Source organism: Schistocerca serialis, chromosome 5 (assembly GCF_023864345.2).
Source record: "Schistocerca serialis cubense isolate TAMUIC-IGC-003099 chromosome 5, iqSchSeri2.2, whole genome shotgun sequence".
In the NCBI taxonomy this organism is placed as follows: Eukaryota; Metazoa; Arthropoda; class Insecta; order Orthoptera; family Acrididae; genus Schistocerca; species Schistocerca serialis.
Genome location: NC_064642.1, coordinates 270,338,099 through 270,482,277, shown reverse-complemented (window position 1 = coordinate 270,482,277; position 144,179 = coordinate 270,338,099).

Genomic DNA, 144,179 nt, shown 5'->3' with positions numbered 1-144,179 from the left:
TTGATGTGCAGAGAAAGAACAGAGTGCCTGTTTTCATTCAGTGTTGAATGTGGCTCTTGCCGTTACCGGAACTTCTCTGCGGAGGTGGACATAGTGATGATCAGTCACAAGTAGAATAGTCTGAACTTTAAACTACTTGAGTCTTTCAACAATATAGGACTTGTCTTCCCATTATTTTCGTTGTAAGTTAATTTATTATTTCGAGTCTTTAGTCGAATTCCACTATTGACTGTCACGTGAATCTTATTCATTAACAAAAATTAATTGCAAATCCTTTGTTTGAAAGGAGGCCTCTCTAACTATTTAATATGAGTAACAAAATACTGCGTCTTTCAACGTTCACAACTGTTTGCTCTATTGAACCGTACTTGATAAATGTTTCTACCGTATTTAAAATTATTTGTGCTAAAATCGAAGTTGAGGTTTGTATGACAGAATTTATTTTTACCAAAAGTTTCTCTTCTTAAGCAACCTGAAAGATATCTCTGTACAGGGTGATTCAGCTGCCCCAACCTATGTAGATATATGCGGCCCGCGGTTGTATAGCTGGCCATTATAAAGCAGGCGCGTGATTCTCATATTCTCTCGTTGCTAAAATCGAAGTATTAGTTCCACAGAAATTTAGTGTAGCTAAAGCTGACCTACAGACGGACCCCACATTCAGCCTCCACAGCTCAGGCAGGCAGTGCTTCATGGCATTCCCTCCTACCACAATAAAAAAAATATTTCTCACATTTGACCTTTTGTGGTCACTGACTGGACTTATTACCATGTGTAAAACTGACGTTTATGTAAATTTTACCGAACAGTTTTGTGAATTTTAATAGCATAAAATAATCAGTTTCATCGTTGTCATCCTCAGGTCTTCTGTCTATTGAGCCGTTCTCACTCCCAACTATGCGTTTTCGTGAACTTAGCTGTCTATCTGTGTTTGGTTTCCTGCCCTTGCCGCGGTTACGTCATGGTTCTTCTTCCTTCTACGTGTGGCAGCAGTGATGTGTATCGATATTTCCGCCATGTACCATGTTTTGTTTGGTGCATATAGTTTCCGGCTAAGGAGTCTGTAGGCAGTCGGTCGGTTGTTGCGGACGAAGGAAGTTATCTCCACACGGTGCAGTCGGCTGGGTCCGCTGGCAGCCTCTGCGCAGTGGCGGAGCGTGTGTGGAGCTGTCCGATCGCTACGAGCTTCGTGGCTCACCGACTCAGAACATCAAAGTTGAGTAGTGGTTCCAACTACTCAAGCCACGTCCATTCATGTTGTGGCGGTTCGTTTCGGTGGCTTGCTTTTGGGGAGGTCTCCCTGTGAGCAATACCAAGTTTTTCTACCGTTGAAATTTAGCCGCCATGCGGTACAGTTAATTATTTTGGTTGACTACAATTCGAGTGCACCAGTGGAATTTTCTGCCTTGTGCCCGTTAATGTTCCGGTTACCTGCCCTGGCCACTAACGTAATTTCAGGCAGCGTCCTTTCCTCACCTATTGTCGTTGTCCAACATAGTGTGTAATTTTGACAGCTAATACATACTCAATTGTGGATTATTTCGTTAGTAACCTATTCTGTTTGAGTTCGATTGTACTGATAGATGGAAAGCAAGTCGTTGTGTCGGTCGGTCCGTGTCTGTCCCCCGGTTGGGTTCCGACGGATCAAATGCAGTTGGCCTCACCACCTGTCCCGCCTAAGGGCAGGCCGACCGCCCTGGAGGCTTCTGAGTGCCAACGGTGTTTCATTATTTGTTTTTAGCTGCTTAAAATTTAAGGCTTATGGTTATTTTCCTTTTGTCTTAAAAATTTTGCAAAATTAATTCTTGAATATATCTTTCAAGCTTTAACATCGCGGCCTTCTGCCTTTAATTATGGTGATATATTTTAAAATTTTGGAACTTAATTGTAGCCTTCAGCCCTTGGTATTGCACCTTGCATATGTTTGTTCTATCTACCTTGCGGTGATGTTTTTCTTTTATTGTTTTATGGTTATCTTAGTTGGATTTTTATCTTATTGATTTGTTAAGATTTTAGGTTTAGAGGGCTTCAGCCGTGAAAGAGTTGCATTTGGTAAAGGTCCGGCTATGTGCCACTTACGTTATTGTATTACAATAAATTACAGTTAGAAGATAAAACTGACCCCAACCTATTTGGCCCTTTCCACAATCCTAATTACCTGTTCTGCCCAGCGGAATTAGCGGGCGTATCAGCTACGAAACTACTGTTCTTGTAAGATTTAAGTTTGGACCGCATTTTTAACGTAATTATTTTTAGCGTAGCGATTCTCGTTCATAACTCTCACAATCATGTTCAAATTCATAACGTTAGCGAAGTAGCAGACTATGTTAGAGATCTAATGGTGTCGAATATCGAGAATAGTTTATGTAGTAGCAAATTCTACTGTAGAGTTGTGTTGTTTGGGGAAGGAGACCAGACAGCGAGGTCATCGGTCTCATCGGATTAGGGAAGGATGGGGAAGGAAATCGGCCGTGCTCTTTCAAAGGAACCATCCCGGCATTTGCCTGGAGCGATTTAGGGAAATCACGGAAAACCTAAATCAGGATGGCCGGAAGCGGGATTGAACCGTCGTCCTCCCGAATGCGAGTCCAGTGTCTAACCACTGCGCAACCTCGCTCAGTCTGGTGTAGAGGTTGGACGATGTGCTACGAACAACAAACTAAAAATCCTGACTGGTGAGGGATGAGTGTGGGATGGAGGGGCGATTGAAGGCCACTTTTTGTACGTTTTTCTTAAATAATTCTAAAACCGTGGCCTCCAGTGTAAACGTATCACAGTACAGAATTTAGCTGCATTAAATTTCCTAAAAAAAGTTCCTCAATTTTTCCGTAGGTCTAATAGTCTGAGCGTAGCGAGCGAGATTGTGTGGAAATCTTGCACGTAGTTTACGACGTCCAGGTATAACATTGCGGGTTGCATACAAAGACAGCCGTAGGGGCAATTGAATCACCCCGTATAAGGCGATGACAGGCAAAACGAGGATCAGGGGCGAACCCGGAACCTCATTTCCCCATAAATAGTAACGCAGGGTGCCATAAATAGTAACGCAGGATGCTTCTCTGACCAGCCACTAAATGCGACCATTCGTATAAACGCAAAAGATTTTTCAAGGTACGAGTTTATACTTACATGTTGAATCTTTTACATTAGTAGTACTAAATGCGTCTTGTGATTTATAGAATTTTATGTAAGTGACAAATAGCTTAAATTTATCAACGTTCCAAGTAATAATTACAAATATTACATGTCTTTCAGTACTTTGCTTTAAGAGGTCTTCCCACGATAAAGAGCCTATGTAGATCGTAGTCTTATTACTGTGTGACAGTTAGGCACGACAGCACAAACTGTAGTTATTACTCACTGGGTGACGATACTCATCTATCATCTCCATGACAGTTTTCCCTACCGCCGCCATTACCATCAGTGCTTGATTTTGTCATTTCTTCCTCACTTGTCATCGCCATGACCATCACCTACTGATCGCTGCACCATCGCCGATCGTAGCCTGGTTTGCCTTTCGACTCAACGCCTGCCATTGCTTGAACCATTCTTCCTGTCATTGCCGTCATCTGGAATCTGGGCTGTGTCCCGTATTGCATTTCGCATACCTGTAGTCTGTAGCGTAGGGTGACTGCCCCCCCCCCCACCCCCACCCCCCACCCCGCCCGTCCTTTTCACTGCTCCTTCCTTCTCACTACTGGTTGTTCAAATCATCAGCCATAGATCTCTCGAAATTTCAAAACTAACAGTAATTAGCACACTTACTTAACTTTCCTCTACCACCATGTATACCTTCATCATCTGTACCTTATTCCCAATTGTTCTAAAAATATTTCCCACGTACTCCTCCTCTAGAGCCACTTGTCCAATTCTTCAAAAATGGTTCAAATGGCTCTGAGTACTATGGGACTTAACTTCTGAGGTCATCAGTCCCCTAGAAGTTACAACTACTTAAACCTAACTAACCTAATTACATGACACACATTCTTGCCCGAGGCAGGATTCGAACCTGCGACCGTAGCGCTCGCGCTCTTCCATACTGTAGCGCCTAGAACCGCTCGGCCACTCCGGCCGGCTCCAATTCTTCCTTCACCTTCAACACACCTACCAGTTTCATCCCAATCAACAAATTAAATGACCTCTTCCACTGAAGCTGTCATTACACATGCGTATGTTGTAACCGCATCAGACTGCTCTGCACATGCATTATCATTATCTACATCTCGTCAACTTTTTCGTTGGGTACGATATCCTGACACTTATCAGCCAACTTCCTAAAAATGTTTATCCAAACACAAACCTCTACAAAAGACAGAGTACTAACATGTTATAAACACAAGAGGTACTAACAGATGTTCACAAGCACGTGTCAACATCGAAAAAATCAGCCCTCAACCTATCACTTTGCAAACATACACCACAACCTAGTCCCTTATCACATCGCAAATGAGGAATCAAGGGATGTCTTACACTATGTCATTCAATGTAAAAACCTCCTCCTGCCCTCAGCATACCCCAACTCATAGCACACTGTGACTCTATAAAGTTACAGCTAAGTAATGTAAGTGCACGAGCCACTTTAGATTCTTACCGTTACACTCTCGAATAGCACGTAGGGAAAACGAATAGTTGCTTCTTTACATGTGAGCTGTGGTTACTGTAGCTTTATTACGGTGATCATTTATCCCTGTTTAGGTGGAAGACAACAATACATACTCGCTTTTAAAGAGGATGAAGCAGCTGACCGAATGGTAAAGTCTTCGGTTCTTGATTTACACTCTATGCTGCTATGCAATCTTCCGTCTGTATCCTTTGTCCCGCATGAATCCTAACTTCCTCCTGGTCCTCCACCTACTGAACCTCTCTATTATGATCAAGAGAAAGATGTTGGATGGGATCTTAACTAAAACCCACAATGTCATATCCTCCACATCTATTTTTGTCTATCCATTTTTAGAGTTACATCATTTATCACAACTTCACCCGTGGTGCTGCATTTATTACTGTAGACGCCATGTACAATCTCCAAAATCGCAGCCCACTCATACTCCTTCCACAAATGCTTTATATTAGATGAAGATCCAGCACAAGAAAATAATCACAAGGTCACCAGTCCTCACTTCAAATAATGTCACTCCCTAACATGGAATCCATGCCCCAGCATAGAATGCTCTGTAAAACTTACGGACGAGATAGATAAACTAATGCAGCGTATTAACTACACATTGACTAATGGGTGGAAATGAATCAAAAAGGTGCCGAAAAATATTGTCAGAGGCCTCTCAGTCGTACAAATAAAGTTGGAGGTCACCTCGCGTGAAGTCAAGGTTTCTATAACGCCAAATGGGGCTCTCTCCACAACATGAGGCAGATGTAATGAGGTAATAGGGTGTCTATCAGTGGGCTGTTACGGTACGATGTGGTTGTGCTGTAGATTACATTATTGCTCCGACACAAAATTTGGATGAGTTCAAAACGAGAAGAATCATGAGGAAAGTGGAAGAAGATCGAAGTGTGACGAATGTCGCTCAGGCGTTAGAAATTACTCACTGCATTTTTTCGTGTTCACAGGGAGCGTTCCAGAAGACAGGCACTGCTGCCCGAAAGAGTGGTGGTGGTCGACCACAGCCAACTGCAGCAGCACATGACCTCTACACTGTGCAACAGTAATGTAAGAAACGCAGACTCACGCTCCACATTGGCACGGCGACAGAATAGGAGCGGTCTCTTTGCCTGATGACCAGTACGTTACTTCCCCTTGGCACTTGACAGAGTCTGGGGACTGGACAAACGTGAATGGGGTCGCGTGCTCTCCTCGGATGAGAGCAGAGCTGGACATACTCTCATATAACGAGATGTGAGAACACGTAGAGCATCGAACAACATTGTCGAAAATTATCGAAGCCGCGAGGCTTCGCAGGAGAGCTTCTGTAAAGTTTGGAAGGTAGGAGACGAGATACTGGCAGAAGTAAAGCTGTGAGGACCGGGCGTGAGTCGTGCTTCGGTAGCTCAGATGGTAGAGCACTTGCCCGCGAAAGGCAAAGGTCCCGAGTTCGAGTCTCGGTCGGGCACACAGTTTTAATCTGCCAGGAAGTTTCATATCAGATCACACTCCGCTACAGAGTGAAAAACTCATTCTGTATAACATTGCTGTCATCAGCAAAGAAAATTTTTCACCATGAGTAACACTACTGGGAAAGTCATTGATGTATATCAGAAATAGTATTGGTCCTAATATGCTACCTTGTGGAACCCCTATATTATTGTATTTTGGTTCTGGTAAGTGTTTTACTAAATGTTTCGATCTATTTGAAGTATGTGTTATCTCTACACTTTGTACCCTATCTGCTAGGTATGATCAAAACTAGTCACTAGCTGCCACTCTTGTTCCTAATGCTTCTAATTTATTTTGTATAATCTTGTAGTCGACAGTATCAGAGACCTTAGAAAGATCCAAAAATATACCTCTGACACACTCATCTTTATCAAGAGCATCAAGTACAACTTTTGTCAATTCTACTATGGCTGACTCCGTATTTTTGCCACTTTGGAAACCAAATTGTGACCACTTAAAAGATTGTATTTATTCAAGTAATTCATTAATTTGTCTTTCATAATTGCTTCTATCAGTTTTGAGAATGGTGATAGCAGGGAAATGGGCCAGTAATTATCTGTCTTCTGCATTACCTTTCTTAAACAAATGCACAACTCTTGCCTGTCTTAACTGCTCTAGAAATGTCGCCAATGTGAAGGATTCATTTATTATATTTGTTAAGGGGCCTTGTATAATCCCTATGCATTTTATCAGTACACACATTGGAACTTCATCTAAGCCTACTGACTTTTTATTTTTTTAGTTTTTGAACAGTTTTATTGACTTCAGTCTCTGTGGTTGGAAGTAACATCGTTGTATTTAGTGCAACATTATTTACAGGTGCTATATTTGTTTTGGTGAATTTTTTGTAACTTCTCTGCAATATTTGCAAAATGCTCATTTAAATAGTTTGCTAAGTGTTGAGGATCATTTATTACCTTATCCCCCTCCCCTAGCAATATTTTATTCTGCGTTTGTTTGCCTCTCCCCCATTTCCTTTCTTATAACATCTCAGACTGCTTTGCTTTTATTCTCTGCTATATATATCATTTTGTCATTAAATGACTTTTTTCAAGTAATCAGCACCTTCCTATAGATATTTTTGTACCTATGATAGAAATTTAAGAATTCTGGATCATTGCGACTCTTTTTAATGGAGCTGAGGTATTTAAGTATGTGGGAGGACTTCTTAATACCTGCTGTTATCCATCTGTTTTTGTGAATGTTGATACAGACATGCATACCTACGGAAATGGCTTTTTAAAGTTCAGCTTAAATAATGTGGATAATTTAGAGAATTCATTGTCACATTAGTTTCCTTATACACTTCACCCCAACCTGGTTTTCCTAGTTCTTTAGAAAAATCTTTTATTTTGATTTCTGATAGATGTCGTTTGTAGGCTTGTAGTTTAGGGAATGTTTCGATGCCTGATTTTACTGTCGTTCTTTGACATAGATGGTCTGATAGTCCGAGATATTTTACAGCTACATCACATTTTTCCCTGTTCATATTTGTGGCCACATTGTCAATTATTGATGCAGTCATTGTAGTAACCCTTGTTGCACTATTGACCGATAAGGTCGTGCCTAAACTTTGAACGATATTTATGAGAGTGCTGCTGGATTCATTTACGATATTAGTGTTGATGTTAATGTCCCCACACAGAATTATGCTGACCTTTTTACTTGAGACTTTATCTAGAAATTGTATTAATTTACTGAAAAAAGTGTCCACAAAATGATTATTTTCTTGGCGATATCAAGCCCTGTTAATTCAACAGTTATTATTTTAAAGTGTTTGTCTACACTAACTGTACTGAGGTAATGTTTTGATTTCAACTCTGCTCCTTTTCTGATATAAATGCATGTTCCTCCACCCCAAGAAGCAGTTCTGCAGTAAGAGTTTGCCCTTTCATACAGTGATAATACTACATGTTAGATTTCTGTGTCTCTACACCAGTGCTCAGTAACACAAACTACTGTGCAGCTCAAAGATTGGAGTTCAACTTCTAAACGTTGTATTTTATTTTTTATTCATTGCATGTTTTGATGTAGGACTGTTAAGTCTGTGAAATGCCCTATGTTACTCTTTCCAATGGTTTGTTTTTCTTTGGGGCATCTGGTATGTGTGATATTTGAAGTTTTTAAATTGGTCTTGTGAGTGATTATGTCAGTAATTTTAAACTGCTGGAGACACTCTTTAGGCAGGGGAACCTGTTGTCTGGAGTTATCTTAAAAAAGACCTACACTTCCTGCCAGTGACAACAGGTATTTGACCATGTGAGGCGCGAAATCCACCCCCTAAACTTTCATGAATCAGCTGTACTGTTATCATGCGGAGCGATCATCGATACAGCAAAATCAGTTGTTCTAATAATATCATGTTTGTTTGACATGTTTTAATATTTGTTTCCAAGTACACTTAAATAATTAAGGGAGACAAGGGCACGTTTATGCACGGGGCATGTTTGCGCCTAGCCGTTCTTCTCGGGGACCATCTTATCTGGAACGTACTGACAATGGACGATTATTCTACCTTGGAGTTAAATTTCTGTAATTTGAAAGCCTGAAAGTTACTACTGCAGTTTAGAAATTAATTTAAACGTGACATTGGGGCACGCTACCCAGGTTTGTTTGGACGCGCTACGCAGTTTTGTCGGGGAAAGCTTACGCAAAAACATTTTGCGTTGCCATCTTAGCTTGTACCCCAGACAAGGAAATTTTAGGACAACAGCAGTTGGAAACACAATTTTGATAACTGTTTTCGGAGGAGAACAAAAAACAGGAATGCATCTCAAGTAGAAAGAATTACTATGAAAGCAAGAAATTGCTTAAAGTGCCGATAGGCCTACTTCTGATTTCATCATTAGTGTTCTGCGCAAAGGCAGGTTTTCACATGGTAACTCTCCATGCTCTCCCGTCTTCTGCCATCCTAATCTCGTCCTCGTAATTTCTGTTTCCCTTTATGTTAACCATCATCTTGTATCTCTTCCTTTCTCTCAATCTCCTCTCACAAACTAGTCCTCCCAGGGCATCTGTTAGCATACACTCCCGTCTCGCCGAATGTCCCCTCCAATTCTTCGTTGTTTCTCTTACAAGCTTGGCAGTCTGTTGCAAAGGATGAAAATTGCATTTGCATATACTTCTTGAAACGATAAAAGCAATAGATATAAGAAATAGATCCAATGCCTTAAATATAAAAGACGGGCTCGCGACGATTGTGCTACAGGAAATACACTATATTTTGCATGCATAAATTGCATCTCAGACAAAAATAATGAAAGGATCTTTAAATAACATTAACATTCGTATATACGCCATATTTTTCTAATAGGTGGAGATTTCTCAAAAAAATTATTACCGCCACTAAAATTTTCGAATATTTCCATGTTAATTGGTATATCAAAGCCTGTAGTTCTATTTACTGCCAACAAAACGTATTTTTAGAAGTTAAGTAGTTTCTTGTTTACTCATTATAGTGTTCTATGATATGCGTAAATGTGAACCCCCATACGGCGTAAACCTGTCCCATAGCAAAGACACGTTTCCACACCGAACTGAACCTATATAAATTTATTTTGCACTATTAATTGTAATGTTGAGTTGGAAGTATGTGTACCAAGGCATACTTTAATAACCATATTACAAGACTAAACAATTTGAAACACGATAAATGCAAGCAAAAAAATTTAAAAAGTTCCGAAAAGATGCACACGTATTTGTGCCATGGATTCCCTTACTGTATGGCTGAAAAGCAGTCACATTCTGCTGCCAGGGAACCGACCATTGGGGACTGAAAATACAATAATTAGTAACATGCACAAGAGTGTTTCTTAAAATATGCAGTAGACAAAACTGCAGTATAACAGAGAGAGACTTTTATTGCAACGTTGTTGCAGATGACGGTGCCTGTCGTCGCCCGACAGAAGCCGTGCACCTTCCAGATGGGTTAACGATGCTGAAACCATAGCTTCACATAGGACCTAGATGATGATGATAATGATGATGAAAATGTTCTGTAGACGCTCGACAGCATGATCTTTGGCACCACCCAATCGCAAACGTAATGAGCCAATTGTAGGGGAAGATCGTAAAATTAGCAAAAGAATAACTACGAATAAAAACATAGAAAGTCCTGGAAACTGGCACACACACACACACACACACACACACACACACACCACCACCACCACCGCCACCACCACCACCTCCATCACCCCACCAACCCCTCACACACACACACACACACACACACACACACACAGTCACACACAAAAACTACGAAAAACATGTTGGTTGGTCTAACACATAGCGAAAAATGGTGGTGGGGGGGGTGGGGGGGGGTACGAGAAGAGGCGTGGAAAGAATTAAAAGAAGCTCTCAAGTGCCTGCAGGTGGCAGATGGGTGGCACAAAATGGAAAGAGCAAGCCACTCTGCAGCATACTTAAATCTCCAGCCGACAACCTTATGCTACAGTCCAGACATATCACAAAAGGTTAGAAGCTTGACCACACTCGTCTCGTCATCAGATGAAACATAAGGCACCTAAATTGTCTTCTGTCCACTTGTCACGAAATAACATGCACTCAGTTACAATGTGGCTGTGTTAGTGACAGCACTGAATTCAGAGGAGGGTCAGAACCACCAGAGCGACCGGTCTTAGTATCGCCATGGTCAGGCCGTCCGCAACACTAGCCACGCTGTTTGTCACTGCCAGCCACTCCTGCTCCCATTACTGCACCGATCTGCAATCCACCAGTACTGTTAACTTTATGTTCCCTGCTGGTCCCCTGGCGGCTTTCGTGGCCTGTAATATTTTCCTAAATTCCCACGTACCATGGTATCCAGCGGAATGACATCATCTTCCACAATCGCTGTAGGAAGTGCAGTTGGATGTGAACGAGTACAACCAATTTGTCTGCTGGGTACACATGCTTCAACGATTGTAGGGATCTAAGGGAATCGGAGCAGATTAGGAAATGTTTGCCCTGAAGAAATCGGAGCAGATGAGAAACTTTCTGCCCTGAAGGCACCACATCTGCAATAGTGGCGGATGGGTCACATGGAGTTCTGCAGAAAAGATAATATAGGTATGGGGAGACCGAAGATACTGTCAGGGAGCACGACTGAGCAGCCAAGAGGGTCCCCTTGTTGTGAGTCATTTGTGTGTTTAACTTGAAAACCGTTATGCCTGTCTAAAATGTTAAAAAAGTGCCTGAAACATGAAATTGGAAGCGCAGTTTCTTTTTAAATTCGACAGATCTAAAATAATTCAGAATGTCTGTCGGAGGCAAGGTGGAGATCTGCTTCAGCCTTGGTGTAAAACACTAAAACCAACCACGGCAATCTCTAAAAGGCAATACTTAATGTGAATCTCATCGGGTCTAGTTGCTCGTTGACATGTACGAAAGAGCGTTTGCATTTGTGGTCATGTAAGGTTATGGTATGCAGGGGTTAACGTATGGGCTTTCTCTTATAGATGTGTCGCACCATCAGGAGATTTTACCTCGTCTGACGTGGTGGCTCAGCAGTCTCAACACACAGGCTTGGTATGGGGATCGTTTGGAAGGCCCTAGTGGCCAGCCTAAGTTCTTCACAGTGCAGCATGTTCAGCATCTTTAAATAAGTTGATCATGCAGACCAATACACCATACTATAATGAACCTAAGATCACACAAAGGTCCTGTAAAACCATTAATTGTGGCTAAGACATCTTAAAATGTAAGTGCTTTTAGTTTTCTTCTTTCAGGTACCTTAATTGTGGCAACAACGTAAGTTTCGAGTCAAATAGGAGGTGCAGATACCTTACTGTGTCTTTTAGATTAAGACAGTGCCCCCGGTAGCAACACAGGAACGTTTAAATCTCAATGGCATTATTAAAAAAGAATAAACATAAACATTTTGGTTGAGAACTTAAAAGCCCTCTTCTCCATCCGTTCATCCGATCGACAAAGTGGCAGTTGCAACTGACGAGCTGTTGCTGCAAGGCTCAATGAGGAACAGAAGACAGAGTTGTCAACAAACAAAGAACAGTGGAAGGGACATTTAAAAACTACCGTGATACTATTAATAGCAGTTGGTGCAAAAAGGCTGTCAGGAAACTCGAAAAATTTATGGGTATTTTATATGCTCGAGTTTGCAAAATTTCTTCCTAACATGATATCTTTGACACATGCCTGAACCTCCTGCGACCAATATGTCACGATGAAGTTCTCACGAAACTATCGGTAAGATTGGCAATTATGTGCCACAGTTCGCGTCTTTATCGCAGCTTCATTTTCAAGAAAACTACACACAATGCTAGGTGAAAGTGAACAGGCCGTTATTGAGGGTCTGAATAATCAAATTGTTCCGTCCAAGCTTTGGGGTGTAGGTCAGAATTATTTTCCTGAAACACTTGAAACTTGCGAAGTTTCAGGAAGGAGCTAAGGTCTAAAGCTTCCTCTTCCACTGGCCTCGAGTCTCTCCGCTGAATGCGGAGCTCGTAGCAAGCGCTACTCGATGTTCGTGTCGCACGCTCCTGTTACTGGAGAGTGATCGATTTTGGTCAATAACTATCACAATGTCAAGTACTGATGGGATTCTGCACTCAGTTGTGCTGGCGCCAACCGCTGCTCCTAACACCTGCGACAGGTTCAGTCACAGATTTCCGAGTTCTCGATCATTAGTTCTTCCTGTTGCCTGTGTACCCTTTTGATGTTTTCCTGTGTTTCTTTAAACTTCAACAGTTCAAGCTATTCAGGTGTGCCACAAACCAGTGCAGGTGACATCGTGTCAGATCCTATATTTCTATTCTTTACCGCCTCCTTGACTTTTCACACTATTTCATGCAGAATGGAACGTGCTATCACTTCCACCTCATCAATTCTACTTTGGTGGTCAAACCGATGCTGTTCTACCTCAGAAACTGACCTATTTGTTGGACTTCCTTTATCTGTTTCTACATTTTCATAACAGTCTCTTCATGGATCTCTAATGCATCTTAGACTTTCTTATTACTCTAAATCTGGTTTTGCTGAAAAAACATCGTTGGTATTCAGATGTTCCTCCATATTTTTACTATTCTTCCCTAGTAGTCCCTGGATCACCCAGTGACTGTTTGTAACCTCTCCTCAATTCTGTTATTTGGCTTCTCATTCTCCTCGCTGTCAGACACGATTTGAGCATGCTCACTGTGTCCTTGCCTCTGCATGCTGCTCCTGGCGCTGGTAAAAATTATCTCCTCTGGCTGAGATAATTGTATTTCCACACCCTGCGTGTTTCCTACGCTCCCACACTATTTGTTTCGCCAGACAATTCGTCCTGTCTCTCATAAATTTTATCACTTATCTAGTAACTATCTTCATTTATTGCCTCTGTATGATCCTGATACTCGAATTGGGTATATTCCGCATTACTACTATCTCCTCCATGAATTAGCTCCCCATCTATTGTATCGTCTGCTTCCACATGGACTAAGGCCGTTTCTATATTGTCTAGTTATCTCGGCTGGCGTCTAGTCGTCATTTGTTAAGAGCTCCAGTGCACCTGCGTATTCCCGTGATGTGCAGTGCGCAGGAACACTCACGCTCCAATACTGTCAAAGCAGGAAGTATACGAAAACAAGTTCTGTGCCCAGAGCCCACAAGCTGCACAAAAAATTTTACGCAAATATGAAAAGCGTCGCACTGTGAGCTAAGACAAAATATACCTCAAAAAATTTAAAAATATACCTTGACAGTTGCATGCGATTGTTCGTTACTAAATTTGATTCATATTTTTATTTAGTCGACTCATCATAAGAGATTCCTCGCACTTCATCAAAATCTAAAACTATAAGGAACAGCAGAGACGCCAAACCAGCGCTCCACAGAAACCCAAGATTGAAGAACTGTCAGTGTCATCAAATTATGCTAGATGCCAAGTATGCTGTGCACGTGACCACTTGCTCATTTGGTGCGCCGTGTGTATGCAGATTAGACTGATGCTAATTCTATCACTCCAGAACAAGTAAAGTGATAGATTATCACCATGAAGTTAATAACCTACTTCGAAAATCAGTTGCTTCGCACGTTGGACCTCGCCTATTTCTTATGGTCGGAGGAACTGGTCAATTCAATTGGATGATTGACTTTAGTGGTTGCTGAATGATAGGGTTTCATCTGATAAACGTAAGATTTATTGAAATAGCATGCAGTCTACTCCAACTACATTAATGTCGAGTTTACAAACAATCTGAGAATGAAAATAATCAGGAAAATTAGTCGTCATTAGAGTCATCACCAGCGAGGTGCTGGACAGTTACTGTTGAAATGGTACCCAGACAAGCACATGAAATACGTTTTCAGTCATGACTGTAAAACTTGTTCTAAGTAATTATTAAAAAAGAGGAGATGAATCCGGACAGAGTACACAACAGATCAATAAACAACGGAAGGAACAGAAAGAATCATCACCAGATGGGTGACCACCAATGAATTAATACCGAAACGAAAAACTATTGTTTACGAAAATGATCTCCTTTGAAATAAGACTTAGACTTCAAAAAATTGCATATTAGTGCGTGAAGCGCGTGGGTGAAATTATGAAAATGGAAAGTGGAGAAAAATTGGAATGAATTCCTCTCCTTTCTATATATCACGATCACTGAAGCCAGGAATGTGCATTGTAAACGTAACCTTACTGTAACTGTAGCTGAGAACACTGCAGACGAGTCCTGGTCCACCGTACTACAATGGCTGGTAACTTTTGATGCTGCGGACGATGTATTGTGATCGCGAATTACGGATCTCCTCAACTTCCCCTTTACCGATCGTGAACCTGAGTAAGTTGAAGATAAAATTTCGAAGACATGGCAGAAGGCCGAAGTCTTGAAAAGATCGTACGGGTGCGGAATCCGAAACAGAACGAGTGAGTATCAAACTCGGAATGCCTCTCTAAATTTTGATAGCCTTCCTCCAGACATTGAGAAGGCACCCAGCACAATCTATGTAGTCAGTCCCAGAAAGGGCCTAAGTGCTCCTCCACTGGGCCATCTGGAAGTCCATTCACTAGATACCACAATAATGTAAAAGATGTACCCACCAATGAGATTGTTATTTATAGAAATGAGCACAGAGTGTCGCCCTGCTCCCACAGCTAGACTTGATTCCAAGCATTTCCAGAGATTTTGCAGAACCACATAGTGTTCCCACGTAAAGGGCAGTGGCAGTGTTTAGGAATTTCACAGATTCGCGTGCGACAGTATATTTAGCATTAGAAAAGGGTTCCCCCCTCCCCCCCCCCCCCCCGAATGTTTACTAGCAAGTGGAATGTCCCCACTCCTACCACTGGATCCCTCTTCTATAGAGGACGCCAGTAGACCGTTCCACCGCTCACTGTTCGAGTTACTCGCTGCGTAATTCCTGAAAAGCTTGCTCAGCTGCCCGTGTGGCCAACTAACGTGAAACATGCCCTTTGAGTGACAGGCAGCTTCTGAAGAGCTTGCGAAACGTTCCAAATGTTTCTACACCTAGTAAAGAAGAGTTACTGAGCAATGCTTTCTAGAACCTTGTTTATCTGTGGACAGAATCTTTCCCATTTCAAGGAAAGTTATTACACTCGGACTGAGGATGTGTCCAAGAATTCCGCAGCAAACTGATTTTAAGGATATTGGTCTGTAATTGTGCAGATCCGGTCTTTTACACTTCTTGTATATAGTCACCTGTCTCTCGAACTTTGCCCTAGGCCACTGATTCGCGATAAAAGGAAGCTAAACAGGGAGCCATAGAGTCGTCTGTAAAACTGAACTGAGATTTCTTCCCAGTCTGGCGACATATTTGTTTTCAAATCTTGCAGTTGCTAAACTACGCCAGGTGCATCTATTACCAAAACTTCAGATTTCCTTCCCCTGTCTTCTTTTGCCGCACAACGCTGGTCAACGAGTTCCTGGAAAGCAGCCTTCATCCCGCTTGGTGATTTTACGTAGGATCAGAATTTTCTCGGGTTCTCGGCAAGACCTTTCGCTAAGGTTCTACGTTGGTAGTCGTTGTATGAGTCGCGCGTCGATCTTTCTTGTTGTTGTTGTGGTCTTCAGTCCCGAGACTGGTTTGATGCAGCTCTCCACGCTACTCTATCCTGTGCAAGCTTCTTCATCTCCCAGTACCTACTGCAACCTACATCCTTCTGAATCTGCTTTGTGTATCCATCTCTTGGTCTCCCCCTACGATTTTTACCCTCCACGCTGCCCTCTAATACTAAATTGGTGATCCCTTGATGCCTCAGAACATGTCCTACCAACCGATCCCTTCTTCTCGTCAAGTTGTGCCACAAACGTCTCTTCTCCCCAATCCTATTCACTACTTCCTCATTAGTTATGTGATCTACCCATCTCTACAGAAGCACAAATCTCTATTAGTTTTTGCCTCACGTCATTTGCGCGTTCTCTTTTGAACCCTGAGTCTTGCTTGCTTCCTCAGGATTTTAATAACTGTTATACCACGGTGGATCTTTTCTGGTGCATATAATTCCCTAAGTCCATCACAGAGGGAGTAAATTATATCGATTTATTATCTGCGTATTTCGCAATACTGACTATAGATTTTATTTGAATGACTCTAAAATTGTCACAGTGAAGTGGCCGGTAGAAACATTCAACAATTAACTAGGTTTCATTTAGACCGGTTATACGCGTTCATATTATTTCACACTCACACTGAAATTCGACCTCAATATAGACAATAATTTTTGACTGCAATGAGCGTTTACCCTCCCATGATGTCTTAATCTGTCTTTTCGATATATGTTCAATGATTCGCTAAATATTTAAGAGCTTCCCACTTCGGGTTTCATCCAGCTCTCGGTCCTGAGAATTATTTAGCGTGACAAATTTCCTGGAGGGTCCCAAATTCGGGAACTTTACTGCGAATACTTCGACAATTTACTAATGAAAATTTGGTAGTCCAAGTCTCTTTATTCTGAAAGAGGCCTGTGTGTCGATTGTCGAGTGTTCACCCTAGACTTATAAAACCCTTCGTGATTCCACAAGAACTCTGCTATCTGAGTAGCTCCTTCCTTTGTGCAGTGTGCACACTGACGTGTCCAGAGGAGTCCTACAGTTCTCCCCCTTGGACCCCCCCCCTCCCCAATAATGGAGGTCCAGAAACAAGGCCATCACATAATCGTTGATGCCTTTGGTGGTTGAGATGCCCCCCCTCCCCCCTCCTCACTCGGCTCCAAACGAAAGGACTCCGATCAACTCCGGGGAAAATGCAGAAAATTGCTAGCTCTGCTTGCAATGCACAAGGCTAGCAAATTTCATCATTTCCATCAGCCACCTGCGCCACCTGCATAAACGGCCTGAGACCCCAAACGACAGGTGTCCTTGGTGCTAACATGAGTCGCAACTTGCAGACGGCCGCAACCTGCATGCTCAACAGCCGTAGGGAAGGCTACATCTAAGATGAGCCTCTCCCGATAGACATATCAAGTGCGCATTGTATTTCGTCCGGCTCTGAACGCTATTTCTGTAAGGGGCTCCATAACGCACACAACACTGGAGCTCCCGATAACTAGCAAACCTTAACCCCCGTGTGCTTGGTCTGACTCTGGCCAAGGATCAACCCGCTGCCCACTCATAGGGCAAATGGGCAAGACCAGAAGGTCAGCCTCCACACTAGCCCTCCGCGAAAGCTTCACCATCCGCCAATTACCATGCTGTGGGGGCGGACCTATTGCATCGGGACGCTGGAAGACGCCCCGGCAGCAGAGCCCGTAGGCAAAACAAGAGACAACTAAGGTGTTCCTTGTGATACGCCAGATTCTTCACCATCGTTAACGCCCCAAGGCAGAAGTCTGAAGATGGGTGACTGTAGCCAAATGCGCCTCCAGCTGATCGAAAATGGCCGCCGACTCCTCTTGTGTCCACACACAGCATTCACGCGTCCTGCCCGTCCCAGCACGATTAACTTAAGAAGTGAACTATAAAACCACACGGAGAAACCTAAATACGCCACTTCATACTCTCCTGACACGTCACCAATGCAGGCCAACGCATTGCTGAGCTGTGTAGCTGTCCGTTCAAAATTCTGCGAGAGTCTCCAATTTAAAGTTACAAAAACGTGAGATTACACCTCAGAAATAGCAAAGAAATACGCGCATAATTTAAAATTTTAACTACGAAGAAAACACAGAAAAAACTAGATTCATAACTTGCTACTCTGATGGTGTGTAAACGTCCCTGATTGACTAGGCTGAAACGAACGGTTGCCGTTTCTTCAAAACAGAAAAATGAATGACTGTTGCGCTACAGAATAATTGAATGTACACTACATAATTACAAAAACTTGATATTACACTTCATAAATGGAAAAACATGCAGTGAAATTTGGAAATTTGTGGTAAGGACTATGAGACCAAATTGCTGAGGTCATCGGTCCCTCGGCTTACGCACTACTTAATCTAACTTAAAGTAACTTATGCTAAGGACAACACACACATCCATGCCCGAGGGAGTACTCGAACCTCCGACAGGGGGAGCCACGCGAACCGCGCAAGACGCCCTAGACCGCACGGCTACCCCGCGCGGCAAAAGAAGCAGTGAATTTAGTAGTGGACAACCCACATTTTCTGATATTTGTTGTAATTTTATTCGAGTTACCCTGCCTAACACCTTATGAAAATCTATAAAACCAAAATGTGATTCCAACCTCTTTTCTCTCCTTTGTTCTATTATTTGTCTAAAGATGAAGACATTACCGATGCAAGATCTTTATTCCGTAGCAGACAATTTCCAATAGTTTTTAAACCTTTTATTTATTATTTTAGTGCAGATCTTATATCCTGTATTTATGAGAGTAATTCCTCGGCAATTTTTTACAATTTTTTCGACCTTCGGTTTCAAACAGATTTTTAACTGTAAACAAGAGAGAGGTATTTGGCAGTTTTCCCAACATTTGTTGAGTGGATATAAAATTCTTAATTTGCTTACTACACCACTATATTTATGAAGTTCCGTATTCACTCTGTCTAACCCATATGCCTTCCTGTTTTTAACAGATCTTAATGCTACATCTCATTCTTTTGATGTTACGGACTCTATTTATGAAACTTTGCTTCCAAGACCGCCTTCTGTTTCATACAATTTCTCGTTATACTACAGTCATTTATAATGTTTTAACCATTGTTTTTTTTCAGTTAAAACTTGCAGTATTTGTTTCTTTTTATGTACTTAATTAATTTACTTTTTGTCCAGTTATGTGCAACCCATGTACATCATGCTCTACCTCACTTATAATCTTATTCCGTGCTTCCTCTTGAGCCTTTGTGCTTATTTTCGTCACAGGTTGTCATTTTCTGTTTATAAATTTCATAATATACATTTGTTTGATTTTGTAAATATATCTTCTGTATCTTGTACATGGCAGCACATTCAGAGACAGTGAATAGTTACAAGAAAATCAGCCCTCGGTCACTAATTTTAAACAAATTAACCTGGTTTCGACACTGCTAGGAGTGTCTTCCTCAGAATTTAAAACAAAGAATGGTCTATATTCTATAATATGGTCACAGAATACAAACTGCCCAAAAAATGCAACACTCTCAAGGACAAGGTCATTTTATTGACTAGTGAGGTGACAGGAAGTTCATAGTAGTAGGAGAATATGACAACAAACTCAGACCAAATAAAACTTTTATGTTTATGTAAATGTTGCCCAAACAGACACTTCAAGACACAGTGTACCCCACTCTGGTAGTAAAGCAGGCGTGTGTTATGAAGGTACTGAATGGCATCCCGCATTAGGTTGTCACAAGCGACTTGCACCATTTGTGACAATTTGGCAATACTTCTTACAGGCCCTGGAGAATAAATAAGTTTCCTCTTCATCATATGGATAAGTGCTGAATTAGCGAGGAATCTGGCGATATTGCTAGCCAGGGCAGTTGTTGTGCATCACGAAGAGAGCATTGTGTAGCAGTAACCGTATGCACACATGCACTGTTCTGTTGAGAAAGAAATGGTAGCAGCACGGGAATACCAACCTGCACGACGCACCGGGCTCTGGTTACCCTGAAGAGACACCAAATCTGACCACTAATTGCGTGTTATGGATCTGCACACGTCGCGGTGTGAGTGGTAGCCTGGCCAGATGCGCAAGTGATATTGATCCTGCTGGAAGAAGATGGTTCTCAAGGGTCCCTGATGACAAAGCTGGAGCAATATGTGCCCATATTTCATTGTAGATTATTTTTGGTCGGCCATAACTGCCTATACGTGGATCAAGGGTGTCTCTATTACTCAGACTTCCTGACCATGGTCTAAAGGTGTGGCACTGTTCTACAGACCACTGTTGAAAGGAATGCCATCCCATCGATACAATATGCCCAATATGAGCAGCAAATCCGTTTATACGTCCTTCCAGTTTCCCGCAGACCCACAACGCGACTGCATTTCAATGGATGAAGCTGTACAACTCGTCGATGGGGCACGGTTGTACCCTGCAATGAATGTTGCAAACAGTGTCCTCCTTTAAACTCGGCACAGTTACTGCCTGCAGAATCAACACAGAGAGAGCACAGAAAGGCCTCCTTAGCGCAGTCTGAATGCCGATGACCCTGACAAATGAATCAGAAAGACTACAAACCCTCACTATTCATATTATACGCTGAGATGACAAAAGTCATGAGACACCTCCTAACATCGCGTCTGACCTTCTTCCCAACGTTAGTGCAGCAACTCGTTGTGGCACTGTGTCAGCAAGTCGTTGGAAGCCCAATGCACAAATGTTGAGCCATGCTTCCTCTACAACCGACTATAACTGCAAAAGTGTTGCCAGTGCAGGATTCTGTGCACAAACTGACGTCTCGATTATGTTCCATAAAGTTTCGATGGAATTTATGTCGGGTGGTCTGGGTGACCAAATCATTCGCTCCAATTGTCCAGAATATTCCTCAAACCAATCGCAAACAATTGTTGCCCGATGATATGGCATCTTTGTTTGGGAGCATGAAGTCCATGAATGGCCGAAAGTGGTCTCTAAGTAGCCGAATGTAACCATTTCCAACACCTAAAGATGAATTCAATTGGACCGGAAGATCCAGTTTGTTCCATGTAAACACAGCCCACACCATCATGAAAGAACCAGGAGCATGCAGAGCTCCTTGTTGACATCTTGAATCTATGGCTGAAAGGGTTCTGCGTCACACTCGAACGCTACTGACAGCTCATACCAACTGAAATCGGGACTAATCTGACCAGGCCACGGTTTTTCAGTCGTCTAGGGTCCAACCGATATGGGCACAACCTCAGGAGAGGCTATGCTGGCGATATGGTGCTGTTAGTAAAGGCACTCGCGTCGGTTATCCGCAGCCATAGCCCATTAATGCCATATTTCACCTCACTTTCCTGGCTGATTCGTTCATATTACGTCCAATATTGATTTTTGCGGTTATTTCATGAAGCGTTGCTGGTCTGTTAGCACTGACATCTCTACGCAAACGGCGCTGTTCTCGATCGCTAAGTGAAGCCCGTCAGTCACTGTGTTGTACGTGGTGAGAGATAATGCGTGAATTTTTTTTATTCGTGGCTCACTCATGGCACTGTGGATCTCGGAATATTGAATTCCCTAACTGATTCGAAAATGAAATGTCCCCTGTGACTGGCTCGAGCTGCCATCCCGTGTTCAAAGACTGTTAAATCCCGTAGAGTGGCCGTCATCTCGTTGAAAACCTTTTAATACGAATCACCTGAGCACAAATGACACCTCCACGAATGTATTGCCCTTTTATACCTTGCGTACGCGATACCACCACCATTTATATATATGCATACCGCTATCCAATGACTTGTCACCTCGGCGTACGTGCCCAGATTCCGTACGTGGATGGTGTTCGGTCGGCCACCGCTGCTCTCATAGTAAGTCGACCTTGAAGTGCGTATGTATAACGCGACCCTCTAGGATCTGGTCAACGGGTGTCGGACTGTTCCAGAGCTCACGGTTGAAAGGTGCGACACCTCACCAATGTGCCCAATATGCGCAGCTATCCATCGATTCGTCCATCAATTTGTGGGATGGAATTCCATGCCTTGTCGGTGAATATAGGGACTGTTAATGTTGCTTGTGGATGACACTGTCGTCCGACGATGTCCCATATGTGCTCGATTGTAGACAGATCTGGTGATTAAGCAGGAAACCAACATGTCGACACTCTTTCGAGCATTTTGAGTTAATAGTGTTGCATGGGCGAGCGTTATCCTGCTGAAAAATACCCCTGGAATGCTGTTAATCGGTGGCAGCACAGCAGGTCGAATCACCAGACTGACGTTCACATTTGCAGTCAGGGTGCATGGGATAGCCAGGATAACCACGAGCGTTCTGCTTTAATACAAAATCGCATCCCAGAACGTAGCTCCAGGTGTACTTTCAATGTGCCTATCGTTGCAGCACCTCAACTGGCCTCCTCCTAATCAACACACGGCCTTCATTGCCACACAGGCAGAACCACCTTTCATCAGAAAACACAGCACACCTCCACTCTGCCCCCCAATGAGCTCTAGCTTGATACCATTGAAATCGCTAATAGCGATGGTTTTGGGGTTGGTGGAATACACGCTACAATACCTCTGCCTCGGAGCCGTCCTTGAGCTAACCGATTTGTAACAACTTACAGTGTTACAGTGGTGACAACTGCTGTTCCAGTTGCTGCTGCAGATGCAGTACGATGCTACAGAGACATAGACCAAACACTATTGTTTTCTCTGCCACGTGGCCGTCTGGAGCCCGATCTTCTTGCGATTGTATATTCCCGTGATTACCTCTGTCATCAGTCATGTACAGAGGTTACATTTCTGCTATGTCTTTCTACAATATCTCAGAAGGAACATCCAGCTTTTCTTACCCATATTACACGACCCCAATGAACTCTGTGAAGTGTTGACAATTGCCACTCTTAGGCAATTGGCGCGAAATTTGAATAGACATCATCTTTCAGACGTAGAAACAAGCCTACCAACTTTAGTTTACGTCGCACGCCTCCTTCTTGGTTTTGCGATTTTCTTCCGTCATTATACGAAGAAACAAAGTGGAAACGATAGGCTGTATGTCAAATTGTGTAGAGAGGTCCATTTCAGCGAGACTCATGATGATGACTGCGGCCTGCGTCGCAGAAACGCTGCACACGGAGCGGGCAGCGTACACCGGTGGCAGGTTGATAAGCGCCGGCCACAGCCTCAGCGCCGGCTAACAAGCAGCGGACGCCACGGCGCGGCGCGGCAGGGCACGGGCGCCACGGTAGCCGGCTGTGTGGTGTGGGGCTGGCCCTGTAGTCGCGCTGCCCCACTAATGAGGGCGCCGCCGCCGGACAGCCAGCCAGCAGGCAGCGGGCGGCGTCACCCCGCGTCGCGTCTCCGACGCCGGCTTCATTATTTCAGTTCTTTGTCATTCTGCTGGGCGCGCGAGGCCGCTAAGCGCGACAATATTTGCATACAAAAAGACCTTTGGTTGTAATTCGCAGTGCTATTCCTTCCAGAATTTCGGCAAAAAAGGTGCCACAATAGATTCAAACAGTATTTAAAGACAAAAATAAAAACCACGACTCATTAACAAATTTAAAGCCAAAAACATAAACCAAAACGACGATGATGATTTGAGACTAACTGCAGTTACAATACACCGAAATCTAAATCTATTCAGTTGTGGACTGTCTGGTAGGGCTGACTTAAACGCACAGGTGACGTGGGTGAGGTGGCGGTATAGCGACGTTTTCACAGACGTCTGATAACCTCCTCCATGAAATACGCATGGACGATTTCATCACGTCCACAGTCCTACAGTGTTTTAACAATGATATCATTTCCCCCTGGATTATTATTATAAGGGGCCGTCAAATGAAAACCGAACACCCACTACAACGTTAGCATAGAATGGTTCCCTTAAAAAGCTATCACCACACTCGTTAAGACACTTGTCCCACTGGGAGGCAGGACAAGCATTTCCCGTTTTATAGATCGCGACTGGCCGCTGATGATTCCACAACTGCACCCACTCATTCAGTTCCTCGTCCGATTGGCACTGACGTCCACGCATGTCTTCCTTCTGGTCGCCAATGATGCGAAAACCAAACGGTGAAAGATCAGGGCTGTACAGGGGATGTTGCCGTACTTTGTAACTAAATCGCTGAGAGGTAGTCTCCATCTCATGGCCAGCGAAGGAGCCGGCGTTACGTTGCAACAGGATGATTCCGTCTGACGGAATTCTGGACTTAATGGCCCGCCGTGGATTCCAAAAACTCATCATAGTGCTACACATTGATTGTGCTTCCATGCTCAACGAACTCGACGAGCAGGGGGCCTCTGCAGTTGAAGATTAGGGTCGTCGCGATCTTATCGGAACTAGGTTGAACAGCCTTGGAGATGAGGAATATTTCCACAGCTGGCTTTGTCGTTTGCAATAGGGTTGTCAGAACACTGTCGGACGGCATCATCCTATTGCTCGTTAGCGCCAGAATCTCAGACTGCCATTCAGACGAAGGTTACGTCTGATTCGATTGGGTAACACTGCTTCATCCTCCGTTCAGCCTGGATTTTTCACCGTGTGATTTTCACATCTTTGCCGACCTGAGGAAAGACTTATGTGGATGTGAGTTTCAGTAGGACGAGGTAGTACAAGAATCGTTGTGGTTTGGGAACCGTTAGCGGCCTACCTCGTTTTACTAAATAGGAATTGACGTCTCGTCTCCCAGGAAGATAAATGTCTGAAAGCGTGTAGTGATCGATTTGAATGGAACCATTCCATGGTCCCGTTGTGGCGGGTCTTCGTTTCTCAATTGACTGGACCTCACAAACATATTTATCCATGATCGCTGTTTCTTCCTGTCACGCCATTCTCATGTGACAACTCACTAAGAAATGAGTTACTGCTTGACCGTTATTTTTAAGGGAACTATGTGTTACGCAGCACGTTCATAAGGCTTTGTCAAATGCCACACGTCGTGCACGCACAGTGAAAATTGAGTGTGCAGATGACATGAAGTTGATAGTTCGTTCAAATGGCTCTGAGCACTATGGGGCTTAAGATCTGAGGTCATCAGTCCCCTAGCTATTAGAACTACTCACACCTAACTAAAATAAGGACATCACATACAACCATGCCCGAGGCAGACTGAAGCACCTAGAAGTTGATAGTAATTATTAGATGAAGTGCTACGTTCTTTTAGATAAACAGCGAAGACCCCTATCTTATTATGCATATGAAATGTGCAAAGATTGTTAACAAGAGGGCAGTGCCCGCTTGTAATGTTTCCGCCCATGGGAGACACCTTAGTTGAGCGACGATGCAGCAGCTGACGCATGACGCCATGCACTTAGAGTTCGTGAAGGTTTAGCGCCTATTCGGTTCACATCCACCATTTAAATCATTGTGTAGGTCTGAAGATGATCTAAATCAGACCGAAACCTGTAACTATATATAAAAAATAAATACAAAAGATTTATAGCGGTTGTGACTGTTGATATTCAATTTTAAAGTTTTACAATATTTATTAATATACAACTATTGTGAAACTACCTGGCAGATTAAAATTGTGTACCGGATCAAGACTTGAACTCAGGACCTTTGCTCTCAAGGGCATGTCCTCCACCAACAGTTACCACGCACGACACAACCTGCCCTCACAACTTTACTTTTGCCAGTATCTATTCTCCTACCTTCAAAACTCTACAGAATTTCTCCTCCGAAACTTGTTTTCCCCACAATATTACCGCCTTCTTTGGGGAAGGGACGGGACTTGCGCCAGCTCACAGCGCAACAATGCAGAACTGTCTTGCAGCTTGTACCCGATGATGAGATACCACTGGCTGTAAACGATTTCAGGAACTCACTTGCAACTCTGTTCCACAAGCACAAAAGTGGGTAACTGGTTCTCGAAAACCTTTAGTGGTGTTATCAATGAGGGCTTTCAAGATTCTATCCCTGAAAGTACTCGCAACTGCAGAGTAGTGCAATGCAACTGCATAATTTACCTAGTGTTCATTAACAAGGCGGGCTGTAACACTGCTACTGCTACTAGACCCAGAGCATTGCCCTGATGACCAACTGCTAAGAGCCCACAACAGTTTGCTGCTGCGGGCTGGGGCGACAGGACTGCCGCGTCTGGTGTCGGAGACGGGATCGCAAGCTGTGGCCGACAGTTTGATAGCAAGGACTGAGCCGACAAGGTTGCAAGTGGTGTGGGCCAGTTTTCTGGTCTGGTATTTGGTGGTGATGATGGACACGTCATACCCTGGTCCATCACTCATGCAAAAAGGAAGAAGTGGTACTGACGCAATAGACATTTACGTACATCGTTGATAATAACAATAGTAATAATGATTAGTGGTATACACATTCAAGTTCACCAACGGTAAGTGATTTTAATCACTCGTTGGCTGCATCATTTTGTGTATTGTGTGCATATTCCGATATGTTATGCTCCAACTTGGCATTTACATATCCCATTATGTCCCCACCAAGTGCTTCTAGCAAAAACCACACACATCATAAACATTGCATGACAGTATAAAAAAATTATCGCAGAAGAATAAGAAGCAGTAATACTACTTACAATAACTGACTGTTTCATCGGTTCTCGGGAGAATATTTTGTACCTTAAGAACTGTACAATATTACACGAGTGTCGTTTGTGTGTTTTCACTCATAATATTACCTACATATTTTATTCTACACAATCAGAGCAAAGCCCAGGAACGCTGGGTTGAGAACTGCGAATAGCATTCACATACTACAGAATCTAGATCACAACCATCTTCAAATAAAGTGGCTATGAGGGAAGCCATGGTGTGATCATCGAAGAGTGGAGATGCTACGTTCGGAGCCAAGTCATCAACATTCAACAAGCGAGCAGGCTTGCCAGTGACATCACCTCCACCAAAGTTAACTTCTCACTTCGTACTGATTCGATATTTTCAATGCTTGAACAGCAGTAGATCTGGAGTTGATCAAAGTCCTTTATTCATAGACGACACCAGCATACGTGTCTCGAATTGATGTACATCACCTCCTGTGTGTACGATGTTGATTGCCGGGAAACTGTACTGTCCTTGGTGTGCATGTGTCGCTGTCGTCATTAGATCTTGAGACATAGTACACTGTTGACACGTCAATTGAGCAGTGGACGCTTGCTGCTGTGCATATAACGAAGCAGAGACCGCAGTAAATCCATAAAATTACTGCAGACAGCCGGCCGGTGTGGCCGAGTGGTTCTAGGTGCTTCAGTCTGGAAACGCGCGACCGCTACGATCGCAGGTTCGAATCCTGCCTCGGGCATGGATGTGTGTGATGTCCTTAGGTTAGTTAGGTTTAAGTAGTTCTAAGTTCTAGGCGACTGATGATCTCAGCACCCATAGTGCTCAGAGCCATTTGAACCGTTACTGCAGACACGCTCGGTCTTGCCCCCATACCCGATGTGCAACAGGTTTTAAAATATTAAAGAGTTAGAGGGATCGAGTAGTCACCCTCAGATATGGCAGCCAGACAAGATTCTCACGGAAAGTAAGGCCCAACTACTTCAAACTAGTTTTCCGCTTACATTCCTGTAGACTCGCAATGGTACTTGCATATGTCATGTGTACTTCCTGCAAGACTGGAGCATGAACGAAAACCTGAGAGGTCTTCTATAAATAACAAGCACTTGACAGAATTCCTTACTGTGTACATAATCTACAGCTATTAAAAACAGGATCACATCTAAAACACTACCTTGAGAGACATTGTTTTCGTACATGAAATGATTTGGTTGACCATCACTGATTCGATTTCTAAAATAACGTGCGTACAAGAACAATTATAACAAAGGACGTCCCCAGGATACTCATCTGTGAATTGTTCCGTGATCCATACTCCTCAAGGTCGAAAAATAAACGCCTGTTAAGTGATGCTTGCTTAGAAAAGCCTGCATCCAGCAGGGTCAGATAATGATCTGCCTAGAGCCTAAGATCGAGGAAATGGTACGGTAGTCTGTCCGCTCCAAAACCTTCCCTACGCTCCTGGTGATGGCAACAACAGCTACTTGCGTTTTTCCGGTTTTTATCTGGCTGGAGAAAGCGAATTTAAATAGTTTTATGTCCAGAAATTACGGTATTGTCCAGTTTCCCATATTAACTTGATATGTCTGAGAATAATTTGCTTAGCAATCCCAAACAAGTGTGGCAAATTGCTGTAATGTGTTCTGTCGTGATATGGTGATTTGTCACTTGCTGCTGTCAATACTACAGCCAGCTTCCACAGAGAGAGGGGACAGCTGTGAACTTCATCATTGGTGGAGTCGAAATCCGATATTTCCCTCTCAGCAAACACACGGTAGTGAAGGTAAGTTAAGAAAAGTGGTCCAAAGGTACATTATACGTCTGTGTGTTTTAACAGATGAATCATAAATACAAATGGTTACAACGAAAAGAGTGAAATTTTGTATATAATGGTAGATGATATGTTTAAAGCCAGCTGGCAGTTCTTTGTTTGATGTCGGAAAATAAGGAAAACGGCAAACTGCCCCGTCAGTCCAAATAGTTTAGAGATTGGATTAATAAGAAACAGAGAGAAGTTAAGATTGTGGTTATAATGTTTCAGGTGTTCTATGTAGCCTCTCCCCACTCGAGTACAACACACAGCGTTCATACAACCATGTGACACTTTCATGAAAGACCATCTGTGCGATGTCGTTCAACTCCCACATTACAACGGCTTGAATACGGTTATGCTGTCAAATCATTGACCATTCACGTAACTTTCAATACTTCGTTGTTTTAGGTAGGTTCATTTTGACAACACCGAGTCTCGTCACTCATTATGATTTTTTCCAGGAAAGAAACGTCCGCGCCTTTGCATTTCGATCAAGTCGAGACATCCATCCACATGTCGTTGTTTCCCTCAAAACATTCTGAAGAATATCTTCGACATTTGATTTAGAGTTGATGCCCCATTGCGATTTGTTACACAACAATATTAACTCGCCCTACGGCCGCGCGACCACTACTTAACAATGCCTCCTGTCAACTGACCGGCCGAATGCACGCACGTCTATTGTTTACAGTTGTTCAATTTGTCACCGTTCTTACTGTGCTGTCGTCGCTCAGCCGCCAGGAATAAAAGCAGTATCGGGACTTTTTGGACGTACAGCCTAATGGAAAGTACCAGATGACATTAGAATACATGCAGGAACAGTAGTGATTGGTACAGCTGGAGACCATAATGTACGCAAGACTCTAGCGGAGTCCTTTAGCCAGCAGTTGATGTCAAATGGCTGAGGAAAGTGACTATGGTAGATTCCTTATTAGATGTAATAGAGGGCGTTAGAGCCCTAATCTTCCTGTGATCAATAAATCGAGAGTAAATAATATTGCTTGTAATTTTGTAGAGTACTACAGTATAAGGGCTATTCGTACTCACTGATGACAGTGTACTTAATTTATTACAGGCTATAAACTGATTATTAATTGTGAGTAAATGAATAAAACGGGAATATTCGTAACTCGAAAAAGTGGACCCGAAAATACTATGTAAATCCACTACGTACAAACCTGTACACCCACACTGCACTTGCATTCTCTGTACACAGCAGACCGCTGTAAGTTCGAGATAAAGAGTAAGTGAGAGAAGTTGAAATAACTGTCTTAGGTAAAATTTATCTGCCGAAATGCGATAGACGATTGCTGGCAATTTTGGACACAGCTCAATATCTGGTTACAGACTGCGGTGCAATTTATAACTACAGTAGAAAAATCTGGACAATTGATCCAAGGTCCTAGGTTCAAGCCCTTCTCCAGTATACAGCTTTAATCTGCCAGAAATCTTCAGGTTGTATCATATGCAATCCAGATCTACTTAGTCACTCTGAATTTCTTAATACATATTATCGTTGGAAAAAAAGAGCTCCAAATTAAGGAAAGCATTGTAGTTTTCAAGAAGCGCAGCTGCTGAAATTTAAATTTGAAATTTCCGATTAACGCCTATTGCTAAGTACCTACTGTTCCATTTATGCTTTCTCGTTGTTAACATAATTTTGGTAAAATAATTGTATAACAAGTCGACTAACAGAAGATAACGTCGTCGCCAAAACGGAAAATTACAGTTCCCAGCAAAATATCGCTCATTTACTACTTCTTGCTTATAACAGATAGTCCTGATAGGAAATAACGCCAGAAAAATACCTCCGAAACTACTCTTTGCGACTTAACAGGTGGCTACGAAGGCATTTGGTTTAAACGAGAGATTTAGATTCATTAGCGAAACGCAAAATATAAACTGAAGTTGTAAAGACTTGTATAAATTGCAAGCAAACACGAGCTTCTTCTTTTAATACGATATTTAGATTACCTCTGCGTATTTCGCATGAAAACGCAAGATTATTAAGTTGCAGAGAACAAAAAGGAGGAAAAATGAGACGAACTTCGGGTGCAATTAACGCAGGTGCGTAGTAGTGCGTCGAAAATGTTTTGTAATAGCAAAGGAAACAAGCATAAACCTGCTCTAAAACAGAGTTGTTCTGAAAATATCTTTAATAAAGTTGGTGTCTTTCACTTTAAAACGAGTTACTTAATTACAAGTTCTTGTGTAATGCCTTCAAAGGGAAAAATTGCAGGATTACGTTTCACTGTCACAGGCTTCTCAAAATTGTTATTCGTAAACGCTACTAATGAAACAATTATTACAATTATTTCCCGGAAATACTTTCCTTGACAGATGTTCTGAAAGGAGAAAGAGGCCGAGAACAAAAGCTTCTGCATTGCACCGTTTCTTCAGGAAGTACTGTGGGAAGTACTGGCTGACCGGTCGGCTGACGGGAGGAAACGATGTGTGCGCCTGGACGGCGGCCGGCGGACTCAGCCCTGTGGTCGCCATAGACTACGGCCACTGCAAGCTTCCCTCACGTTCCGGGCGCACAGAACAACTGTTCAGTAGTGTTTCCAAAAAACAGCAAACCCTGTAAAGTCACAGTGGTTATAGTTTCTGATGACCAGGAAAGAGAGCTTCGAAACTAATCAACACCATCAGTTATATGTTTATTACGGGTTGGTTTAGAAACATGATGGGAACCTTTTTAATAGTAATTCCTATAACCTGAGACAAAATCGGTGTATATGTTTACAACAAATTTCATTAATATGAAACGAATGTGTTTCACTATGTTGTTGTTGGCCGGCCGAAGTGGCCGTGCGGTTAAAGGCGCTGCAGTCTGGATCCGCAAGACCGCTACGGTCGCAGGTTCGAATCCTGCCCCGGGCATGGATGTTTGTGATGTCCTGAGGTTAGTTAGGTTTAACTAGTTCTAAGTTCTAGGGGACTAATGACCTCAGCAGTTGAGTCCCATAGTGCTCAGAGCCATTTGAACCATCACTATGTTGTTGTTGTTGTTGTCTTCAGTCCTGAGACTGGTTTGATGCAGCTCTCCATGCTACTCTATCCAGTGCAAGCTTCTTCATCTCCCAGTACTTACTGCATCCTACATCCTTCTGAATCTGCTTAGTGTATTCATCTCTTGGTCTCCCTCTACGATTTTTACCCTCCACGCTGCCCTCCAATGCTAAATTTGTGATCCCTTGATGCCTCAGAACATGTCCTACCGACCGATCATTTCTTCTTGTCAAGTTGTGCCGCAAACTCCTCTTCTCCCCAATTCTATTCAATACCTCATTAGTTACGTGATCTGTCCATCTAATCTTCAGCATTCTTCTGTAGCTCCACATTTCTAAAGCTGCTATTCTCTTCTTGTCCAAACTATTTCCATGTTTCACTTCCATACATGGCTACACTCCATTGAAATACTTTCAGAAACGACTTCCTGACATTTAAATCTGTACTCGATGTTAACAAATTTCTCTTCTTCAGAAACGCTTTCCTTGCCATTGCAAGTCTACATTTTATATCCTCTCTACTTCGACAATCATCAGTTATTTTGCTCCCCAAATAGCAAAACTCCTTTACTACTTTGTCTCATTTCCTAATCTAATTCCCTAAGCATCACCCGACTTAATTCGACTACATTCCATTATCCTCGTTTTGCTTTTGTTGATGTTCATCTTATTCCTCCTTTCAAGATACTGTCCATTCCGTTCAACTGCTTTTCCAAGTCCTTTGTTGTCTCTGACAGAATTACAATGTCATTGGCGAACCTCAACATTTTTATTTCTTCTCCATGGATTTTAATACCTACTCCGAATTTTGCTTTTGTTTCCTTTACTGCTTGCTCAATATACAGATTGAAAAACATCGGGGATAGGTTACAACCCTGTCTCACTCCCTTCCCAACCACTGCTTCCCTTTCATGCCCCTCGACTCTTATAAATGCCATCTGGTTTCTGTACAAATTGTAAATAGCCTTTCGCTCCCAGTATTTTACCCCTGCCATCTTTAGAATTTGAAAGAGAGTATTCCAGTCAACATTGTCGGAAGCTTTCTCTAAGTCTACAAATGCTAGAAACGTAGGTTTGCCTTTCCTTAATCTATTTCTAAGATAAGTCGTAGGGTCAGTATTGCCTCATGTGTTCCAACATTTCTGCGGAATCCAAACTGATCTTCCTCGAGGCCGGCTTTTACCAGTTTTTCCATTCGTCTGTAAAGAATTCGAGTTGGTTTTTTGCAGCTGTGACTTATTAAACTGATAGTCCGGTAATTTTCACATCTGTCAACACCTGCTTTCTTTGGGATTGGAATTATTATATTCTTGTTGAAGTCTGAGGGTTTTTCACCTATCTCATACATCTTGCTCACCAGATGGTAGAGTTTTGTCAGGACTGGCTCTCCCAAGGCCGTCAGTAGTTCTAATGGAATGTTGTCTACTCCCGGGGCCTTGTTTCGACTTAGGTCTTTCAGTGCTCTGTCAAACTCTTCACGCAGTATCGTGTCTCCCATTTCATCTTCATCTACAACCTCTTCTATTTCCATAATATTGTCCTCAAGTACATCACCCTTGTATAGACCATCTATATACTCCTTCCACCTTCCTGCTTTCCGTTCTTTGCTTAAAACTGGGTTTCCATCTGAGCTCTTGATATTCATACAAGTGGCTCTCTTTCCTCCAAAAGTCTCTTTAATTTTCCTGTAGGCAGTATCTATCTTACCCCTAGTCAGATAAGCCTCTACATCCTTACATTTGTCCTCTAGCCATCCCTGCTTAGCAATTTTGCACTTCCTGTCAATCTCATTTTTGAGACATTTGTATTCCTTTTTGCCTGCTTCATTTACTGCGTTTTTATATTTTCTCCTTTCATCAATTAAATTCTATATTTCTTCTGTTACCCAAAGATTTCTACTAGTCCTTGTCTTTTTACCCACTTGATCCTCTGCCGCCTTCACTACTTCATCCCTGAGAGCTACCCATTCTTCTTCTACTGTATTTATTTCCCCCATTACTGTCAATTGTTCCCTTATGTTCTCCCTGAAACTCTGTACAACCTCTGGTTTAGTCAGTTTATCCAGGTCCCATCTCCTTAAATTCCCACCTTTTTGAAGTTTCTTCAGTTTTACGCTACAGTTCATAACCAATAGATTGTGGTCAAGACCACATCTGCCCCTGTAAATGTCTTACAATTTAACACCTGGTTCCTAAATCTCTGTCTTACCACTGTACACTCCTGGAAATGGAAAAAAGAACACATTGACACCGGTGTGTCAGACCCACCATACTTGCTCCGGACACTGCGAGAGGGCTGTACAAGCAATGATGACACGCACGGCACAGCGGACACACCAGGAACCGCGGTGTTGGCCGTCGAATGGCGCTAGCTGCGCAGCATTTGTGCACCGCCGCCGTCAGTGTCAGCCAGTTTGCCGTGGCATACGGAGCTCCATCGCAGTCTTTTAACACTGGTAGCATGCCGCGACAGCGTGGACGTTAACCGTATGTGCAGTTGACGGACTTTGAGCGAGGGCGTATAGTGGGCATGCGGGAGGCCGGGTGGACGTACCGCCGAATTGCTCAACACGTGGGGCGTGAGGTCTCCACAGTACATCGATGTTGTCGCCAGTGGTCGGCGGAAGGTGCACGTGCCCGTCGACCTGGGACCGGACCGCAGCGACGCACGGATGCACGCCAAGACCGTAGGATCCTACGCAGTGCCGTAGGGGACCGCACCGCCACTTCCCAGCAAATTAGGGACACTGTTGCTCCTGGGGCATCGGCGAGGACCATTCGCAACCGTCTCCATGAAGCTGGGCTACGGTCCCGCACACCGTTAGGCCGTCTTCCGCTCACGCCCCAACATCGTGCAGCCCGCCTCCAGTGGTGTCGCGACAGGCGTGAATGGAGGGACGAATGGAGACGTGTCGTCTTCAGCGATGAGAGTCGCTTCTGCCTTGGTGCCAATGATGGTCGTATGCGTGTTTGGCGCCGTGCAGGTGAGCGCCACAATCAGGACTGCATACGACCGAGGCACACAGGGACAACACCCGGCATCATGGTGTGGGGAGCGATCTCCTACACTGGCCGTACACCACTGGTGATCGTCGAGGGGACACTGAATAGTGCACGGTACATCCAAACCGTCATCGAACCCATCGTTCTACCATTCCTAGACCGGCAAGGGAACTTGCTGTTCCAACAGGACAATGCACGTCCACATGTATCCCGTGCCACCCAACGTGCTCTAGAAGGTGTAAGTCAACTACCCTGGCCAGCAAGATCTCCGGATCTGTCCCCCATTCCATTGAGCATGTTTGGGACTGGATGAAGCGTCGTCTCACGCGGTCTGCACGTCCAGCACGAACGCTGGTCCAACTGAGGCGCCAGGTGGAAATGGCATGGCAAGCCGTTCCACAGGACTACATCCAGCATCTCTACGATCGTCTCCATGGGAGAATAGCAGCCTGCATTGCTGCGAAAGGTGGATATACACTGTACTAGTGCCGACATTGTGCATGCTCTGTTGCCTGTGTCTATGTGCCTGTGGTTCTGTCAGTGTGATCATGTGATGTATCTGACCCCAGGAATGTGTCAATAAAGTTTCCCCTTCCTGGGACAATGAATTCACGGTGTTCTTATTTCAATTTCCAGGAGTGTATAATCTATTTGATACCTACTAGTATCTCCAGGATTCTTCCATGTAATACAGCCTTCTTTTATGATTCTTGAACCAAGTGTTAGCTATGATTTAGTTATGCTCTGTGCGAAATTCTACCAGACGGATTCCTCTTTCATTTCTCGCCCCCAATCCATATTCACCCACTATGTTTCCTTCTCTCCCTTTTCCTACTCTCGAATTCCAGTCACCCATTACTATTAAATTTTCGTCTCCCTTCACTACCTGAATAATTTCTTTTATCTCATCATACATTTCATCAATTTCTGCAGACCCAGTTGGCATATAAACTTGTACCACTGTTGTAGGCATGGGCTTCGTGTCTATCTTGGCCACAATAATGCGTTCGCTATGCTGTTTGTAGTAGCTTACCCGTACTCCTATTTTTTTATTCATTATTAAACCTACTCCTGCATTACCTCTATTTGATTTTGTATTTATAACCCTGTATTCACCTGACCAAGTCTTGTTCCTCCTGCCACCGAACTTCACTAATTCCCACTATATATAACTTTAACCTATCCATTTCCCTTTTTAAATTTTCTAACCTACCTGCCCGATTAAGGGATCTGACTTTCCACGCTCCGATCCGTAGAACGCCAGTTTTCTTTCTCCTGGTAACGACGTCCTCTTGAGTAGTCCCCGCCCGGAGATCCGAATGGGGGACTATTTTACCTCCAGAATATTTTACCCAAGAGGACGCCATTATAATTTAACCATACAGTAAAGCTGCATGCCCTCGGGAAAAATTACGGCTGTAGTTTCTTCTTGATTTCAGCCGTTCGCAGCACCAGCACAGCAAGGCCGTTTTGGTTAGTGTTACAAGGCCAGATCATTCAATCATCCAGACTGTTGCCCCTGCAACTATTGAAAAGGCTGCTGCGCCGCTTCAGGAACCACACGTTTGTCTGGCCTCTCAACAGATACCCCTCCGTTGTGGTTGCACCCATGGTACGGCCATCTGTATCGCCGAGGCACGCAAGCCTCCCCACCAACGGCAAGGTCCATGGTTCATGGGGGTACTATATATAGTATTAAAGTGAATTGTGCCAGGTGAAAATGTCCAAATCTCGGACAATTCTTGCTACTATCTTAAGTAAAAAATTATTACAGAAATTTGAAAACAAATTATGTCATGTATCCGGACTCGGATTTAAGCAAAAAATATATGTGGATATCTCATTTTGCGATAGGCTCATGGCTTCGTTTGTAATGAACGCCTAAAGTCGATTCTCCACAGTCGGATAGTAAACGTCTACCTTCTTCTTGCTTCAGCTCGTTACGTTCAGTACCGTTTATTTTAGAGGTTTCCCATCCTCATTTTTGACACAGGCTTTGGGCTTTGGGACAATAAAAAAAATTTGGATGTTTTAGTAACTGTGTACATCAGAATGCAAATTCATACCCCCTACGAATTATCCAACGATTTTGTTCAAACTTGGTAACCCATCTTTTGTTATTAAGAAAAGAATCCTGCCACACATTTTAGATTTCTATCTCATATAGTTCCGGAGATCGAGAAAATTACTTAAAAGTCCAAAAACCGACACTTACGTTACAAACTAAGTTAGGAACAACAGCAGTTTGTCTTTTATTATCATCCAGTCATACCAGAATTCTCAAAACTTTAATTACTCTGCATTTCGTAGTGCAAAAATAATTCGAAATTATTATCTGCTTATTATTTAGTTGTGTGTATTCATGGTAATGACTGAGAGAGTGTCTGTGGGACATACGAAAAAACTTAATACTATTTTATATAAAAACTGATAAAACTGAAACATGGTGTTATAACGATGAAGATGATCACGTATGTCGATGTATGCTTGCTTATGTAAGAGAGCAGCTAGAATACAAATTGGAAGTGGAATAAGTTACAAAATTAATTTAAAGATTATTTTGCATTTCCACCTATTTTATTAAACATTATATTAGAAACTGCTGAAAACGCAAGAGAAAAGGCAAGTAGTATTCTACTTCGTTTTGGTTGTGTGTGTGCAAAGAAACTTTGCGACATGGCGGAAAATACGAGTAAGAACCAGGATATAGCAAAGGAGAAAGTGGGGGTAGATTTGGGTGAAGAATCATATGTAGGTGATTCAATGATAGGTGAATTTAGTTTTGATGTATGACAAGCAAATAATAATGGTTTACCTGATTCCATGTCTTCTAATTATTGGACACACAATGAACTGAGCATGGTGTAAGCCATTGTTAAATATATACCTGTTACTGTTAAAGAAACAAAGCAGGAATCAGTGTCAGTTGCTTGTGAGCAGAAAAGTAGTGTGTCAGATATGTTGGCAGTTTTTTTTAAACATATGGGTCAGATGAATATTAATATGAATAAAATGGGGTCTGATATTGATATTAAAATGGAATGGGTTCTGATATTAATACTTCATTACGGTCTGAAATAAACGAACTGCACACTGAAGTTGATCAAATGTTTACTAACCTGTCAGTAGAATTGGAATCCAAAATGGAAAATAAAATTTCGAAAGTATGAGATTCTTGAAAGAATGATATGATCTGTTTGTAACAGTATTAAAAGTGAGATTAGTCAGGTAAAACAAGAGTGTATTCAGGCTGTTGTAACAGTAAAAAGCGAATTTAATTCACAGGTTAAGCAAGCTGCTGATGACAACAGACACTTAAAGGAACAAGTAAATTCAGAGATAGATAAAATCCAGGAACAAGTCAGTAGCGTAGAAAAACATTATGAGGAAAATTACATCGTAATGGAGAGTCAAATTAAGGATGGAAAAGATGTGTGTGCTAAGTTTGGAATTCAAGTGGCTACTAAAATCACTAACTTTGAAACTAACATCAATCATATATGGACATAGTAACTGTTCTCGAAAGAACAGATACCATTGATGACTGTGCAGCTTTTCTACAATAAATGATAATAAATGGAAACCCTCAGCTACCGACAGGTGTTGTTGATATACATCGATGTGGTCTGTTGAAAATGTGTGCCCGAACAGGGACTCGCACTCGGGATCTCCTGCTTACATGGCAGACGCTCTATCCATCTGAGCCACCGAGACACAGATGAATAGCGCGACTGCAAGGACTTATCCCTTGTGCGCTTCCCGTGAGACCCACATTCCCAACTGTCGAAAATCGACACACGTAATGTACCTAATAGATATTTGCCCATCCACTCATTACTCGCGTACACTAAGGTGACGATTCCGCAAGAGTTCGGGAAACCTGTGCGCATTCGCACAGATGAAGGTCAACCAGTTTAGTGCAGACGTAGATGAACGATTGTGTAACCATGAAGGTAGACTCACCAGAGTATAGCAAAGTGTTAACAACAGTAGTGGTTGTATTGTATCTAATGGTGTAACAGATTCATCGGAAATTGCCTATGTGACTCATCGACGATTTTTGCAATTCGATCCGAGTAAAAATATATATCCTAAGGAATTTTGGAGTGATTTTGAAGACGTGTTGCCCAAATCCTGGAATGAAAAAACAGAAAATTGGGTTCATTACATCGAACCTAATGGGAGAGGCTAGAATTTGGGGAAATTTGGTCTCAGATAAATATGATAAGTTAGTGAAGTTTAAGCAAGCCTTTTTCTGAAATACTGGGGAAAAGGAACCAAATAGAAATTTTGAATAAATTCTGATCTGGGGAAAAATATGATTCCAAGAAAGAGAGTGTTAAAAGATCTGTACACAAATGGGTAACGACTTTATCCTATTTTATCTCAAAAGTGGAAACCGAACAGGTTATTTTGGGAATAGAGGACACCCTAATAATTATAGAGCCAGGTACCGAGGGTGAGGGGGTTCTGTTGGTAATAGGTACAGTGACAGAGACGGAAACAACGAATACTGGAAGCAGCAATCAGCTCATGGGACGGTGTGGCGCAGGCCATCACTATATTGGCGGAATAAAATAATATCACCTCCTATGGATGATATTGACAAATTTATTCATTATCTGGAAAGAGTAGAAAATATTTTGAAAGGCGAGGAAAGTGCAAGAAGGGATTACAGGCCTCCCGTTAGGCAATCTGAAAACAGAGCCGAGGTACAAGCGAACAGAATAGGATTACAAAGATCTAATAATTATAGAGGCAGGTACCGAGGGTGAGGGGGTTCTGTTGGTAATAGGTACAGTGACAGAGACCGAAACAACGAATACTGGAAGCACCAATCAGCTCATGGAGCGGTGTGGCGCAGGCCGTCAGCTAAAGGGAATGTTAGTAGGGGCAATGACCGCGTATAGGAGGAGGAAAACTAATGGCAGTCTGTAATGGCGCCAGCGTTTGCAGACTGAAGCAGTACACACTAAACCTGCTAGCAAACCTGATTGTGTGAAAGGCACCGACTGAACAGGTTGGGGGTAAGAATATAGAAACAAAGAAGCCAAAGGGGAGAGACACTGTAGAAAATGCAGTTTATCAGAAAAATATAGTGGAATTGTGTGAGAGAAAAAGTCAGAACAGACTGTAGAGGAACCAGGTTAATGAAGAACAATCAACAGAAAGTGATGATACAGAACAGGAGGGGGGGGGGGGGGGGGTGAATAAGCACTGCCAAGCAGATGAGGGGCTTACCATAGGCTGTAGAATTAGTACAATAATGGGGGAAACGGTATCGGAAGTACCAGAGGAAGAGTATAAGAGAGCAGAGGAGGTTTTAAGGAGGTTAAATAGAGTAGTTCAGATGGGGACGAGGAAGAAACAGAAGAGGAAGAAGCAGAGGATAATGGTGTAAGATCTGACAACACCTTGGGAAGCGTTTCACAATTAGATATTATTACAGAAGGTGAGGATTTATAGAAATGTTTCAATTAGATGATAGTGGACAGCTTAGTGAACGCTGCCACAATTAAAGAAGAGAAAGAGAACCCCGGAAATATGTGTGTAATTTCCACAGGATGGGAAGGTTTCAATAGACATGAAGTAGTCCATGACCTATTAGAAGAACCTGATTCTGAATCCAGAGAAAGAAATACAGGACAACCTATAATTAAGTGACGATATTTAATGAAAAGGTTCCTTGTTTATTGGATAGTGGTTCCAATGAATGTGCAGTGTCGCAGAATTTTGTAAATGCTCTCCCTGATAGTAAAGAAGTGGTTATAATTCCAGTGAGTGGCATCAATATTGCGGCCACAGGAAAGAGTAAAAAATTAGTCAAACATGAGATTATGCTACCTGTCAGTATAGATGAGGTGCAGTTACAACAGAACTTCTCAACAATTAATGGAATAGAGATGCTGGTGGGTGCCGATTTCTTACATAAATATCAAGGAGCAGTAGATTTTGAAAATAATAAAGCATTCATTTTAGTACATGGAAGAACAATAGCTATTCCTTTCACTGGAAAAAGACCATATGTATCCAATGAACAAAGTGACATTCCTAAACGATATTCCAGACGGGTATTATGAATATGGAGAAAAGGGGTAAGTAAATCCTTCTGAGATAGAAAATGTCAGCGTGAAGTCGATGAAAACATGCAGGGACTAACAAAAAAATGGCTCTGAGCACTATAGGACTTAACATCTGAGGTCATCAGTCCCCTAGAACCTAGAACAACTTAAACCTAACTAACCTAAGGACATCACACACATCCATGCCCGATGCGGGATTCGAACCTGCGACGGTAGGGGTCGCGCGGTTCCAGACTGGAGCGCCTAGAACCGCTCGGCCGCTCTGGCTGGCGCAGGGACCATCAAATTTGACTGAAGTACAAAAGAATGATTTAAGTCCCTCAGGGGACGTGCGTTCTTTGCATCACTGGGTGTTTTATGAACATCAGGCATCCCGAGTTGGCAATATTATTTCCATTTCATTTCATATTGACAACCTGACTCGTCATCATTCAGAATTTTTGCTATCATCTTTCCTTCTTCCCTGTTAGAGTAGAGTTTGTAGATAAAAGAGTGTAGAAAAGTTAGGGGTAAAGAGGCAAAATAAAGACAGCTTTGAAAGTAGGTAACCAAAAAGCTAACACATGTGGATATGGAATTAAAGGAATACTGTAAGGAGAAAAGTAATATGACTATGCAGCAGGTGATGAGTAAGCAATTTTTGTGGAACAACTAGATTTTGTTGTGAGATGTTAGTGATAAAGGCAGAAGAAATGTGGATATTAAACTAGTAAATATATTTTGTAAATGCTGTGTATTTGAGAACCGTAGAATTTGTCGTGAGTAACTTTCAGGATTTTCAGTAGTATTGCATTCTCTTTGTATAGTAGGTATGTGATGTGTAATTGAGAGCTACAGAACGTGACACACATGATTTTCGATATTTTCAATAATTGTGTATTCTCTTTGTATAATATGTAGATGACGTGTTTGAGAGCCACAGAAGTCGGCATAAGTGATTTTTCAGTATTTTCGATGATTTTGCGTGTTATGCGTATAATAGATTATTTTCTGTAAAGTCATGAAAGTTAAATAGGAACTGTAAAGGACATATTTTTTTGAAAGTAAAAGTTAAGAGAGAAAATGTTTGTAATTATTTTTCGAATAAGTAATGCTTTCAGCAGGAACTTGCTTAAGACGTAAAATGCTTTGTTGAAAAAGAGTAAAGTAGTGGTGCCAAATTGGGTACTGTTGATAAGTTTGAAGGATAGTTAATTCATTTTTTGCTGAAAAGATATAAATAGTATTACATGCAACTACTGTACACAAGATATTGGATTGCAATGAATATAGAGTTGACTTAGGAAAAAGGTTGTGTGGAAAAGAGAAGTAAATTTTAGAGTACAGTAAAAATTTTGGAAGGTTCCTTTTAAAGCTTTGCCTTTGAGTTTGAGAAAAAAAAAAGTTACGGAATATGACAAATATATGACTTTAAACGTAGGATGCAGATATTAAGAATGGAAATTTAGACATAGCTGTATTTTGCAGGTACGAAAAATGTGAAAAACCCAATACGGCACTATGAAAAAATGCGATCTGGGACTGATGGCTGCACGTTGTATCCCAGTGACGTGCCTAGAACACAATCTATGTGTAAGTGTTAAAAAAGAAAACTACTATCACCCATATGTTTCAGCAGAAAATAAAGTATTTGTGTAGAAAGGGGGCTCACCAAAGTGATTAGAAAGTGAGTTAATTTGTTTTGTGTAAAAAGAACAAACAGCCATGTTTTCGTCTACTAGAAGAACGCTCACCAAAGTGATTAAAACAGTTAGTTTCATGAACACCACAACAGCGACGGTAAAATGTTTAATTTTGTGTAAAATGTTAGATAAAAAGGATGTGATTAAAACAGTTTCATAAATTTCATGAGCACACGAGAATAGCAATTGGAAAACGGCTAGATATAATAATAATGCACACCACAGAGATAAAAAATAGTTTAGTCGATTTCTTCAACGCTGATAAAGCGAATTGTAAAATGTTTCATTCTGTTCAACAATATAAAAAATTCGGAAAGTAATTTTGTTGTTACAAATTTGTAATTTCAAAGTAAATTTGAATATGTACTGACGTAAATGGTTGGTTAGATCAATTTTTTTGGAAAAATTTTAAAAGGGATAATTCTGTGAAAAAGATATGATTTGTGGAGAAAGGAGGAAACTTCGTAAATGAATTTTGTTACTCGCTATCAAGTCCAAGCTTTTGAAATTTAATGTAGCAATGTAGAAAATTGTAATGTAATTTTTGATAATTTGTTCAGTTGGAAAATTTTTGTTTGTGTGTAGGAAGAACTTTCATTAGAAGCCCCGTAGTTAAATCCATCAGTGTTATTAAAGAGTTTAGTAATAACATTGCCATTGTTCGAACCGTAAATGTACACAAGAGTCATTTTAGGTTCTTAGGGGGTGTGTAACGTAGCAAGTTATTCCCAGATAACATTCATTGCAGTAAAGCATGCAGCCGTATAGCCTGTTGGCTGCAGGATTGTGGCTTTGCTATGACTCACAGCGCAGCTGACGCTACTAGCCGTGAAAACGGTCTCAAGTAACATCTAGTAGGAACACAAATTCATACCCCCCTATGAATCTAAATAAACCATAATAATTATCAACCGATTTTGTTCAAAGTTGGTATATAGTCTTTAGTTATTAAGGAAAGAATCCTATCAAAATTTCAGATTTTTATCTTAGATAGTTCCAGAGATTGAGAAAATTACTTAAATGTCCAAAAACAGACACTTATGTTCCAAAACTCAGTTAGGAACAATAGCAGTTTGTCATTTATTATCATCTAAAGTCATGCCAGAATTCTCAATACATAAAATCACTTAACTGGAATTTTTTCTTTTCAAAACTGTAATTACTCTGCATTTCGTAGTGTAAAAATTATTCAAAATTATTATCTGCTTATTATTTTGTTGTGTGTATACATGGGAATGAATGAGATAGTGTCAGTGGGACATACAAAAAAACTTAATACTATTTTATGTAAAAACTAATAAAATTGAACCGTGGGAAAGTAGTGTTATAATCACGGAGCTGATGGTGTGTGTTGATGTATGCTTGCTTTTGTAAGAGAGCAGCCAGAATAAAAGTCGGAAGTGGAATAAGTTTCTAAACTAATTTAAAGATTATTTTGCATATCGGCCTATTTTATTAAACATTATGTTAGAAACTGGAAGTGCAATGACGTCAATGATTTTCGGAGTAATGATTATCTCAGGCAAGCTTTGCCGTGAGGATGATCAAGAAGGATCATTCTGATTGGTCAATCAGACCCATCAGCCTATCAGAATTAAGCTATTCCTGCTCACAGATAATATGCAGAGCGTGGAGTAGCATCTAGAGAGTCGCTCGCCGACGTACGTACGTGTAACATCATGCTAAATGTCGCCGAGATAATAACTTGTAAAATGAAGAACTGTTGGGTTCATTGCTGTTAAGAAGTGTCGTGACTTAGGCAATTTAAGTTACGAGCATTTTGAGGACAATTTGTTTAATTAATTGGTGTGTTATGAGTGTGCGATATTTCAGTCGTACTGAAATTCCGCATGGCATATTTCTTATTCTTTATGGAATACTTTAGCGAGCACTTCAGACATTGAAGACCACTGATTCGACTGAAAGCTTCAACTCGCTATAGTATTGTGTCAGTGACTGTCAGATCGAACATGAATCGGGTCGGGTTCGTAGATATTCTGGATGCTGTTCCGTGTGAAATTATGGTGCATTGACTGTGAACTTGGAATGATAGAGCAGTTAAAATATTAAATTCGGGCTTGATAGCAATTACATATGCTCCATTCAGAATAAAAATCCGTTCTAGTAGAATATCCGAATACTCACTGCAGGTATACTACATTTCCCAACTGCCTGAAATTTGTTAAAATGAACTTACAGGAACTGATTCGCAACTTGAGTTATGCGGCCTCTGTGTGGTAGGTATTAGGTCATGGTTTCATCAACGCTGCTTTACACGGCCTAGTGAGTATCTACTCCTGCAGAGTGAAGAGACGTCGTAAGGAAGTCGTACTGAGGCAGGTGGACAATTAAGCAGAGACTGTACGAACGTGCGACAACATGAAATTTATCAAGTAACTGACGGAGTATTTTCAAACGGCATTTCGCTAGTGGTACCTTCTGTTAGTTATGTATTTCATTAATAGTTTTTGCATGAAGCACACACAAGTCAGTCAGATGAAAGAATACTCTGTTGTGCCACTTCTTTGTCCTTCGGATACACTGTATAGAAGATAACAGCATTCTGCCTTATCAACTGCACCCATTGACTTATTATAGCTGACAACACAGGTAGGTTTCAATTTCTTTTGGCCATTTCTATGGTCTTTTTTCTCTGCCTCCACAATCTCTAGTCCCTTTATGGAGGAAAGCATCATGACTTCATTCTTTGCCGGCCGGGGTAACAGAGCGATTCTAGGCGCTACAGTCTGGAACCGCGTGACCGCTACGGTCGCAGGTTCGAATCCTGCCTCGGGCATGGATGTGTGTGATGTCGTTAGGTTAGCTAGGTTTAAGTGGTTCTAAGTTCCAGGGGACTGATGACCTCAGAAGTTAAGTCCCATAATGCTCAGAGCCATTTGAACGATTTGAACTTCATTCTTGTCCATCCATTTTAGTGCGATTATTGCTCCACAGAACTTGAACTGTATTTCCCCATTTTTCAGCTTGTCTGATAACGGTGGTAGATGTTTCCTGTTTTTGTGTACTGTTCCGACGGCGTTTGTACGTTTATCACGGAGCCACAGGAATAATTCGGGGCTCGAATACCAACTGTTTAAATTAATGATACGACCTTTGTTGACTTATGGCAAAAACAAACTGACAAGAACATCATCTGATTTTCTCCAATCAGGATTTCCAGATTCTATTTCCGTGGCGTCACCAGTGTAGACAATATAATCCAAAATATAATTGGTTTGTACATCACAAAGGACGGAAAATTTATTGCCAAAACGGCTACGTTTATTTGGTATGTACTGCTTAAATCGAAGCCTTCCTTTGAAAAATAACAGGGTTTCATCGATGACTAGGACTTCAAAGGGCTCTACTGTCACGTGGAATTTATTTTTCTTGTGATCTACAATGAGACGTATTTTTGCAAGAATATCTTGAGACGCGGTGGAATTGTCACTGAAGTGCAATAAATGCAGGATCAACTTCTACAAGTCCCTGGCCATTATGTCAGAAAATAGAATTTTTCGACCAATATTCATTCACTTCTAACCTTTTATTTCTAGGCATAAGCAGAGAACACCCTAGGAAGCAATAAAATTTTGCTGGCTCTGTATGCTTCCAGCGTGCTAATCTCCTGGGTATTGGCGTAATTTTTTCAGTAATAAATTTATAGTAATTATCCATCTGTGCACAGATGGCAGAAAAGAATTTCACGGACATGAAACACAAAAAAATTCTAAGTGACTTGCTGACTCTTCTAAGTAAGCTTTTAACGTGCTACACAAAACGGTGTTCACAAAACGGTGTCGTTTCGTCACTGGATGATTCTCCGTCAAGTCATACTTGCTTTTTCCTGGTGAAGTTTTACTTACGTCATCTTCTTTTCCGTAGTCAGAGGAAGGATCTTCTATTTGTGATGTCGAGGATTCAACAATACGTCTAGACGCGTCCAACTCGTCGTTCGAAGAAAGCTTCGAAAATCACTAAAATCTTCATCGCTATTATTCATAAGAATATTCATAATTTCCTTGTGTGATACATTGCGTTCCGACGTGGCAAAGGTTACACGTGCGAACTATGTCGTCTCACTGAAGGGAAAGAGGACTGGCCGAATGTTAGACTCGTAAGAAAAAAGGGTCCAGAGGAGGTGAAATGGTTCAAATGGCTCTGAGCACTATGGGACTCAACTGCTGAGGTCATTAGTCCCCTAGAACATAGAACTAGTTAAACCTAACTAACCTAACGACATCACAAACATCCATGCCCGAGGGAGGTGAAAACTAAAGCGCTTTCCTACATTACAAAGAAGACCAGATAATGTCACTGTAGTCAGAAATGCGGACAACGCCGATTAGCCATTCTATTGTGGACGTTTACCTGCTCCCAAGCTCGGGCGTATATGAATGCCATTAGCCGTCTGGACTTCCCGCCCGCTGGGCATACATCTACGCCCATAGCCATCTTGTCTTTCTACCTGCCAGGCATACATGTACGTCCGTAGCCGCGAAAGGGTTAATCTAGGATCCGGCCGTTCGTCGGCCACTCCTGCTTCCTGCACAACGCCTGCGACCAGCAGGTAGTCTGCTCCAGGGCAGCAGGCGCACCTTGGTGACCGTGTGCGCCCGTCGCACGTTGAAACCTGTATTGTCAATAAACAGCCCGCTTTCACACTCATCGGTAACAGACACCACGAAGGGCTCCTAAATTACTCACAGGTAGCGCGCGCAGCACCAACAGCGGTGCTGCAGACGAGGTAACTTACTTACATCCGCTGATCACGTGGCCGTCGAGCGCCCGCAGATGTTCCTACACGTGCTGCGTATTTGCGTCGCGGCTCAACATCCAGCAGGCAGCATTTCGCTCAGCTACCTGTCTCTAAACTTCCCACACAGTCCACACCGACACTGCGGCCACCATATCGTGCAGTGAGCAATCTTTGTTGTAGCCTTCCGCGTCGCTCGATCCTAGCCTTCCAGGACTCCACTCCACTGTACCGGTAGTGGTGCTGTGAAACTTTGGCTGTGTACCGTGTGCTGGTGTTATCAATAGATTGACACCACAACGAACTTTGATGTGTTACATCTGATTAAGAATGATTATTTTTTATTCTGTTTTATATTCAACACGGCGTTGTTTTGATGCTGTAATAAAAGTGTACTTAAATGCAACATCGTTCGTCAGTCAGATATTTGCGCGCTAGCTTTTACTAACAAGGATAAAAACATTATACAGAAAGAGAGGGGAGACTGCCAGGTAAATCCAAGCTTGAATAAAAAGACCGTCAGATCATTGACAAAGGTAGCTGATTAAAGATAATGTAAACTGTGGCAATGACCAATACTTACAGTGACAACATGTTGCTGGAGTACAATTGACATTAAACTTTCCTTCTATTCCTAGAACTTCACTCCAGAAAACCGTACCATTTGCTAGTGGACCAGACGAGTGGAGTACAGGGCAGAGCCACAGGCAACCGCAGACTAACATATGACGGGCCACTAGACAGAAGATGCATGTTTAGAAGAGCTAAAGAAAACACTGAGAGTGAGCAACATACCAGGAATCTCGTGCACCCAACATAGCAGAGTCAAGTGCTTGCTGCAGAAAATATAAACTGGGTACTAATGGAAGAGATGAACGGTGTGTTGTGGAAAACCACGTGAGGCAGGAAAAACCATCAGCCTCCTACTCAGTTCACTCAAGTAGAGATGCCAAATGAAATAGTATGTTTAAAATATTATAAAGCTTATTAAATCCAGACCTTTCACTGCTTACAGGCGTTGATAACTACAAATGTAGTATGAGGACCTCACATGTTAAGTCCCATAGTGCTTAGAGCCATTTACACCATTTGAACACAAACGCTCAAACAGGACATGAAATATTGTGTGATGTGGTTGGTGTCTCCGAGGGTATAGCCGTGCTGCCTCTCGACCGCTTCCATCTGCTTGGGCGTACGCAGGCACTACGTCGGCTTGTTCCCGACATGAATAACGAACCGCTTCCACTGTTTACAATACGCTGTGTCAGTCACACAGCTTGCAACATATAAGATTGGTAACAGATGCATATAAACATCATCTTTTATAAACCCCTGAGAGATTGCAAGGCACTCTAACTTTTGATATGGTGTCATGCTGCTTAATGTTCCTAGAGCTAATGATCTTCATTAATTGGTTGCTATATTTGATATAATATGACTTCATTCATATGATGAAATTGTTGGCAGTAGTCAAAGCTCTTACTTGTCTGCACTAGTGAAGGCATAGCAGTAAGCTTTACCTGCGTTCAGTGCAAGAGGGTGCCGAGTTAATTGACTGCAGTAAAAGCATATGGCTGAAGCTATGACCAAAGCTTGGATGATTGACAATAAAGCAGTGGATGGGCCATTGTTAGGTAGAGAAAGCATATGAGACGCATGTGAGTTTCTGCGAATTTTCGTGGGACAGGGCAGTGGCGCCGAGGCGTCCAGCCTCTGCTACAAAACATATTTGCGAAGGCATGAGGCTTTTATCGAGTTTATGGCCATTCTTTGGAAAGTTCGAAATGGATGCAAAAGGAGAGATAACGATCTATTCTATGGAGGGCTGTCGTTCCATCCAAGTCATGCTTTTAGCAAATACCTGGCGTAAATGCATGGAAAAGAGGCAGTGAAGCTGAATCTTTTTTCCTTTTCCCCCAATTAATTTTTAGTCAGTGGTTGGTCAACTCTGGATATGCAGAGCAGGGGGGGGGGGGGGGCGGTCTCCCAGCTTCGAATGCTTTACTCCTGTTAGTTCATCTACATTTACATTTATACTCCGAAAGCCACCCAACGGTGTGTGGCGGAGGGCACTTTACGTGCCACTGTCATTACCTCCCTTTTCTATTCCAGTCGCGTATGGTTCGCGGGAAGAACGACTGTCTGAAAGTCTCTGTGCGCGCACGAGTCTCTCTAATTTTACATTCGTGATCTCCTCGGGAGGTATAAGTAGGGGGAAGCAATATATTCGATACCTCATCCAGAAACGCACCCTCTCGAAACCTGGCGAGCAAGCTACACCGCGATGCAGAGCGCCTCTCTTGCAGAGTCTGCCACTTGAGTTTGATAAACATCTCCGTAACGCTATCACGCTTACCAAATAACCCTGTGACGAAACGCGCCGCTCTTCTTTGGATCTTCTCTATCTCCTCCGTCAACCCGATCTGATACGGATCCCACACTGATGAGCAATACTCAAGTATAGGTCGAACGAGTGTTTCGTAAGCCACCTCCTTTGTTGATGGACTACATTTTCTAAGGACTCTCCCGACGAATCTAAACCTGGTACCCGCCTTACCAACAATTAATTTTATATGATCATTCCACTTCAAATCGTTCGGCACGCATACTCCCAGATATTTTACAGAAGTAACTGCTACCAGTGTTTGTTCCGCTATCAGATAATCATTCAATAAAGGATCCTTCTTTCTATGTATTCGCAATACACTACATTTGTCTATGTTAAGGGTCAGTTGCCAATCCCTGCACCAAGTGCCTATCCATTGCAGATCTTCCTGCATTTCGCTACAATTTTCTAATCCTGCAACTTCTCTGTATACTACAGCATCATCCGCGAAAAGCCGCATGGAACTTCCGACACTATCTACTAGGTCATTTATATATATTGTGAAAAGCAATGGTCCCATAACACTCCCCTGTGGCACGCCAGAGGCTACTTTAACGTCTGTAGACGTCTCTCCATTGATAACAACATGCTGTGTTCTGTTTGCTAAAAACTCTTCAATCCAGCCACACAGCTGGTCTGATATTCCGTAGGCTCTTACTTTATCAGGCGACAGTGCGGAACTGTATCGAACGCCTTCCGGAAGTCAAGGAAAATACCGGCTTGTGCTAAAGTGGGAGTAGTCTAAGCATGTAAATGTGATATGCTACTGAGCTGGAGAGGAAAGCTGAGGGAAGAGAAGAGCCCATTGTTGTACTGGCGCTTTGCTAGTAAAGAACAGCAAGTCTCTACCTATACGGTGTGACTTTTGCCCTTTGCTAGTGTGCCACTTCAAGGCTGTGCCAATCACCATCTGATCTTCAGAGACACTGCTTCTTGCATCACGCACACAATGAGTGATGTGTGGGTATACTTCTTTGCTTTGAGTTGACAGTTTAAACGTTTGACATATTCCGTCCGTATCTGCATTCCGAATAAGCTGAAAGCAACACCTGCTGGTGGGGCACTTCCTGCTTGTGCCAAAACTGACAACTGAGCTGATTATCAAAATCGATTTTCTAAGCGATTGTAACGTAGTACTGGATCTAAAACATGGTACAGAAACATTAAATAAGGATGAAAGCATCATGCTTCGATTCGTCGATCGGGCAATATGGGCGGAAGTCCCGCCGAGGTGCCTTAAGATCTGCGTAGATGCAGAAGACTGGCATTTACGAAAGTCGAAATGAGTGTCGAGAGATGAAGGGGATTGCCGCAGTGACCGAGAGGACACTGAGAGCGAGATCTGTCATGCGATACAAGAGAGGGTTTATGGTTTTGACAACTTTACGGAAGAGGAGAGGGCAGAACTACAAGCAGTGCTACTTAAGAACATTGAAGTGTTCCTTCATAAGACAGGAACCATCAATAATTTCCAGTACGCATTACGTGTCAAAGAACAACAGATTTTCTTCATCGGACCTTATCCCATACGCATCCATCGCAAACAGATAAAGTCTGGAGAGAAATGCGGAGGACACTGCAAGGAGGGATCATTGAAACCGGTGTGTTCAAAATGGTTTAAATGGTTCTGAGCACTGTGGGACTTAACTGCTGTGGTCATCAGTCCCCTAGAACTTAGAATTACTTAAACCTAACTAACCTAAGGACATCACACACATCCACGCCCGAGGCAGGATTCGAACCTGCGACCGTAGTGGTCACGCGGTTCCAGACTGTAGCGCCTAGAAACGCACGGACACTCCGGCCGGCAGGTGTGTCCATTGCGGGTAGTTGAAAAGGAGAATGGGTCGATAAGTCAGACGCTTGATTCGAGGCAAATCAACATGAGAATCTTGCCAGAAACAGACCGTCCAGAGAAGATGGAAGATCGCTTGCAAAGATTTCATGGTGTCAAAGTGTTTTTGCCCATTGATCTCTGTTCAAGTTTCTGGCAAATTGAATTACACCTTTGTGTCGTCAATACACGGCTTCCCTAGTTGAAGGACACTGCTATCAGTTTCGGCGATTGCCCTTTGGCGTCAGTATATCGTCCGCAGCATTCATTAGGGATCTGAAAGTTTGGAGAATGACATCACTTGCTATATTGATGATATCCTCATCGCAAACCCCAATTGGGATGAACACAACAAGGTACTTTGCGAACTTCTAGGAGCACTAAGGCAACAAGGTGTAGCAATTTATATGGAAAAATCTTGTTTCGGAACGAGGAAGGAGGATTTTCTTGGGCATGCAATTTCAGCAGAAGGAATTGCACCTAATCCAGTAAAACTCGAAGCAATAACCCAATTCCCGAGGCCAAAGACCAGGAAAGGCCTCAGAGGGTTCCTGAGAGTCGTAGATTTTTATAAGAAGTTTATTAGAAAGAAGGAGAATGACGCACCAAGACTTCGTGCCCTACCAGGAAAGAAGACACCGTGGATATGGGACGAGGCATCAGGCACCAAATTCAATTTCCTTAAACAGGCTCTTGTGGAAGCACCTGTCCTAGCTCATGCTTTTTGCATGTGGACAGATGCAGCGAAAACAGGTCTTGGCGTAGTAATATTCCAACAAATTATGGAAGAGGGCACATTAGTAAACAAGACCATAGCATTTGAGAGTTGGGTCCTCACAAAATGCGAAATCAATTACTCAGTCACTGGGTTGGAGGCATTGGCTATTGTGTGGACTTTCAAAAAATTCAAATGGTTCAAGGGGTTCTTCAAGTGGAACATCTCCCATTATTTCTAGTCGTAAGAGTTAGGAATTGTTAGAATTTCTCTGTACATTTATCTCTTCGTAACATGTATCAAGTTTATGGATGTCCAGATGGTCATCCCAGAGCTGATTAACTGTTGAGAGTAAAAATGTACCGATTTCACGATGGAAACTTCGTTGTTTACTTGAGTTCCATTTCGTGTGAGTTAATATGTTCTCATAGCCATTCAGTTTTCACGGAATCAGGTGTCACAACAACGATAGAATTTTATGTCTTCGAGTCCAAAACAAGTACACGGGTTTTGGGGACGGAATTGTTCTCGTAACATCGTGGAGTTCACCTACAATCAAATTTCTTCTGCTTCTTGTGTGTGCATCGCAGTAAACGCCCGTGTATGATTCGGTATACAATTCGTAGCATTGTGTGTGAGAGGGGCGTCGTTGAGTTTAGTTTGCGAGACCCATGGAGATATTTCGCAGGATGGTTGTGTATTGTCCACGCGAGAGGCGTGTTGACTTTCTTTGTGTGTTTTCGCCGGGGTTTGTGGACATTGCCCAGGCAGTGTGTCTTCGCTGTGAGCCGATTATTGTCATCGCCAGTGGCGCAATGTATTTGTGCTCTGGTTTTTTTTTTTTTTTTTTTTCGTCTATGGATGTCACCTTTGGTGCGATGTTTCTCGCAAATGCGGTATTTTATTCGAGTGCGGTTACATAGATACGCTATCGTGTCTTATGCGATTGTTGTTCACTGTGGCTATTCGCCTGTGGTTTTTGCATGTGATTTTCCAGACTGTTGGGCGATGTTATTCGTGTGGGCTTTCGCGAGTAGCTCGCAAGCGCCTGAATGGTAGATCTTGGGCCATAATTAGTACTGAGTGGCGTGAACACCGAATGTGTGAGTCACTTTGGTATGTTCTTGCAGAGTGAGCGAGGCACACCATCAATTTGTGAGAAAGAGAACAGAAGAAACGTAGCTTTGCAGTGAAATGTCGCTAATATCTTGTGCATTTTTTTCTTATGTTTGTTTCAGCAGTTATAGTGGAAAAGTTGTGCACCGGTCTGAGAAATTTTTATGTCAGTTTCAGCAAAAAAAAAAACAACTATAATTTCTTAGGCGAATTTTTTTGCCCACATAACATAGAGAACAGACTACTGACGCCGGCATTCATCGAGTTTCACGCCAAACACCATCATTAGTGCTACCATAACGACGAAGTAATGGGGAAGTAGTCTCTAATACCTTCAGTAGTTCATATAGCTTTTGTAGTACTTGCGTTACATGAATAAGTAGTAGACTTAGATGGTATGAGAGTGACTGAAGTGAATGTGTAATCTAAGCTAGCTTAGTACTTTGAGTTGCATGAACGGTTGTGGGAAATTAACGCTACACTATCAAACAACACCTCACCAATACTTAAGATTGTAAAGATTTAGACACAGAAAATTAATCATTTAAAATTAATGCTGTGGAACAATCAAAGAATAATTCTAGAATAGAATCAGATTTTACTTTTTGTCAAAAGAGCCTTGTAAACCATTTTATATTTTTTAAATTGTTTTCTTGGAGTAATCATATAAAGCAATCCCTACCATTTCGTTATAATTCTCTCTGTATTTATTCTGTGAACATATATGTAAAAACACAGCACAAAGCCCACGTATAAGCATTGTGCAGACTACAGGAGCTGAGTGGATAGCGACATATCAGGCAGTTGGAGAGGTCGCTGACACTGGGGCAGCCATAGCAGCTGAGCAGACAGGGTGCCAAGGACTGGAGCGGCAATTAGGGTCGTCTGCCAGCCCTGTGAGACGCAGGAGGCACTGCTCTCCATAGGCGGCGTTGACCCACATCGCGACTGCAGGGCAGCTGGTCGACATGACATCACTGGGCTGCATGAATGGAGGCAGGAGCGGACGAGCCTCTGCACACCTCGAGCTGTCAACAAAGGGCTGGTGCCCTGGTGGCAGCTGACCACTTTCGCCTCTGCTTGTGGCTTCCAAGGTCCTGAGGGACCTACTGCTGAATGGGAGGGCGATCTGCAGAGCGCTGAAGGGAGCTACTTAAGTCTCTGGAGGCACAGGTCGACGCAGACGGCGACAACAGGAGGTGATTCACCTCAAACCTGTGTCCATATGCTACACGGACCATTCCATGAACGTATTCGACAACGGCAATGTATTGGCGACTACCATGTCATTCAGGACGGTGAGTAACCGAGACGCCAGTGATTGCTGCCCACACACAAGGAGGGTGTCCTGCCACACCGAGCCTGCTGCCTGTACTGTACCCGCCGAGTAAGAAACGGTAACTGATCTTGGCGAACTCATACCACACAGATGCCACATCCAACCTGTCAAATGACAGTAGTGCTGTGTTTATTCGTGTGACAATTGTAAATTTAAAAAGAATTGGACTCCCTAAAGACCTTTGTGAATGGAGCTGTATGAGGTATTTTTTGTTTTCCAATTAATTTGTTTTAAATTTGCCTAGCTGTTTTCACTTTTTTCATGATTACATGTATTTTCTTTGGTTTCTTACTCAATTTTATTTTCTCTTAATGAACTCATGTATTATTTTTCGTTTTGTATGAAGATTCACTTGTTTTATATCACTTATATGTTGTTTTTTTGTGTTGACATGTACATCTTTGTATTAAAGGAACAGACTGACACATGTTAAAGAAATAATCTGAGCAGATGACACGTGCCACATGAGCAATATGATTCTTTAATATTTGGTGAATGTGAGAACGTTTGTGATCGATGTTCTGTTAAGGAATGAATGCAGCCATGTGTAGTAATTTTCCATGGGCCATGGTATCCACAAGACAACAATATTATATTCTGGTTAGGGAAATATCCTTCTCTGGTCCCAATTTCAGAATGAATTGGTAAATAAATGTCTGCATGACCCTGTAAGCATTAAGTAATTGTGATAAAATTCTTGGTCTACAAGATCATGACCCAATGGTATGCCCATCACATTTTTATTTCTCACTTTAATTTTGCAGGCATGCAGCAGAGAGTGTGTATACAACTCCTGGTTTAATGTGGTAAAGACATTTTATAACATTGTGCTGGGTTTACAGTGAACGAAGATTCATTCATGTTTATTTCTTTGATAATAGCCCAACGAAAATGTCAAAATTTATTCTGTTCTGTGCCACACTAACCATTTTGAAGTGTGACACTCCCCAAGAATAAATTTGAGAAAAACGTTGAGGTTGTGAGCGGCTGCAGGGCTCTCTCACTTTTGATATGGTGTCATGCTTCTTAATGTATCCAGGGAAGATGATCTTTATTGTTTGGTTGCTGTATTTGATACGATCTAACTTCATTAATATGATAAAATGGTTGGCAGTAATTAACGCTCTTACTTGTGTGCTGTATAGTGAAGGCATAGCGGTATGCTTTACCAAGGGGATTTTTTTCTTTTTTTTTTTTTAACGTGGGTGAAAACGTTTGGCGACAGCCTAGTCCGCCAGTCTCATTGTGCAGACACATTGTGCCTAGGAGTCGCTGCAACTACATGCAAAGCTTTGATGATTGGCAATAAAGCAGTGGATGGGCCCTTGTTAGGTAGAGAAAGCGGATGAGACATCTGTGATTTTCTGCGAATTTCTCTGGACAGGGCAGTGGCGCCCAGGCGTCCAGACTCTGCTACAAAACATATTTGTGAAGGCACGAAGCTTTTAGCGAGTTTATGGCCATTCTTTGGAAAGCCAAATTGACGAAACAGGAGAGATAACGATCTTTTTGTGCAGGGCTGTTGCTCCATCCAAGTCATGCTTTTAGCAAAGACACAGTATAAACGAGTGGGAAAGAGGTTGTGGAGCTGAATTTTTTCCTTTCCTCCCAACTAATTTTTAAAGTCGCTGGTTGGTCAAATCTGCGCATGCAACTTCGAATGTCGAACTCCAGCTCCTGATTGGCTTGTGAAAAAGTGGGAGTCGTCCTAACATGTAAATGTGCTACACTAGGAAACTGGTGAGGAAAGGTGAGATAAAGACAAGAGCACACTCTTGCACTGGCGCTTCACTAGTAAAGAATGGCAAGTCTCTACCTAGATGGTGTGACTTGTGTCCTTTACTAGTGTGCCACTTAGAGCCTGTGTCAGTCACCATCTGAACCATCAGACGTACTGCTTCTTGCATCATGCACACAACAAGTTATGCGTGGGTGCACTTATTTGTTTTGAGTTGGTTGGGCACACCAGCAAGCCAGCAAACGAGTCCTCTTGCGCACTGGAATCCACTGGGGTTTCAGAAGCTCAGGGAAGTATCTGCATTCTGAATCATCCAAATGCAAGACTGCATAATTGCAAATTTCCAGGGGCACGCCCATAACAAAGGATTGTCCCAGTCTGTGACTGCAGTCAGCGAGGTGTCCATGTTGTGCAGCCCTCACCAGCAGAAGGGTAAAGTACTTATTGCTATGGCTTAATGCTCCTATAAATGCTACTCTGAACCCTGTTCTTTGGAACCATGTTTTTTTTATGGAATAGTGGAGTGTAGAAGCTTGATAGTAGCATAGTTTTTTGGCCATACGAATGAATCAAAGCGATTAGTTCCGGTTAGTGTGGTATGCTGAACCCCAGCTGATCACTTTCTTAACCATAGACCACATATTATTGAAACCGTTTGTGAGATAAAAAAAAATGTTTGTTTGGCTTTCCTTTAGCGATCTTTTGTCATGTGATGTTAAGAATGAATAAATCTATTGTTATTTCGACTAAAACTCCACCCAGTGTTCTGGTTAACATTGCCTGTACCATTTTATTAGGGTCTTGGTTGCAATTGAAAGAGCAGAACATTGTACCCCTTCACCACAAGAAATAATCACATATATCCGGTACAGTAACCTTGGAGACCTGAAATTTAAGCCTGAATAATTTGACCCAGTGAGACCGAACCATCTTTCAGTAATACTTGCAGATATCAGTGTGGCGGTGTCCCATGCTGTTGGTAACTGAAGTCGTTCAAATCAGTCTCCAACTGTGGAAAGCGGAAGTTCTCAACAACATGGAAATATGTGCTTCCTGTAACAGTGTTCTCGGCAAAGGAAAATGGACCATACACCTTTTCTCTTCGTCCCGATGCGTATTTCTTTCAGTCACCGTCTGTAATACACTGTAGTAGCTCTTTCTACTTATGGTCCAAGTTTCATTGACCTATTTCAATTGGCATAGAAACTAATGAGGAGGAACTGAATATAGCTCTTGAATAAGTAATTTGTGCCACAACTCTGTTAAAAGCTAAGATCGGTTGATAGGACACATTCTGAGTCATCAAGGAATCTGCAATTCTGTGCAGGAGGGAAGTTCGTGGGTTGAAAATTCTAGAGGGAGACCAAGAGTTGAGGACACTGAGGAGGTTGAAATGTATGTAGGCTGCAGTAGTTATTCAGAGATGAAGAGGCTTTCACAGAATACAGTAGCACGGAAAGGTGTATCAAACTAGTCTTCGGACTGAAAATCACAGTAATAATTCAAAATACTGATTTCCACCTCCTGTCCAGGAAGTTCCGAGGCTGATTTTATTGCTTGCTTATAAGCGGCGTCACGCAGTACGGAACAACAAACTAAACACCTCTAAATCAAGTGCTGCAGACACTCTCCACAGTGTTCTGAAGAAGATAAAAGTGTGTGCAAAGTGTGTCTCGCACACCTTGACTCTCGAACAAAAACAACGTCGCTTAGACGCCTGTCGAGTTTTGATTGAGATGGAAAACGCAGACAATTCTTCTCTGCAAAAATAATCAGGGATGACGAGACTTGGTGTTTTCAATACGAATCTACCACAAAATGACAAACTGTATAAATTCGTACAAAGTGTCAACGCTCTGGCGACATAGCAGTTCATTTAAGCCAATGTGACGCGCGAGTTGAACAGTGCCCCAAATAAGGGCTTTTGTGACAGTTTCACAAGGTCGTATGAACGCTCTGTGTAATTTACTCAAGTGAAGAGAGGGAGGGCGGTAGGAGACGATGTAGCCCACCTAAGGTATTACAACAAGCGTCTTAACTTTTCTCTATTTTTTTTCTCATTGATCTACTCTCGGTAGTTTTAGAACTGAGGCGATAGATACGAGTGTTACCTTGGATTGTTTCAGCTCACCAGTAACAATGAATGAAAAACACCATCTACATCGCTATCTTTTTTTTTTATTAATGATGACCGGTTACGATCTGACCAGGGTATCATCTTCAGCTCCAGCGATGCAAGGTGCAGCGACTCAATAGTGGTAAGGATGTAATGTAGTTTTAAGTTAAATACTTACCACTGCTGACGAACTGCACCTTGCAACATTAGAGGAGAGATGATCTGCTAATCATATCAAAACAAGTCATCGTTAATAAAAAATTCTGATCTGGACAGTGTTTTTCATTCATTATACCAACGGAGATCACAGTTTCCTGAGACATTTAGCCGCCACTAAAACAGAGATTTATCTTAATAGATTTGTATTGAATAGTGTAATGCTTTCTTTTTTAGTAAAGATTGAAATTTTTCAAGGTAAAAGAGGCCAGGAGTGGTAAGGTGCCAGGCCGAAATTAAAGGATACATTTTGACCAAGATTTTATTACACTTGTTTTCAAAACATAAAAAATAAATTATGGAAACTGCTAAAATTTAGCTTTAAACATTAGCACAAAATGAAGAAAGACTTTATCAAAACCAATGACCTGATCATTCACGTCATTATCTTTACAAATCAGAACTTGACCATTTATTCTGAAGTAATTTAAGTTTTAAGAAAGTAAATTTAAAGAAAATATTATTGTGTCCAAACACATGGTGGAACTTAACGCCACAGCATGCAAAACTAATGAATCATCAATACTTCCTCAGATTTACTTAAATATGTTTCTATGAAGCCAATCATAATTAACTATAACTGTAGTCATGTAAGATACCTATATTCTTCTGCTGTTGACAAAAGTCTGAACTAGTAATAATACAAGAGATAGTTCAACTCTACAAAAAAAAAAAAATTTCACACATGGCTTAAAACTCAGTAAGATATACTGAGAGCAGCTCACAGTAAGTTATAGACAAATGTAATGTATTTCGAATACATAGAAAGAAAGATCCTTTATTGTATGATTATCTGATAGCAGAACAAACACTGGTAGTAGTTACTTCTGTAAAATATCTGGGAGTATGCTTACGGGACGATTTGAAGTGGAATGATCATATAAAATTTATTGTGGGTAAGGCAGGTGCCAGGTTGAGATTCATTGGGAGAGTCCTTTGAAAATGTAGTCCATCAACAAAAGAGGTAACTTACAAAACACTCGTTCAACCTATACTTGAGTGTTGCTCATCAGTGTGGGATCAGTACCAGGTCGGGTTGACAGAGGAGATAGAGAAGATCCAAAGAAGAGCGGTGCGTTTCGTCACGGGGTTATTTGGTAAGCGTTATAGCGTTACGGAGATGTTTAGCAAACTCAAGTGGCAGACTCTGTAAGAGAGGCGCTCTGCATCGCGGTGTAGTTTGTTGTCTAGCTTTCGAGAGGGTGCGTTTCTGGATGAGGTATCGAACATATTGCTTCCCCCTACTTATACCTCCCGAGGAGATCAAGAGCGTAAAATTAGAGAGATTCGAGCGCGCACGGAGGCTTTCTGGCAGTCGTTATTCCCGCGAACCATATGCGACTGGAACAGGAAAGGGAGGTAATGACAGTGGCACGTAAAGTACCCTCCACCATACACAGTTGGGTGGCTTGCGGAGAATAAATGAAGATGTAGATGTAGGTGTAGATAAAGCCTGTAGCAATTGTTTGCTTCTAGAAGCCTAATCTTAATGCTTGAAGATACTATCAAGATTCAAGCTTGCAGCAAACTGAAAACAGTTGATGCTCAGAATTACATAATTACAGGTGAGGCGACTCGCGAGTAGCAAATAAAGTTAACAACAAATTCCACAACTTATGTAAATGGTGCCGATTCAGCCGTTAAGTGTACGGGTTTCACCCTCGTCAAAGTGGCCATCGTCATGCAAGTCTGCCACTTCCTATAGCTCATGCGGTATTTACAAAATTCTGAAGAAACGGAAAGAAGTATACAACAAATTAATGGGATATAAAGATGTCACTTCAAGCAGCTAACTGTACACAAAAACACGCAAGGTATGTCACTTAAAAGTTTAAAAACGGGATCATCAGTTATACTTACTTCTGTATCCATAACAGTTCAGTTTATTCAGAACAACAAATAACGCGGCAGCCAGGACACTAAGCTGTTTAAGTACTTAATTAAACTTTCTGAGGTTTCACATAAATGAACATTCCTTGACCAGGCCGCTAACAATCAGTTTATTAATATAGAACAATTTGTTACAGCTTTTTGGTGTATCCGAACATTCCGCAATACGATTTGAATATCACAGTTTCCTCTGTGATGGCTCTCGATCTTCCACCATAATCGAGTCCATCAGCATGAGGTGGAAAATATGAGGTAGCCGAGGAGGTGGAAATATGGGTTCTACTTTGCCAAGACTGTTTGGTAGCTACAACAGGAAAACACAATTAATTAACAGGAGTACAAAATAAGAAAGTATTTGTTACTTAACTTTGATGTAGGCCATGATCAACTGGTTGACAATTATAGAAGACGCGACTAGACTAAGCGTCTGTAGATTGACTTAATTTACAAGTCACAAATCTTGCAGTGACGAATCTCTCGTAATCTTGAATGCGAATCCGGTGAATTTGAAGACTCTCTTGGAACGGAGCTACAAAGACTAGATGGCAGCAATGACTGAGCTGCAGACGATGACCAACATCGGCACTGGCTGACCACAGAGCGCGGCTACGAACTGTAGACTTGCACAACTGCACTACTCTCCTGCTTGCACATTAAGCGGCCTAGCGGCACCTCGAGGCGAACGTAAGTACTGCGACTGACTGTGTACTCTTTGGCTAACACAGCCGTTTTTCTGTTCCGCTTATGGAGAGAATCACATCCGGCGGATCGATCTCTCCGGCGGCGGTGTGGTCGTATGACTGCCAACATCACACTCTGTAACTACACTGAAGCGCCAAAGAAACTGGTGTATATATATATGCTATTCAAGTACAGAGATATGTAAACAGGCAGATTACGCCGCTGCGGTCGCCAGCGCCCAATTAAGACAACAAGTATCTGGCGCAGTTGTTTGATCGGTTACTGATGCTACAATAGCTGGTTATCAAGGTTTAAGTGAGTTTGAACGTGATGCTGTAGTAGGCCCACGAGGGAAGGACACAGAGTCTCCCAGATAGCGATGAATTGTGGATTTTCCCGTACGACCATTCCACGCGCGTACCGTGAATATCAAGAATCCGGTAAAACATCAAATCACCTGCATTACTGCGGTCGGAAAGAGATCCTGCAAGAACGGGTCCAACGACGATTGAAGACAATCGTTCAACGTGACAGAAGTGCAACCCTTCAGCAAATTGCTGCATATTTCAATGCTGGTCTATCAACAACTGTCAACGTGCGAACCATACAACGAAACATCATGGATATGGGCTTTCGGAGCTGAACGCCCATTCGTGTATCCATGATGACTGCACGACACAAAGATTTACGCCTCGTCTGGGGCAATCAACAGCGACATCGGACTGTTGATGACTGGAAACATGTTGCCTAGTCGGTCGAGTCTCGTTTCAAATTGTATCAAGTGGATGAACGTGACTCCATGGACCCTGAATGTCAGCAGGGGACTGTTCAAGCTGGTGGAGGCCCTGTAATGGTGTGGGGCGTGTGCAGTTGGAGCGATGTGGGACCCCTGGTACGTCTATATACGACTCTAACACATGACATGTAAGCAAGCATCCTGTCTGATCACCTGCATCCACTCATGTCCATTGTACGTTCCGACGGACTTGGGCAATTCCAGAATGACAATGCGACACCCTACACGTCCAGAGCTGCTACAGAATGGTTCCAGGAACGTTCTTCTGAGTTTGAAAACTTCCGCTGGCCATCAAACTCTCTATACATGAACGTTATTGAGCATATCTGGTGTGTCTTGCAACGTGGTGTTCAGAAGAGATCTCCAACCCGTCATACTCTTACGGATTACGGATTAAAGGGTAGAAACAATAGGCGTTCTGGTAGCTACACCACTACGCCATCAGAGTGTGCGGAGGACTTTGAAACCATTGTCAGTACATCCACTATACCCCAGTTGGCATATGCTGTCATCGGATCAAAAGCGATGTCTTTCGAGGCGTATTAACTTTTTTCCCCACCGTGTACCTTCTGCCACGTTCATAGCAAAAACAACGTCCACGTACCCCACAGGTCCACTCTCACAGGAACGATGTAGCAAATCTGATGTTGACGCGGACACTGGGAGAGACTCTCGATAAAACAAATATCTGGAGCAGTTGCGCGGCTAGCGGAGCTTTACGGGAGTCGTAGCGGCCAGCTGCCCTGGAGCTTGCGTCGCGCTGTTTCCTCGCATTTTATATTATGGCCGCCGCCGATCCGGTTTACAGTCTGGCCCGCTAAACGAGCGCCCTGGCGTTCTGTTTATGGTGCCATAACAATTCCCGCCTGTATCTTTTTACAGTCGTTGGCGCGGGTGTGAAGGAGGGGCGGAGAATTGGCACTGCCCCGGCATTGTCTTCGAATTGTTCCCTTTTAGAGGGATTGCATCCACTAGCCAACCAAACAGCATTGCAGTCTACGAAAATTTTACCCTCTTGGATTGAAAAGTTCATTTCAGTATTTCGGATATACTATTGCTGGTAAGGTGAAAACAGGGTTATAAATAAAAAAATCAAATGAGGATAATGCAGGAGTAGGTTTAATAATGAATAAAAAAAATAGGAATGCGGGTAAGCTACTATAAACAGCATACTGAACGCATTATTGTGGCCAAGATAGATACGAAGCCCACGCCTACCACAATAGTACAGGTTTATATGCTAACTAGCTCAGCAGATGACGAAGACATTGATGACATGTATGATGAGAAAAAAAAATTATTCAGATAGTGAAGGGAGACGAAAATTTAATACTCATGGGTGATTGGAATTCGATAGTAGGAAAAGGAAGAGAAGGAAACGTAGTAGGTGAATATAGAATGGAAGTAAGGAATGAAAGAGGAAGCAACCTGCTAGAATTTTGCACAGAGCATAACTTAGTCATGGCTAACATGTGGTTCAAGAATCATGAAAGAAGGTAGTATACATGGAAGATGACTGGAGATACTGGACGGTTTCAGATTGATTATACAATGGTAAGACAGAGATTGAGGAACCAGGTTTTAAATTGTAAGACATTTCCAGGGGCAGATGTGGACTCTGACCACAATCTATTAGCTTTAAACTGTGGATCAAATCTGAAGAAACTGCAAAAAGTTGGGAATTTAAGAAGATGGGACCTGGATAAACTGACAGAACCAGAGGTTGTGGAGAGTTTTAGGGAGAGCATTAGGGAACGTTTGACAAGAATGGGGGGAAAGAAATACAGTGGAAGAAGAATGGGTAGCTTTGAGAAATGAAATAGTGAAGGCAGCAGAGGACCAATTAGGTAAAAAACGAGGGCTAATAGAAATCCTTGGGTAACAAAGAGATATTGAATTTAATTAATGAAAGGAGAAATTACAAAAATGCAGTAAATGAAGCAGGCAAAAAGGAATACAAACGTCTCAAAAATGAAATCGACAGGAAATGCAAAATGGCTAAGCAGGAATGGCTACAGGACAAATGTAGAGGCGTATATCACTAGGGGTAAGATAGATACTGCCTGCAGGACAATTAAACAGCCCTTTCGAGAAAAGAGAACCACATGCATCAATATCAAGAGCTCAGATCGAAAACCAATTCTAAGCAAAGAAGGGAACGCAGAAAGGTGCAAGGAGTATATAGAGGGTCTTTACAAGGACGATCTACTTGAGGACAATCTTATGGAAATGGAAGAGGATGTAGATGAAGATGAAATGCGAGATATTATACTGGGTGAAGAGATTGACAGAGAACTGAAAGACCTAAGTCGAAACAAGGCCCCGGGAGTAGACAACATTCAATTGGAACTACTGATATCCTTGGGAGAGCCAGCCCTGACCAAACTCTACCATCTGGTGAGCAAGATGTATGAGACAGGGGAAATACCCTCGGACTTCAAGAAGAATATAATAATTCCAATCCCAAAAAAAGCAGGTGCTTACATGTGTAAAAATTAACGAACTATCAGTTTAATAAGCCACGGATTCAAAACACTAACACGAATTCTTCACAGACGAATGACAAAACTGGTAGAAGAAGACCTTAGGGAAGATCAGTTTCGATTCCGTAGAAATGTTGGAACATGTGACGTAATACTGACCCTACGACTTATCTTAGAAAATAGATTAAAGAAAGACAAACCTACGTTTCTAGCATTTGTAGACTTAGAAAAAGCTTTTGACAGTGTTACCTGGAATACTCTCTTTCAAATTCTGAAAATGGGAGGGGTAAAATACATGGAGCGAAAGTCTATTTACAATTTGTACAGAAACCAGATGGCAGTCATAAGAGTCGAGGGGCATGAAAGGGAAGCAGTGTTTGGGAAGGGAGTGAGACAGGGTTGTAGCCTATTCCCGATGTTATTCAATCTGTATATTGAGCAAGCAGTAAAGGAAACAAAAGAAAAATACGGAGTAGGAATTAAAATCCATGGAGAAGAAACGGCAAAGGACCTGGAAGAGCAGCTGTGCGGAATGGACAGTGCCTTGAAAGGAGGATATATGATCAACATCAACAAAAGCAAAACGAGGATAATGGAATGTAGTCGATTTAAATAAGGTGATGCTGAGGGAATTAGATTAAGAAATGAGACGCTTTAAGTAGTACATGAGTTTTCCTATTTGGGAAGCAAAATAACTGATGATGGTCAAAGTAGAGAGGATATAATATGTAGACTGGCAATGACAAGGAAAGCGTTTCTGAAGAAGAGAAATTTTGTTAACATCGAGTATAGATTTAAGTGTCAGGAAGTCGTTTCTGAAAGTATTTGTATGGAGTGTAGCCATGCATGGAAGTGAATAGTTAGCTAAGAAGAGAATAGAAGATTCCGAAATGTGGTGCTATAGAAGAACACTGAAGATTGCGTGGGTAGATCACATAACTAATGAGGAGGTATTGAACGGAATTGGGGAGAAGAGAAATTTCTGACACACCTTGACTAGAAGAAGGGATATTCTGAGGCATCAAGGGATCACCAATTTAGTATTAGAGCGCAGGTTGGAGGGTAAAAATAGTAGAGGGCAACCAAGAGATGAATACACTAAACAAATTCAGAAGGATGTAGGTTGCCGTTGGTACTGGGAGATGAAGAAGCTTGCACAGGATAGAGAAGCATGGAGAGCTGCATCAAACCAATCTCTGGACTGAAGACCACAACTACAAAAACATTGCTGAAACGCCTAAGGGTGCTAAGAAAACCTTGCGGATTTAATTTGTGGCGTCTACAATGTACAGACATCGCTTTAAAAAGATCAGGCAATAGTCAACAGCATCGATTGGAGAAATGAATGATACACGCTGTACTGTGTTACAATATATTTATTCACTGCCAGATTCGATCGTGGACCATCTCCACAGTGCTAGCACAAAAATGGAAACAAAGTGAAAACTGTGAATCTCTACACAAATTAGATTTTAATGGCAATTATTAGTCGGAGAAATGAAGTAAACTTACGAAAAATATCTGCTGTGGCAACTTCATTTGATATACATGCATTTTAACAAGTGGAAACACTAGGAAAGTTATACTTAAAGCCATAATACAGGCTTACTAAAACAGAAAACAACATTGAAAACATGAGAACATGTAAGAACTGTAAGTGTACAACACCCTTGTCCAGGCACAACCAGACCCGATAGGTTAACACACAGGAGCCGAACTAAGAAGCTGCAAACCAAAGTCAAACAAAATTGTCCAAAGAGCAAGTTACAAAACATATGTACCTTATAATACAGTCACAGAGAGATTTCCATGCACTCAAATTACAATGAAGGAAAAACAACAAAATAAGATACAATTGTGTAAGGCATTTATTTTTCAGTACAATATCTCTTCGTTTTTTTGCTTTAGTGCAATATTATGTAATATAATAATATAATAGTGATGTGATACTATTATAATGTCACATTATACAGGGTGTCCCAGCTATCTTGTCCACCCAAAATATCTCTAGAACAATAACAGCTATTGAAAAACGACTTTCACCGGTATCAATGTAGGGCTGGGGCCCATGAATGTACATATTTGGAAACATTCTAAAACGAAAGCATATGTGTTTTTTAACACAAACTTATGGTTTTTTCCTTCAGCAATCCATAGCATGACAAAGCACATACACAATGGCGTTGATTGCATTGCAATATTCCCATTACATCCCGAGATATTGAGACGCGAAGCTGACGCTTGAAACACCCGACATGCGCTGCTAGCGCACGTCCTGAGGCTCAGGCGTGAACCCCATGCTGCCCGTAATCTCGATGTGATTGGCATGTACTGTATCCTGTTGTAGGTGGACGAAACGCTGTTCAGGCAGAACACCTCCATACTTATCAAGAGGTCCGAAACGAATAACACGGTCTGCTGCCATCAACTCTCATAAGCACATAATGGTTTCCGTCTTAACCTTTTACGTATCTACGTACACAATATGAACCAGTACCGATCGGTGTACACCCGTCAGGTTGTCTTATTTATCCTGCACACCCAAAATAAGGTTTATCTAATGCGTTATATGACCCATTGTGCATGTCGCGCAGGGCCTGGCTCTACCTAGTCAAGTGTCCAACGTCGTACCCACTACTGCCACAGTTACCACTTCGCCTTGTTTACGATTTGCGACCCATGCAAACTCCTGTACTCCACCACCCTCCGAACATCCCATTTGTTGTTGCTTTGGCGTGCAGTACACCGCTTGCCAGTGTAGTCGTGGATCAGAGTAATCTAGTGACGGCACGGAGGTAGTACACATTGTGAATAAACGTTGTGTTGTGGAACTTATACTGTGCAGTATAATGTACACACATGAAGATATGGTAGAAATACTGCTGATCTATGAAGATTGTACGTTGACGGGAAATACGTTATGAGATTGCTTGTTTGTTGATAGTACTGTAAGCGAACATTATGATTATTAAGTTAATATGTCTCTTTTCTACCCTACTCTACATACCTGTACTGTATCCTGTTGTAGGTGGACGAAACGCTGTTCAGGCAGAACGACTGTACAGAAGACGATCCCCTGATAAGCCATCGCCTTCGCGCCGGATGCTTGGTCGTCTCACATCTCGTCTACGTGAAACGGGAAGCTTAAATCCAAGACTTCGACATCGTCCTAGAACACGCACAGATGAACGTGCTGAAGTTGCTGTGCTCGCTACCATAGCTGTGAATCCTCAGATCAGCACACGTCAAATTGAACGTGAAGTTGGTGTGTCGAAATCAAGTGCACAGCGCATTCTTAAACGTCGTAAAGTTCATCCTTACCATGTTCATTTACACCAGGATCTTCATGGAAATGACTTCCGCAATAGGGTAACATTTTGTCGGTGGGCTCAGCAAAAACTTCTGACTAATTCAAATTTTTTTGCAGATGTTCTCTTTACCGACGAGGCATCATTCTCCAACAAAGGAATTGTCAATATGAGGAATATGCATTATTGGTCAGCAGACTATCCAAAATGGCTCCGTCAGGTAGAGCATCAACGTCCGTGGAAAGTTAATGTTTGGTGTGGGATTATTGGAGATACCATTATCGGACCTTTCTTTATAAATGGCATCCAAAATGGCAGACAATACTGCAGATTTATACGACACAATCTTCCTGTTCTCTTGGACACCGTACCCCTCAACCGGAGAATGGTCATGTGGTATCAGCATGACGGATGCCCTGCACATAACGCCTTACGAGCACGACGACTTCTGAACCGTAAGTTCCCTGGTAGGTGCATTGGACGAGGTGGCCCAGTTAGGTGGCCTGCCCGATCTCCGGACCTTACACCGCTGGATTATTTTCTTTGGGGAGCAGTGAAGGATGCTGTTTACCAACATGAACCAACAACACCAGAGGACATGAAGCAACGCATTATTGATGCTTGTACAGCCATCAAAGAGGAAACAGTAGCACGAAGTGGGGCTTCCTTCATCCGCAGAGTGACCCTATGTATGCAAGCCAATGGGCATCACTTTGAGCATGAGATGTGAACGCTATGTTTAGTATGTAGTGCTGGTATCACAGTGGAAGTTTCTACAAAGGGCCATTTTACCCAGTGATGTTAAGAAACATTTGTTTACAACAATTTGTCATTTAACGCATTAGATAAACATAACATTGATAATTATGTGATAATAGAACTAATTGGTTAAACATGTTTACATTCCTCTTCTATGTCTACCTGAACTTCCCAAATCAAAACATTTTTACCTAAACAACGGTAAAACTTTTAGTCCACTTGCTCGTTTCACTAAAACCATCAACATGAATTTTGCTATTACGAGTGAATGATTATCCGTCACTTGCGCTAGATCTGCAGTAAAGTAAAGTTTTAACGTTGAAAGGCATTACCTTTTGAGTAACGGATTAACGATAAGCGAAGTTAACTTTGTGACTAACGTTGCGGTACACAGATATGTTACAGAACCGCATCACCCCTAGCCTATGGGATAAATACCTGCTGGAATGTACGACGTTAATGCAGGATGGCAGCAGACCGTATTATTCGTTTCGGACCTCTTGATAAGTATGGAGGTGTGATTACGCATGTCAGTCACATCGCGATTACGGGCAGCATGGGGTTCACGCCTGAGCCTCAGTGCGTGCGCTAGCAGCGCATGTCGGGTGTTTCAAGCGTCAGCTTCGCGTCTCAATATCTCGGGATGTAATGGGAATATTGCGATGCAATCAACGCCATTGTGTATGTGCTTTGTCATGCTATGGACTGCTGAAGAAAAAATATGGAAGGTCCATTTAAAAAAACATAAGTTTGTGTTAAAAAACACATATGCTTTCGTTTTAGAATGTTTCCAAATATGTACGTTCATGGGCCCCAGCCCTACATTGATACCGGTGAAAGTCGTTTTCCAATAGCTGTTATTGTTCCAGAGATATTTTGGGTGGACAAGATAGCTGGGACACCCTGTATTATAGTGTCATATAAAAACAAACTAATGATCTTTGGAAAACATGGGATATACTAATATACATAGACATGTACAACATTATGCAATACAACAGTCACATACTGCTATTGTAATGCCAGATGAGGCTATAACGTCATATAATAGAGACAAACTGAATATTTGATAAGACCTGCAACATACTAAAATAGATAGAGACATGTAATACTGAGCAATTAGATGAGACTGTCCAACTACCTTGAATCGTTTGTACTAACAACAGCAAAACCATTTGAATGTCAAATCCATATTGGAGGTCTGAGGATACAAATAGTGTAACCAAATGACGAACTGCATATAAAATAATCACATGATACTATTATAAAATTCAATGATATCACAGTGTATATGTAATGATGAAACACTGAAAGAGGCAAACCCACTAAGAACAAAGAGCATAAAAATTAAACAACAGCCACAACAATCTAAACATCAAGTCTCTATCAGAAGATTGAGGATATACATAGGGTAGATAAATTGAGATACCAATGCTATAATCACTTCTAATTGTGTTGTACAGAAACTGAAACTATTCATTTTGTTATGATGTGTGTGACCCTACTTTAAATCACTAACCAATTTTATTGATGTGCTTAACCAGTAATCTGAAAATAGTAAGTATATATAAGTAAATAGATGTATCTAAGAAGGTGAAAGATTGCACTGAAAGCAGATGGTTCAAGGAAGAATCAAAAATAATACACAAATGGGAGGTTACACTTAATAAGAAGGTGTACATTTCTCACTTCTTATTAGATAAAGTGATAATTGAGGCATACTGTCAGTCAGTGAATGAAGATGATGAGTATACTAAATTAGAGCGACAATTTGTGAGTGACAGACATAAAACTGAAACCGAAAATTTGTAAGGCAGTGCTCATATTCTGGTACTGAATCAGATTTGAATATTATGACACAGGAGGAAAACTTACAAGTTTTGTGTTCTCTGATGGAGGGAGCAAAATGTCAGAAAAGGGTTTAAAATGTGTCTTATGTCCATCATCAGTGATAAAAATATTAAAAGGCTAATTGCAGCTACAGAATTATCAGTTGATTATGCAAAAGAAACAGTGGCAAAGAAAAACTTCTTGTACTGCAGGGTATCTAACTTTGGAAACAAAATGTCTATCAAGGTAACAGAAATAAAGTCAATAAGTTTGAATTTCATACTGTTTAAAATATTGTCAAAGAGCTTGTTGAAGTGCAAGCCCTAGTTGTAAAAGCAGATAAAGGTGATTCATTAGTTGTTTTATATCTTTATGAATACATTAGCAAAACATTGGAATTCTTTGATTCCAATAACATTACTCCATTAGAGAATGAACCCACTAATTTTTTCCAAAATGCCCTGAAAGATAAACTATGTAAAGATCAATATATATTTAATGATTTTCAAAGAATGAATTTAAATATAATGAACCCAAAACCATCTACACTAAGGCCCAATCAAATAAAGATAAAAGTGAAGTATCATTTAGTTCAACTGCCAGGTTATTTACTGTGTCAAAAGCTAAATTACATCATTAACAACAACTATGTATTTCATGTGAAATGTACAATCAAGAATACAGGTGAATTCACTAGGTATTTGCATGAGATATGTTTGCCTGAGAGAACTGCCTTATGTTTTTTTTGATGTTGTGGATCTTTATACTGATGTACCAGTAGATGACTCTTTTGAGCTAGTTAGGCAAAACCTTCTGGAATATAAGAAATTAGATGTTCCCCAGATTATGGAATTCACTAAACTGTTGTATCTAGTTCTAGCCCGTAGCTACTTCACTTTTAATGGAAAATTCTTTAAACAGCCTCATAGCCTTACCATGGGATGTTATCTTGTCAGCACCTTCGCCAACATGTTCCTTGATAATCAATGTACATTTTTAAATATCGGTTCTGAAGTCGTTAAAAATGATGTTTAAATGGGACCATCATTTTGATAGACAGTGGCATCAATGATGTACATGCGTTACATCAATTATCTGACGTCATGCACCCCTCCCTAAAATTCACAATAGAAACTGAATTAAATAGGGGAATAAATTTCTTGGACCTTTGATTCTTCTCGCCATGGCTTTTCCTGTCTTGGTTTTGAATATCAGACCACAGACAAATAATACTAATTATTAATAACAGTATGTGATCAGTTCATACAAATTTTGCGCACTTCACAATGGCTTTTTGCGTAAGGGCCGTTCATTGTAAATTTAACTGTGTGTGATTCTTTATCGGACTTGCTACATTGAATTATTCCAAAGCCTTGGTTCGAATTGGACTTTTGATATAATTTGTAACACAGAACCTTTAGCCTTGCCAAGACACAGTTTAAATGGAACATAGCTTGCAACATTAATGAAACATAAGATGAAGTAATCTTACTGAATACACAAAATATTATACTAAACTAAACAACACAGACATTTACATTAATTCTGTTGCTGTGTGCAACTACGAGTAGGCCTAGTGAGATTTGCGTCTCAATAGATATAATAAGGGTGTTGTGCCAGATAATTATCTGCAGCAATGGTAGACATGCGTACGACCAGGACGGCTTCTCGGGAAGACAACCGAACTGCGTAATTATTCTAATGTTTCAGCAGTTGCACGGCACAATCGATACAACTGCTTATTCTAATTAACATCTTATGTAGTTCTTTATTTGTATTCTGAACTTATATCTTCGTCTTTGCTGTATTTCCACGCCCATTCTACAAATGTGCCTTTAAATATCCCTCTGAATTGCGAGGCGAAAGGACGCATCTGCAGGCGAGCAATTTTCCCTAAAGCACACTCAGTACAATATTTACATACATATTCAAATACAATTCATGGTATACAATATTTGAATGACGCGCGTGCGCCCAGAAGATTTCAATGTTGGAATTGCGTCTGCCGCGCATGCGCAGTCGCGTGTATTTCAGTCTGGCAGTAGCCGTTAGTTAAACTCGCGACACGGTTATCAGTTCTTATATATAGTTCGTGTGCGCAAGACTTCACTGTGACAGAACATTGCAAGAAGTTTTTTTACAAAAAATATGCACTAATATCTAAAACAAGTACAATAATCTTAAAATTACTACATATATTGACGTATAATACATTTAATTATTGATCATCTACCCTCATGGAAAGTATAACATTTAAAATGTCCTTATGTTTCAGATTAGCTGTCCTTGTACGACGTGTCGTCCTTTGCAGTTCATAAACGCAATATATACAATAATAACGCAAAAGCGGGCATTGTTTTGGCAGTTATCCCAACCTTAATGTTACTGGATGTCAACGTCACTGTACACATATTTGACAACGGAGACGTGGGCATGTTCACTCGTTGCACTGATTATTTTCACTGATAACACTGTGCTTCCTAGGTCGTTCATCACGTGATTGAAGACCAGTGAATTTCCATTCCACAACGTAAGTTTCGTTAAGGCATGTACCTGTATGCAAGACTCCGGACGTCAAAATGCTAGCATCAATCGTCGATTTGTCCAGGTGAGAGTGGCCTTCGTATTCCAAGAACATTACAGTCCCTGAAGTCCCATCGAAAATTTCTCCACCCGTGGAGTTGTCTTCAATGCTTTTGTGCGTCGTGAACGTAGGTCCAGTGGTTTACCAATTCCTTATTTTCCACAGTTGCATGTCATTAGGCGATGCACTACAAATTTTGTTGCACTTCACAAGCACGATTCTATCACGCTCACAGTTTATCTGATGATGTACAAAGAATGTTTGTTAACAAGTTTTTACGTGAATATTTCATCGCGATCATTCTCATAGGGATATATGGAGAACAGTTTCAACAATTTTGCACACATACTTCATCGCGATTACAGGCATTGCTATGTACGTAGAATGTTTTTAAAGCAGTCTCTTTCACATCAATCTCGGCGTTTTACACATTCTGATACATATTACAAATTCTGATCACATTTACGTACCAACGTATTACATTTTAATTTTCATCAATACAGATAATTACACACAAATAGATAAATTACATTTTGGGTTTATACGGATTACAAGTATTTACATAATTTTACAGACGTTACAGATTCTTGAACCAAATTTTGCATTCACGCAATGATGTCACCTGACATTGGAAAGATTAGAAACAACATCTGTATACATCAGCAAACGAGCCCAAGCGCACATACAGGGTGTCCAGAAAAGGACTCCCTGGTTTCAAAATTAAATATCTCGAAAACAAAGATCGACAGAGGAATGCAGTAAACGGTATGTTTATTGTGAAAGCTGTAAGAAGTTTATACAGCAGTTTGAAATAATAGTTACAAAAGCTGCTAACAGATGGCGCTGTACGCTGTACAGCTCGTATCAGCATACATAAGTGAAATAATCGTATGAAAACAATCTTTGAAAACAATCAAATGACAATGTTTTCAAAATGTTCACCATTGGCACTACAGAGGTGGCGCAAACGACGGATGAAATTCGCCATCACATTTCTTAGTGTCTCAACCGAAATGGATTCACATGCCACAGAGATCGCCGATTCAAGCTCGTCCAGCGTGGCGGGATGCTTTGGGTAGACCATGTCTTGCACTGTGCCTCACAAAAGAAAGTCACAGGGAGTCAAATCCGGCGAATATGGAGGCCAATCCATGCCTGCACCAGTAAATTTGGGATATTCCAAAGCAATGACTCGATTCCCGAAGTATTGCTCAAGAAAGCGAAACACTTGTTCGGTCCGATGTGGTCGGGCTCCATCTTGCATAAACCATTCAGTTCCTGGTCGATCCTCTAAAGCTTGCTGTGTGGCGACAAATTGTTCCAAAATTGCAACGTAACGTGCACCAGTGACCGTTTCTCGAATGAAAAAAAGGGCCAATAATGCCTCTGCTGCATACTGCAGCCCCACTTTAGGAGAATACAGGTGTTTCACTTCACACCAATATGGCTTTTCGGAACCCCAAAGTCGCCAGTTCTGCTTATTCACGTATCAATTCATGTGGAAGTGTGCTTCATCTGTAAACCAGATGCAGCCAACATCAAATCCTTCACTATCAATGATTGTGAGTATCTGATTAGCAAAGGCAACCCTTTGTCGCACAGCTCGTACGGGTATGGCCTGGTGCGTGTGAATTTTTAATGGAAACATGTGTAGGCTCTTTCTCGGTGTTTTCTGCGTGCTGGAACGCTTCAAACCAGTCTCAGATGCAATTCTACGGACGGATGACATTGGATTTCGCTGAATAATTCAAGAAACTGTGGCGATATTTTAGGCGTAACTGCGGTTTGCTTGCGGCCAACATCCCCCACTAGATCATCAGTTACGCTGCCTGTTCGTTGAAATTTTGCGAAGAGCGTACGAATGGTTTTCGCATCGGGTCCTTTTGGATCATTATATCGTGCTTTAAAACTTCGCCTTGTTGCCGTAGGACTCTCTTCTAACCTGTGGTACTCTAGCACCAGAAAAACGCGTTGTTCAATGGAGTACATAGTTTTAATCTCTTCCTTCGGTACGCTAACCTCCTTTCACGTTTCAATAGTGGAACTGATCGCTCTGGGCTTCGGATCACTATTTATACTAGGCATTACGTATGGCGATTACAGCGCCATCTGTTAGCAGCTTTTGTAACTATTATTTCAAACTGCTGTATAAAATTCTTACAGCTTTCACAATAAACATACCGTTTACTGCATTCCTCTATCGATCTTTGTTTTCGAGATATTTAATTTTGAAATCAGGGAGTCCTTTTCTGGACACCCTGTATACTACATCTAAAGCAATACACTACAATCATACCTACAGAATGTGCATATGGCCTTGGCTTCACATAAACATGTGTTATGCAGTATGAAATGCATCTAATCCGTTCCTAGGAGATAATGTTAAGTCGTTGTGTGGTTTCGTGTATACGTTAATCAGTCATCAATAGTCCTTGACCGACGTTACAGTTAGTTATGTTGTCTCAAAAATATTTTCATAGCACTTGCATAAATGTCGTCGTAACATTTGTGTTAATATGTAGCCTGATGTTTATGTACGTTCGGCGAAGTCGAAAACTCTTCTTTCTTCTTCTGCTGCTGGCTGGATCAGCTGTAATAAAATTTCTCATGCTACCTTATTTCCTTCCAGTAGTACTGAGATGTACGTGTGTTTTATAAATATTCAGTTTACTTAATCATTAGTAACAGATATATGTTTACTGCTTAGAATGAAACACTCTTAAGTCTGATGAGTGTAAAGCCCCATAATTCTATTTGTTTTTGTGTTCTGCAACAGGTATGCACCAAAATTCGGTATGTTGACAATTCCATATGTACCGTAGTACAGCAAACGCCACTTCACGTTCCGCAGTTTTAGTGCAGAAGATTTATGGTGAGTACGCAATAACACTTGTACCCCTACCTTGAATTCCTGCTTTTGCTTAATAGTACTAGAGTAATTTATGTTTCTTGCATTAGCATCTTGCGTCAGCGTGTTCTACATCTACATCTACAAGGATACTCTGCAGAGGTTCCATCGAACCACCTTCACAATTCTCTATTATTCCAATCTTGTAAAGCGCGCGGAGAGAACGAACACGTATATCTTTCCGTACGAGCTCTGATTTCCCTTATTTTATCGTGGTGATCGTTTCTCCCTATGTAGGTCGGTGTTAAAAAAAATATTTTCGTATTCGGAAGAGAAAGTTGGTGATTAGAATTTCGTGAGAAGATTCCGTCCCACCGAAAACGCCTTTCTTTTAATGATGTCCAGCTCAAATCCTGTATCATTTCAGTGACACTCTCTCCCATATTTCGCGATAATATGAAACGTGCTGCCCTTCTTTGAACTTTTTCGATGTACTCCGTCTGTCATTTCTGGTAAGGATCCCACACCGCGTAGATCTGTTACATTTTCTAAGTGTCCTGCCGATAAAACGCAGTCTTTGGTTAGCCTTCCCTCACAACATTTTCTATGTGTTCCTTCCAGTTTAAGTTAATCGTAATTCGTAATTGTTCGTGTTATTACTTCTCTTAGCTTTTCATCGTGCGACTACTACTTAGGTGATAGCTTCGGCAGCGGAATGCTCTGCTCGTTTGATTCTTTGCGGTCGAACATAAGCTCGTTAGGTGTATAGGTTGTGTCATATATATTCAGGTTGTTGTGGACCTTCAAATAGTGACAAATAAATTACCCAATTAGAATGCTGTCTAGGTATATATGTCCTCATGAATTTGTTCAGTTCCTGAAAATTCGTTTAGTAGGATTACATTGTGGGCTAAACATCGAGATAAAGATGCTCTCAGTGCTATTATCCCTTAAGAATTTTCACCATTTGAACTCTGTATAGTACGTGGCGTTGTCAGATAAAATTGTCTTGGGTTTTTCCACGTGAGAAATGTAGTCACGTGAGAATCGTCTGATGATTGCGTTAGCAGTTGCAGATTTTATGGCGTACAGCTTAATACGTATACAAAATATGTCATAAAATGTTAAAATATACTTCACACCACCACTACTCGCTGGATGTGGACCACTAATATTCGTACTTGCAGTCTCCAGATGTTTGCTGGGTAGCATGGAATGTATACCTGTCTTTGAAGATAGGTTCTGTGGCTTAGATTTCTGACAAGATATGCACGTTTTAAGCACATTGTGAAGTTTTCATCTGATATTAGCGAAGTAACAATACGTGCTAAGTTTTTCAAGGCACTTCTACGTACTAAAATGTCTCCAAACTAAGTCTGTGTGCCAGATTGTGTTCCGAAGCTTGGGATTACATACACACCAGTTAGAGCCATCAGGATGACGACGTTAAAATAGCACCTCATTATATATAAGATATCGGACTGACAATGGATGGTCAAGTTGATCTATGACTAAAGTTCTTATCTTGTTCAAGTGTGGATCAGATTTTTTGTAAAGTTGCCATATTTCTACACAAATAAATGTAATACTGGCGATACTGTTTATCCTGCATTACGAGTATTCTGTAGTCGTTGACATTATCAAGATCAGTTTTACAGTCATCCATACCTTGTGGAAGACGGGACAAAGCATGAGCAATGATGCTGTCTTTTCCTTTAATGTATACGATCTCAAATGAGTAACCCTGGTTCAAATGGCTCTGAGCGCTATGAGACTTAACATCTGTGGTCATAAGTTCCCTAGAACTTAGAACTACTTAAACCTAACTAACCTAAGGACATTACACACATCCATGCCCGAAGCAGGATTCGAACCTGCGACCGTAGCGGTCACGCGGTTCCAGACTAAAGCGCCTAGAAGCGCACGGTCACACCGGCCGTCTGAGTAATTCTGCAGAGATAAAGCCCAACCTGATAATCTAGGGTGAACTAAGTTACATGTTAACAAAAATGTTAGAGCTTGGTGATCTGTATAAATTTTCGTGTGTTTACCATAAAAATAATAGTTGAGGTTTTCGAACACCCGGACAATGGAAGAAGTGTCAACTTCAGTGGTTGAATAAGTACGTTCACATTCACTTAAAGTATGGCTTGAAAATCCAATGATTTTTACCTGTTCCTCTTCTCCATTCTTAATTACTTGAAATAGGCAACAACCCAAGCCACTGCAGGACGCGTCAAACGTCATACAGAATCATCATCATCATTTAAGACTGATTATTCCTTTCAGCGTCATACAGAAATCTGAACTAAAATCTGGATGGTCTAAAATGTTTGCATTCATCAATGCATGCTTAATGTTATCAAAATCTTGCTAGCACTACTCAGACCAGATCCATACCTGATTATTCTTAAGTTAATCTAGGAGATGATTACTGTTCAATAGTTGTTGTGACAGGAAACGTCGATAGAAAGAACAGAGTCCTAGAAATGACTTTAGTTGTGTTTTAGTGCGAGGACTAAAAAAAATTCCTAAAGCCGTCCAACTTACCTGGATCAGGGCGTATACCTGGTGCATTAATTATGTTTCCAAGATACCTAAGCTCATTATAAGCAAATTTGACTTCTTTAGGTTAGCTGTTACACCAACTTGCGCAAATTTATCCACAATTTTATTAAGGGTGTCAAGTTGTTCATTCCAAGTCTTAGTAGCTATCAAAATATCATAGACATAATGTGTAACAGTCTCAACTAACTCGTCACCAAGCACAGTATCCAAACTTATTCTCAATCCGAAATGAAGAACACAGAATTGATATGCTCGCCCCCCGAATATGAAAGCAGTATATTTCTGGAATCATGCACGACTGTGACTTGTCAAAACGAATTTGTTAAGTCGATCTTGGAAAAGTAATTAGCATATAAAATTTTCTGTAATGGTTCCTCTAAGTTTTCTGGTTTAAGGCGTACAGGTAGTATAATTTTATTTATGGCACGTGCGTCCAACACCACTCTAATGCTTCCGGCAGGTTCTTTGAAAACAAGTAATGGATTACAGTAGGGAGATGTGAAAGGTTCAATGATTTTCCACTCTAACATCTGTTTAAGTTTTTGCCACACGGCAGGTCGTTGAGATAATGGTATATTATAGGCTTTGTGATAGAAAATTTGGTGAAGCTTGACTTCAGTTATATAAATATATGTCTTAATGACATCTGGTCATTTGGTAAAGACCTGTATACTTAGACAGTTCTTGGTAAAGCTCATTGCGTTCATCACCAGCAATAGCAGTGGTTTCACTTAACTTATGGCTAATCAATGTTTTCAAGTCATCATATTCTTTATCAGGTGCGAGTGCCTGTATGTTTGTTTCGTCGCTCTCTTGCAAAAATTAAATTTTGTACCCTGTACAATACTTGTCATGTTTGAGAGTCCTGGTATCCAAGTCAATCGTAATTTAACTGCCCTTATGTCTAAGGAAAATTTACATTTCGAGAAGTCAATAATACTGTCCTTCTCACATAACGTATCTAAACCTATAAAACAATTAGTAACTATATTCTGGACCACGAGGAATGGCCATTGTACTGTTCCATTACCTATCTTAATGGTCACAAAAATCGGTTCCGTAACTCTACTAGACTTATTACCTACGGCAGTTAAAATCTTACACTTTAACAGGGAACTCTGGTACAGGTTCAAATTCAATCATTTTCTTACACAAATTATACGACAAAACACTCACAGCCGCTCCTGTGTCCAAACCAATACTGATTGGAGTTCCTCCTACTATACCATTTGTTGTATCTAAGACTATTTCGTCGCCAGATGAACGACATTGTGTATTTTCGTGCAGTAGTTCATCAGATATGTTCTCATCATGATTGTAGCATATAAATAACAGTGGTTGTTGCTTAAAACTATTTGCCACATAATTATTGTGTTGTTCATCAGTGGGTGTATCAAACAATGATTTGATAATGAAGTCGCCCCCCCAAACCTTCTTCAGCCATGACCTGGGTCACAGTAATGACTGCCTTTAGTTGACGTCGTCGTAATTGGTGCAGGTGATGATACGGGCGGAGGTGGAGTTGACGCTTCTATTATGTTTACATTAGGGTCCTATGTATTCCACTCTCCAATCTGTTCTGGCTTTTGCGGTTGAGCACCTTGGCTTACCCGCTGATTGGTGGGAAATGCCCAGTCTTGATTTCGCACAGGCTGTGGTGGTATTTGCGAGGTACCTGTGTTGATACTGTACTGACGTGGTGGACCAGCACTTTTGCACGCATTACCGTAGCTACTGTTCCAGTTTTGCTGTTGATTTTGTGCAGGCTCATAATTGTTTCTGTTTATGTTCGGGTTTTTGTTGTTTCCGTTTCTGCTATTTCCGTTATTATTGTCGCGGGGCCGCTTGTGTGGGTTATCGCTTGTTGTGTATGATATGATTATTGTTCATAATGGGGTGTGTCTGCTGGTGTTGGTACTTGTGTTTGTTTGCGGAAGGTAGGTGTTAATTCTGCAGGCTACGTAACCGACAGTGGCCCGCGCGCTAGAATTAAGTTGGCTAGTCTGCGCGTTTTGCATGTCACTGATGTACTCATCGTAGCAGCTGTTTTGCCGTGCGGAACGTTGGTCCTCATATAACATATCAGCAGAATCAAGCACAGACAGAAAATATTCTGAATCATTGTCTGGAATGTGTAAAAACATCTCTTAAATGTTAAAAGGCGATCGGGCTTTAGTGCGCGGAGTATAACGCGCGTAGCTACAGGTTCATCAAGAAAGTGGCTCATATTCAAATATTTCTCAAAATACCGGCGCAAATGGCCATGTTTAGCATCGAAAGGCTTTTGTTCCACCATCTGTTTCTTTAGACGTTCTTGTAGCGACTGCGACCAAAATTTGGGCAAGAAAGCTCTTTCAAATTGCTCGTATGTCACACATATGTCGGCTTCACTATATGCACAAACAGCTGCGTCACTCTGTGTGTAGCCTACAACGTAAGAAATTCTCTTTCGGACACTCCGTGCTCTTGGGAACGCATTTCTAAATGCTTTAAGAAAAACTACACAATGTACAGTACATTCTTCTGGGATGAAAGGTTGAAATTGCCGATGTTTAATCAGACTTTCTTCTTCTTTGACACTGTAATGTCGATTGCTTTCACTATAATCATTGTAGTGATCGACTAGTGAATGGAAAGGAATGTACTGCCCATGAATGTCGCGATTGTAATTAGGTGTTATGTGTACAGGTGTGTACGTGAGGTGTGTGTTGTGTACGGAGAATACGTGTCGTACCTATATTTTTTTTCATTATCAAAGCTAACACTTTGAATATCAGTATTACTACACTCCGGTCGTATGTCATCGTTTAGTTGTTCCTGTCGTGCTGCGTTGGATTGAGCTGATTCAGCTATGACATGTTTGTTATTTTTAACAAATTCGGCTACGGTGTCGTGCCAGCCGTTGGTGATTTTTCTCCTATTCATTGGTCGAAATATTTATTTTTCTGATCATACCAGTCATGAAATTCTTTATTTATGTCGGCAAAATGGTTCTCGACGTGTAATTTCAGTTTGTTTGTAAGTTGTTTATCCATAGTGTTAACTTTGTGTTCAATTACAGTAATGCGTGTTTTTAATGAGTCATGAAATTGACGGATAAGTTTTCACTTGAATGGCAACAGCTTCGCATGCAGCGTTTAGATGTTTGACTTCAGTTTGAATACCTTTTACGTCTTTTGTGGGTTTTTCCTGCTCTAAGTTCAATTCGGAAAATTTTGAGTCACATTCGGACACTTGGCCGCTCAGTCTAGTCTAAATCTAGTCTGCTGTTTCACACAAAGTGTCGTTACAAGTTTTTAGTGCTCTTAATTCAGCCTTAATCTCGTCATGTCACGTTTCTAAAACTGTCATGTGTTCGACAATGTCTTTTTTGTTTTCAGTTATCTGACTATGTATTGATAACATATGAACGTCGGTGTCTTCCTTTTTCTAGTCATTTGATTGTGTATTGATGTCAAGTGATTTTTGTTTTCAGTCATTTGCTTGATAATATTGTCAAACATGCTGGCAATATTTGTCAACTAAATCCCCTCTGCCCCGTCACGTCGTTTTTCCATGACGTCACGGACAAGAATGGGCTCTGAGCTGAATTAAGCTATTTGACTGGTGGTCGTTCTATTTACGAAATTTCCGTTACTGAGCATGTTAACTGCTGACTGATCGTTAATACTGTAGTCAACGCTGGAGTCATTGTCAATGTTTTGTCCAGTGACCAAGTTGGATCCAGTTTGCGTCTGTTGTCTGTCATGTTCCATTTTTGCTAACTGTTTACACGTTACCACCGTGCTACACGTAATATATGTTGCAAGAAAAATCTTTAAACACGTTTGAGAATGATTTCATGAAATTAATTTTGTATAGCAAGGATGTTGGCTTAAGTGAGCTAGATCTACCATTAATGGCGAAAAACTTACATTCATGGTTGCTTGCCATTTTCGTTGCACATGACTCAATTCGGCCATTTTATGGAATGATACGACGGTATTGTTGTAAGAAACTGTAAGATAAAAATAATTTGGAATACGCGATCTTGAGCATAAATGACTGCTACGGTTAAGGAAACCATTCACAGAGTTGGGAAGCAAGCTGCAATTACTAAAAGAGCTTGGACTAGCATGCTAATCTAAAAATTTAATGTCTCACCTTGGATCCAAGCATGCAGTGTAGATACCAGGTTTCATTATCAGTTCCAATGGTTCATCGTTTATTTTGTCTTTACAATTATTCAATGGCAATGGCTCGACAGATATGATGCCATTATCCATGCAACAAAGAAAAACAATATAGCAAATACAATAAAAGGTCCAGACACAAAGTCACCAGATTGATTCTTCTCGCCGTGGCTTTTCCTGTCTGGGTTTTGAATATCAGGCTACAGATAAATAATAATAATTATTAGTAATACTATGTGATCTGTTTATACAAACTTTTCACATTTCGCAATGGCTTTTCGCGTAAGGGCCGTTCATTGTAAATTTAACACTGTGTGAATCTTTATCGGACTTCATCCATTGAATTATTCCAAAGCTGTGGTTCGTACTAGATGTTTGATATAATTTGTAACACAGAACCTTTAGCCTTTCCAAGATGCCATTTAAATGGAACTATAGCTTGAAATATAAATGAAACATAAGATTAAATAATATCACTGTATTCATAAAATGTTATACTAAATAGAATAACACAGACACTTACATTAGCTCCGTTACTGTGTGCAACCATTAGTAGGCCTAGTGAGTTTGCCTTTCAATACACATAATAAGGTCGGTGTGCCACATAATTATCTCCAGCGACGGCAGACATGTGTCCGATCAGGACGGCTTCCAGAACAAAAAACGTGCTGTACTCTCGGCAAGACAACTGAACTACGTAATTATTCTAATGTTTCAGACGTTGCACGCCACAATCTACACAACCACTTATATTAATTAATATTTTATATAATTCTTTACTTAAATTCTGAACTTATATCTACGTTTTTGCTATATTTCCACGCCCATCCTACAAATGTGCCTTTAAAGACCTTAGGGTGGAATAGTATGAGGGCAGACCTTACACCAGTCCACTACTACAAATACTGTTGATAAAGCTAAACCACAGAGTAGGTAAAGGTAGTAACATGAACCTGTTAGAGGAGATGGAAATTTATGGAAACTTGGTTGCAGATCCTGATAAACTTGTTAATGAATAGACCAACCTAAGAAATAAAATTTGTTTGAATAACTTTTTTGTCATATTCAAAGATTACTTATGACTTGCTAAGGCAGGAAAATGATAATATCATAGTTTTGTTTATAGTTTTTATTCACTTCACCCCTCTTTCATCCACCACAAATCTTTCTGTTTAATGCAGTTTTCATGGTATATCTTTATGTAGATAGCAATTAAAGAGTGGAAGATGTACTGTATGTTAATAATTTGTGTTTTATTATTATTATTTCTATGGTGTATCATTTCCTGTAATACAATGTATATAAGATACTTAATACACTGAAACCATAGTGTCTTGATGTACCCTACATAATGTTGCAAAAAATTTACATTTACATGTAACATAAATGTTTACAAAGTGACCCCCCTGCCCTTGTCACATTATTGTTAGCTGCTGATAGCAGCTTCTACCTGTATACTAAATGGACATATAGCCACATTGCCACTTCTATTTTCATCAACATAGTGTGTTATGAGAAAATTTGTTTTCTACATCTTAACCAGCCTGAGATACTACAGTACAATAAAAATGTACCTTTTCTGTTACTAAGGACCTAATACAAGAACAGATCTGCACACCTATTGCAAATGATTAATAATATTTATGCCATTTGCTACGCCATGGAAACAGGAATTTTATATTACTAACACCTCTACCACGCCTCCTTTTTTAAACTTTTACATTTCCACAATGTAGCAATGTTGTAGCTGAATTTAATTTGTAACTTGCATTATTATTGTGGACCTAATATTAGATTGCATCAGTTAATGTGGTACAAATATTAAATAATTTATATCTCATGAGATAGGTCATTTAGACAGAGATCCTATATTACTCACATCATTGCCTCCAGTCTCTCATTTTAAAATATGACACTTCTTTGATGTGGGAATAATTTCACAGCTAGGATCATTTGGTTGTGATCACAGATGTGTACATATTTTCTGATAGTAAATTCAATGCTACATTTTTCGTACTGGTGCTGTTGCATAATGTAAACAGTATTGGGCATAGGCAAGGATCAGATTACCAGTAAGTTAATTCAATAAAACTGACAACTGATTGATAGTAGGGACACACATGTTATAACAACATGCACAATTATGGTTTCTTTATGACCCTATTAGAAGTGATTTTAGCATTCATGTCTTAATTGGTTACATTACATGTATTCTTCAATTCCTGATATGGACTTGACACAGGAATTATTTGGCTTAGTTTAGTTTTATACTCTTTGTTTTTAATCTTATAGCCTCTTATAATATTTTAACAATATATGTCTACATAGTTCTTATGATGTAGTTCTCACCAAATTGTTGGTTTGTTGTTATTATCTGACACCGTAATATCATTGGATTTCTTAATAGTACCATGTAATTATTGTATTACATAATATTGTATGCACTATACAGTTTCTCATTTGGTAAGAATATTTGTATGCTTGAATCCCTGATATGAATTTCACATTCAAGTCGTTTTTCTGCTCCTAGTCCAAACGATTGCCTCTCAGAATTGTCCCATATTACATTTCTGCATTGATTTTCCTATATTGTAGCTCTTACCAAATGATTGTTTTGTTCCTACCATGTAATATTGTAGTATCATGTGGCATTTGAATAGTATCAGATTACTAATGTATTACGTCATATTGTACCTATCTATGTATATTTTCATATGTCATGGTTTTCAAAAACGGTTGGTTAATTTTCATGATGTGAAAATATATTTTCATGTGACATTATAAAGCTATAATATGACTTTATGTTACATAATATTGTTTTAAGGAAAAGAGGAAAACACTGTATATAAAAATACTTGAACTTCTGTATCTTCTTTAACTTCACTTTGGAGTGTCTTTGAACAACTCTTGTGTGTTAGCTTACTGGGTCTTGCTGTGCATGAGCAATCGTGCTGTACACTTACCACTCTTCCATGTTTTGCTGTTTCCTAGGTTGTTTTTTGTTTGAGTAATCCTGTATAAGGGTGTTAAGTACCAATTTTTTATGTTTTTAAGTCAGCAATGGCGCATACTTCCTGGTTAAATAGCATGTGTGCAATGTGAATCTGACCCAATAGACATTTTTCGATGTACACAAAATTTTTTTCAACTTATAATTGTCATGAAATATGAGAGGCTACACTTTCTAAAATAGTGTACATATCTCACTTGTTGTTATGTAAAGTGATAAATGAGACAAACTACCAGCCAGTGTAAGAAACAGCCGATGAATATGCTAATTAAGAGAGACAAGTTGTGTGTGAGGGATGTAAAAAGAAAACTGAATATTTGTTCGAAGCTGGCTCTCGTTTACTAATACTGAATCAGAATTTGAATTTTATGACAGATTAGTAAACTTAATAAATATTGTGTTCTATGATGTAGAGGTCAAAATGTCAGAAAAGGTTTTCAAATATATCATATATCCATCAATGAATGATATAAGCATAAATATTAACTGATCAGGCTGGAGATACAGTGGCAATAAAAAGAAAAATTCTTGTCCTGTAAGGTAGTTGAGCTGTTCGGGCATCAATCCCATGAGAATACGAAAAATAAATTCAATAACTTTGTATACCGTACTGTAAAAGATACCTAAAAACTTGTTAAAGCAGAGACCTTAGCTGTAAAAGCAGGTAAAGGTAATTGCTTAGTTGATTTATATGTTAATGAATACGTTAGCAGAATGTAGAAATTTTTTGAGTCAAATAATATTACTCCATCACAGAGTGACCTCACTGAGACTTTCCGAAAAACTCTGAAAGATTAAGTTTGTAGATTTCAATACACATTTAATGATTTTCTAAATAAATAATGAACTCGAAATCATCTAGACTTAGAGCCCAACCAAAGATATATAAAAGTGGCATACTATTTAGTGTGTCTGTCATTTACATCAACAGCCCAGGTTATTAACTTTTCCAATTGCTCATCTACATCGATGATAACAATTACGTCTATTATGTCTGCCATGCGAAATATATAAGAGATATTACAGATGAGTTACGGTAGTTAGATATTTGAATGAGATTCATGTAGCTGACAATGCTACTTTATGTTCTTTTGATGTTGCGAATCTATATACTAAATCAGCAATAGATGGGTCCAGTGATGTAGTTAGGCCAAATCTTCTGCAATATAAGGAGATAGATGTTCCTCAGATTATGGAATTAATTGAACTGCTCTCCCTAGTTCTACCCCATAATTACTTTTCTTGTAATGGAAATTTCCTTCAACAGCGTAATGGCCTTGACATCAGGTGCCTTGCCATTGGGTTGTCTTGCTGGCACCTTTGCCAGTATCTTCCTTGATAACACTGAACATAAAATTTTAAATAGCAATTCTGTAGTTGTCAAAAATGTAATTTACTGTAAAAGATTTGTAGACGACACATTAGTTTGATAGACTGTGACACCAATGATGCACATGCATTACATTAGTTGTTGCATGGCATTCACCCCTTCCTAAAATTAACTGTAGAAACGGAAAGAAATAGGGAAATAAATTTCTTGGACCTTACGGTGGACAAATATGAGGGCAGACATCACTTCAATATACGAAAAAGCCCACTACTACCAATATTGTTATTAATTGTAACTCCTGATACCCCAAAATGTACAAATACACTTTTCTCCATTCAGTGACTGACAAGATGATTAGGTGATCAGGTTATCACTATCAGACAACAACGTTGAAAGAATCTTACTGCATTGAAATACAGAGCAGACAAGACTGAATTTGACTCCCACATAGTACTGAGAATATATGGTAAGAAACTAAGAGAAATGAACTGACAGACAGCACAGTGTGTATCATGTTTTACTCCAAGGCCATCATTTTAGGTACACTGCATGTATCAGGCTGCAATAGGTGATGGGATATCGAAGGGTAAACGTCAGTTATCCAGAAGAACATAAGTTGGATGAAAATAGAAAAATAGACATTCTGAAACTGAGTCGCACTCGCAGTGGATATAGTCCCATTCCAATAATGCATGTTTATTCTTCCTTCATTTTCTTAAGCAACATCATGTGAAATTCCAAATGGTTCTTTTGGGCAGACCACGATTCTTATCCTTCTCAACCGTTTTCACTATAACTAGTGGTCTGTCTCGGATTACCTCGATGTTGAGGCTACGTACATTGATCTCTATTATGCACAATACTTGAGCTCTCAGAGCTATTATTATTATTAATTACATATTATCCAGATTCGGTGACTGCTTGGACTCGTGGTTGATTAGCAAATTCAAAATAACTGAAAATTTATGTAAATCTGAAGGAAAATGTTGCAATAAGATGAAGGTTTTAAAAGGGAATCTAGAAAGTGTAACAAATGTTGCTCAAAGACAGTTACTTATTCTAGTCAAAAGGGAAATTGATTCGTGTAATCATGATCCATTTTCGCTGGGGACCATAGTCAAATATACTCAGTTACATTGTAACGATTATTCATTCCCATGAATGGCTGTCAGCAGTATAGTACTGCTAGGCTACAGGAAGGTACCTATACAAAAGGGGCGGTGGAGGGTGGGGGAGGGGCGGCAGCACAAACAGGGTACTTTGTCATAAGAAACTAATGATAGGAAATTAATATTTCAAGTGGATTGGGGGTGGCGGGGATGGGGGGAGGGGGGGAGAGCCACGCGAAACGTGGCAAGGCGCTTCAGACCGCGTTGGCTGCAAGTGCTACAGTGTTGCCACAGTGTGTGCGCGTGCCAGCACACACACACACAAGTTTCCTATTAATGTTTCCTGGTCGTCTGCTTAATTTTGTATCTCTAAATTTACAACACTGGGCCACATTTATAGGGATGATGTAGGCAATATAGGTATCTTCAATAAGCCTACATATACAAATATTACAAAAAAACCGTAAATCACTATACGATATTGCAGTGTTTGCGTTGTTCAAAACTACGAAGCAATGTTCCTTCGAATATGCATGCATGTCCAAAGGAACGGCCACTGCGGCAAATACAGCCGTTATTAAATACATGAAATGCATTCGCAGTTGCAAATATGGACAACCGGCAGGTGTATAATGGAGTGACGGAGAAGAAAATTTGTACCGGACATGGACTCGAACCCGAATTACCCTCTTATCAGGCGTGGTCGCCTTAACGGCTTTGGCTACCCGTGCAACAACACTCATGGCCAGACTCAGACAGCTTAATGATACTTTGTTCTTTTAATTGAAATACATTTCAAGCAAATATACAATACCGTTTCGACAACGAAATGTTCATTTTTATAACATACTTTAACCTGAGTTTTGTTTCCCCTGACGAAAATTCAGGGTTGTATTTCCGGAATTTGTGGGGTGAATAGAACTACTATTCGTCAGTGTTTCTTCAAAAGAAGACCAATATTATGACAGAAACTAAGAACCGCCTGGCTCTGTCCTCAACCGAGGAGATTTTCCTGAGAGTATAGCATATGGAAAAAGTAAACAGACGTTTAGATTGTACGCATGTAAAATTCCGTACATATAAGGCAAAAGTTATATTGATGTTTTTTCGTAAAAACTAGGCGGGGTAAATACGTTTATTTTAAGAGATGAGACATTATTAATTGGTTAGGGATGTGCTGATCGAAAGCTCTTCTTCAGGGGTACGACTTGTAGATTGAAAGACACCCTCTTCAAACATAATACCGATGACTTGGTGTATTAACAAACAAATCAAGCCCATCAGTTTAATGTTTCAACAAAGTAGCCGGAGATATAACATTTCTTAATTGAAAAAAAACGTTTATGCAATATTATTAGTTTTAGTATTGATTAAAACTTCTTTCTTGCCCCCATAGATCCAAATTTTGTTTTGACATATGCCTATTTCCCAGAAGGACTAACTAAAGAAAAAATAACAAAATTAACATTGCTCTGCAGGCTTAATAGAAAGACGAAGTTTTTATTTTCTGTCGTAATAACAGGAAGTAGGTCTGAAATCTAACTGTAGGTTTAAAGTTAGGAACGATACCTATAATTCCATTTAGCTCTTATTTTCACATTTCCTTGTAAAATCGCCATCTTTTTTCTTTTACAGCTGGAAACTGTTTCTATGTACCCTATCTACCGTACTTAAGAACCTTCACTGCGACGTCACAACGCCTCTGTTCTGCTTGTCTGGCAAATATGCGCGCCCGTCCCGCACACAGCACGCGGAGGTCCACTTCACTGCATCCAACAAGGCGGCTCAAGCTACCGCTATGTACTGCGGAAAAATTATATCTTCAAATGTGTGTCAATTCCTAAGGGACCAAACTGCTGAGGTCATTGGTCCCTATACTTACAAACTACGTAAACATGCCAAGAACAACACACACATCCATGCCCGAGGGAGGACACGACCTCCGGCGGGAGGGGGTCTCAGAATCCATGACATGGCTACTCAAAACGTGCGGCCACTCAGCGCGGCATTATATCTTTCTCCAGGACCTTCTTGCATTGTTAGGAGGAATGTGCTTACCACTAGTCGACGAGTCAGGCTCCGAAATCGTATTATGGAGCTAACAGAAGAAGTCGTGTTGCTCACAGTGGTAGGAATTTCATCCTGTCGAAGACAGCGGTACCGTAGATTCAAGTCACCAGTCCCGATTTAATTTCTAGTGAACACATTAATATTCTGCTCGCTAGTACAGGTTATGGAAACCGAGGAAAACGTAAGAAACTGGGTTGAAATTCTACTAAAAACTAAACAATATTTAATGAAGAAGCTTAGCTACAAATAGGTTTCAGCGTAAGAAAAACAGTGCGAACAATGAGAACGAGATGGGGAGTTTGTAGCCACGAGCCGCCTATTACGGAAAGATTACTGTAACTCATTCAACATCGACATACTTGACGTTATGAAATTGCACCCCATTTTTTACAAACACAGGCACTGCAATATCATTATGCGTTGCATCGCATTTCACAGAAACACAGCACTGCAGAATCGCAGTCATCTGCCTATACCAGGCTAGCGACTTTCGATTAAATGTCTCAGCTGTAAGAGACTTACAGAAAGTGTACGAATGCAGGTGAGTGACATACGAACGACGACATTCGAAATTTTTGTTGTGATTTCGAAACGTTTGCGGATAGCCGAGATGGTTAATGTGACTGACAGCGAGAAGCGGGGAAACCAGGTTTGAGTTAGCGGTCCGGCACACATTTTCAATGTCGTTATTCGTTTATACAGTTCGAAGTGGCCATATTCGCTACTGAGAGTACATTGTATAGTTGACGTTTTCTTCCACGTGAATGGATTATGCCGCTGTAAACTGATTTTATTGCTGTGGTTTATTAAGAATGAATTTTAATTCTGCAACGGAGAGTGCGTTGATTTGTAACTTCCTGACAGATCTAAACCAAGTGCAAGGCCGGAACTCGAACATGGGACTTTTTCTTTTCGAAGAAAGTTCTCTATCGACTGAGTTATCCAAGCACGACTAATGAACCGTCCTCGCAGCTCCCGGTCCTGTACACGGTTTTGATCTGCCAGGAAGTTTCGATGAGGTTTCTCATTTTACTCTACAGGGTGATTCCATGATGATGTTACAAACTTCCAGGTAATATGGAGAAGGGTAAATGTATCAATTTGGGTTAACGGACCAGGATCCGGAAACTACCGAGTTGAAATTTGAAGCGATAATCATTCTAATACCTCTGCAGTGAACTCCTTCTACTGCAAGGCTCTTTGCTTTACGTAGTTCTGGAACGGATAGTATGGATAAACCCAAAAAAAGTTGAATAGAGATGGGCTCCAAATTGCATACCTTAAGAACTACAAGTAATTGTTCATCCTTGCTATAGTGAAACACATATCCTCTACTGAACCAGTGATTGTAGCTCTTAAGGTATGAATTTTAAAACCCATGTTTACTGCAGAATTTCTTCTAGTTTGGTTCATACTACCTCCTCTAAAAATATGGAAAGCAAAGAGCTTGCAGTAAAAGAGGTTCCCTGTCAGGGACATCAGAACGAATTTCGCTTATAACTTTCTAATGCTCCTCCATCACCCTTGAAAGTTTGTAACATCATCGCGGAGTCTCCCTGTACACTGGGGGTTGCAAATGATCATCATAATGAGAAAAAGAGACGGGTATTTCATTTCACAATTATGAACTATAGGTGCTGATGCTATGTAGTTAATGTTACTCGTGCCTCTAGTATACGGCTGCGTAAAGAAAGCGTAGAGCTGGGAGCACAGTGGTCAGTTGCACCCGCTTTCGTCCTCGTGCATCTCCCTGTCCACTGCTGTCGGTTCCGCGCTCCTCACCTTCACAGTAGGCGCCGCCATACACACAACGTGACTGCTCTGCAGTGTCACGCGGTGCGCTAGACAAAGGCAGCTCGCTTTGGACAACGTGTGCTGATGAGTCACTTCCCCGAAGGCCCCTTGACAACAAAACGCACAGACACACACACATCCTTCAGCAACAGTACAACTCCCTTTACCACACAGCACACATTTTTCTCATTCAGCTACTCCCTTAAATTTAAATAAGGCTCTCATGCAACACAATGGATGAATTTGTGTTACCCCACCAACATTATCTGAAACGAGCATAGCTAGGTAACAACTACTTCTATTCTCGAGAACTATATCGCAACTTACTCAGCTTCATTATTTAAGGGCACCAGATGGATGCATCCATGGCCTGCTGGTTTTCAGTGGGTTAAAGGACATATCTGACCGCAATATTCTGTGGCTTGTAGATAATGGGAATGACGAGTTTCAGCCCGGCAAATGTTCTAATTACTTGATGCTTCCATCACTAGATGGTACCCCTCGTCAAACAAGAAAAAGTATTTTTGGGTCAGTTATAAGGTTTCTCATTGTTTGTACAAACTGTGCTATCATCAGGCGAGACTGCTTTCGTCCAGCTACATCTGTGGGTCATTTGATTGCTCTGGTAGAAGACTCATCAAACCAACACATGAAATATTAGTTCACTTTGTTACATCAATGAATAAATGATACACTTTGATACAGTTCTTTGCACTGGAGTATTGTATAATTTACAGCTGTCATGGACTAGCAAAACCTCACTTTATGCCGTAATTAACAAACAGTTCTCTTGAGGTCAACGTTCAACAGTAACAACACTACAAATTCATCTGAAATTTAAGCTACTTGTTGGCCCTAGGTGGCAATGGTGACTGCTGTAGCTGAGGTTTCGCACGGGGACAGAGTTCTTGCATGGTCTGCACTACGTTTTCCTCTGTTGCTGAGAGGGTGGTGTGGTCTTCCGGCCCGCCTTCCCTAGGTCGTTGCGGATTGCAGCGAGACCTCGATAATGTCTGTGGTATCGATTCGCATTGTCAACTTTGATGTGGCATTGCAATCTCTTGGCGATACAACAAATATTGTGGTGTAAATTACCTGAAGATAAAATAGCGAACTGTTTTGGTGTTTGCTCACGATTTGCTCTACGACTGGTAAATAGTCCAGAGATGGCTGAACGGAAAGGAGTTCCATGACGTCACAAAAACTGATAAACTGGAGAAGGCTGATTTCATAATGGCGTAAAGAGAGAAGCGGACGTTAATGAAATTGAAGGACAAGAGATATATCGAGGTGGCCAGCACGTTACACGATGATACATTTCAAGAAATAATTTCAGATAATGTTATTATGTAAAAGCCAAGTGCTGTCGTGAATGACAAGAAGATTTTGAGAGGCGTGAACAGGAGCAATTCACAGATGCAGAGCGACAAAGTAGCCAGGAACAGATTCAAAAAATATTTTTACCTTTTATTGGACATTGCATACTTCAGTGCATACGCCGGGAACAAAAAAATTAATGGTGAAAACAGCATATACGATTTCATTATTAGTCCAGTGAATCGTTGACCTTATCCTCTGCGCAATGAGGGCCGTCAAATAGATCACTAAAAGCGATTCATTTTATAGCCACCCACATTTCACAATTTTTGCCAAGCACAGTGAAGAAAAGATGAACAGCGAGGTGTGGGGTATGGACGAGAAGAGGCCTTGCAAAAGTGTCGTATGATTGGTGTGCAGAATGTGCCGTTCTTTTTTTGTGAAGTACCACGTCTTAAAACACTTTGCACAGAAAAGAGCTGTAATTATACGAAAGTAAAATATCAGTTTGTTCTTTAAAGCGTTATACTTGATCCTAATCCACTTCATCTTTGATGTATAAACCAAAATTCAAGAGGAAAATAATTTAATGTGTGAGCGCTGCACAGGACGCGACTGCGCCAGTCAATGCTAGGGCAAATTACCCATACAGGTAGAGAAATGTGCATAATAAGTATCCACTTAACAGGTTAGTACATTACTCCTCCACATACAAAATTTTTAATTTTTAAATTTTTTTACGTAAGGTATTGTTTGGATAGGCATTTGAATTGTAGATGATGATGAAGTCTCATACACCGTAACAGAGAGTAGGGGACGATGCGGGAGACCCGCACCGCCGTACTAGGCAAGGTCCTAGAGGAGGTAGTTTGCCATTACCTTCCTTACGACCGTGATGGCGAAGAATGATGGTGATGCAGACGACGCAACAACAACCAATCATCTGGAGGCAGGTGAAACTCTCTGACCCAGCCGGGAATCGAACCCGGGACCCCGTGCTCGGGCAGCGAGAACGCTACCGCGAGAACTCGAGCTGCGGGCAAAATAGAGAACACCAAAAACACAACACATTGCCATGCCTAACACCGTTAAAAAAACCGTTGACGTTCTAAACAGCACCCAGTCTTCACGGAGTGTTTAAATACGGGTTGTGCTTGGTTTTCAAGGGAATCTCGCACCATCAAATAAAAAACACCGTCCGAACAGACGTTGAAGGCTCCACGGTACCAATCGGCTGCACTGGCAGCGTCATCGGCTGCGGATACGGAGGTTCATTTGGTCAGCACATCGCTCTCCCAGCCTTTGTCAGTTTTCGTGACCGGTGCCGCTACTTCTGAATCAAGTAGCTTCTCAATTCGATTCACAAGGGCTGAGTGCACTCTGCTTGCCAACAGCACACGGCAGACCCTGATGGTGACCCATCCACATGTTAAACAAGCCTGACAGCGCTTAACTTCTTCGATCTGACGGGAACCTGTATTAACACTGCGGCAAGGCCTTCGGCATCTCACACCATTATTACTGCAAAAGAGCGGCAACTTCAGGAATCGATGATGTAGGCTGATAGCGATCACGCACCTTTCTCTCCAAAGTAGACCACAAAGGCTCTGTATTAATGAGATCTAGTGACGTGGTGGCTAGGGCAGGTGTGACAACTCATCCTCGTGATCACAAAACCATTCCTGGACCATTCAATCTGTGTGAAAAAGGGTCCTCTCGTCTTGGAACACAGTATCACCAGTTGGCGAACAAACATTTTATCATGTGATGGACCTGATAAACCAAAATCGTCACATAGACCTTACCATCTTTCGGAGTAACCACGGGCCTGTGGAAAACCGTGATGTGGTTACCAAAATCATCACTGAATCAACACCATGTTTCATTCTTGCGATGTACATTCGGCCCGTAGTTGGAAAGATTGTGAAATAAACTCATCCGAGCAGATGGCATTATTTGTCCCACAGTCCAGGTTTTATGGCTTTGGTACAACTTTCCTTGTTACAGGTATTTCCATAACTGATGAGTGGCACTGGAATTCCGTACGCCCTGCAATTCCCTGCTTCTGGAGCTCCCTTCGTGTCGTTTTGGTGCTCGCTAGTACGACATTCAATAGTGCAGTCATTTTTGTAGCTTTCATTTTGTCTTTCGACGCATTCCCTTTCAATAACCGTCGCGATCACGCCACACGATCACTTAATACACACTTTCGTCCTCGTCCTGACTTAGCGAATGATGTTTTTCCGCTTTTCCTGTATGCGTTATAAACCTTCGATACGGTGCCTCTTGAAACACCAAACAATTTGGCTTGCTTGGTTACGGGAGCACTCACCATACGACCACGAACAATTCGTCAGTGTTCGATTTCACTTAGTTTCGGCATAATGTACTCACAACTGCACAGAACACTGCTCTCAACAGGACTGACACTCGCAACATATTTATCGTACTTCACTGCTACCGTTCGCGGTCAATTGCAACACCCCAACCTGCAGGCTTGGCTAGCATGTACACTTCATACAATGCTAGAGCTCTTTCCATAATTTGTTTACTCCTTTATTGGTTGCTCGTGTACAAAATTATAATTATATTAAATCTCACTTGTCTGCCTGCTTTTCCCATTTGACCTCCTCCTTTTCGATATCCAACTGTACGCCTAAATGGGGCTGTAATAACTGGGAGCACCATGCACTCATTATTTATGAATTTGCGGGATGAATTCGACAATGAGTTGCGTCGACGTCTATATAAAGACAAGTAAATAAGAAACGCAGGAGACATCTTTTCAGTTCAACCTTTTCTTACGTCCGGTAAGTAGGGGTCCATTTCAGATACCTTTCTATAATAAACTCTTAAACTTACTAACTTACGCAGTTAACTCAACATCTTACGTTGGAAATGATTTTGTACTTCACCAGGTTTTTCGTTTCATAGAAAAGGGAATGCCTAGTGCAATTTATCGGGACCAAGCTCTAATCATTTTAGCCGCCGTCGTCGACAGTTAAATTCAGGTCAGCTGCAATAGTAGATAGGAGATTAGATCTGGAATGAATGGGATTACTAAAAGCTTCAAGTTACATGCTACTGGTATCGAGCGCCGCAAGCATGCAAGAAAACAAAGCCCCTTACTTCTAGTCATCGAAACTTTCACATAGAGTTCGTCACCAGGAATTTCATGTACACGTTTATTGGATGGGATTCAAGAGAACGTTGTTGGACGAGGAACCAGGGAGAGATACCACCAGGCAATATAACAAGGAGTGGATGCAAAAGTCTTAGTCAGGATATTGTTTGGGCCGTTTTAATATTAGTCCAAATAACTTTGTGAGCCGCTTCTCTACTGTGGATGAAAGTCAGTCCACGACTTCACTTCACTAACGAAACATAGCTTTGACACAGGTGGTCTTACACCGAAAACGCGAACACAATTTCACGAAAAGTAATTTCCAAGGATTTCTGAGATGGAAGAGGATTGCATCTCATCGATTGCATTGGATTGAGAGGTAACTGAGAAACACTACAAAAGTTTTCAGGACCGATGGAATAAGTGTGACCGCAAGCCTGGTTTACGAACTGAAAATGATATCATGCATCAGAAAAATGCAGCTGTCCGGAAAAGTTGTTTTTTGGAAAATTAGCCTACTTACATTCTACCACATCCAAACTATTTTGAGGCTGGAAAATTCTTTTTGTCTATCGTTAAGTTCATAGCAGCAACAGATAGTTAGTCTGCAGACTTTACGTAATAGCTGTTTAAGGATGGAATACAGTTAGATGGAAACTATTAAGAAACGATAGATGGTCTTTACCAGAAATCGATGCCTGACTGATAAGGTGACTTATTTTCTCCTTTCATGCAACTAACTTGACAAACATTGTACGAGACAGTGACTACTAACTATACTTAGATTATAACCGGATTCATTGTAACTGCCATTCTGTAACATTGGTTTAGTGGCCTGAGATATACAGTGTGTTACCTAAATAGTAGCAAAAACTGACAGTGAAAGTACACAACAATAGGAGCAAAAATGCACTGTTAAACATGGGCATGCTGACGAGCTGTAAAATGCACACAGACTGCAGTAAGTCAGGCATTATTAAAGTGGGCTTTCTCATCTGTACTGAACTAGTAACTTTAATAATTTCGCACTCACGAATGATTAAGCTGTTATTATCTGCTTTACTTAAGTCAGTGTTCTCTCAAATGGCTGCAGAGCGTTCTGTTTCCGTACAGCGCGAGGCCAGAGTTCAAAGGTCAGCTGCGGTAAATATTTGTATCCGTGTACGGCTACATAATAAAGACAGCAAACATGGCTTTTGTCATCGGTGGCGCACCATTCGTTATATGCGCCACCATTACCATCGTCGACTGATGTCCGTTTAATAACACCGTTACCGAGGACAAACCTAATTATTCCTTTGAAACATACGTTCATAAAACCAGACTTTAAGTGGCTTCAGATCCGCGCCAGTGCTAGTCGTATGTGGCGACCTATTCCCCGCGAGATTAATTTGAACTAATGACCACCTCTGCTGAAACTGGCGCATGCGCTGGACAACAGTGTTCCAGACTTCCACTGAACGCAGACCCACTGCTCAATATATGGACTGCAAACGGCACAGAGGAGTGTCACAGCGGACAGATGACGTCCGATGGTCAACAACGTTCATCAAAGCAAACTGATCAGTTTAATTTACAAAAACAGATCAAAACTGTATGATGTTTAGTATTATTCTTTAACAAACAAGTCTGTTGTAACTTTGTAACATATACATTAATAACAGTAACAAAATCCTGTAACGTATCTGTTGAGTTTATTAAGAGACCTAACAATGACAAATGGTGGCAGCAGCCTAATTTAAGAAATAATTCTGACATATAGTTGTAAACACTTCTAAGAAAAACAGAAAACCAAAGTGGACTGTAGTACCTTATAAAATTTCTATAATCGTTGCAAAAACATTACCTACATTACGAACATATTATGAAGTTAAAGAAGAACTGTTGTAGGTAAATTGACCTTAAATATCCTCTTAGGGGTAGGGAAGTATACCAAGGGTAAACCCGTAAACTGGGGCTGAAAAATCAATATAAAAATGTATGACAAAGCTTACTTTCTGGTTGATGAACATGCGCTTTTCTCTGTCTTGTATTCAATATCAAGGGAAAATTTACAACTGTCAACAAACTATCTTGCTGTAACTTGGTGGATGTCTAGTGGAATCATCTAGTGTGACAGATATTATTTTGTTTGCGCCCAATTTCACTTTTAAGGAGTAAAACGCACTCTGAAAAGTAATTTGGCAGTTTAGGTTCAGAGGGAATACCTTCAAAATGATGAAACATGAAAATGTTGTTCATATAAAAGTTGATATTTAACTAACGTTCTGGCAAATTGTATAATCAACTTTTGTAATAATTTCAAACTTTAGAAAATACTCACCCACCCTTAAATAATTTTAAAAAATGAAAACTTTCGTTCATAAATAAAAAACTTTCAAGCCACATGCATCGCTGCGTAATAAAGCTGGTTTCTAAAAAACCATTTTTGGAAAATAAGCTATACACTGTGTGTTGTTGGAGTAGCTTCAATATACCTAATTAAATTAGCGAATTGTATATTTTAATTATAATTGCTTTATTATTATTATTTTCGATTATTCCCATTTAAAGAGGGCGTTTGAACTTGAATTCCTTTATGATGATTGTTTATGTTTTCTCTGAGCCCAAATTTTCTTCATGTGTTTGCTGTATTGTTTCTTTCGCTCCGCTGTCCATTTGCATCCAGGTCTCTTCTGTGTTGTGGTGTCAAATGTATGTCTTTCTGATGATATTCCTGAATTCAGTTCTATTTTCTGCATCGTTTACTGTTATGTGTGCTTGTCTGTGGTCCTCTTCGACTTCTTTTATTCATTTTTTGCCCTGCCTGAGTTGATGACTAAGAATTCTCTTTGAAATTCTGTTTTCATTCATCCTGTCAATATGTCCGTAGAACTGCATTCTTCTTTTCCTTATTGTATCCGTAATCTTGTCTGTGTATTTAAATAATTCAGATGTTGGTCTGATTCCAGATTCCTTGCTCTTGTATCGGGCCAAAAGTTTTCCTGAGGATTTTCCTTTCTTGTTTCTCTATTTCTGTAATTTTAGTTTGTCTACCTATTTGTGTTGTTTCAGATGCATACAGTGTCTCCGGAAGTACGACAGTGTTGTAGAGCCTCAATTTTGGGTTAATGGATATGGACTTTTTGTTATAATAGTTCCACGTGAGTTTATATGCTTTCTGTAGTTTTTTTATTCTTTCCTCACTGGCGTTTAGGTTGATCCATGATGGCTGGATGTTTTCTCCCAGGTACTTAAAATGTGGTACTTGTATGATTTTCCCATGGGTTGTCACAATAGGCAATTTGTCTTGTGGCACTCTTTCTATGTACTGGGTTTTCTCTTGCGAAATCTGCAGGCCAGTTCTTTGTGCAATTTTGTGTACCTTCTCTATGGCTTTAGTGGCTTCTTTTCTATTATTTGTGAGGATAGCAAGGTCATCTGCAAAAGCTAAACACTTCACACTGAATCTATTATCTTTTCTAATGCCAATTTGGATTCCTTTGACTTCTTTTTCCCATGTCCTGATATTTTTTTCAAGAATGTTATTAAAGAGTAATGGTGAAAGTCCGTCACCTGTCGTACTCCAGTTTGGATTTCAAATGGTTCAGAGATATCCCCCATAAATATAACCTTGGAGACTGTGTCAGTTAATGTTTGCCAAATGATCGCTCTTGTCTTTCTGTCAATGCTGAATTCTTCCAGCGTGTTGCAGAACGCTACTCTGCCTACTGAGTCGTAGGCCTTCTTAAAATCTACAAAAGTGACCACTGTGTTTCGGGTGTTTCTCTTCTGGAGAATCATTTTCAGATTCCAGATCTGTTCTATGCATGATCGTCCCTTGCGAAAACCAACCTGGTATTCTCTTATTTGTGGGTCGGCTTCTTCTTCTACTCTATTCATGACAACTTTTGATAGGATTTTATACGTGACCGACACGAGTGAGATACCCCTGTAATTATTTGGTTCAGTTTTGTCTCCTTTTTTGTGAGTGGATGGATGAGTGCGCATTTCCATTCAGAAGGGATCTGTTCTGATTCCGAAATGTTTAATATGATTTTGTGGATTTTTCCTGTTAATCTTCCATCATTTAGTTTCCATAGTGCTGCAATAATTCCATCTTCTCCTGGGGCTCTATTGTTTTTCAGTTTCTTGATAATATCTACTATTTCGTTGATGGTTGGTGGTTTAGCGTCGGGATTTGTTGTAGACGTCTGGTAGAGAATATCCTCTGCAGGTTTTTCGCAGTTGAGAAGTTTGTTGAAATAGTCTGCGAGGATCTGTCAGTTATTCTTCGTATTAGTTTCTAATGAACCATCCGGTTTCTTGAAGCAAAGATTGGGTGGCTGGTATCCTGCAGTACGTACTTTAGCGTCTTGTAAAAATTCCTGGTGGTGTTCTTCTTAAAGTCTTGTTCTATCTCATCTAATCGTCATTTGTCATAATTTCTTTTTTCCCTCCGAATAGTTTTCGATGTTTGTTTTCGGATTAGTAGAAATTGTTGCCATTTTTCTGATGTTTTGTGACTACTGAAGTTTTTCCAGGCATTGGTCTTTTCTTCTATTGCTTGGTCACATATTATATTCCACCACCTGTGTTTTCTCCTTCTCGGGGGTTGACCCAATTTCATCGTGGATTTGAGGACGTCCACAAGTTCTGTCCAGTTTGTGGTGTTTGTCTGACTAATTTCCTGTAAGATGTTTTCCTTGTTGAGTTTAATGTATTCGGGGTCTGGTCTCAGCACTTTGTTTAGTTTTCCCTTTTTTCTATTGGGTTGTAATCTGTTCTTTATCTGTAGAAGATGGTGGTCTGATTCAAAAAATCCTCTTCTCGCTTTCATATTTAGAATTTCTGCTGTGTTACTCTTGGAGATGGCCACATAGTCTGTCTGGAATTCACCCAACATTGTGTTGGACGACTTCCAAGTTATACAGTTTCTTGTTGGGTTTTTTGAATTGTGTTGACATAATTACGAGGCCGAAATTTTCGCAAAAGCTTATCAATCTTTCCCCATTCTTGTTAGTTCTCTTGTGAGCTGCATGGATTCCGGTGATTTTCCTGTATTTTTTCTCTTTGCCTAATTGTGCACTAAAGTCGCCCAACAAGATTATTACTTAGTGTTTGGCAATTTTGTTTGTCGTCTCTTCAAGGTTTTTTGATCTTGTCCAGTTTGAAGAGAGTATTCGTATTAAGAGTACCGATGAAGTGTCTTTGTTTTGTGTGTAATGCTTTGGACGTCGTCTGGTTCTCAACCTTAGGCGTAACAAGATGCTCCTGGTCCCCCGGAATCCGATGACCAGGTAAAACCAGCCTTGCGACTGGTGCCCCGGGTAGTGGATTCATTCCTTGTGCTATCATCATGTTTGGTTTTCAAGTTGAAAACTAACTTGGTGGTGGTCCTTCCGAGGAAAGATCACGAGGAATGCGACTTGATTGTTGAGATCAAGAAGGTTGCTGTAGCCGCACCATCTAGGCGAACAGAAGCTGACCCCTAACCGCTGGATACCAGGCAGACGTTAGTGGATTTCGGTTGATAGTTTTGGTACACCCCGGGTATTTTATTTCCCCAGTACCCTCCATATCTGGAGAACATTCCCCTATCCGCCACCTGGGGAGGCGCCCGATGGGAGACTATCAACTCGACACGGGATTATACTTGCTTTAAGTATTAAATTGTTATTTTATGTTCCACATCCATTTCTTTGCCGTTTTACATATTGTATTTCATTAATTTAAAATAATAAGTAACTCATTATTATGACAGAAAAAAATTACAATAATGGTAATCTGTAAATAAATGCTTAAAACAATTGAGCCGTGGTAAAAATTGCTGTTTTCAAGAGCGCGCCGCAGCGCGTTGTTTGAAGCAGTCGCCCTCCGTTTCTGGCGGTGGCGCCCCCGTGGCAATCGCAGCTTTGGTGTCTCCTTCTGGTGGGAAAGTGGAAAGGTAGCCTGTTCACGTGCATTTAAGGGGCGCTATGAACTTGCTAAGCGGCGATTCTGGGCGGGTGGTCAGTCGGAGTGAGGCTAGGTCAGTCTCGCGTCACCAGTTGCTGGTCTGTCTCTCGTTCGCATTTGTACGGCAGTTAGTGTCTGTCTGTCGTCGCAGTGCGAGTATGTCTGTCGTTTGGATCAAACTTTAAGCCAGAAAATGAGAGTCTTGCCATTCCGCCAGTAATAGAACTCAGCTATTGGTCGCCCGGTCGGGGGTGAGTTCCTGCATCTGAGTCTGCGCGTTAGGCCGCCAGTCTGCTCGAGTTTCTGGGGTAACGGTCATTGGCTGTTGGATCGGTCGGTTGGTTGGTCGCGCACTGAGACACGAGATGACTTGTCCACCTTGAGCGTCGGCGCATGTGAGGTCCCCACGTGAGTCCAGTGGGCAGCGCCGTATAGAAAGGGGTAGTGGTTTCGCGGTTGACATTAGAGCAACACGAGTGAAACCACGACATCAGGCTAGCCCGGGCGAGCTGCAACGCCGTGAGACTGGAGATCGTCGCGCCTTCCTGCGTCCGCTGAAGCGGCTGGCAGCGGACGGTTCGGGAGAGCGTTGGGGATGCTGCGCCATGTATTCGCCAGAAATCGCAGTTTATTAGAAGTTAAGTGGTTGGAGATATGTTGTTTCATTTACTTGTTAAATTCTACTTGTTTCCTTGGTGAGGTCACCAGCCGCTTTGTTTTGGGTCGCCCCACCATTCTTCTCCGTTTGCCCACCAGCTGGAAGGTGGTTATTTGTGAATTGGGTGGTCCGTTTTTCCCTTGTGAAGTTGGGGAGGGTTAGAGCAGTCTGCGGTTCTGGTTGTTCAGTAATCCCCCCGCCAAACTGCCATACGTTAATAGCTGTCTCTGTCATGTTTGTCGAATTCGGTGTTAACGAATTTATAGAATTAAGGTGTGAAAGCCGAATTCCTGAAATACGTTTTTATCTTGCCTATCATCTTGCGAGGCGGTATATGCGTAATGTAGAGCATGTTTTACATTTTACGTAAGTCTGAATTTCATAGGTTTTATTTAAATAGTCATTTTTATAAAGTTGCTACCCTTCTACGGTAAGACTCCTTTTAAAAACAAATTGCACTTTCGGTGGCAAATAATTTCTTAGTGTGAGTGTTTGTACCTTTTCCATCCCTCTTACGGGGTACATAGTTAATCTGTTTGTGTGAGTTGTTAAAATTTTTAGTTTAAAGTAATCTGGTATGTTGCAGATTTGCACCAGTGTAGTCTTTCAGAGGTTGTTGTGAGCGGTCGTGACTACGGCCATGTTGAAAGGGAGCGGCAAGCTTCTCAGCCCGAAGGCTCATACTACCAATATTGTTCTCTCTGCCTCTAAATAAAATTGTAACTTGATATTTCGAGGGTGCTTTACTGCTTATAAATTTTAAATCTGGTTTTGAAAAGGCTTTTATGAAAAAATTCCCATTTGTTAAAGGTAATTTCAGTTTCATCAGTTACTCCCTGACAACTACTTCCACGCTCACCTAGTGTGGTTAAATGTGTTAATGTTCTTGATGAATAGCTAGTAAATAAAGTAAATTCTTTAAGAAATGATTTTGAAAGTAAATTAACGGTTCAACAATGTTTTTACACCACGCTCATTAAATGAATGAAATTCGTTCACGTAATATACATAGAGTCAGTATGAAATAAAGTTCAGCAGGATTTCAAATTGTCATGGGTGATCCTGTAAATATGGTGATTGGTATCAGGTATATTTCAGTACATTGGTATGTATTGACGGGGAGAATTCATTGTGTACAGATGACTACAGCTTGATTATATTGTTTCTCAAGTGGAGATTGACATTACAGTCATTCAACAGAACTAGATCTGGAAGTCTTCTCACACTTTCGAAAGCTGTATACGCCACATACATCTCTGTGTAATAAAGCTCGTTTCTGAAATACCATTTTCGGATAATAAGTTGTACCCAATGTGCTGCCAGAGTAATTTCAACATAACTTATTAAAATGTCTAAACATTCATTAATATTAATATTCTAGATATTTACCTTACATTCGTTGCATGTTTTAAATTGTTATTTTATGTTATAAATTCATGTTTTTTTTGTTTTTTAGTTTATCACTTCACCTAAATATATTTTTTAATTGTAAGTAATAAGTATCTCATGTAGTGATAGAAAATAATTACAGTAATGATAATATGCTGGGAAATGTTTAAAACATTAGATTTTTTTAAAATATCATGCACATAAAACGAGCAACATTTCTTCACATATTGTACACGACGGAGAAGACGATAACAAACCAAATTCGTCAGGATTTCAAATTATTACAGGAAAGCATTGGTGAAGAGTATTATGTAATAGTGACTGCAGCTTCATTGTATTGTTTCTCAAACAGAAATCGGCTTCACAATCACTCAACAAAATCTTAGAATGTTCTTTCAACGTCGACAGCAGCACCCTTTCCGTCGCTGTACCTATGTCATCGAGCCCTTTGAGATCGGTAGACGTTTCTTGTCCTTGAGTATGATGATCAAACCGTTTTTATTTCCCACACTGAACACCCGTCTTCTCTTAGTTTTAAAAGAAACTAGTGACGAGTTTTGACCGAGAATCCGAGAATCTCATTTTGAAGCCCCAGGAGTCCTTGCGGCAGCGTATAAATCTGGTAAACGAATGTGTATCCAGGTCTAAAGGTGTTTGAAAGATGTTTTCTTTCTCAATGAAGAAGAAATATGTGTATTATTATTAAATTCTTGCAGTGGTCGGTGTGAAAGATTTGCTCAGAGCATCGTACCGGAGGGCAAAGAACATGTTCATCTGGTGACCCAAAAATTCAGAGAGCCCAGATACCAGCCATGGAGCGTATACAGCTTTCGAAGGAGTAAGAAGATTTCCTGATATCTCTCTCTCTTTCTGTCTGTGTGAATGTGGAGGGGAGGGGGGGGGGGGGGTTTCAAGCTGTTTTTTTTTTTTTTTTTGTAAACTTCCTTTATTGCATAAAAAGGCGGAACCTATATCAAATAATTATAACTCTAAAAACGGAAAAAATACAAGAGCTGCAAATCCAGAAGATCAATGACACGTCTCACACTTTAAAATAATATCTGAATGGCGTAAAATGATGAAAATGTTAATCCCGTTTGTGCTACTGACTTCTAAACATCATTTATGGCCTGGCTCTCACGTTATACTGACAGACTTCATGTATTAGTTGCCATGCAGCATTTTAACGAGTGTGTAATATACTGTCCAAAATATTTAAAGACCAACATTTGAGTATAAAATGTAATATGTAGTTACTGAAGACGAGTTTTACTTGAAAATTGTGCAATGCAGTTAAAAGCTGGTTTTTGTCACTGTTGCTTAGTCTAAAATGTCTGCAAAATCCATCGTGCATTAGCACTTTGTATTATAATTGTAAGTATAATTATTTGTCACTAAAATCCACCATATAAAAATCAAATGTGTTCCCGAAAGTCTTTTTTATTTATTTACGAAAAGAAACCCTTCGAGCTTATATAATCCTGCATTGGAGGCGCTCTACGTTGAAGAGAGGCAGAATGAAATGTGGACGATTCAAAGAACACTTGAGGTTAACAGTACCAAACATTCAACGGAAAGAGAAAAATTTTAGAGCCTGTTATTGAATCCAAAGGAAACAACAGAGGTTCCCTAACTTCAGTTTCTTCCAAATATTGAATAATTATTTCTGTGGACCACTCGCAAGTCGTCTTCGTTTACACACATGCGACAAACAAAGCAGATGACGCGAAAATGCGAATGCGTCAGTCACCCAACTGGTTCAAATGGCTGTGAGCACTATGGGACTGAACATCTGAGCTCATCAGTCCCCTAGACTTAGAACTACTTCACACACATCGATGCCCGAGGCAGGATTCGAACCTGCGACCGAGGCAGCAGCGCGGTGCCGGACTGAGGCGCCCAAAACTGCCCGGTCACAGCGGTCGGCAATCACCCAACTCTGCCACCTTTTCGCTCACTGACCGTAAACTAAAAACTAGAGACGAAACTTCCCTCAAATCGTTTTTCAAACTCGCGATTTGAAACGTCTCTTGAAAACAGTTGTGAACTAAGTCACGCTTCGGGCTAAAAACAGTTGTCAACCGAATTTGTTGGAGTTTGTTTTTGGTGTGAAGGTACCTTCACACAAGACTGGTAAACATATTCCATTTTTCGTACCTTTTCGTATATTTTTCTGGAGAGTATCGTACGCGTAAATTCTTTTCTCTCCAGGTCAATATTCCTGTGATCGATCATAAAGGAACTTTTTCACTTTAATAAAAAACATCAGCCGGAATGATTGCGTCTGAAATTTTTCGGCAGGGACTGAAAGTAATTTGCAATGACGCTTCTGTTCCAGTCGCGAATGGTTAGCGAGATGAAAAATTATTGGTTAGCCCTCGTGTTGGCTCGACTCTTCCTAATTTTACCTACATGAATTTTTCGTGAGATATACGTAGGAGGAAGTTGACACTTCTAGTGACGCACGCCCTGGAAATTTTAGCAATAAACTACACCGTGATGCAGAACGCTCGTCCTGTAGCGTCTACTATTGCAGTTGATCGGGCATCTCCGTGAGCATCTCCACCTGTAACCTGTAACCAGTAGCACTGCTACTCTTTGGATCTTCTCTATTTCCTCTGTCAGTTCCATCTATACGGATCCCATACTGATGAGCCACGGGGAGCAGAGAGTCCTTTGGCTCGTCATACAGTGGGATAGTTGTGCTCAGGCAACAGGTAATTACTTCTGAATTATGACTTCAGATGTAGCCAAAGTGTTTTTTCGTACCTTTTGTTTCGAACACCCTTTATAGTTGGTGGAAAGAGGCAAAACAGCTTCCTCGGCATCGAAGCATTGTTATCTCCACAAGTAATGTTAATGACGGAGCGACACTACATATTGGTCTAACGAGAGTTTTGTAAGCTACCTCCTATGCGGGTGGGCCACATTTTTCGAATGAATCAGTCTGGCCTATACCTTACCTGCAATTAATTTGATATGGTCGTTCCACTTTAAACTTTGCCGTATGCATAGTCCTGGATATGTGATGGATGTGACTGTGTCCAGTGCTCTTTCTGCAAACCGGTAATCACACAATAATGGGTCTTTCTTGATGCCTTTGTGGAATGTGTAACATTTGGTTATGTTGATGGTCAACTGGAAATCCGAGCACAATCGATCCTTTGCAGGACTTCCTGCATTTCATTACAGTTTTCTAGCGCGTTGCCTTCTCTGTGTACAACAGCGTACTCCACGTGGAATCTTACTGGCATTCTGCGCTGTCCAGTGGCCTTGGTTGAGATGTTTCGGCTGATTTTCTATCGCTTGTTTGTTTCGATGCCGGTTTTCTCACGTTAGTGCTACGATTTATAGAAGGTAGCGGGAGTACGCTCTTCGCCAATGGAATTTGGGAAAGACGACTTCCTCCCTGTTATTCTGTTTCGATGCCGTTGCGGTCTGAGAGTGTCTGAACCGATGGTTCTAGCCCGGTTATTGATTTAACCGAAACTTCTTATGATTTTGTGTCAGATCAATAGACAGAATTTTACTTTCCAGTTAGGCTAACGCTTCATGCATTCATTTGTTACGCAAATTACATCTTCGTTTTCTGTTGTCTACGGGGCTGTTGCTTCGTTGAAATCTGCAGTGAAGCTCCCTTTTCTTTCGGGGCAGCTTTCCAGCACGACTGTCGAAGCACTGTGAGTCTCTTCTATTCCTGTCAACTTGACATATTTGTCTAAGGCGTACTACACAACACGCTTTAACCTTATCCATTTAAGCTTTACGTATCCATTGCTGGAGATGAATGCTTCATTCTGACCGCTCGGATAAGCTGAAATCTGTTTTTTGACGCACTGTCTATGCGTAAAACGCTCCTAGTCTTCTGTACAATTCTCTATACAGCCAGTTCAGTGTTGATGTAGCGGCCTTATGGTCACTGCCTCTCTCTTATACGTTAACTGAGTCGAAATGATCAGGCTTATTGGTAACCAGCATATCTAACCTATCACTTTCACGAGTTGGTTTTCTGATTAACTATTTAAGATAATTTTCAGATATGGTAGTTATAATAAAGCATGTGTCTGTATTCAATAGCACAAAGAGTGTTCAAATGGAAAGGTACGAAACGTCTTAACAGCCAGACCGGTTGAAATTAGGATATGCTGCTTTGGGATAATCTATTGAGACATCAAAGGAGGGGAAGCATGCATCTTCCTCCCCCAATAAAAATTAAAAGCTTTGCCCTCAGGAGGTATAGTAATTCTCATCGTCTTTTTCGATGTCCGAGGTCTGATACTCATAGAATTCGACGAATACAGAGAAACCATTAACAGAGACGTGTACCGCCTGACACTCCGTAGCCTACCCAAGCCCATGAAGAGCAAGAGGCCTGGGATGCTCACGGAGGGGATGAATCTGCTCTACTATAATGCACGTCCACATGCCTCCAAGACAACACAGTGGAGTACTGGGTCCTGTCACGGCCACGGGGAGCAGAGAGTCCTTTGGCTCGTCATACAGTGGGATAGTTGTGCTCAGGCAACAGGTAATTACTTCTGAATTATGACTTCAGATGTAGCCAAAGTGTTTTTTCGTACCTTTTGTTTCGAACACCCTTTATAGTTGGTGGAAAGAGGCAAAACAGCTTCCTCGGCATCGAAGCATTGTTATCTCCACAAGTAATGTTAATGACGGAGCGACACTACATATTCCCAAAAGTAAACTTTCTTGCTGATGGCTCCACAACTTACGCAAAGACTGTCGTGCAGCAGGCTTGTTGAACACAATTCATGTTAGAAGCAACAAGGTACAAGTAGCACCGCTTAGCAGGTGCGGCTGTACCGACTACAGAACCTCCGTTGAGACGTTGGGGAGCAGGTCAGCTCTTTACGACTGCTGGGTGGCGCGCGTTGACAGGTTACATCTAAACCACTTTGGCTGCGCTGCGCCGCACTGCGCCGCGGGCGGCGGATACTAAAAACTTTTATGACGGTGCAGAGCGGCAATGGAGGCGGGATGGGGGCGGACCCTTTGTGCTTGATTTACGCCTTCCGCGCGGCGAAACCGACTCTTATTAGGCGCGCCGCGCCTGAGTCACCGCGGCGTGGAAGCGGCGAGCAGCGTCTAATAGGCCTGTCGCCGCCAACGGCAGACCCACGCCTACAATTACAGACTCGCTCACTGCCACGGCGTGCAGACCCTTGTAGCACTAAACGCCTGTCGCTTCAGTCCTGAACCGCGCTGCTGTTGCGGTCACAGGTTCGAATCCTGCCTCGGGTATGGATGTGTGTGATGTCCTCAGGTAAGTTAGGTTTAAGTAGTTCTAAGTCTAGGGGACTGATGACCTTAGCAGTTAAGTCCCATAGTGCTCAGAACCATTTTTGATGTATGGAGCAACTTGCAAGAACTCCGATCCAGCGCTTGCACAGCCGGCTACCCAGAAATGAATGCACATAAAGCAATCTCTTCAACTACACTCCTGGAAATGGAAAAATGAACACATTGACACCGGTGTGTCAGACCCACCATACTTGCTCCGGACACTGCGAGAGGGCTGTACAAGCAATGATCACACGCACGGCACAGCGGACACACCAGGAACCGCGGTGTTGGCCGTCGAATGGCGCTAGCTGCGCAGCATTTGTGCACCGCCGCCGTCAGTGTCAGCCAGTTTGCCGTGGCATACGGAGCTCCATCGCAGTCTTTAACACTGGTAGCATGCCGCGACAGCGTGGACGTGAACCGTATGTGCAGTTGACGGACTTTGAGCGAGGGCGTATAGTGGGCATGCGGGAGGCCGGGTGGACGTACCGCCGAATTGCTCAACACGTGGGGCGTGAGGTCTCCACAGTACATCGATGTTGTCGCCAGTGGTCGGCGGAAGGTGCACGTGCCCGTCGACCTGGGACCGGACCGCAGCGACGCACGGATGCACGCCAAGACCGTAGGATCCTACGCAGTGCCGTAGGGGACCGCACCGCCACTTCCCAGCAAATTAGGGACACTGTTGCTCCTGGGATATCGGCGAGGACCATTCGCAACCGTCTCCATGAAGCTGGGCTACGGTCCCGCACACCGTTAGGCCGTCTTCCGCTCACGACCCAACATCGTGCAGCCCGCCTCCAGTGGTGTCGCGACAGGCGTGAATGGAGGGACGAGTGGAGACGTGTCGTCTTCAGCGATGAGAGTCGCTTCTGCCTTGGTGCCAATGATGGTCGTATGCGTGTTTGCCGCCGTGCAGGTGAGCGCCACAATCAGGACTGCATACGACCGAGGCACACAGGGCCAACAACCGGCATCATGGTGTGGGGAGCGATCTCCTACACTGGCCGTACACCACTGGTGATCGTCGAGGGGACACTGAATAGTGCACGGTACATCCAAACCGTCATCGAACCCATCGTTCTACCATTCCTAGATCGGCAAGGGAACTTGCTGTTCCAACAGGACAATGCACGTCCGCATGTATCCCGTGCCACCCAATGTGCTCTAGAAGGTGTAAGTCAACTACCCTGGCCAGCAAGATCTCCAGATCTGTCCCCCATTGAGCATGTTTGGGACTGGATGAAGCGTCGTCTCACGCGGTCTGCACGTCCAGCACGAACGCTGGTCCAACTGAGGCGCCAGGTGGAAATGGTATGGCAAGCCGTTCCAAAGGACTACATCCAGCATCTCTACGATCGTCTCCATGGGAGAATAGCAGCCTGCATTGCTGCGAAAGGTGGATATACACTGTACTAGTGCCGACATTGTGCATGCTCTGTTGCCTGTGTCTATGTGCCTGTGGTTCTGTCAGTGTGATCATGTGATGTATCTGACCCCAGGAATGTGTCAATAAAGTTTCCCCTTCCTGGGACAATGAATTCACGGTGTTCTTATTTCAATTTCCAGGAGTGTATACAAAAGAGGACATTACATAATAATAAAGACAGCATTCAGAAAAAAGATATTTTTTTCTCTGCTAACACGTTTAAATTTCACATTCCAATCGTAAAATGCCTTATACTGGACTGCAATTGTGGCCATTAGAGTCTCTTTGGGTTGGAAATTCAAGCGTTCTCGTACTGCGAAAACAATCCACATGAGGTCACGTAACTGCACTACTGGCTATTAAAATTGCTACACCAAGAAGAAATCCAGATGAGAAACGGGTATTCATTGGACAAATATATCATACTAGAACTCACTTGTCATTACATTTTCACGCAATTTGGGTGCATAGATCCTGAGAAATTAGTACCCAGAACAACCACCTCTGGCCGTAATAACGGCCCCGATGCGCCTGGGCCTTGAGTCAAACAGAGCTTGGATGGCGTGTACAGGTAAGCCCATGCAGCTTCAACGTGATACCAGAGTTTATCAAGAGTAGTGACTGGCGTATTGTGACGAGCCAGTTGCTCGGCCACCATTGACCAGACGTCTACAACTGGTGACAGATCTGGAGAATGTGCTGGCAGGGGCAGCAGTCGAACGTTTTCTGTATCCAGGAAGGCTCGTACAGGACTTACAACGTGCGGTCGTGCATTATCCTGGTGAAATGTAGGATTTCGCAGGGATCGAATCAAGGGTAGAGCCACGGGTCGTAACACATCTGAAATGTAACATCCACTGTTCAAAGCGCCGTCAATGCGAACAAGAGGTGACCCAGACGTGTAACCAATGGCACCCCATACCATCACCCCGGGTGATACGCCAGTATGGCGATGACGAATACACGCTTCCAATGTGCGTTCACCGCGATGTCGCCAAACACGGATGCGATCATCATGTAAACAGAACCTAGATTCATCCGAAAAAATGACGTCTTGCCTAGGTTCGTCGTTGAGTACACCATCGCAGGCGCTCCTGTCTGTGATGGAGCGTCAAGGGTAACCGCAACCATGGTCTCCGAGCTGATAGTCCATGCTGCTGCAAACGTCGTCGAACTGTTCGTGCAGATGGTTGTTGTCTTGCAAACGTCCCCATCTGTTGACTCAGGGATCGAGACCTGGCTGCACGATCCGTTACAGCCATGCAGATAAGATGCCTGTCATTTCGACTGCTAGTGATACGAGGCCGTTGCGATCCAGCACGGCGTTCCGTACTACCCTCTTGAACCCACCAATTCCATATTCTGCTAACAGTCATTGGATCTCGACCAACGCGAGCAGCAATGTCGCCATACGATAAACCGCAATCGCGATAGGCTACAATCCGACCTTTATCAAAGTCGGAAACGTGATGGTACGCATTTCTCCTCCTTACACGAGGCATCACAACAACGTTTCAACAGGCAACGCCGGTCAACTCCTGTTTGTGTATGAGAAAACGGTTGGAAAGTTTCCTGATGTCAGCACGTTGTAGGTGTCGCCACCGGCGCCAACCTTGTGTGAATGCTCTTGAAAGCTAATCATTTGCATATCACAGCTTCTTCTTCCTGTCGGTTAAATTTCACGTCTGTAGCACGTCATCTTCGTGGTGTAGCAATTTTAATGGTCAGTGCTGTAAATTGTACTCGCAAAAGGCAGCAGTGTCATAGGTACAAGACTTGATAAGAACAGGAATTCCGTAAAGTATGCGCGCTCGTGAAATGATCTGACATTTGGACATAACAGTTTCGTAAGTCATCTGTTATGATGAGCAGGATAAATTATTCAATGAATGCTTTGATCAAGCTGAACAGCTACGTGGAAGTGCTGAAAAGTAATGCCTCTGAATTAAAGCTTTTTAAATAAAACGAACGTTATTAACAGTCTACAACCTTATTCTTCATGTCTACATATTTATTTTTGAACATCGTCACCCTCGCGACAAACACATTTCCCCTAACGACGGACCACCGAGCGAGGTGGCGCAGTGGTTAGACACTGGACTCGCATTCGGGAGGACGACGGTTCAATCCCGCGTCCGGCCATCCTGATTTAGGTTTTCGTGATTTACCTAAATCACTCCAGGCAAATGCCGGGATGGCTCCTCTGAAAGGGCACGGCCGACTTCCTTCCGCATCCTTCCCTAATTCGATGAGACTGATGACCTCGCTGTCTGGTCTCCTTCCCCAAACAACCAACCAACCAACTTAACGACGGACCAGTTTTTTGATACCGTCACTGTGGAATGTATGACTTTTAAAATTCTGTGCAAGGCTGGAGCAGCAACCGTAGGATGAAATCTTGGTGTAGAAATAATAATCAGCCAATTAGCTGCAAAATGGACGGTTTATTTAAGTCCCTTGGCCTTCAAAGTTTATAAAAACGTCGTCTTGGAAGGATATCAGTAACAACCTAAGAAGTTTAACAGTAGACGCGTGTTATATCTGTAGGAAAGAATACATAAAATATTCAAACTTATTGCGTTACATGTTACAGCTGAGGTACATTAAAAAATTGCCGAAAAGCATCAGTAACATATATTTTTAATAATATGGAGGCGAAATTTTATATTTTACTGACACCTTTCGGCTGGTTTCTAACGTACCTCCGCTACAATATGTAACCTAATATTTTTGAATAATTTTTGTTCAAAAAAATGGCTATGAGTACTATGGGACTTAGCATCTGAGGTCATCAGTCCCGTATAACTTAGAACTACTTAAACCTAACTAACCTAAGGGCAACACATGCATCCATGCCCAAGGCAGGATTCGAACCTGCGACCGTAGCGGTCGCGCGGTTCCAGACTGAAGCGCCTAGAACCGCTCTGCCACACCGGCCGATGAATAATTTATGTGTCCGTGATGAGTTTCTATTGTTCCTGTATGGACATATTTATATATATAGCTTCACATGTGTCCACAGTTAAGCTGTATAGGTTGTCACTAACATTCTTCGGAAGAGGTCGTTTTTATAAATATTGAAACTATGGGCAAGGGGTTTTAATAAACATTCAATTTTACAGCTGGGTGGCTGATTATTATTACTTTTCCACGAAATGTGTTTGACTTCGTTGTAGGAGCCGCAATCTCAAACCCGCTTGAAAGTTTCACCATTTTCAGAGTGAAATCCTCGAAGGTGTTCTTATGAAAACAGATGAAAATCGAATGGGGCCAAGTCGGGACTGTATGGAGGATGATCGATGCCAGTGAACCGAAGTCGTCTGTTGCAGATGTCGCAGCATCCGTGTGTTGTTCGGAACTGTAATGCTGGAGGAGAAGGTGCTCCGTGTGTGGACGAACTCTTCAATTTCGAAACTCAGTTACAGCACGCTGTTCCCCACTCACCGATACAGTTACATTACAGATCGCCAAGTTACACGCTGCAATTAGACGCCTCTAACGGCAAAAGGCTGCCAATACTTAAACATGAAGAAGGAAGAAGTATAATGTTAACATTTGTGTTATTTAACAAGGTTTAAGAGTTTCAACATGAAAAATTCGAAGGCATTACTTTTCAGTAAGATTATTTCTTAAAGCTTGTTAATAAGAGTGAATTGCATCTAGCTTTATAATCAGCAGTTGATGAGTGTGCATGCAGTACTGGAATTAAGTTGAATAAAGTATTTAAATAAGAGGGTAGCGAGACACTAACAAAAAATTTCAAAACAATTATTTCTAATTACAAATATAATATTTTATAACGATGAGAATATACGAAAAGTTCTACCTTTTTGTTCATTCCAGTACAGATGGGTTACACAAAATACACCCCGGAGGAAGAGGTGGCGTCGGAAAGGGCTAGCGGCCACCAACTGTCACTAAAATTGCCAAAAGGAGTGTAGCGGCGTCGACCCTGCAGACAAACGGCAAAAGGCATTGCAAAAGAGGAATATAGAGATGGAAATGAGTGACAAGCGTTTCTACACGTTTTAAAGAGTATGCTATGAACAGTGGGCTTAGGAAGTGTCACACAATTCAGATTGCATATTTATCTGAGCAGTCAACATCAGAGTTTCACCTCTGGAACGAATCTTTGGAGGACCATTGAATAAAATTCAAAATCGTTGCATGCTTTAGACCAGTGGTCGTCAAACTTTTTTGCGACAGCTCGGGCCGCATTGGAAGTTGGTGGGCTGTAGCGGGGGAGTGTGTATGTGTGTTAGGGGGCGGCGGGAGGGGGGAGGGCGCGGGAGGGATGCTGGTTATTAAGGTTATCATTATTAAGGTTATGATTTAAACATTTTGAGCCTACGTATTATAAGGTATAACATCGAATATTGTAAGCGAAAAAGTACGTAATACTTGAACTATAGGCGTTTTTCTGAAGGCTTACATAGTGACCAATTTCCCTACCTAAGCAGGTACCGGAACCAGTGCCAACGCAACAGGATCCCATGTTTGTTTCTCTGATTTCCGGACACATGTTCTAGGCTTCTTCACGGGCTAGTATCTCGAAGGATACCAAGCGGCTGCAGCAGACTTATCAATAGGAGTTTTGTGTTAGGCCAAATACAACAGAAAAGAGACAGTTTTCGATAACGTAATAAATTCAAACCTGTCACAGAGGGATAGAATGGTAGATAATAGCTTCGTAAATAAAAGGGTTTATAATACAGTTTTATCTGTTGTATCATTCGTTTATTTTGAAAGTAACTAATTCTTATTGGGGTGAACATCTTGCCCACCTTTCCCGACCAGAAGTATGGCTACTTTTCCACGTCGGACCCCACGTTGGCATTAGTGATCCACTATCAGACCGAAACAAATACCAAGGAACTACGTTTGTAAGCTAAAATACATTGTTTAAATATTGACATTGTACAAATTATTACTCTTTATACAAATGAGGGAACAAGAGTAATATAAACGACTTCCATACGTCAGCCTACTCAAAAACGAGATAGATATTACTAAAAAATAACGAAACAAACATTCTCTGTAAGTCTCACTGACAGCAATGGCGATGTATGTTAGAACTCCTACGACCGGTAAGCAACGGCTCTTTTCAGATCAAAAAATATCCAAAATGCCCACTTTTTCCCTCCTATCCACTTTACTATACCTTCCCCTACTGTTCTTACTATTTATTGGTAATATACAAAAATTAGTTCGTTGTATTCATTAACAACAGTAACTGCGATATGAAACACGATCACAGATATGTAATAAATGTTTTGAATGTCATTTTTCTTTCATTCATTTCATCGTACAATAACAGCCTTAATTTTATTTCGTATTACTTGGTATAAACGTGTACCACATTTGAAGATGTCCATCTCTGTAATGCGCATTCACGAATCCATGTTATGTCCTTCTGACGTTTGTATCGTTGCAGCTGATCGGTGATACTTTCGCACGCTCGTGAGTTGTCAGCACTGGAAGACCAACAATAAAATATTTCTCCCTCTCATTTCTATTAAACCTGCTCTGACCGCGTTACATACTAGTCTGCCTCTGACGTAAGCTCACGGCAGAGTTCACCATCTGAATTACCACAACTTAAAATATTACTGTTTCCATAAGTAATTTAATTTTTCCTGATAAAGAAAAATACACACTAAAGAATCTATTAACGTTAGTTGTCGTTTTTGGAATCTGCTATTAGTTGCTAGAAGCGTATTGTTACAAATTACGGCTGAGGACGGCTGTTCGCAAACACCTGATTCGGGCAACATACGGCCCGCAGGCTGCTTTAACCACATGCGAGCCAAGAAAGGTATTGGAAGGACGCGCCACGGTTCAATAGGTGTCTTATCAAGCTGCTTCAAAAGCCAACTGTTACAAAGCCTCTAACATTCTGCGTGGTGTCTGTCTGTTCTAAGTCGTGTCTCCCTACCACTTTCGCGCAACGACGCTCTGAGCGTGTTTTTTAGGGAATTGACTAGTCTGAACCTGGGACCTGTTGCTGGTAAGGAGACGCCAGACCACACATGACATGTAGAGTTCAGAACAGTTCAGTGAGACTAGCGATGATATAATCAAATACTTAATGATTTCAGCGTCAGCTCCACTGCACTCCCTGTAAAAGAATCTTAATACTAACTAAACTTAGTGGAAGGGGTTCAAGGCTTTCCTATTTTTAGTTAGCTGGTAAAATAACGTCGAGAAAGCAGTTAAGTTTACCATTGGAATTTTTATTCTACTCACAAAACATTGTTTATAAATTGCACTACTGGTAAAAGGAAATATTTTAATAAAGGATGCTAAAGACCAACTGCGTTCAACAGAAACGTGAACGAATATTCCCTGAATGGGTTTCCAAGTTCTACAATGGATCGAAGGATGACCTATGCCATATCACACATACACTCCTGGAAATGGAAAAAAGAACACATTGACACCGGTGTGTCAGACCCACCATACTTGCTCCGGACACTGCGAGAGGGCTGTACAAGCAATGATCACACGCACGGCACAGCGGACACACCAGGAACCGCGGTGTTGGCCGTCGAATGGCGCTAGCTGCGCAGCATTTGTGCACCGCCGCCGTCAGTGTCAGCCAGTCTGCCGTGCCATACGGAGCTCCATCGCAGTCTTTAACACTGGTAGCATGCCGCGACAGCGTGGACGTGAACCGTATGTGCAGTTGACGGACTTTGAGCGAGGGCGTATAGTGGGCATGCGGGAGGCCGGGTGGACGTACCGCCGAATTGCTCAACACGTGGGGCGTGAGGTCTCCACAGTACATCGATGTTGTCGCCAGTGGTCGGCGGAAGGTGCACGTGCCCGTCGACCTGGGACCGGACCGCAGCGACGCACGGGTGCACGCCAAGACCGTAGGATCCTACGCAGTGCCGTAGGGGACCGCACCGCCACTTCCCAGCAAATTAGGGACACTGTTGCTCCTGGGGTATCGGCGAGGACCATTCGCAACCGTCTCCATGAAGCTGGGCTACGGTCCCGCACACCGTTGGGCCGTCTTCCGCTCACGCCCCAACATCGTGCAGCCCGCCTCCAGTGGTGTCGCGACAGGCGTGAATGGAGGGACGAATGGAGACGTGTCGTCTTCAGCGATGAGAGTCGCTTCTGCCTTGGTGCCAATGATGGTCGTATGCGTGTTTGGCGCCGTGCAGGTGAGCGCCACAATCAGGACTGCATACGACCGAGGCACACAGGGCCAATACCCGGCATCATGTTGTGGGGAGCGATCTCCTACACTGGCCGTACACCACTGGTGATCGTCGAGGGGACACTGAATAGTGCACGGTACATCCAAACCGTCATCGAACCCATCGTTCTACCATTCCTAGACCGGCAAGGGAACTTGCTGTTCCAACAGGACAATGCACGTCCGCATGTATCCCGTGCCACCCAACGTGCTCTAGAAGGTGTAAGTCAACTACGCTGGCCAGCAAGATCTCCGGATCTGTCCCCCATTGAGCATGTTTGGGACTGGATGAAGCGTCGTCTCACGCGGTCTGCACATCCAGCACGAACGCTGGTCCAACTGAGGCGCCAGGTGGAAATGGCATGGCAAGCCGTTCCACAGGACTACATCCAGCATCTCTACGATCGTCTCCATGGGAGAATAGCAGCCTGCATTGCTGCGAGAGGTGGATATACACTGTACTAGTGCCGACATTGTGCATGCTCTGTTGCCTGTGTCTATGTGCCTGTGGTTCTGTCAGTGTGATCATGTGATGTATCTGACCCCAGGAATGTGTCAATAAAGTTTCCCCTTCCTGGGACAATGAATTCACGGTGTTCTTATTTCAATTTCCAGGAGTGTATAATCTAGGTTTAAGTTAAGTTTCATAAAGGAGAAAACTATCAAAATCGTAAATTACTGTGGATGATGTGGCTTCTCAATAATTATATACCAGAAAAGTCATCGCGTTTCAGATTTTAACTTCCAGTGGGAAATGTAAATAACACTAAGTTTAATTGACACTCGACACGAGTATTACGTAAAAAGGGGATGTAACATATGAGACTTCTGCAGTTCTGTGTGAAGCCTTATGCTCTCTTATGCGGCATCGCGTGCGTTCATCACCTTGTCGGTGGTTAGGCAGCGTCAGGGAGCAGCGGGTGGCGCAGCTCCACACACCTCGCCATCTCGGAAGCAACTCTCTCCAACTTCTCTTTACTACAATTTACTGAAGTGTGTTTAAGAAAAATATATCTGGCTCTGTTTTCAACTGACCAATCAGAGTCTCAATGTTTTCCTTAAGCTCCGTCTACAAAAATTCTGTCTATCCAATGAGAAACGTTATACTTTTCGTGATGGGGCAATGTTTTTAATGTTTGCAGCGTAACAGAGACGCGTATAGTCACACGCTAAAACTTGCAGCTGCTGTGGCCCTTTTAGTGTTATCGTAAGATCTATACTGTTCTTCTGGAGGGCTCTATCTTTTAACATGCGCTGGGGGTGGTCTTAGCGGTCCACAGGCGATGTGGGTGTCCCTTCTCGTAGGGCCTTCTAGCTTACACAACTCTGCTCTCGGCTTCTGTTCTCGTTTCTCCCCTCGGAACTGCGTCTGTTTCACGATGGGAAGGTATGACACGCATTTAGGTGTTCTTGTGTTAGCCTGTGGTATTCCATTTGCTCACTCGTTGATCGTATTACTTTGGTAAATTTAATGTCAGGATTTATTCGGATCTATGTGACGTACTGCCGGATTTGCTATCATGTCAGGGTTTTCATTGAAGGTGTTGGATTTGCCTGACACCTTACAAGCGTTGTTATAAGTACACTTCTGGCCATTATTACTGCTACATCACGAAAACGGTGCAACAAAAATCAAGCTGGTCAAACACTACTTGGCTGGATATGCCATCAGTTAGCATTTCAGAGCATCCGCATCAAATAGGTAGGACAAAAAACCATCTACTTTTTTTCTGGATGGTCTGGTACACTCCGAAAAGCTTGTGAGGTTGTTGCAAGGGAGGTTGGGCTGAAAAATAATTAAGAAATTCGATACTTTACGCCGTTTCCGAGGTATCTAGTAATGAAGTTAGCCAATCAAGACGTCGCTCGACCAAATTCAAGCATCCTGCCAGAGACATCGGCGCCAAACGTGTTCATCGTTTGGTTCCTTCAAACACGGATTAAATTTGTCACTTCCGAAAAAAACCTATTTTAATTGGTAATGAGCATTTGAACAAGTGGTGATTCACGGACCCACAGATGCCAGCGCATTATGGCGTTCTAGCGCTTACAAGTACTTGACTTCGCGCCCAGCGACCTGATTGGTTACCTTCAATGCAACATAACTTTGTAAACGACGCAAGTCATCGACTTTTCTTATTAATAATTATTTTTCAGCACATACTACCCTACAACACCCTTACAAGCTTCTCAGACTGTTTCTGATTACCGTGTATGTAAGTGGCGATCAAAAAGTTTTCATTCGAAGGCTGTACCGTCCAGAATTTTTCTCACCATGATCAAAGAGGCAATGATTCCAGCGACGCACCGGGTCGAATATACCCTTTTGGTAAAACACAGGGTTTCGTTGCATGAAGAAGTCCGAAGATGGCCTGGCCTCTGCACATACTCGTCCGATAGATATCGCCGACCCTTCTAGTTTTTAAGCAACCGAAGGCGTGATAATCACATAGGGAGAGATCAGGACTAAAGGGTGGGTGTTCGAGTAACCCCCACTTAAGTTGGCATATTGTGTGTATTGAACGTGGGATCTACAAACGACGGAGAGGCTTCACCCCGCTGTAGCCCACAGTGTTTCACAACCCAAACAGGCCACAGCAGTCCACCCACCCCACCGCCGCCCCACACCGAACCCAGGGTCATTGTGCGGTTCCGCCCCGAGTAGCCCCTCCCCCCGCCCCTGGGAACGTCTCATACCAGACGAGTGTAGCCCCAAATGTTTGCGTGGTAGAGTAATTATGGTGTACACGTACGAGGAGACAGTGTTTGCGCAGTGATAGCCGACATAGTGTAACTGAGGCGGAATAAGGGGGAACCAGCCCGCATTCGCCGAGTCAGATGGAAAACCGCCCAGAAACCATCCACAGGCTGGCCGGCACATCGGACCTCGACACCAATCCGCCGGTGCGGATTCGTGCCGGGGACCGGCACGCCTTCCCTCTCGGGAAGCAGCGCGTTAGACCTCGCGGCGGGCTGAGATGGCCTAACTTCTACTTTACGACTTCCGCGTGTCTCAAATCACGACACGAATAGAACTTGGTGCACCATTCCGCAACGGTGGTTTTCGAATTACGTTCTGCCCGATACACGTTCTTCATTCTCCAATGGATGTCTACCGATATTTGTCCTTCGGCAGGCAAGAAAAGAAGAGCAGCACGTTGGTCCTTTTTGGACGAATTTGGTTCCAACGTCGCCACAATTCACGTTTTCGCATTTACCACATGCAGGTCGCACGAATGCCACACTAAGACATTGCCAATATGCCAGTGATTATATAACCGCATCTGCGTCGTACCATGTTGCATATACGCTGCAGCAACGCCCTCAAACGGAAACTTTTTGACCGCCCCTTATAATATAAGAAATATGTACGCAGAGGATTTCTCATTCAGAAATCTTGTCTCAATGTTCTTTGTGACTAGATCATGTTATACTTCGAGTAAGACGGAGGGCGGGTAAAATTCGACGTAAGTTATCGTCTCACGATATTGCCGCCCACCATAGAGCCAGGCGAGAATGGCATCAGAGGGAACAGACATTTTGTTCCTAGGGTCGTGCAGGATCGTGTAACTACGTTACGTGCCGTCAGTCGAGATACGGACTTATCTGCAGCAGCATAAGTATCGAAACGAACAGTACAACGAAGTCTATAGTACCGGGGGCTGTTGTAGTCCGATCCACGAACGATAGCGGTTCGTGCAACCTGAGACAAGGACGGGGATTGCGTTGTTGCTGGTTCCAAGGGCTGCTGGTAAACGCATGCACGTTTTCTGCGCTTGGAGAAAACATGTATACTGCACATTACGTCTCTCGCTTGTTTGCTCAGAATTGGCGCCCATCGCCACCATCAGCTTTGGCGCCTCGCAACAAATGCAATAAAAAGTCACTAAATAACTTGCTATGATAACGTTTAATGCTCGCTTTGGCTGTGACGTTGATAGCAGAGTGCTGGGAACACTCATTTCAACTTGGTTGTCGTAGAATGAGTGACGTAGATGCGCAAAGCAAGCCTAAACTCGACCGACATAGTTTGTGACTTCATCTACTTCATCTACGACATTTGTTGCGGCATCTCTAGACACGGCAGCGGCAGCGGAGAGGCGCCCAACAACATCGAGGGATACAGCAGTGGTCTTCTTTTTAAACGAGTGCCGTTTCCGCAAACAGCACCAAGAAGGATTCATTCGTGCGTGGAGGTTCCCAGGGGAAAGAACGTTGCCACATTTTACTCATCATCATACAGCGTCAATACCTAACTTGATGGCTTGGGATGCCGTTGTATACACTACACTATCACCTGTGGTTCGCTTATGCTTAGCTGGTAATGTGGGCGGCATCCGTTACATTTCAGACGTATTTACACCCATGTGGCAAACCATTATCGCCGATTTCTGGAGCGGTATCTGTGCCTAGCTGTGCAGGACAAATGTCCACGATCATTGCGAGACAATCATTGTATTAGGCTGCATGACAAGACATGTCGTGGCGCAAACAATGTCAAGCCCTTTGTGCAACAGTGGCATTGAGAGGTCTTGGAACACCCTCCATACTCAACGTGCATGCCCTACTTTCGAAGTCTCCGTGTCGCTATCTTTAAACAACGTAGCACAATACACGTCGCCCGTACCCCCACAAGCCAATACGATACTAAGGGAGTTCCATTGTTGACCTGGCCAGGACAACCTCCAGATCTCTCACCCTTCAAAATCATTTGTTTTTGGTTTGCCAAGTGACGCACTATGCACCTCCCCAGCCGGTGTGATTGATGAACTCTGGCATAATGTTGAAGCAGCATGGAATCACGTCATCGTATGTGGCACTGAAGCTCAGTTCAACTCGATTCCAAGTCAAACACACCTCTTGTAGCCAGTGGTGGCAACTCAGTGTAGGGTAGGGCGATGTACCTAGAAAATAGTGCACCTGGGAACACATGATAATTTTCGGCCGTTACTTCAGTCCAGTGACTGCCTTTCAAATCTAGTGAAGGAATACGCACTAGGTACCGACATGTAGTTTCCGCCATTTCCTACAGTTTTGTTTGTTCAAATGGTTCAAATGGCTCTGAGCACTATGGGACTTATTATCTATGGTCATCAGTCCCCTAGAACTTAGAACTACTTAAATCTAACTAACCTAAGGACATCACACACATCCATGCCCGAGGCAGGATTCGAACCTGCGACCACGCGTCCCTGCGATCACGCGGTTCCAGACTGAAGCGCCTAGAACCGCACGGCCACAGTGGCCGGCTTTGTTTGTTAGACACGAGACTGTGTTCTGCGATGCATTCGTATATATACCGGGTGATCAGAAAGTCAGTATAAATTTGAAAATTTAATAAACCACAGAATAATGTAGATAGAGAGGTAAAAATTGACACACATGCTTGGAATGACATGGGGTTTTATTAGAACCACCCCATATTGCTAGAGGCGTGAAAGATCTCTTGCGCGCGTCGTTTGGTGATGATCGTGTGCTCAGCCGCCACTTTCGTCATGCTTGGCCTCCCAGGTCCCCAGACCTCAGTCCGTACGATTATTGGCTTTGGGGTTACTTGAAGTCGCAAGTGTTCGTGATGGACCTACATCTCTAGGAATGCTGAAAGACAACATCCGACGTCAATGCCTCACCATAACTTCGGACATGCTTTACAGTGCTGTTCACAACATTATTCCTCGACTACAGCTGTTGTTGAGGAATGATGGTGGACATATTGAGCATTTCCTGTAAAGAACGTCGTCTTTGCTTTGTCTTACTTTGTTATGCTAATTATTGCTATTCTGATCAGATGAAGCGCCATCTGTCGGACGTTTTTTGAACTTTTGTATTTTTTTGGTTCTACTAAAACCCCATGTCATTCCAAGTATGAGTGTCAATTTGTACCTTTCTATCTACATTATTCCGTGATTTATTCAGTTTTCAAATTTATACAGTCTTTTTTATCACCCGGTATATCGCGTTCTACACATTTAAGTGCTGTATAATTATATTAAAACTATTTGGAATATACTATTAATTCTACAGGTACAGAATTTTGTGATTAGTAGACTGCTATACATTTTTAGAATTATTTATGTGAGATGTGGATAATAAGCGATATTTTGTCGGTAGTGCACCATCCTATACTTAGAAACAATAAAATCTTTTACGATAGAACACGTCATGTTTGCAAATGAACTTACTTCCTGTAATACCTTAACAATTTTGCCTGTCTGTAAAATGGAAATTTGTGTTAGTTTCCAGTAGCTTCTATTTCAAAATGTATTTAACTTCCAACTGGTTTTTGGTAATACTTCTGCTTAATTTGATATCACTTGCTGATTATTGGTGTATAGTAGAGGGAGAATTTAATAGATAGGCGATTAAATACAGTATTGACAAATTTCCTCGGCAGCAACACCGTTAAATTTCAAGTCGAATATTTGTTCCTAGGTATACGACCTCGTTCTGCTTTGGAGCATGTTATTACGTTTGGAAAAAGCATAGTTTCCGGAGTCATTGTTTTGGTTTCACGAAATTACTGCACACTTAAAAAATGAATGCCATCATTTCAAAATGGATGAAGAAAATATATCTAACATCTATTACAGGGCTGGCTGTAGCCGAAAGTCTGAATAGCATACCAAGATACAACACCCTCTCCTACAATATTTCGCACACCTGAACACCTGTAAACCACCTACAGATATCAATATATATTCTTTCTGTTATACTGTGCATGCTCAATGAGTAAAATTTACTTTTAAATGATATTTTAGTATATGTTTTTCTGTTATCTCCACTATCTCGATTGCGGCCTTTTACTCATTACCAAGTGCATCTGGAAAACTATCAGTACATCTTAGACATGTCAGCATAAGATTTTATCGTTATTGGACTGCAGTATATATATATATATATATATATATATATATATATATATATATATATATATATATATATATATATTGAGTTTTTCGATTCCCACCCCACCCCAAGGGGGACGGGCTGGCAGCAGCTTAGTACGCCACTCTTCAGCCTATAGAATAACTGAAAACATAATAAGAAAATAAACAATAAAAACAAGCAATAAAAACGGTGTCTTTTTAAAACTGTAAAATGGCGAAAAGTTATGGAAGTTAAAATATAAAATCAAAGGATTGGTGATGCTAATTAAGACATGCAGTAAGTAGACAGGTACACTAGCAGACAGACAATTAAAGAAAACAGCGACAGTCTGGTTTCTGATAAAAAATTACACCTAGCAACAGTATGGTTTCTGTTCCCAACACTTAAAAAAAAAGTCACACAAAACTTAGTACTCACTGAATCACTGCACTGAAAAGTAGGCACAAAGCTGACACACCACAGCCTAAGGCGCATGGGAGGGGGAGGAGGATCCGGACAGATGAAGGGGGAAAAAAGGGGGGAGGAGAGGAAAAAGCAAAGGGGCCAGGAGCTGATGGAGGGAGAGAAGACACATAAAAGGGTGGCTGGGCGGACGAGAGGGGGAGTGGAGAAGGCAAAGGAGGGGAATGTAAAAGGACTCGAGGGAGAGAAGTGAGTCAAAGAGAGGGTAGGCAGGAAAAAACTGGATGGAAGGGGGGGGGGGGGGGGAAGAGAGAGCCTGGGAAAAGGACAGAGGTAGGGAGGAGCAGGTGAGGAAAAATGGAGGGAGAGACAGCATCATCCAGGAGGGGGAGTTTACAGAAGCCACCTTGGGAAATGAGATGAAGCATGTAGAGGTGGAGCCTAAGTGTGACACAGCAGTGCAGGCACAGCAGTGGGTGGGAGGGCGGGGGTTGGAGAGGAGAGGAGCAACCAATGGATGGGGAGGGGATCAAGTCAGTGGGAGGTGTAGAGGACTCAGATATACTCGAGGAAGAGGAGCAGATAGGGGAAAGGAATCAGGTCATAGAGGAACTGCACAGAGCTCGAGGATTTGGAAGAACTTATAGAATTTGGGGGTTGGGGTGGGGGTGGAGATCCAGGCGGGACTGGCATAGCAGGCGATGGCATGGATCAAGGATTTGTAGGTGTGGAGGGTGGCAGAGGGGTTCACCCCCGTGTCTGGAAAGAGAGGAGTTTAGGGAGACAGAGGGGATTGTGGGCTTTGGGTTGGACACAGCAGAGATGTGGGATCTAGGTGAGGTGATGCTCAATGGTGAGTCCAAGGTAGGTGAGGGTAGGGAAGAGGTGGACGGGACAGGCAGAGATGGTAAAGGAAAGATCAAGGAGCCAGAAGGAGCGAGTGCTTTGACCTACGATGAATGCCTGGATCTTGGAAGGATTGATTCTTTGGAGGGGGCCGGTGTGGCTGTGCGGTTCTAGGCGCTTCAGTCTGGAACCGCGTGACCGCTACGGTCGCAGGTTCGAATCCTGCCTCGGGTATGGATGTGTGTAATGTCCTTATGTTAGTTAGGTTTAAGTAGTTCTAAGTTCTAGGGGACTGATGAACACAGATGTTAAGTCCCATAGTGCTCAGGGCCATTTTGATTCTTAGGAGCCACTGGTTACACCATGTGGCAAAAACATCAAGGTGATTCTGGAGAAGGCGTTGGGACCATTGAAGGGTAGGAGCGACGGCAAGGAAGGTGGTGTCATCGGCATACTGCAGGAGGTGGACTGGAGGGGGTTTGCGGCATATCTACTGTGTACGGCAGGTAGAGGAGAGGGGAGAGGACACCCCCACAGAGGGGTAGACGGTGCGGAAATCGGTGTTGTGGATGGCAACGTAGGTGGGGCTGGGGGAGAGGAAGGAGTCAATCAGATGGACATAGTTGATAGGAAGGGCGCAGGTCTGGAGTTTAAACAGGAGACTGCGATGCCATACACGGTCGTAGGCTTTTCGAGGTCTGGGGGTACAAAAATGGCGGAGAGACGGGTGTTAAGCCAGAGAAAGAGGAGATATGTAGGAGTTGGTCGTCGGCTGAGAAGGAAGGCCGAAAGGGGAGGAGGCGGTGTTGGTGGAGGTGGTGATGGATGCGCCGCGTAAAGATGGATTCTAAGAGCTTGCTAAACACCGAGTAGAGACCTAATAGAGTGATAAGAAGAGCCACCAGATGGATGCAAATGCTAGTACTTAAGGTGACGTTTACGTTCGATGCAACGATCGGCAACCGTCGATGTGGCCTGACCCACGTAACCCTTGCCACAATGTCAAGGAATGCTTTGAATTCCCGGCACTCTCAGCCCGAGGCTATCTTTAACGGGTGGCAACATTTCTTTAATTTTGCTGGGTGGCCGGAAGACTGGTCTGATTCCTTGCCGGTTTAGGACTCTACCTATCTTGCTAGTTCTTGAACCGCAGAAAGGAAGTCGCGCTACGCCTTCGTCCTATTGGCTTGTTTGAACGGAGTCGCGTCTTGGGGTTTCAACGGCGTTCTATAATGTCACGGACAGAACACTTGCTCCATCTGAACACCGTCTTCAGATACTTAATCTAGGAACCGATGTGGTCCATGTCCGAAATAGTTCTAGGTGTTCAGAAAAGCTCTCTTCGGAGATAGATGGTGAAAGCTACGACCGTTGAAATACAGATCTGTACGCGTTGGTTATCTGTGCACACAATGGTCGAGTCGTCCATCTGATTACCGTTAGACCAACACATCCTTTTTCGCCTCCACTGTAAATCGTATGTTGGGATGTATACCACTCAAATGATCAACGAAATGCTGCAGCACCTGACTGCCATGCGGCCTGATTAAAAGTGTATCGCCAACATAGATTGCTCGTTCTTCAAAATCTTAAATGAAAAAGTTAGCTACGGTTGGTGACAGGGTAAATCAATGACTGTTCCATCAGTAATTTCATAATAATTTTCACCATAAGAGAAGATCGTGGTCGTCAAAGCGTGGCGAAGTAATTTCAGAATTTAAGGGGAGAAATCAGTGGTCAACAGTTTTAATGTGTCTTCCGCTATTATTTTCGAAATCACAGAGAATAAACAGAGAGAATACGTCAAGGCTAAATTTAACATTGTACGCAGCAGCTACACTTTCACGTCCTGTAAATATTAATGTTAGCAGACGCAATGCCGTGGTGCACGCCATAGAATGTGCTGCAGTGCTGCTTGGAATACCCAAACTCTTTATGGTCCACTGAAATACTCAGCTGTTTTGTACTGTAAAAATCAGTTAAAAGTTTAACCTTGCAAATTAATACATTGTCAGCCCTTGTGTTTTCATGTTTTACTTACATCGTGTTCTCTGTTCTGATGGAAAAACTGATGGAGGCCAACCTCGGGGTAGATAAGTTTGGAATCCGGAGAAATGTAAGAACACGCGAGGTAATACTGGCCCTTCGACGTATCTTAGAAGATAGATTAAGGAAAAGCAAACCTACTTTTAAAGCATTTGTAGACTTACAGAAATCTCTTGACACTGCTTATGGGAGTACACTCTTTGGAATTCTGAAGGTGGCTATTTACAACTTTAGAAGGTAGTTAAAAGAATCGAGGGGTGTGGGAGGGAGGCAGTTGTTGAAAAGGGAGTGAGGTTTGTTGCCTGCTCTGGAATTTATTCAAACTGTTCATTGAGCAAACAGCAAAGAAAACCAAAGTAAAATTTGAATTAGGAATTAAAGCTCAAGGAGAAGAAATAACCAAATTTTAGGTTTGTCGATGACACTGTAATTCTGTCGGAGACTGCAAAGGACTCGGAACAGCAGTTGAACGAAATGGATAGTATCTTGAAAGGATATAAGATGTACATCAACAAAAGGGAAATAATTATATAGTCGAATTAAACCAGGTGATGCTGTGGGAATTAAATTAGGAAACGAGAAACTTCAAGTAGTTAAGGTAGTAGATGAGTTTTGTTATCTGGGCAGCAAAATAACTGATAATGGGCGAAGTAGAGGGGATATAAAATGTAGACTCGCAATGGCAAGGAAAGCGTTTCTGATGCGGAATTTGTTAACATCGAATATAGAGTTAAATGTTAGGAATCTTTTCTGAAAGTATTTCTATGACTTTTAGCTATGTATAAAAGTGAGGTATAGATGATAAACAGTTTAGACAAGAAGAGAATATAATCTTATGGAATGTAGTGCTTCAGAAGAATGCTAAATATTTGGTTGGTAGATCACGTGACAAATGGGGAGTTACAGAATGGAACTGATAGAAAATTTGGAAATTTGTTGTAAGATCTTTTGGGACCAAACTGCGGAGGTCATCGGTCCATAAGCTTACTCACTACTTAACCTAAGAACAAGAAACTAGGTTGCAGCAGACATTCGGAAATGACACAGGCTTGCAGTGGATATTGTAGCAAGGAGAGGTGCATCAAACCAGTCCTCCGACTGATAAACACAACGACGACAACATTCTTAACTTCGCAAAAATTCATTTCTTCGACACATGACCACATGAGATAGTCTGCTCTCTCTTTTTTTATTATTAGCTACTTCTCAACAGTTTGGAGAGTATTACTCAGTTATAAAAGTCACAGTCGCATTGAAGACGTCGGGCAGTTGGCTGAAAACGGCCATCAACTGACGCGAAATGAATTCTCATATTAATTTTATAATTTTATCAGGTAAGTACACACTGTTGTTCGATGGAAGCAGGTTCTCCTCACTTTGTCAGAACTTAGCAGCCTGATTTGAATATAACATTTTGCCGAATGGGCTCTATATTCCAGACTACTTTGCGCACGATTAGGGTGGTGTTTTTGTTGTTTTTAGTGATTCTGATGATGAGAGAAGGCAGTAGACGAAAGCCAGTGGTTGAACGTAGCTTACTCCTGTCGAATAGCATCACAAGAACATGGCTATTAGCGCCCCCCAGTGGGACTGACTGAGATTATTTCTTCTATTAAACACGGAATTGATAACATTGAGGTCTGCAGTAGTAGCTGTGCCTATACTACCAGACACTGAGAAATAGCACAGCAGAAATCAACATCGATAATGTTATTCAGAACGTAACATTTTAGTATGAGATTGTTAACGAAACGAATATAAGATTGAGATGATATATAGAATGGTGTGGCCATCTATCTTCATAAGATTGTCTCACACACTTTGCTACTTCACAATGTTGAGTTAACATCCCGGCTATAGCCGGCCGGGGTGGCCGAGCGGTTCTAGGCGCTACAGTCTGGAACCGCGTGACCGCTGCGGTCGCAGGTTCGAATCCTGCCTCGGGCATGGATGTATGTGATGTCCTTAGGTTAGTTAGGTTTAAGTTCTAGGGGACTGATGACCTCAGAAGTTAAGTCCCATAGTGCTCAGCCCCATTTGAACCATCCCGGCTATAGAGGAGAAATATACTGCTCGTTTAATAATAATACTTAACTACTGTTGCATAACAGACAAAGCTGGAGAAAAAAATGTTGCAGTTAACTGACATAATAAATAATGCAGTTTGTAGACTTTCGTGGCTGATTTTATAACTAAAAATCTTGTATTTCATATCTAATATAATTCTGCTTACTCATCGAGATAATTTTAGCTGATACATACTGCAGGTATTATATCACATCGTACGATACAACCAGAATGTTCATGCGCAATATGTGGCACTCTACTCATATTTAATAATGAAATACATCTGAAGATGTACCTCCATTTTTTGCCCCTTCCGTGTTTTATTTCTCTCTCTCTCTCTTTCTCTCTCTCTGTGAGGAAGTTACGGCCGTAACGGGAGTGGAGGCAAGCCCTGTAAAGTAGAAAGCCACGCTCTAAATCGGGTAAAGACCTTCCAAGGCACTTTAGTGCGGTTCTCCCTCTTTACAGCGATACTGCCCGCATTTGTATGTTAATTGGCATAAAATGGACCGTCAAAGTAGGAGCCATTTTCCGCGTCAGTATAACAAGCGTTAACGAGCATCAGTAGGTGACCCTGCCCATCCCCTCCCCCCTTCACCTCCCCCCCTTTTGATGCTCCCTAAGTCGTGAACACTTCAACACAAATTTGCTGCCTCGTCTTGTTGCTGTAAGCTATGTGCCCCGCTGTTGTGATGCAAGAGCTGTAAACAAGGAAAGACTTGTAAAAGTCAGACCCGAAGAGCGGTGAACGATAAAGGGATATCAGCGCGTATTTAAGTTCATTATTTATGCCACCTGTGATTTTACAATCTATAAACAGTGTTGAGGCATATTAGAAAAGTAAAAGCTGCAAGAATACCTGGTATTCACCACGGGTGACTGAATATTTATGAGGAGCTAAAGAAACAATCAAGAAAGTTATTTTCAGCTTGTCGAACCATATCTCTGTTTCTTAAGAGCGTTATTAGACATTTAAAAAGAAATAATCAGACGGCGTTGTATATTACTTTTCACCGACGCCGCTGAAGCTTTTACGATTTCATGCAAAAGTCGTAGCTAACCAATACATAATTTTACCGAGGAAGTCGAAATTCTGATACTACACTAGTGTTTTTCTTTATTTTCTCGCTACCATTTGCGCTTGAATGACCATGTATTGAGAAAGGAAGATCATATATTCACGATTTTACATTGCTCACGATCACATGTATATGCATTTGAAATGAAGCTATTCTTCCCCCGTCTATTTCAGCAAAATAGTAACTTAATGTACATAAAACAAAAATATACTTAAAACGAAACTTCAGGTCTTTTACCTTAGGTTTCCCTATGCGTAGCTGTCCATTGCACTATCTCATATTATGGAGATGGTATCTTTTTGTAATTATATTCTCATTGTACCCATTTCTCAATTAAACGTAAGGTGTTCTTCTGCTCTGAATTTCCCAAATTCTTTCTAATTTTATTTACATCTACATCTTTCTTGTAGAATATGCTGTTATACACATGACTGATCATTTTTGTGCTTTCCGTGTTTGGTATGAGTTTAATGGGGGTACCGGATAGTGTTCCATACTTGGCCCACACTTCTGAGACAACATTTACTATGGGCTGCCAGATATAATGGTATGGTAACGTCCTAGCAGCGTTGCAGCTACATTGACCGTTACGTTATTTAACCAGTTTTACATAGGATGAGTTTAATTAAGTGAGGATTGGATACAAAAGGATGCTTTTCGGACATTTATTTTTATTTTAGTTTCCAAACTATTTACGAGTTTTGATATTTACTATCGATAAGAGAGTGTACATGACAACTGAGACTCTGTTATTCACAGGTATTTGCGGTTCTTTTACATTAACCGAGGGTTTTCGTTCCTTGGAGGTCGTCTATCCTAAGTATCGTTTTTGCTTGTGTTGTTATGCATTTATACTTTGCTTTAGGATTTCCTGCACCATGTGGGTTCCTTTGTGTCCTTTTTCGTACCTTAAATCACTTCTACAACCCCTTGTACATGTCATGTTTGTTGTATATCACTGTATATTTTTCGGGTGGATCATGTCTGATATTTTGCTCTTTTCAAAATTTACAATTGTTGGAGACCATGCTGTCTTATACTATCATAGTTCGAAAGTAAACCAACAGATACCTTGTAAGGTTCCTCCTTTTTCACATATGCTAATAACCACACATATGATTACTAGGTTACATTTCTCTACGGCTTGTTTTTATATTCAAGTACTTTTACGCATTTTATGATACATGCTTTCTAATACATACGTTTACAGCGCCTCTCGGCAAGAAATGTGTCACAATACTCATGTCCGATGAACGAAGCTAGTCATACAAATAAAGCAGTACGCACCTTGTGTTTGCTTATCTGTACATTACATACAATGCATAATACATCTCAAGTAGTATACAGATATCCTATGTCATTCATCTTGGCTTCTTCCCAATAAGTACTGGAAAATACCAGCCGTTATCGGAAGGAAAACAACCCCTAGGCCCGACTAACAGACTCTGAACACATTCCACTTCAAACGGAATTGTGAAAGAGGAACACTTCAGCTGGATCAAACTTCATTCAGTAGTGTGGGGAATGCCGTCATTAGCGCACCTAGCAGGCGAGGACGACGCCGCGGCTTGACCAGCAATGACAGACTGATGAGCGGGAATGTTATGACCTCGTGCTTAACAGCGTTTAGGTCCACCTTTGCAAAACAATACAGCAGCCATTCCGGGTATCATGGGTTTCGGCAAATTTCTGATTTATCTGGCACCAGGTGACTACTCACAGGCCATTCTCGGCCTGTATCTTTGCTAGAATGATTCTCCATTCGTCTCTACTTCTCTCGGGTGGCATTCCTGACAGTGGTTATAATCCTTTGGTTCATCGGAGAGAGAGAGAGAGAGAGAGAGAGAGAGACATGTACGCAAACAGGGTGTAGGGGCGGCTATTACATTTAACTTGATACAGGACAGGTTTCTCGAGTACCCAGTCTAAATAATTACTAAAACACAGATGAACCTCTTGAATTTCTTACTGCTTCCAAATATTCCCAGCCGGGCGCTGTGCTCGAGCGGTTCTAGGCGCTTCAGTCCGGAACCGCGCTGCTGCTACGGTCGCAGGTTCGAATCCTGCCTCGGGCATGGATGCGTGTGACGTCCTTAGGTTAGTTAGGTTTACGTAATTCTAAGTCTAGAGAACTGATGACCTCAGATGTTAAGTCCCATAGTGCTTAGAGGCATTTGAACCATTTTGAACCAAATTTTTCCCTCGTATTCTTTATTGCTCTTAAAAATTCACTCCAACGATGCACGATGCGGTATTACCTTTTCTGTAGAAGACATCTTTTGAATGATACTCTGATGTGACAATTGATAAAAGACCACTTTTACACGTTTTGGGCCAGTTTATTATACCTCTGGGTCTTGCGCTAACATTCGGATGCAATACATTGTCTGAGTTCATATACACACAGACTTTTCAGTGCACCCCTTTGTTATTTAATTTAACTTCCTAATTTAGTACAACACATTAAAACTACAAACATTCGCTGCGTACGAGAAAAAGTATGTTTATCTTAGGCAGTTCGAGGAACATCAAACCATGGTATTATAAGGCTGGGTAACATAAAAGAAAACTACACTGCCCAGTCACTTTAATTTGATCAACTGTCGAAAGCTTTAAGAACTATCTTGTACAGCGTGGAGCCATTACGACGCTTATAGGAAGACAAACAATGAGGTTCTGGAAGGTACCAACGAAGATGTGGAGTCATGTCGATTCCAGTGTCGTCGCCAGCTGCGCTTGGTTTGTCGATTGAGGATCTCTGGGCGTTACTCGGCCGACGTCTACTTGGGTACTGACGTTTGCTGAACAGTCGTTGAGGAGACACTGTTGGTAGCCCATTGGTTCATCTTGCTGATCAGTTGACCAACAGCTGAAACTCTGTTCATCCCTCCACATCGCCGCAGCTGTCGTTCAATCCTCTCATCTATGGCCCGTGGTGCACCACAATTGTCTCGACGTCAGTTTTGGGTAGCGAAATTTTGCCATGCAAGGTATACTTTAACCACGTCGGCGAGCCAACAGTTTACAAACTTAACCGTTTCGGAAATGCTTCCAATCTTGGCCAGAACGCCAATGATAATGCATTTTAGGGCACAGATAAACCCTTCCGCTCCCGCGTTACACGGGCTGAACTGTCTTCTGCGTAACCGCCGACACGATTTGTATACCCTCCACCGCTGGTGCTGCTACCTGCCGTACGACAGTGGTTATTGCACGCTGACGTCGAACATAGGTAGTGGCTCACGTTAATGTGGCTGGACCGTGTGTCTGCGCATTATACGTCCAGCTGTACCACTTATAATTTTCTACAGTAGTGAGACAGGAAATATTTCATGGTGCAACTGAAAGGAACAGAGTCTTATTTATCGTTTGTTAAAGGGAGTTGTATGATGGACAGAATATCTCCTCCTCGAACAGACTCGTAGCAACTAACTTCTGCCACCGTTTGTAATATTGTCATTAACAGTGTTTCATCTCGCTTAGAAACCGTACCTGTATTTCGGTATGCTTAAGTAATTGACGTCTCACAACGAGGCACCTGAAACTTGAGCTTGCCTGGGGTGTGGCGATATTGGTTTCGTAGTCATCGACGCCTCACCCGCTCACAGAGAACATTTCACCCACGTAAATGGGCACTACACGATGTGGCCTGTTATTAAAGCTAGTCTGTAGTTGGCAAAGAGGATTTAGGAGGAAGAGAAGGAGGAGGAGGAGGACACAGCGACGCGATGTGCTGCTGAGTGGTAAGCTGTTTCTGTGTAAGTTCTCCTGTTACTGGAACGGGATTTCAGGAGTGGGAGAATTAGAGAGGGGTAGCGAGGATTCGCCATATATGGATAATTCCAGCGGTAACTCGGAGGAGAGCAGGTTTAGAAACTCCGCAGTGTTGGTAGGGACTCAACGTGAGTCGTTGTAGTAGCGGAACCGTATACCAGAGATCTACCACATAAGGGAACTCCTCCGTATTTTCGTGTAGTTCGGAGCAAATTCCGAGAAGCGGAATATGGTGAGATTTAACTACAAGATTCCAGTGATATAACAAATTGGAAAGCTGCCAAATGAAAGCAGCTTGTAATTTGCATTAGGTTGAAGAATACGTGATCTGCAGGAAGCAAATTTCGTATGAATTATATCCACCATGTGATGTTTCTGGAGACCTGTTATCAAAGCGACTGGATCTTCACTCTACTGAGTAATGAACCGGGTAATAACTTCATTGTCTCTAGTGTCCGAAGATGAATTTAGGTGAAGATATGGAAACATCTACACATTCTTAATTGAGTGTATATAATTGGACAGCAGTTCTTTAAGACACGATATTAGCGAAGAATTTTTTTTCATATCGAAATCGGCGTTCTAAATCGAATCCTCTACTTTTGCTTCAACACTGTACTCGGATTTTAATTACTCATTATTTGCTACTGTCTAGGTCTTACCCTATAAAGTATTTGAATTTTAATTCCGATCTTATCCTCGTAAGACCATTGTAAAAGGCAATAAAATATATTTTGACTAAATAGTAGTTTCGTACATTTAATATTAATGTATGTATGCAGCATTCGACCCTGAATGAAGTAATGAATACCAGTTATTGGAGAAATTGACCACCTTTTTTTCTCAAGACGCATTGCTCGCTGCTTGGAATGATTTGGGAAAACCATACATGGTACTCCTGAGTCCCCTTAGTAAAAACTATTTCCCTATATTACATTCATAGCAATAAGTGGCAAAAACAGTAATTACAGTTAAACGAATTTTCAGTGTTTCTGCAAAGGTTATAGTGTTACCTTGGTCTCGAAAATTCAGTCTAAGTGTAAAAAAGAAAAAACGCCGCACCACTAATGAGCTATACAAAATGGTCACAAATTTACATCCATACAGGTATCAACTGAAAATGCAAAACTGTAAACATTGGCTGCAAATGGATCAATGTTTAATGCCACAGGACAATTTCATAGATGGCAACGACAGTAAACAGTGACATGTCGATATCAGCGCACAGTGTCTTCGCGAATTTCATCACGTGCACTCAGTTGTACAGTATCTATGCCTCTCAGACAGATGCATGAATGATTTACACTGAGGTCAACATTTGAGACAGGGCGCGTAGTTGGGCTCAAAGAATCCGCTTGGAGTAACTGGCAAATCACTCGACTTTTGAATAGGAGCGACGCCACTTTTACGCGATGTTAGGAATGGGTGAACCATGGACGAACGCAGCGTCAAGAAGGAGGAAGTCGAACTAGAGAGGCAACAGAATGTGAGGACCACGAGTTAACGAGCATTGCGCTCTCATTTGAATGTATGGCCGAAAGAGTCAGCCTACAGGAATTGTTAAACGAACTCTGTCGTCCAGGACCGCGTGCCACAAAGGGCGCAGATTCACCACGAGATGGGGAAATTCATAGGCGTCTATTGTCTATTGGGGCCTAAGCGCTGTAGTGTTCGAGTGAGACAGACGAGAACCCACGTCATAGGGAAACCCAATAGAAGCTGTTTGTGTCCGAGAGGTCGTAGCAGTGTTAAATATGGCGGACCTAAGGTCGGCCATAAAGAGAAACATTTATGAAAACTATTTACTTCTGTAGTAATAGAGGGAATGATACCACAGTAATTTTAATCTGCCATCCTCCATGAATTTTCATGGTGATCCCAATAAAACTTGAATACTGATCATATCTATAATAGTTTAGGATTTACTGTTAAAGTGGAATTAACAAGTTTTTTGACAAAGACCTAAATGCAAAAAATCTGAACGCTTTGGCCGATCTTAACGATAGACACTTCATATAGAATCGGATCATTAAAATGACAAATGGTGTAAATATCAACTCTGCAACTTTATTTGTTTAAAGGATATAGTGAATTTAAATGATCAGTATTTTTAGTTAAGCATCAGAGCATCATTTCCTCCACACAAAACACATTGAACGATGACGGCATGCCACGTTATTGAATCATTAGATAATAGAATATTTGTTGTAATGTTTAGTGCATAAAAGTTACTTTTATTCTTTAATTATTTACCAGAAAGCACATTGGTGCAAGGCTACAGGCCGTGACATTCAAAGTTAAGAAGGAAATTATATTGTTTTTATGTAAAAGAACTTAAGAATGAATATTATTGTTACTTTATTTAGAACGTGAAAGTGGTCAAGTTTTGATTATTTAAATATGTTAAAATGCAAAATAATGTAGAATAAGCTGTATACAATCAGATGGACGGCCTCAGGATAGGGACCTGCGCTAGTCAGATGAGCGAAGATGTTCGGAGCGCGGGAAAACGCGGCCGGTGACGGACAGAGGACAGTGGCGGTGCAGACGCGAGAGCCGGCAGTTCTGGTCGAGACACCAATGGGGACAGTTCGGATGGAGACGCGAAAACAGACACTACGACTGGAGACACCAAAGCGTACAGTTTCGATTGCAACGCTAAAGTGGACAGTCGGGCTTGAGGCACATAGGAAGTGAAACGACTTAGAAAATTTTGCCTTGTGTGGTATCCCGGGACTTAGTCTCTGAGCGGTGAGCAGCCGGGCGCCTTGTGTGAAGTATAACTTTTCGTGATGTTGTGAATGATTGACCTTTGTCAAATGGATATGCCATCGAGTGTAACAGTAACTCTAAATACGACCACCTTCGCTATTAGTTTGCATTCTGAATAAAAAAAATTTCTAACCAAATCGCAACTGTGTTGCCTACATAATTTATGGGTCGTTAATTTACCATCGTAGTTCCCGATATTGTTATTACTGTTATTATATGTTATGTTAACTTTGTATTTCGCAAACTTGCTATCAGCCAGAAGATGTAACCAAAGGGTCAAATGGTTGAAATGGCTCTAAGCACTATGGGACTTAACATCTGAGGTGATCAGTCACCTAGACTTAGAACTACTTAAACCTAACTAACCTAAGGACATCAAACACATCCATGCCCGAGACAGGATTCGAACCTGCGACCGTAGCAGCAGCGCGGTTCCGGACTGAAGCGCCTAGAACCGCTCGGCCAAAGGGTCACAACTGTCTAATTTAGGGGATGTAATGCGACACGTGCCGTTCAACCCCTAGACGAGTTTGAGCCAAGGCACTTCGACGAAGAGGAACCGCATGTGAGTACGAAAATCTTTGGAATATTAGCTCGCAGAACCAACCTATCGTCAGAGAGGCACTCAGAGTGCTGGATTCATCTGCTCACAACAACCATCAATAGGCGGCTCACAGAAAGGAAACGGAGCACACATTGCCCCTTGCGCCAAATGCCTCTGACCTCTGTACACTCACAAGCCCATTTCGGGCATATTCAGCCTGGAATCTCATTGACTGGAGTACAATTATCAACTATCAGTCCCGCTTAGAAGTGAGACCCGACGACCAGCGAAGACGTGTCTGGAGACGCTCCAGGCAGCAGTGGCATACCAACCTCACTGTTGATGCCCATATGGCCCGACAACCTGAAGTGATGCTCTGGGATGCCATTTCATTTCGTAGCAGTATCCCTTTGGTCGTTAATCGCGGCACCCTTACAGCATGGCGGTACATCGACGATATTCTACAGCCCGTTTTGTTGCCCTTCATACCATGCTTCCTAGTCTTAGATTTCAGCGTGTCAATGCCCACCCGTACAAGGCGATATTTTCCACTGCTTGTCTTCGTTCCTGCCTTGCCAGCAAGATCGCGGATCTTACCCCAGTTGAAAACGTTTTGAGCAAAATGGGCAACGTCCTCCAGCCAGTTCGGGATTTTGATGATCTAACACGCCAATTGGGCATAATCTGGCACGATACCCCTCAGGAGAACATCCATCAACTTTGTCAATGAATACCAATAACTTCCTGCATAAGGGCCATAGGTGAACCAGCGCGTTACTTACTTGCTGAATTTGTGAAGCTGTTCTCTTGAATAAATAATCCGGTTTTTTCTGAAAATGTAATGGTTTGTTTGGCCGTACATCTGCATCACACCTACCGATTTCCGTCCCATTCGCATAATTCCTTCTTGATGCATCGTTTCTTTTGCCTTACAGTGAATGTACAGTGCAGGTCATTAACTCTCCAATACAATGAAAATGATATGCTCAAAGATCAATTGCCAATCAGTGTACTACGTGCTTTCATACGCACATGAAAAGCATTTCAGCGCAACCACACGATGTTGGGAACAGTAGCGCCATCTACTTCATGTGTGTGAGGAAACATCACACAGTGCGCGCAGGAGATATGACACGGCTGGGTGAACAAGCGTTACCATCTGCGAAAATCTGAATATTAGTATCGCTGTCTCATTGGCAATCCTGATAAACGTACTACATAGACCTCTCGAAAAGTACTGACAGTATTGTGCTACTGTCATTATAAGTTTCATCAATAGCTACAGACTCTATTTTATATTCTAAGGGATACGTGTGGAAGATGTGTTAAATTTTTATTTCGTTTGACCTTAATACTTAGTTGAAACACGTAAAATTGCGGATCATAAATTTATAAGGCTAAGAAAATTGCAAATTATCGTCACAAAATTTCTGTTATTCGTCTCGACAATATTTATTTCTCCTCTCTTATCGTGCGCTTATTTATCGCCTCTTTCGTGAGTACCCTAAATTCTCAACCGCACAATAGGCCTATGTACAATGTTGTGATTATTCCTGATATATCGCTCTATTCTGTGTTCGGGCACGTGGTCTAGTGGCTAATGTCGTCATCTCTGGATCACAGAGTTGCGGATTCTATTCCCGGCCTGGTTGGAAACTTTCTTCTCTCGGGACTGTGTCTTTGTGTTCTCCTCATCATTTCATCTGACCTTCATCGACGCGTAAGTCGCAGAAGTGGCGCCAAACAGAAAGAATTGCAGCAGGCGACCGAGCAATCACAGACGGCGTCTCCTGGCCAATTACGCCGTACGATGATTTCATATCACTACCATCAGTACGGTTTCTTAATTTGGTAGTGATTATTGACATTAAGACTTGCTTAAGTGTTGAGAACGAGGCGCTCCCTGTTTTCAACACATTTTTATTTACTTTGGAATGTTCTCTACTTTTAAGTTTTAATTTTTTCGCCTCTCTTGACCAAGGGATCATTTATTCATGTGGTGCTCGTTTGAGGACTACTGGCAGAATGAACAAAAACATGGAAAATGTTGGATTATACACTGCTTGTTACTCATTTTCTTTTGTCGTACCTCTTGCCTAATTTTCGTATAAATGTAATTGTTCTTGTTGGAAAATTCATTCACAATACTGGATAATCTACTAGTTCAAGATATTATACAATTAAGTGCACAAGTAAAGACTGTTGTCCAAAGTGATTAGAGAACGTATATCTTAAAACTTTTGAACGCTCCCTGTCGCGTATTATAAGGAGTCCACAGGAAAACTAAACTTGGTAAAAATTTTACAACCCTGCATATCGGCGAATACGTATGGCATTTGATACAGGGAGAAGGGGTATTGAAAAAATAAGCTTTATGTAACTATAAAAAGGAAACTTTACTGTTAAATAAAATCAAAACAATAGCAAAGCTAAACACATTCTATTCGATGATCACGTATGCTGCTCGGTAACGATTAGTACGGTGTTTTTCTACCCTGAACAACGTTAGAGCAACGTTAGATCCTCCTTGGATAATATGCCCCAAGGTGGTCGCGTCGTCACCACTCAAGAGCGACTCTTCTGAGGTTATGAAGTTCGTGAGAAGTGTTCCTGCGAGACGCACTGCTGGTTTCAACTGATTCCAAGCATTCTCAGTGGTATTAATGTCAGCAAATACCGCAGGCCATTACATTTGGCTGATTCCTGATTCCTCGAGGAAGATCTCCACAAGGTGGACGCGCTGTCCTCAGGCATTATCTTCTTTCATTACGAATACATCGCCGAAATATTGACTGCAGGTCAAGACAAAATGTTGGAGGGTTGTCTCACATATCGATAGCGATGAGTGGCTTCTGATATCCGTACATAATACCATTCCAAAACATGACATACCCAATGCTGAACTCCTGAGACTGTGAGCCAAGTCGATCATCAGTACTTGACAACTTGGAAACTTTTCTATCGCAACAATCGCTCATTAGACAACCCCTTCCCTCGTCATTGAAGAGGGAATTAACCTGTGAAGAGAGAAATGAATAATTGAAGACCGGCCTCAGAATGGTCCATTGTGTACAAGCAGTTAGGAGTTCCCTTACTCACCATCCTCACAAACGACTGTTTCTCAGTGGTTTGTATTATTGTTTTTAATGGGCGCCTGAGGCCAGACTGATTGTATGGAGATCGTTTCGTACTGTATGGGTTGACATAGCCCTCCTAACTGCCTGCAAAAACGCAGCTCACAGCTTCGTTGCACGATCCTCGTGGTATAATAAGCCACGCTTTCTAGGAGGCGATCGCCACCTGGTGTTCTTGTACACAATGGACCATTCTGAAGCCGGTCTTCAATTATTCATTTCTCTCTTCACAGGTTAATTGTTTGTATGGAGTTGCTCTAATGTGCAGGGGGTGGTCAAAATATGGAAACACAACATATTACCATAATACGATGTAGGAAGCAGTTGGCATTCGAATCTACTTCCAGTCGTCGTGGAACGAATAAGTACAGGTACTAAATGCTTTTAACGGGAATATTATATAATTCTTCCTGCAATATATTGGAAATTTCAGAGAGATACCACAATTGAACCAAGTGCTTACAGAGCTAGCCTTGGTCGATGCTAGCTGTGTGAACAGGGGCCCTTTCGTCTTGAAACTCAGCATCACTCTTGCGGAAAGTATACTGTAACATGGGACAGACCCGATCAGCGAAAATGGTCATATAATCCTTGGCAGTAACGCAGTCTTGCAAAGTCCTACGGGTGCTATGGAATAACAATGCTGTTCAAATCATCATCGATCCCCTGCCACGTTCCACTCTCTGGACATAACCTCGGCCAGAAGTTGGAGGTACTGAGGTACAAGACTCACCCGGCCAAATGACGTTCACCCACTGCTGTATAGTCTACGTCTAGTGGCTTCAGCAACATGTTTTCCTATTTTACGTCTACATGGTTACTCTGCAAATCACATTTAAGTACCTGGCAGAGGGTTCATCGAACCACCTTCACAATTTTCTATTATTCCAGTCTCGGATAGCGTGTGGAAAGAACGAACATCTATATTTTTCCGTACGAGCCCTGATTTCCCTTATTTTATCATGGTGATCGTTCCTCCCTACGTGGGTCGGCGTCAACAAAATATTTTCACATTCGGGGGAGAAATTTAGTTCAAAAATGGTTCAAATGGCCTTGAGCACTATGGGACTTAAACAGCTCAGGTCATCAGTCCCCTAGAACTTAGAATAACTTAAACCTAACTAACCTAAGGACATCACACACATCTATGCCCGAGGCAGGATTCGAACCTGCAACCGTAGTGGTAGCGCGGTTCCAGACTGAAGTGCCTAGAACAGCTCGGCCACTCCTGCCGGCGAAAAAGTTAGTGATTGGAATTTTGTGAGAAGATTCCACCGCAACTAAAATCGCCTTTGTTTTAATGATGCCCACCCGAAATCCTGTACCTTCACTGACATTCTCTCCCCTGTTTCACGATAATACCAGACCTGCTACCCTTTCGATGTACTCCGTCAATTCTATCTGGTAAGGATCCCACACCGCGCACGAGTATTCTAAAAGAGGACGGACAAGCGTAGTTTAGGCAGTCTTCTTAGAAGATCTGTTATATTTTCTAAGTGTCCCGCCAATAAAACGCAGTCTTTGGTTAGCCTTCCCCACAACATTTTCTGTGTGTTTCTTCCAATTTAAGTTGTTCGTAATTGTAACTCCTAGGTATTTATTTGAATTTACGCCTCTAGATTTGACTGGTTTATCGTGTAACTGAAGTTTAACCGATTCCTTGTAGCATTTTGATCTTCTGATGATTTTACTAGTCGATAAACGACAGCGTCATCTGCAAATAACCTAAGACGGCTGCTCAGATTGTCTCCAGAATCATTTATATAGATAAGGATCAGCAAAGAGCCTATAACACTATCTTGGGGAACGCCAGGTATCACTTCTGTTTTACTCTATGACTTTCCACCAATTACTGCGTTTTACTCTGATAGGAAATCACGAATCCAGTCACATAACTCAGACGATATTCCTTAAGCAGGCAATTTTACTTCAAGTCGCTTGTGTGGTACAGTATCAAAAGCCTTCCGAAAATCCAGAAACACGGAATCAGTCTGAAATCCCTTGTCAATAGCACTCAACACTTCATGCGAGTAAAGAGCTATTTGTGTTTCACAAGAAGGATGTTTTCTACATCCGTGTAGACTGTGTGTCAATAGACAGTTTTCTTCGAGCTAATTCATAATGTTCTAAAACAATATATGTCCCAAAATCCCACTGCATGTCGACGTTAATGATGTGGACCTGTAATTTAGTGGATTACTCCGACTACCTCTCTTGAATATTGGTGTGACCTGAGCAACTTTCCAGTCTCTGGGTACGGATCTTTCGCCTAGCAAACGTTTGTATATGATTGTTAAGTATGGAACTCTGAAGGGAACGTAATTGGCATACAGTCTGGACCAGAAGACTTACTTTTATTATGTGATTAAGCTGCTTCACTACTCCGAGGGTCTCTGCTTCTATGTTACTCATGTTTGCAGCTGTTCTTGATTCGAATTCTGGAATATTTACTTCGTCCTCATTTGTGAAGGCATTTCAGACGGCTGTGCTTAGTAACTCTAGTTTGGCAGCACTGTCTTCCATAGTATCTCTATTGCTGTCGCGCATAGAAGGCACTAATTGTGTCTTTCCGCTAGCATACTTCACATACTG